Source organism: Schistocerca serialis, chromosome 6 (assembly GCF_023864345.2).
Source record: "Schistocerca serialis cubense isolate TAMUIC-IGC-003099 chromosome 6, iqSchSeri2.2, whole genome shotgun sequence".
NCBI lineage: Eukaryota > Metazoa > Arthropoda > Insecta > Orthoptera > Acrididae > Schistocerca > Schistocerca serialis.
In genome coordinates this window covers 653,355,140-653,499,318 of record NC_064643.1, presented here as the reverse complement: position 1 = coordinate 653,499,318, position 144,179 = coordinate 653,355,140, and the positions used below count along the sequence as shown (strand labels likewise).

Genomic DNA, 144,179 nt, shown 5'->3' with positions numbered 1-144,179 from the left:
CATGTATGGAAGTGAAAAATGGACGATAAATAGTTTGGACAAGAAGAGAATATAAGCTTTCGAAATGTGGTGCTACAGAAGAATGCTGAAGATTAGATGGGTAGATCACATAACAAATGAGGAGGTATTGAATAGAATTGGGGAGAAGAGGAGTTTGTGGCACAACTTGACAAGAAGAAGGGATCGGTTGGTAGGACGTGTTCTGAGGCATCAAGGGATCACAAATTTGGCATTGGAAGGCAGCGTGGAGGGTAAAAATCGTAGAGGGAGACCAAGACATGAATACACTAAGCAGATTCAGAAGGATGTAGGTTGCAGTAAGTACTGGGAGATGAAGAAGCTTGCACAGGATAGAGTAGCATGGAGAACCGCATCAAACCGCCGGCCGCGGTGGTCTAGCGGTTCTGGCGCTGCAGTCCGGAACCGCGGGACTGCTACGGTCGCAGGTTCGAATCCTGCCTCGGGCGTGGGTGTGTGTGATGTCCTTAGGTTAGTTAGGTTTAAGTAGTTCTAAGTTCTAGGGGACTTATGACCTAAGATGTTGAGTCCCATAGTGCTCAGAGCCATTTGAACCATTTTTTTGCATCAAACCAGTCTCAGGACTGAAGACAACAACAACAACAACAACAACCAATTTGATATCAGTGACATGCTGCCTGGTGGCTGGAAGCAATAGCTAGGGCACCATGGATATGATTCTTGACTTGTAGCGGTAAACAGATCTTTTTTTTCTTTCATTGTGGTGATATCTTTTAACGATATTTTAATCTGCCACCTACAGAACCATCGTAATAAAATGAGATGTAGTACCGAATTTATAAAGTGATACGTCTTATAAACCTGATATTTACAACTTCTCTGTGCTGTAACCTTATGAGACTTGGTATGTGGCAAGCCATTTGGTTACCTTAAGAGACAGTTCGAAAGTGAGGAAGCGTCCTGTGACTGTGGTAGGTCTTAGCATTCCAACATGAGCGAAAATGAGTTTAATATTCTAGTCCTGTGATGCATGACGTAACAGATAAGAAAAGATTTTTTCCTACCTGGTGAGAAAATCCTTAGAGGAAATGTAGACTATGCCATACTGTGACATGATGTTCACAACAAGTAATAACATTTCACTGATGTGAAACAGCGTGTATGCCTCGATTTCGTCTGTCTTCGAAAATGACTTGGATAAAAGGGAGAAATCTACATTTAGTGTGAGAAATTCGAGGTCTATGGTCAACAACATTGCTTTCTCGGATAGGGTAAAGTGGATTTTTAAAACTGAGGGGTGGGAGGGGGGGCAGGTCTATGTCAGGGTGGAATTGGTTAGAACTAGTGTATACACCCAAGCTGCAGCTGCTTGTTTCGCAGTGCACGGTGGCGGACTGCAGCAGCGGTCACGAGGAATCATCAAACAGGAAGTAACGGATTAGCTCAGCCTGTGATATGCAGTTAGATACCAGAATGCGCCGACCTGTCCCATCTTGCCCACACCAGCGAGGGCTGGTGAAGTGACCAGTGTGCTGGGTGAGTGCGCACACTCGCATGTGGCGTGAGAAAGATTCAAAATGATGGATGTTTGCACTCGATGTATTGATAACATCCGAATTCCTTCCACTCCAATCAACCCTGCGTGCCCTCCGCAGCCTCGGATGGTGCCCTCTGACATACATGCATGTCCGTGTCTGCAGCTGCGATCGCAGCGGTAGTGTTCACTAACCTCTGAGCGTTGGGTGCCGGTGGCATATGAGGGGTTGGCACGCTGTGTGTGGGCCTTGGGAGATGAGTGCGTGGGATGCGCGAGTATTTCAGTGATCCCTGATATCTTGCCATGGCATCTACTGCTAAGGACTGGGTCATGGTTTAAGTGTGTTGTGTTTAGTGCTTCTCAATACATTGCAGTGAACTATGTCTAACAGATGTATTTGTTGTTGTTATTGTTGTTATTATTCCATCACATGGTAGATCTTTCCTCCTCCTTCCGAATGTAGAGGTGAGGACCAATTTAGTTTTTCTATAGTGCTTTAAAACCCCAGTCGCAACGTCAAACCCCCGATTGATCAGTTTACTGTTTCCGATAGTTGAATTCCGAGCACGCATCTGTACGGCCCCTCCAACAAATTGTTTAAGGACATAGCATTCGACTGAGCTGAAATCTGTAATTTTTCAGCTACCTCCAACATAATACACTTCCTACCGAATGACCTAACTGTCGTTTTTGGTGGGCAGCTCCCACTGCCCAACGTAGACTTGATCCACCCATTCAGGGTAGCGTCCACAGGTGGAGCTACCAGCGTTAGGTCTGGGGTAGCGTCTGAAGGTGAATGCCCATGTATTACACCGAGAATAGTGCTTTACATACACCAGCACAGTCAGGGATAGTGGTTCAAATGGCTCTGAGCACTATGGTACTTAACATCTGAGGTCATCAGTCCCCTAGAACTTAGAACTACTTAAACCTAACTAACCTAAGGACATCACACACATCCATGCCCAAGGCAGGATTCGAACCTGCGACCGTAGCGGCCGCGCGGTTCCAGACTGAAGCGCCTAGAACCGCTCGGGCACACCGGCCGGCGCAGGGATAGTGTCTAAAGGTCGCCTGCACTGTACCCAAATTAGTTTTACGTGATACTGTGGTCACAAGAGATAAGTTAGAACTTTGGATATTATTATAGTTTACGTCGCATTAGAGATTCTGTGGTGGAGATAGCAAAAACCGCCGTGTAATTATCTATACATCAAAAGGAGCTACGTTTTTTGTTAAAGTGAGATACTACACATTGATATTGTGTACTGAGACTGATAACATCTAAGTAAGACATTCTTAATATGATCACATCACAGTCTTAAGGGGACCACACCCTGCCTATCTAACCCATGTTAATTTAGGCAAGTATTTGACCCATTTCTGAAAAAACTATTTGATGCAGGACCTTAACATTTGTACTGTATTTTACATGATGCTAATAGAGTCAACTGTATTAAAAAAACAACGTTATCCATTTTATAGTTTTTAAGAAATACTTTTTTTAAATTTATTAACAAAAAATATTAAGTTTTTTCTGTAGAAAATATTTTTTGTGAACTTCCTAATGGGGAATATTAATGAATGTAGTACCAGAGGTGGTTTTTTATGTTATGCAGAGTCTCTGAAAATTCCATTCATTTACCTATGATAGTTTCTGATATAATGGGGCATAGGTACTGAAAATTTTAGTTTGTGGGAAACTGACTCTAAAGAAAAAACTTTTGAAATTTGTTACTTACAGTTAATTAAAACTGTCCTGTTGCACATGAATGCCCTTCTTTGGCCTCTAGCAGGTCTTCCAGCTTCTTTTTCACCTTCCTGGATGTTTGCCTTGCTTTCTTGGCCATGTTAGATGCAGACCTGTCCTCATAGGCTATCCTCATTTTATAGCAATGTTGCAGCCCAGTTATCATATTTTCACCAGGATTAATTCCTAGCTTTTCCAGTACCCAACACTTTCCAATATTACCACAATTTAATGTAATAACAGCATCATGAACCCCTAGATTCATTGTATGCATATTTACAAATACAGTTTTAGGAAGGCGGTTCCAAATTATGCTGTTGAAACATTCATTTGGGTTCCTTGTCTGCCCGTGTAGACATTTCCTTAGAAGGTCAGAATGAGCCAAGTCTCTGAAAATAGGTATAATTGTTGTAATAACAGCAGCAGGAAGAGAATGCTGGTGAGAATAAGTTTCTCCAGTTGCCTCAACCCTATTGTATTTGCACCACGAATTTTCTCCTGAGGGACACAATCCATGACATGGCTTATCATCAGTAGAAGACTTACGGAAGAATATGGCCCAAACATCTCTCTTCATTGCCTCCAAATTTTCTTTCTTTCCCCTAATTGCCTGCTCATAGTATACCTGCAAGTTTTCTATTTCAGTTTTAGTTAACCGACCCTGTCTAGTCACCAATTTTCCATCTTCTAATTTTTTTCCTCTCATATCAACAGTTACTTTTCTCAGCCTTGTTCCTAAACGTTTTTGAGCATGGCCTACACATTCTATTTTGCTATTAATGGCATCTCCATATGGCTTAGAGTTGACAGTGGGTGGGTTGACAGTGGGTGACAGAAAAGTGGGCGTGGCACATAAACACACTTGGTAGGAAAATTCTCTTTAAATGCTCTAAAAAAATTATTTTCAGCAAAATCCTTTTCAGAGTACTTATATAAAACCTTAATCTATCGAAATATGGTGAAAACAGAAAATCGATTCTTTTCAACCTGAACCACGGTGTAGTCCCCTTAACACTTCCTTCGAAAAAAAATTACGAAATTATACTTTTGGTACTTTATCATGGAACTGACAGAAAATACCACTGTTTATCGAAATGGCCTTACACAGGGTTAAAAAGGCACCATTTTATTTCCACAGAGTGCTATTGGTACAAAAATACGTCTGTATCACCTATTTCCAAGCGTTTTGCGCCAGTGACACCTTGTATTTAACATTCCACTGTACCTGTAGTGACCTAATTCTGTATTAAGGCGTGATGCATCAATATATATCTGATTCTGTTACCAGAAAGACCATCTGTAACCTACGAATCATAATTACTTGTCAACAGCGTTAAAGAATCATGATTTTAGTGTCAGACCATAGAATTGGCAGACATTACCCGACTCAGTGTAGGGTCTACTGCATGAAAAAAGTATAGGATACACTACTACAAATAACAGTTCTGTCAGCCACCTACACTGATTTATTGATCCACTTAGGAAAACACATTATAGAGTGGAAATATTCGGATAGAAGCTGTACGGATTTAATGTAGGCATTACTTATACAAAAGAGATGACAATCTATGCTGTTGCTGTGGTCTTCAGCCCTGAGACTGGTTTGATGAAGCTCTCCATGCTACTCTATCCTGTGCAAGCTTTTTCATCTCCCAGTACCTACTGCAACCTACATCCTCCTGAATCTGCTTAGTGTATTCATCTCTTGGTCTCCCTCTACGATTTTTACCCTCCACGCTGCCCTCCAATACTAAATTGGTGATCCCTTGATGCCTCAGAACATGTCCTACCAACCGATCCCTTCTTCTGGTCAAGTTGTGCCACAAACTTCTCTTCTCCCCAATCCTATTCAATACTTCCTCATTAGTTATGTGATCTACCCATCTAATCTTCAGCATTCTTCTGTAGCACCACATTTCGAAAGCTTCTATTCTCTTCTTGTCCAAACTATTTATCGTCCATGTTTCACTTCCATACATGGCTACACTCCATACGAATACTTTCAGAAATGACTTCCTGACACTTAAATCAATACTGGATGTTAACAAATTTCTCTTCTTCAGAAACGATTTCCTTGCCATTGCCAGTCTACATTTTATATCCTCTCTACTTCGACCATCATCAGTTATTTTGCTCCCCAAATAGCAAAACTCCTTTACTACTTTAAGTGCCTCATTTCCTAATCTAATTCCCTCAGCATCACCCGACTTAATTAGACTACATTCCATTATCCTTGTTTTGCTTTTGTTGATGTTCATCTTATATCCTCCTTTCAAGACACTGTCCATTCCATTCAACTGCTCTTCCAAGTCCTTTGCTGTCTCTGACAGAATTACAATGTCATCGGCGAACCTCAAAGTTTTTATTTCTTCTCCATGAATTTTAATACCTACTCCGAATTTTTCTTTTGTTTCCTTTACTGCTTGCTCAATATACAGATTGAACAACATCGGGGAGAGGCTACAACCCTGTCTTACTCCCTTCCCAACCACTGCTTCCCTTTCATGTCCCTCGACTCTTATAACTGCCATCTGGTTTCTGTACAAATTGTAAATTGCCTTTCGCTCCCTGTATTTTACCCCTGCCACCTTTAGAATTTGAAAGAGAGTATTCCAGTCAACATTGTCAAAAGCTTTCTCTAAGTCTACAAATGCTAGAAACGTAGGTTTGCCTTTCCTTAATCTTTCTTCTAAGATACGTCGTAAGGTCAGTATTGCCTCACGTGTTCCAGTGTTTCTACGGAATCCAAACTGATCTTCCCCGAGGTCGGCTTCTACTAGTTTTTCCATTCGTCTGTAAAGAATTCGTGGTAGTATTTTGCAGCTGTGACTTATTAAGCTGATAGTTCGGTAATTTTCACATCTGTCAACACCTGCTTTCTTTGGGATTGGAATTATTATATTCTTCTTGAAGTCTGAGGGTATTTCGCCTGTTTCATACATCTTGCTCACCAGATGGTAGAGTTTTGTCAGGACTGGCTCTCCCACGGCCGTCAGTAATTCCAATGGAATATTGTCTGCTCCGGGGGCCTTGTTTCGACTCAGGTCTTTCAGTGCTCTGTCAAACTCTTCACGCAGTATCATATCTCCCATTTCATCTTCATCTACATCCTCTTCCATTTCCATAATATTGTCCTCAAGTACATCGCCCTTGTATAGACCCTCTATATACTCCTTCCACCTTTCTGCGTTCCCTTCTTTGCTTAGAACTGAGTTGCCATCTGAGCTCCTGATATTCATACAAGTGGTTCTCTTCTCTCCAAAGGTCTCTTTAATTTTCCTGTAGGCAGTATCTATCTTACCCCTAGTGAGATAAGCCTCTACATCCTTACATTTGTCCTCCAGCCATCCCTGCTTAGCCATTTTGCACTTCCTGTCGATCTCATTTTTGAGACGTTTGTATTCCTTTTTGCCTGCTTCATTTACTGCATTTTTATATTTTCTCCTTTCATCAATTAAATTCAATATTTCTTCTGTTACCCAAGGATTTCTACTAGCCCTCGTCTTTTTACCTACTTGATCCTCTGCTGCCTTCACTACTTCATCCCTCAAAGCTACCCATTCTTCTTCTACTGTATTTATTTCCCCCATTCCTGTCAAATGCTCCCTTATGCTCTCCCTGAATCTCTGTACAACCTCTGGTTCTTTTAGTTTATCCAGGTCCCATCTCCTTAAATTCCCACCTTTTTGCAGTTTCTTCAGTTTTAATCTACAGGTCATAACCAATAGATTGTGGTCAGAGTCCACATGTGCCCCTGGAAATGTCGTACAATTTAAAACCTGGTTCCTAAATCTCTGTCTTACCATTATATAATCTATCTGATACCTTTTAGTATCTCCAGGGTTCTTCCATGTATACAACCTTCTTTCATGATTCTTAAACCAAGTGTTAGTTATGATTATGTTGTGCTCTGTGCAAATTTCGACCAGGCGGCTTCCTCTTTCATTTCTGTCCCCCAATCCATATTCACCTACTATGTTTCCTTCTCTCCCATTTCCTACACTCGAATTCCAGTCACCCATGACTATTAAATTTTCGTCTCCCTTCACAATCTGAATAATTTCTTTTATTTCATCATACATTTCTTCAATTTCTTCGTCATCTGCAGAGCTAGTTGGCATATAAACTTGTACTACTGTAGTAGGCGTGGGCTTCGTATGTACACTCCTGGAAATGGAAAAAAGAATACATTGACACCGGTGTGTCAGACCCACCATACTTGCTCCGGACACTGCGAGAGGGCTGTACAAGCAATGATCACACGCACGGCACAGCGGACACACCAGGAACCGCGGTGTTGGCCGTCGAATGGCGCTAGCTGCGCAGCATTTGTGCACCGCCGCCGTCAGTGTCAGCCAGTTTGCCGTGGCATACGGAGCTCCATCGCAGTCTTTAACACTGGTAGCATGCCGCGATAGCGTGGACGTGAACCGTGTGTGCAGTTGACGGACTTTGAGCGAGGGCGTATAGTGGGCATGCGCGAGGCCGGGTGGACGTACCGCCGAATTGCTCAACACGTGGGGCGTGAGGTCTCCACAGTACATCGATGTTGTCGCCAGTGGTCGGCGGAAGGTGCACGTGCCCGTCGACCTGGGACCGGACCGCAGCGACGCACGGATGCACGCCAAGACCGTAGGATCCTATGCAGTGCCGTAGGGGACCGCACCGCCACTTCCCAGCAAATTAGGGACACTGTTGCTCCTGGGGTATCGGCGAGGACCATTCGCAACCGTCTCCATGAAGCTGGGCTACGGTCCCGCACACCGTTAGGCCGTCTTCCGCTCACGCCCCAACATCGTGCAGCCCGCCTCCAGTGGTGTCGCGACAGGCGTGAATGGAGGGACGAATGGAGACGTGTCGTCTTCAGCGATGAGAGTCGCTTCTGCCTTGGTGCCAATGATGGTCGTATGCGTGTTTGGCGCCGTGCAGGTGAGCGCCACAATCAGGACTGCATACGACCGAGGCACACAGGGCCAACACCCGGCATCATGGTGTGGGGAGCGATCTCCTACACTGGCCGTACACCACTGCTGATCGTCGAGGGGACACTGAATAGTGCTCGGTACATCCAAACCGTCATCGAACCCATCGTTCTACCATTCCTAGACCGGCAAGGGAACTTGCTGTTCCAACAGGACAATGCACGTCCGCATGTATCCCGTGTCACCCAACGTGCTCTAGAAGGTGTAAGTCAACTACCCTGGCCAGCAAGATCTCCGGATCTGTCCCCCATTGAGCATGTTTGGGACTGGATGAAGCGTCGTCTCATGCGGTCTGCACGTCCAGCACGAACGCTGGTCCAACTGAGGCGCCAGGTGGAAATGGCATGGCAAGCCGTTCCACAGGACTACATCCAGCATCTCTACGATCGTCTCCATGGGAGAATAGCAGCCTGCATTGCTGCGAAAGGTGGATATACACTGTACTAGTGCCGACATTGTGCATGCTCTGTTGCCTGTGTCTATGTGCCTGTGGTTCTGTCAGTGTGATCATGTGATGTATCTGACCCCAGGAATGTGTCAATAAAGTTTCCCCTTCCTGGGACAATGAATTCACGGTGTTCTTATTTCAATTTCCAGGAGTGTATCTTGGCCACAATAATGCGTTCACTATGCTGTTTGTAGTAGCTTACCCGCATTCCTATTTTCCTATTCATTATTAAACCTACTCCTGCACTACCCCTATTTGATTTTGTGTTTATAACCCTGTAGTCACCTGACCAGAAGTCTTGTTCCTCCTGCCACCGAACTTCACTAATTCCCACTATATCTAACTTCAACCTATCCATTTCCCTTTTTAAATTTTCTAACCTACCTGCCCGATTAAGGGATCTGACATTCCACGCTCCGATCCGTAGAACGCCAGTTTTCTTTCTCCTGATAACGACATCCTCTTGAGTAGTCCCCGCCCGGAGATCCGAATGGGGGACTATTTTACCTCCGGAATATTTTACGCAAGAGGACGCCATCATCATTTAATCATACAGTAAAGCTGCATGCCCTCGGGAAAAATTACGGCTGTAGTTTCCCCTTGCTTTCAGCCGTTCGCAGTACCAGCACAGCAAGGCCGTTTTGGTTATTGTTACAAGGCCAGATCAGTCAATCATCCAGACTGTTGCCCTTGCAACTACTGAAAAGGCTGCTGCCCCTCTTCAGGAACCACACGTTTGTCTGGCCTCTCAACAGATACCCCTCCGTTGTGGTTGCACCTACGGTACGGCTATCTGTATCGCTGAGGCACGCAAGCCTCCCCACCAACGGCAATCTATATGCGTACTTTATTAGACAAAACATGACACCATGTCGAAACTAGCATTTCACCTTTAAAGGAGCAACACTGTGGCAATAAAAGGGTGTTGGAATGGATGCACTGCAGACCATTTCGTGGAAATATAAAAAAACAATCCAGTGGCAATATGGCACAATATAGTGGAAATGTCCTTCACTGAAAGAGATCAGCTGCCTGCACAATTGCAAGTTTCCCACAGACGACTATTTGCTTATGGACCCATATATAACGCGAGATTTTGCTGGAATTTTTAACAAACTGGGTGTGTGCGACTATGTAACATCAATCCACCACATCTGTGTGCAAGGAGAAGAGTAGTATCAGGTAAACGGTAACGACATTGTAAACAAAAATAAGGCTTTCCATAATGAGATTTTCACTCTGCAGCGGAGTGTGCGCTGATATGAAACTTCCTGGCAGATTAAAACTGTGTGCCGGACCGAGACTCGAACTCGGGATCTTTGACTTTCGCGGGCAAGTGTTCTACCAACTTTTTTGTTTGTTTTTTAATATCATTTTGTTCGTTATAGTTCGTTGAAATTGTTCGTGCCGGACGTCCCTTGATGCCCGTTGAAGTTCGTTATTGATCCATTCACTCAGTTTTTTTATTACAGAGGGTAACTAACCCTCCGACCGAACACGCTGAGCTACCGTGCCGCCGTCCACAATACAGCTTTTGCCGTTATTCGGTTCAAGAATACCGGCTTAGATCTTAACACGATCCAAGCCGCCCAAAAATTTACAAGTAGTTGCCGCCCGCGCCATAGAAGCTTCGACCCAAGCGCGACTCAAGCTCCGTCCTCACAGCTTTACTTCTGCCAGTACCTCGCCTCCTACCTTCCAAACTTTACAGAAGCTCTCCTGCGAACCTTGCAAAACTATCACTCCTGAAAGAAAGGATATAGCGGCCGACGGCAGCGCCGTATTCTGCCTGTTTGATATCTCTGTTTATGAATACGCATGCATATACCAGTTTCTTTGGTGCTTCATTGCATAATTGGATGATATTTTGCGTGTTTCTGTCCCACTTTTTCAACTGAAAGTGAAACAATTTGTAAATTATAGGACTAGAATGTCCCATAACTAAACTAAAGAAAATCAGAAAATTGAAATATTTATTCTTCACCAAGTTAAATAGGAAGCACACTTTTACTGAAGCCAGAACAGTACAGTAAGTCTAGTTCTTTTGCTTTCTCAGACAGCTTTCAAAGATCGCAGGAATTGCCTTAAATAGAAATGAATTGTCTTTTCTTTTACTTTTCAGCACTAAAATAAGTTTCGGAAATTCATTTCTCTTACAATCTATACTGAAGAAATTTTAAAAGAAAAACAACTCACTTCTACGATCACTAGATTTAGATGGAGGTCTTACAAGAACGCAAGGAAAAGCAACTGATATCTATGGGAGCAGGAGAGTAGGGTAAATAATATTTACTTGTGTGGAAAAATATTCCCGAACCAGTTCTGAGAACACACACATGTAACCTCTTTCTTTGACCTGAAAAGCGCGGCCAGATTGCCACACTCCTCAAACCGTCACAGATCCTGCACCATTCGTGGTCCCATACTCAAGTACCTTCTCCATTTGCTTTTCACTTTTTATCATTTTCATTCGCGTCCTGACAGGGATGACAGAGCTCTGAGAGTTCTCTTGGTCTCATACTAAAATTCTATTTTTATTTTTCTACATTTTTCCATATTACTTGTAACTTAATCTGACATTCATAGTAATTTTTGTTATATACAATTATAAAATTATCTTTAACATTATCGCAGCAATTTTGTTGTTTTTATGTTTCCTGTCTGTACAGTTAGAATTTTCTCTGTTGACTTCCTTTAAAACTAATTCTGTTTTCGAATTCATAACATTGGAGCAATACATTTGATTTCTGAGTAATTGATTTTTAAGGGCTGCAAACGGCACATTTGGACATTGTAATTCGTTGGTGTGAGTCGTAGTCGCTACTTTCAATATTTTACTAAATGTGGTTAGCCATAAAATCTACTATGCTAATGGTATACTTCGCTAATTTTAGTCCTAGTTTCCGTCCAGTTTCAGTGCCTGCATTGGGTGTCTGTGTTTCCTGTACTGACTTCTTTAGCTATTCTGCTGTCTGAAGTTCTGTTGCCTGAAGTTCACTGTTTGTCGCCGGGAACTCTGTTATCAGGTTGTGTATCATAGATCTTGGAGGAAAGATGTATAGGTGTCTGGATTTTCTAATTCTTCGGGGGCGATGGCGGGGGGGGGGGGGGGGGTCATGGTTAAGAGTTGTCTTATCAGGCTTGTTTTTAGTACCTGTCGTCCATAACCTGATCTTAGCGTAGCTATTCGAGTTTGAAGTGGAATGACTTGTGCTGCCTCATACACCTCTGTTCTGGAAATGGAGGATGCTTCGTTCTGTCCTGTATAATACACCATCGAGGTCTTTGTCATGTCTGCCAGGGGAGAGAACTACTGCACCACTAGCACAGATCTGATAAATATTATATGTCTTGTTACTGCATCCATACAATTGTCTTTGGATACACTGCACCAGGACGGTAATAATTTCTTAAACAAAACGCCTCCCTCTTGGGAACTATCAGTACGACCACTGAATAAAGTCTTAGGGTCATCTACGTCGTACGGGATGTAGTAGCACTGGTCGCTGTCTGCCCCTGTCAATAAAACTTAATTCCCGCTGACACACACACATATCCATCCGCACATACACAGACACAAGCAGACATTTGTAAAAATGTCTGCTTGTGTCTGTGTATGTGCGGATGGATATGTGTGTGTGTGCGAGTGTATACCTGTCCTTTTTTTCCCCCTAAGGTAAGTCTTTCCGCTACCGGGATTGGAATGACTCCTTACCATCTCCCGTAAAACCCACATCCTTTCGTCTTTCCCTCTCCTTCCCTCTTTCCTGATGAGGCAACAGTTTGTTGCGAAAGCTTGAATTTCGAGTGTATGTTTGTGTTTGTTTGTATGTCCATCGACCTGCCAGCACTTTCGTTCGGTAAGTCACATCATCTGTGTTTTTAGATATATATATACACTCCTGGAAATTGAAATAAGAACACCGTGAATTCATTGTCCCAGGAAGGGGAAACTTTATTGACACATTCCTGGGGTCAGATACATCACATGATCACACTGACAGAACCACAGGCACATAGACACAGGCAACAGAGCATGCACAATGTCGGCACTAGTACAGTGTAAATCCACCTTTCGCAGCAATGCAGGCTGCTATTCTCCCATGGAGACGATGGTAGAGATGCTGGATGTAGTCCTGTGGAACGGCTTGCCATGCCATCTCCACCTGGCGCCTCAGTTGGACCAGCGTTCGTGCTGGACGTGCAGACCGCGTGAGACGACGCTTCATCCAGTCCCAAACAAGCTCAATGGGGGACAGATCCGGAGATCTTGCTGGCCAGGGTAGTTGACTTACACCTTCTAGAGCACTTTGGGTGGCACGGGATACATGCGGACGTGCATTGTCCTGTTGGAACAGCAAGTTCCCTTGCCGGTCTAGGAATGGTAGAACGATGGGTTCGATGACGGTTTGGATGTACCGTGCACTATTCAGTGTCCCCTCGACGATCACCAGTGCTGTACGGCCAGTGTAGGAGATCGCTCCCCACACCATGATGCCGGGTGTTGGCCCTGTGTGCCTCGGTCGTATGCAGTCCTGATTGTGGCGCTCACGTGCACGGCGCCAAACACGCATACGACCATCATTGGCACCAAGGCAGAAGCGACTCTCATCGCTGAAGACGACACGTCTCCATTCGTCTCTCCATTCACGCCTGTCGCGACACCACTGGAGGTGGGCTGCACGATGTTGGGGCGTGAGCGGAAGACGGCCTAACGGTGTGCGGGACCGTAGCCCAGCTTCATGGAGACGGTTGCGAATGGTCCTCGCCGATACCCCAGGAGCAACAGTGTCCCTAATTTGCTGGGAAGTGGCGGTGCGGTCCCCTACGGCACTGCGTAGGATCCTACGGTCTTGGCGTGCATCCGTGCGTCGCTGCGGTCCAGTCCCAGGTCGATGGGCACGTGCACCTTCCGCCGACCACTGGCGACAACATCGATGTACTGTGGAGACCTCAGGCCCCACGTGTTGAGCAATTCGGCGGTACGTCCACCCGGCCTCCCGCATGCCCACTATACGCCCTCGCTCAAAGTCCGTCAACTGCACATACGGTTCACGTCCACGCTGTCGCGGCATGCTACCAGTGTTAAAGACTGCGATGGAGCTCCGTATGCCACGGCAAACTGGCTGACACTGACGGCGGCGGTGCACAAATGCTGCGCAGCTAGCGCCATTCGACGGCCAACACCGCGGTTCCAGGTGTGTCCGCTGTGCCGTGCGTGTGATCATTGCTTGTACAGCCCTCTCGCAGTGTCCGGAGCAAGTATGGTGGGTCTGACACACCGGTGTCAATGTGTTCTTTTTTCCATTTCCAGGAGTGTATATATATATATATATATATATATATATATATATATATATATATATATATATGTGTGTGTGTGTGTGTGTGTGTGTGTGTGTGTGTGTGTGTAAGCTATCCCTCACACCTGCTAGTAGTAAGTTAAAAATTTGTTTCTATGTAAATATGTATTTAAGTTTTTTAGTCATTATTAAAGTACAAAAAAACATGTTAACAAAAATGTATTGTATAAAACTTTGTTATCTGTAAAGAAGTACTGTTGATATACCAATAAACTGAAAAATTTATTGTAAAAAACTTTGTTAGCCAAAAATAAAGTCATTGTTAATAACCTGGAAATTAATTTGCTACATCTCTTACATTATTTACAGAAAACTAGCCATGCCCAACATGATGGTTCAGGAAGCACAAATGACGAAATTCACACAACTGGAACAGTAATAAAACGAGAGAGGGGGCAGAGGGACTTGATTTAAGTATACTTATTGGAATAAGGAGAGAAGGGAAGAGGGGGAGGTGACCTTGATTTTGGCTCCACTACTGGCACAGTGGATGGGTCATCTTCATTTTCCCACCATTTTTTAGTAGCGTAGTTGCCTTTCAGATGTGGGAGGCAGAAATGGGGGATGTGTGATAGATATTAGATTACATCCTAACCTTCAAAATACCACACAAAAGGGCTCCAGAGGCATTGGTGGGGTATCAGATTACACCGTGACCTTGAGATAAGATTATTATCCATAATCGTATTGGTACTGACCCACTACTGGCGAAGGTCAGTGACAACTGAGCAATGCTGCACAGTAAACACAGGGAACCTGGCCTGTTGAGGCCCCTGTACACGATCAAACAAGTAGTCAGACTCTACTAGTTTGCCAAATATTCTGTGTACTATGCTGTTCGGCGTGTTTGTTAAACATAAATCGTGTTTGAGAGAAACTTTGACTTACCGAAAAGTTTACATGTGTTAGTGTTTCGCCGTGCATGTTTAGTGAAAAGGGGTTTTATTATAATTTATCTCACTGTATCTTAAGTTTCACCCTTATGGAAACTACGATCAAGTATAAAAAGAAAACAGCACTGGCAATTACCAAAACGGTAGAGTTGCCGCGTCTTTCCAAGTCCTATATTATGAAGGACGAGGTTAAGAACAAAATCAGTATTCTATGCACGACATACATGATGCAGGATATATGTTCCCACGTTGTATTTTAATGAATTGTCGCATACACGTATCTTCTTCTTCAGTATGACGCCAAACCAATTCTGAACAAGTTATTAAAAGTTTCATTTGCCATCTGGAGGAAGTTGATGTAATCATCAGGTTCCAAGTGTAACATTTCCTTTAGAAGGTTTTCAAGTGTATATTTCTCTTTCGTTTTAAAACATTCCCTGGGCCAGCGTCATGTTTTCTTCTTTTTCACCTTTAAACACAGGACCAGAGTCAATGCCAGAAATACTTTATCTGCATTTGTAGCATTTTGCAGTAGCGTCAAGATACAGCATACACGAGCAGGCTAAATTGACAGACTTTTTGGATTGTGTACGCGTTTGTTCAATAAATCCTTGGATAGGGTAGAGCGAACTTGGCAAGTAAGTTTGATCGTGTACGGGGTCTTTTGTACGGCCCATTTCTTACTTCGCCTGGTGGCTGGCTGACGCCGCTGGCGGCGCAGTCGTGCGTTTGGTGCTGTCTGTCGCGGACCTGCGAAACTTACGTTTCTGCTGTTGTCCACTTCAGTGATCTCTGGATATTGACAGTCTCCTTAGTGGAGCTGGTTATAACCCTGTGGAAAAGACCTGTACATACCTGATGATAAGCAGCAGGATGCCAATTCTCGGAAACCACTCCTTGCTTGATAATGCACGACAATTTCGCAGTTACTTCAGCTGAATTGGATGCTTGAAAAAGGTCCCAGTAATACGCCAACAACAAACGTATTCCATGAGAAGAACAGAGATAGCTTCAATGGATAAGCAGCGACTACCTGCAGTGTCACTGACGACAAGCTTAAACTTGTTAGAACGGTCGTGTGGTAAGACCATTTGACTGTCTTCTTGTTATTGGTGTCAGGAGTCGGCTAGCAGTCAGGGTAATTTTGCAAACCACCATCCAGCACCGTGATGGACGTATAACTCTTATTAGGCACATAACATTGCAAGCAGTTCACACTGCGTCAGCTCCAATGTAGGGGAGGTTCTTTAGCTGCAAGAACTGTATCCAGCATCTCGATGGAGGTAGCCTGGATGCTGATTCTTTACGCGCTCTGGTAGTGGGCTGTCACGAATGTCGCTATTAGTATGGGCTCTAGATGCATTTCTATGTGGTTGGTCCTCAAAGTGACCTGGCAGCTTCCTTTGCCCCTACCCCCACCCCCCACTCCATCCTAAAATGGTTCTGCATTCTGTGTCTGGGAATGTGCTAGGGGTGAAACTGTGACGACCACACGTTTTTGGTCCCTGCTGTAGGAAGGTGTTGGCACAGGCAGCAGTGGTGATGGTGAGTGGTCCCATAACGGCTGTGGAACGCACTGCTGCCCATCCCACCGTCAAGGATGGATCTGCTCCGTATGCGTCAACAGCTACGAGACCCTTCCGCTTACTGTGTACAAGAGACGACCCCTCGCCATTACAACCATTGTTGATGTTCATCCCAAGTGGTGACTCAATTTTCAACACCAGAATTGAGCTTCTGATATGGAGCAGATGAATCTGACGTGTAGCTTGACGCGCAGTGTATGAGTGAACAAGGTAAGTAGCTTCAGATGTTTCCACCATGGCAACCACCATGGCAAATTAGTGGCGAACTTTTCCAGTTGTATGAGTGTTTCTAAATACCATTTGTGCATCCTTTGTGGACACCTCCATTACACACTATTTCATTCCTGATTTAAAAACGTGTATGTGTGTACGAATTAGCTTATTTTGAATTGGTCTAAACTTGTAAATACGAGGTGTGTTTTTTAAGTAAGTACCGTTTTGAAATTAAAAAAAAATGTGCTAATATATCTCAATAATTTTAGGTTTACATGAAAGCCTCTACCTTAATCTACGCACTGACGTCATTAAGTCTGATTCTTCCTTGTTTACGTTGTGTACTGAGTGTTTAAGATACCTCCGATAATCGTGAGTCCCACCGACTGTGAAGTGCACGCTGTTATAAGATTTCTTAGTGCTAAAGGCCTAAAAGCGATCGATATTCATCGTGAGATCTGTGCAGTCTACGGAGAAAAACATTATGAGTGATGGAATGGTAAGAAGGTGGGTGAGAGCATTTAAAGATGGCCGCACAAATGTGCATGATGAACAACGGAGTGGGCGTCCTTCCGTCGTTAATGGGAGTTTGGTGCAGGAATTGGACAATAAGGTGAGAGAAAACAGACGCTTTACGGTTTCCTCCTTGCGGGATGACTTTCCTAATGTTTCTCGTAGTGTTTTGTATGGCATTGTGACCGAGCAGTTAAATTACCCGAAATTGTGCGCACGTTGGGTACCGAAAATGTTGACAGATGTGCACAAAACCAACGTTTAGACAGTGCATTGACTTTCCTTGAGCGGTACCACAACGGCGGTGATGATTTCTTAAGGCAAATCGTTACGGGTGATGGTTGGTTGTTCGTTGTTTTGGGGAAGGAGACCAGACAGCGAGGTCATCGGTCTCATCGGATTAGGGAAGGACGGGGAAGGAAGTCGGCCGTGCACTTTGAAAGGAACCATCCCGGCATTTGCCTGGAGCGATTTAGGGAAATCACGGAAAACCTAAATCAGGATGGCCGGACGCGGGATTGAACCGTCGTCCTCCCGAATGCGAGTCCAGTGTCTAGGCACTGCGCCACCTCGCTCGGTTTTACGGGCGATGAAACATGGGTGGCCGACGTCACACCAGGATCAAAGCGACAGTGCCTGGAAGTTGAGCAAGGGCATCGTTTTGCTGCAAGACAATGTCCGTCCGCATCTGGCCAATCAGACCAAAGATCTCATCACATTTTTTCGATGGGAAACTCTACATCATTCTCCGTACAGCGCCGATCTTGCGCCCAGTGACTACCATCTGTTCCTGCACTTGAAGAAACACCTAGGCGGTCAGCTTCTTCTAGACGATGACAAAATCAAAACAGTGGCGATGCAGTGGTTAACAAGTCAGGCGGCAGACTTCTATGAGGAGGGTATTCAAAAACTGGTACAAAATTATGACAAGTGCCTCAATATTGATGGAAATTGTGTAGAAAAGTAGATTAAGGTACAGGCTTTCATGTAAAAATAAAATTATTGAGGTATGTTAGCACGTATTTTTTTTTTAAATTTCAAAACGGTACTTACTTAAAAAACACGCCTCGTGCTATGACATGTCCTATATCCGTGTAAAAAGAGATCTACAGATGAATGAAGCTGCTACTACTACTACTACTAAAAACGAGGAGACTTCCAAAAATAAGTTAAAATTATTATGGCAGGCCGCGTAACTTTTATTGAATGCTACATTACGCTTCCAGGTGACACTGCCACCTGACGTTACTTTTCAACATAGTTACCAAGTCTCCGTAAACAATGGTCGGAACGTTGTACCCATCGTTCAGTTCCTCGGCAATAAAAAATTCAATGAAACTATGTGAATCCAGAGATCTTTTCAAATCTGAAACATCTATGATGTATTTATGCAGCCTGAAGCGACGAATGAAAATTTGCACCAAGGCCAGGGTTCAAACCAGAGTCTCCTGCTCACTAGGCATCTGCCTTAAATCCCGAGCTTGGTAAAAATTTTCATTCGTTGCTTCAATCTTCATACATACAACATAGATGTTTGAAAAAGTCTGTGGAACCACATAGTTCCATTTGATTAATTTAGTTTTAATTTTATTTCACACATCTAGTTATGTAGGGCCATGCTGAGGAGCAAATCTCCAAGGTCATGTAACGTGTCAGCACATCAAACTACCACAGAAAAATAATTTCATGAGTTACAATGATAGATAAAATAAATCGTTTATAAATTCTAAAACGACGACAATCCGTAAGTTTATATAAACGCAATAAACAATGTAACACAGGAATTAGCTTGATTTTTGAAGGAACTCCTCGACAGAATAGGAGTGACCCATCAGAAAACTTCAGTTTAAATTTGAAGGCGCGTGGATTATCGCTAAGAGTTTTGGATTCTTGTGTTTAAAATACCTAAGCCTGGGTTTCAGGTGTGCCACAGGGGAGTGTCGTAGGACCGTTGCTATTCACAATAAAATTCACAATATAAATGACCTTGTGGATAACATCGGAAGTTCACTGAGGCTTTTTGCGAATGACGCTGTAGTACATCGAGAGGTTGTAACAATGGAAAATTGTACTGAAATGCGGTAGGATCTGCAACGAATTGACGCGTGGTGCAGGGAATGGCAATTGAATCTCAATGTAGACAAGTTTAATGTGCTGCGAATACACAGAAAGATAGATCCTTTATCATTTAGCTACAAAATAGCAGGTCAGCAACTGGAAGCAGTTAATTCCATAAATTATCTGGGAGTAGGCATTACGCGTGATTTAAATTGGAATGACCATATAAAATTAATCGTCGGTAAAGCAGATGCCAGACTGAGATTCATTGGAAGAATCCCAAGGAAATGCAGTCCGAAAACGAAGGAAGTAGGTTACAGTACACTTGTTCGCCCACTGCTTGAACACTGCTCACCGGTGTGGGATCCGTGCCAGGTGGGGTTGATAGAAGAGATAGAGAAGATCCAACGGAGAGCAGCACGCTTCGTTACAGCCTCATTTAGTAATCGCTAAAGCGTTACGGAGATGACAGATAAACTCCAGTGGAAGACTCTTCAAGAGAGACGCTTAGTAGCTCGGTATGGGCTTTTGTTGAAGTTTCGAGAACATACCTTCACCGAGGAGTTAAGCGGTATATTGCTCCCTCCTACGTATATCTCGCGAAGTGAACATGAGGATAAAATCAAAGAGATTCGAGCCCACACAGAGGCATACCGACAATCTTTCTTTCCACGAACAATACGAGACTGGAATAGAAGGGATAACCGATAGAGGTATTCAAGGTACCCTCGGCCACACACCGTCAGCTAGCTTGCGGAGTATGGATGTAGACGTAGATGTAGATGCTGTTCCAATAGGGTTGGAGAACCTCTGCACTGATGTTCGGGTTTAGGGTGACCATCAAGTGCGCTGAGGCGTGAATGGGAACTTGCATTGAGGAGGGAGGCGTGTTGTTCCATGCAGCTGTCCAAAGCCACAGTGACGTGGTGGCACAGTGGTTACCGCATCTGCCTCGTGAGCAGGAGACCCGGAATCGGATTCCGGCCTCGGTATAAATTTTCAGTCGTTGCTTCAGACTGCATACATGCATGACAAAAAACCCTCACTCGGTCACGGAGCCATTCGAGGACCGCTGTGTGAATGTTCTCATCATTCGAAAATTTATTTCCCATCAGACGATCTTAAGTGAGTACCCGTGGTCTAGGGGTAGCCTCTTTGATTCATAATCAAAACGTTTTCGGTCCCGGGTTCGATCCCCACCACTGCCTAAACTTTGATAAATAATCAGCATTGGCGGCCGAAAACTTCCGGCATAAGAAGTCAGCCTCATTCTGCCAACGGCCTTGTCAAAGAGGGCGGAGGAGCGGATAGAGGTTCAGGGCACTCTCTTGTCCTAGGGGTGGAAAATTGCCCCTAAAGGCGGAAGAATCAGCAATGATCAACGACATGAGGATGCAGAAGGCAATGGAAACCACTGCATTAAAGACCCGTAACGTGTATCCACAGGACATGTGGCCTGTAATTGAAGAAGTGTCATGATGATCTCTCCATTGGCAAAAGATTCCAGAATAATCCCCCATTCGGATCTCCGGGAGGGGACTGCCAAGGGGGAGGTTACCATGAGAAAAAGATTGAATAATCAACGAAAGGATAACGTTCTACGAGTCGGGGCGTGTAATGTCAGAAGCTTGAACGTGGTAGGGAAACTAGAAAATCTGAAAAGGGAAATGCTAAGGCTCAATCTAGATATAGTAGGGGTCAATGAAGTGAAGTGGAAGGAAGACAAGGATTTCTGGTCAGATGAGTATCGGGTAATATCAACAGCAGCAGAAAATGGTATAACAGGTGTAGGATTCGTTATCAATAGGAAGGTAGGGCAGAGGGTGTGTTACTGTGAACAGTTCAGTGACCGGGTTGTTCTAATCAGAATCGACAGCAGACCAACACCGACAACGATAGTTCAGGTATACATGCCGACGTCGCAAGCTGAAGATGAACAGATAGAGAAAGTGTATGAGGATATTGAAAGGGTAATGCAGTGTGTAAAGGGGGACGAAAATCTAATAGTCATGGGCGACTGGAATGCAGTTGTAGGGGAAGGAGTAGAAGAAAAGGTTGCAGGAGAATATGGGCTTGGGACAAGGAATGAAAGAGGAGAAAGGCTAATTGAGTTCTGTAACAAGTTTCAGCTAGCAATAGCGAATACCCTGTTCAAGAATCACAAGAGGAGGAGGTATACTTGGAAAAGGCCAGGAGATACGGGAAGATTTCAATTAGATTACATCATGCTCAGACAGAGATTCCGAAATCAGATACTGGACTGTAAGGCGTACCCAGGAGCAGATATAGACTCAGATCACAATATAGTAGTGATGAAGAGTACGCTGAAGTTCAAGACATTAGTCAGGAAGAATCAATACGCAAAGAAGTGAGATACGGAAGTACTCAGGAATGACGAGATACGTTTGAAGTTCTCTAACGCTATAGATACAGCAATAAGGAATAGCGCAGTAGGCAGTACAGTTGAACAGGAATGGACATCTCTAAAAAGGGCCATCACAGAAATTGGGAAGGAAAACATAGGGACAAAGAAGGTAGCTGCGAAGAAACCATGGGTAACAGAAGAAATACTTCAGTTGATTGATGAAAGGAGGAAGTAGAAACATGTTCCGGGAAAATCAGGAATACAGAAATACAAGTCGCTGAGGAATGAAATAAATAGGAAGTGCAGGGAAGCTAAGACGAAATGGCTGCAGAAAAAATGTGAAGACATCAAAAAAGATAAGATCGTCGGAAGGACAGGCTCAGCGTACAGGAAAGTCAAAACAACCTCTGGTGACATTAAAAGCAACGGTGGTAACATTAATAGTGCAACGGGAATTCCACTGTTAAATGCAGAGGAGAGAGCAGATAGGTGGAAAGAATACATTGAAAGCCTCTATGAGGGTGAAGATTTGTCTAATGTGATAGAAGAAGAAACAGGAGTCGATTTGGAAGAGATAGGGGATCCAGTATTAGAATCGGAATTTAAAAGAGCTTTGGAGGACTTACGCTCAAATAAGGCAGAAGGGATAGACAACATTCCATCAGAATTTCTAAAATCATTGGGGGAAGTGGCAGCAAAACGACTATTCACGTTGGTGTGTAGAATATATGAGTCTGGCGACATACCATCTGACTTTCTGAAAAGCATCATCCACACAATTCCGAAGACGCCAAGAGCTGACAAGTGCGAGAATTATCGCACAATCAGCTTAACAGCTCATGCATCGAAGCCGCTTACAAGAATAATATACAGAAGAATGGAAAAGAAAATTGAGAATGCGCTAGGTGACGATCAGTTTGGCTTTAGGAAAAGTAAGGGGACGAGAGAGGCAATTCTGACGTTACGGCTAATGATGGAATCAAGGCTAAAGAAAAATCAAGACACTTTCATAGGATTTGTCGACCTGGAAAAAGCGTTCGACAATATAAAATGGTGCAATCTGTTCGAGATTCTGAAAAAGTAGGGGTAAGCTATAGGGAGAGACGGGTCATATACAATATGTGCAACAACCAAGAGGGAATAATAAGAGTGGACGATCAAGAACGAAGTGCTCGTATTAAGAAGGGTGTAAGACAAGGCTATAGCCTTTCGCCCCTACTCTTCAACCTGTACATCGAGGAAGCAATGATGGAAATAAAAAAAAGGTTCAGGAGTGGAATTAAAATACAAGGTGAAAGGATATCAATGATACGATTCGCTGATGACATTGCTATCCTGAGTGAAAGTGAAGAAGAATTAAATGATCTGCTGAACGGAATGAACGGTCTAATGAGTACACAGTATGGTTTGAGAGTAAATCGGACAAAGACGAAGGTAATGAGAAGTAGTAGAAATGAGAACAGCGAGAAACTTAACATCAGGATTGATGGTCACGAAGTCAATGAAGTTAAGGAATTCTGCTACCTAGGCAGTAAAATAACCAATGACGGACGGAGCAAGGAGGACATCAAAAGCAGACTCGCTATGGCAAAAAAGGCATTTCTGGCCAAGAGAAGTCTATTAATATCAAATACCGGCCTTAATTTGAGGAAGAAATTTCTGAGGATGTACGTCTAGAGTACAGCATTGTATGGTAGTGAAACATGGAGTGTGGGAAAACCAGAACAGAAGAGAATCGAAGCGTTTGAGATGTGGTGCTATAGACGAATGTTGAAAATTAGGTGGACTGATAAGGTAAGAAATGAGGAGGTTCTACGCAGAATCGGAGAGGAAACGAATATGTGGAAAACACTGATAAGGAGAAGGGACAGGATGATAGGACATCTGCTAAGACATGAGGGAATGACTTCCATTGTACTAGAGGGAGCTGTAGAGGGCAAAAACTGTAGAGGAAGACAGAGATTGGAATACGTCAAGCAAATAATTGAGGACGAAGGTTGCAAGTGCTACTCTGAGATGAAGAGGTTAGCACAGGAAAGGAATTCGTGGCGGGCCGCATCAAACCAGTCAGTAGACTGATAACCAAAAAAAAAAAAAGACGTTCTTCCTCGATTACCTGGTCTGTGAGCGATGTCGATGGCCTTCCTTCCCGTTCAGCACCAGCCACGTTTGTGCGGCCTTGGTCAAACTGTTGCACCATTTCACTACGGCTGGGTGCTACACTGCACTTTGCTCGAATACTGCCAGAATTTTGCGGTTAATGTGTATGTAATTTTAACTTAGACGTTTAACCCACAACACTGTTGTGGCCTGCGGTTAGGATTGCGGTATTTTACAAATCGTGGGCAGGACTACAACAAAACCAATTACTTATGATCAGGGTAACATGGGGTTTCATTTAATGGCTGCCTCTCCCGGCTAAAGATAGTTATCCTGTCAAAGAAATCTCCACCTGTGAACGTGTACCAATGTTGTCTGTCAAGCTGTGTAAATGGGACTAAATGTTTTCACAAGAGTGATCTCACACAATTTACCGAACTATTATTCAAGGTGGCAATATTTTTCCTTAAACAAAATGAACTATTTTTACACACAATACCACACGCGCACAACACTAATGTATTCTTGCCCATCAAAAAACGTGTGAACGTGTACCAATGTTGTCTGTCAAGCTGTGTAAATGGGACTAAATGTTTTCACAAGAGTGATCTCACACAATTTACCGAACTATTATTCAAGGTGGCAATATTTTTCCTTAAACAAAATGAACTATTTTTACACACAATACCACACGCGCACAACACTAATGTATTCTTGCCCATCAAAAAATATTTCCTAATAGTTCTTACGAAATAAACAGGTTTCATACATTAGCAGAGAACAATTTCACCACGTAAGATACTGTTTGCACTATATTTAAAGATTATTCATAATCTAAGTCGAATTTATGATTTCGGTATGGGTTCTGGGCCAAAAATACACAATTGTTATCGTGAAAATTGACCATCAAGATTGTTGTGTCCTTAGTAGTTTTATTTAAAACTGCCGCTGCAATATTTCACTAAGATGGCGGCCAACATAAGACAGTCACTTTATCAATTCTCGTTCAGGCGTTGTTTCACTGTCAACAAATAATATATATATTAAATCTTTTCTGTACCTTAACTATATACTTAACATTTAAAAGTATTTCTCCTTGCTAATCACTGATTATTCAGCACTTCACCAATAATCAGTTCTGTAGATCGATGGAACTAATGGCTGCGCTCCACAGCTAAACAGAAAACATAACATTTATATAGGACGAGAATCCTATTAAAATAAAAGTTCAAACACACGTATTGATTTCAAAGACACAGAAACTCTATTTTTTTAATATTATTTAGCAACATAATATAGTTTTTTAACGACCTCAGTGCTACAAGACATCAATCGCGTCCGATCATTACAACAGTTCGAACATGAACAAGAAGAATAATTCGAGATGAATCATAGATAACAAAAAATGAAGATCTCCATTATCTTTTTCCATGAGTATTGTATGAGATATATTTTTCACAGAAAATTAAATTATAACACAGACAATAATTTATTATTATTATTTTAGTAACGATGAAGTCCTATTTTTGTTAACATCACGAGAACGTTCGCTCAAATTGCACACACAATGCCGTCGTGAATATTATTCTGAATAAAATGTAGTCGTGGATATTACACTGTCTCACATACTTCAGGTTTGGAGTATATTTCTAGTCATCTTGCCACTTCATTCGCACACTATGATACACCTTTCACCCCCTAACGTGGCAGAACTATGTCTCTCTTCAGAGAATGCGACACTCTTGAGGCGCGGTGAATGACCTTAGCATGGGAAGACGAACCTAGCTTACTAGCTTACTGTCTGAAGTCCCTCTGTAGTTTGATTTTGCAGGACAGTTTTGAAATAGCGTGGATGTCAATTATTGGCCGTTGACAATCACAGCCGTGCGTGGAAACCCTCTGTGCCAAGTTGTTCTGACTCTGGTCATACACAGTACCTGTGGCACAAAGCTCGCTAGTCAGCCTGAGTGTCAGGCTTATCACGGTCTTCTTTTCTTTCCTGACCTTATCCCATGTCTTCCTGCAGTTGGCATGTTAATCCGAGCTTGGCAGCGTTAGTGGTACAGTGTGGCCGGATGCTCTTCCCGTCGCTAACCCTTCCATTCTGAGTCAGAAACATTTGTTACCAGCTCAAGTTGTCTGCTGTCAAGGTAGAAATCATTTTTAATTTAAATGATCTAAGAGATGACCAATCCATTTAACACGTGTTTTCTGTTGAAATCGGTCATTCAGATTCAAATGGACAAAGAAATGGCAAAGTCTTGACTAAATAACTATAGTTTCGGTCATGGTGACTCCTCAGAAGAAAAATGGCGTACTTTAGAGCTCGAAATTAATAGAAAGTTAGTTTTTTTGTCCTGTAGATTACTTGCACAACGTAGTGAGGTGAGTCAGTTTGCAGGCTATTAAATCAATTTACATGTAAATATCGTTGTACACTGTAAACTCGCTGATCAGTTCAAGTTAAGTATTTATTAAATAGAAGTCCACTTTTAAACCACGTTTTTAAATCGGGTTAAAAAGTACAAAATAATTTCTCCTAGCCCCACAGAGATTCCTAAAGGCATACAGATAATCCTGAAAATTGGTAACTGTGAATTGTTAATAGAGTTGAAAATACTTGAAAGATTTAAACGAAAGAAGCGGGGTGCATGCAATACAGGGTTATTACAAATGATTGAAGCGATTTCACAGCTCTACAATAACTTTATTATTTGAGATATTTTCACAATGCTTTGCACACACATACAAAAACTCAAAAAGTTTTTTTAGGCATTCACAAATGTTCGATATGTGCCCCTTTAGTGATTCGGCAGACATCAAGCCGATAATCAAGTTCCTCCCACACTCGGCACAGCATGTCCCCATCAATGAGTTCGAAAGTATCGTTGATGCGAGCTCGCAGTTCTGGCACGTTTATTGGTAGAGGAGGTTTAAACACTGAATCTTTCACATAACCCCACAAAAAGAAATCGCATGGGGTTAAGTCGGGAGAGCGTGGAGGCCTTGACATGAATTGCTGATCATGATCTCCACCACGACCGATCCATCGGTTTTCCAATCTCCTGTTTAAGAAATGCCGAACATCATGATGGAAGTCCAGTGGAGCACCATCCTGTAGAAAGATGAAGTCGGCGCTGTCGGTCTCCAGTTGTGGCATGCACCAATTTTCCAGCATGTCCAGATACACGTGTCCTGTAACGTTTTTTTCGCAGAAGAAAAAGGGGCCGTAAACTTTAAACCGTGAGGCATCCAGAAGCTTTAAACTGCGCATACCATCGCCGAATGGAGGTAGCAGTTGGTGGATCTTTGTTGAACTTCGTCCTGAAGTGTCGTTGCACTGTTATGACTGACTGATGTGAGTGCATTTCAAGCACGACATACGCTTTCTCGGCTCCTGTCGCCATTTTGTCTCACTGCGCTCTAGAGCGCTCTGGTGGCAGAAACCTGAAGTGCGGCTTCAGCCGAACAAAACTTTATGAGTTTTTCTACGTATCTGTGGTGTGTCGTGACCATATGTGAATGAATGGAGCTACAGTGAATTTTTGAAATCGCTTCAATCATTTGTAATAGCCCTGTACATAAAAGCAAGTAGGTGAACATTCATACATCAATTAAGTATTGCATGTACCCCGCGTTTTTAGTCTTGAATCTTACAAGTATTATCACAGCTGTTACAAATTCACAGTCACAAATTTTCAGATCATCTGTGTGGGGCTGGGAATCTGTATGTGGGTAAAGAAATCATTTTGTACTTTTTAGTCTGATTTAAAAACAGCCTAAACATAACAAATTGATTTTTAGTTAAATAATGAATTTCTGCTTTTCAGTCTTGTATGCGTGTGTGAAATTCTTCAATCGAGTTCCACAGAGGTATGTTGTAACTTCCAGATGTATCTCACTTTCTCTTCACCTACGTATTGCTCCTTCCTAAATATCTCACGAAAAGGCTGTGAAGGTAAAAGTTAGAGAGATTCCAACACACACGGAGGCTTACTAGCAATTCTTCTTCCCGCGAACCATTTGCGATTGGAACAGGACGAGGTGCAAGTGAAAGAAGAGGTACACAAAGTGCCCTCCGCCACAGACGAAACAAGAAAGCTAGTTAATATGGCACTGTCATCCAATTCCGAGCTATGTTGACAGTTTAAAGTGTCTAGGTTATCGGGAAATAACAGCGATAAACAAAGTACCCGCCGCCACCCACCAGAAAACAAAGCGGGTTAATGTTTGTTTCATCCAGATAGGAGCTGCGTTGAAAGTTCCAAGACTCTAACTCATCGGGAAGTTACTTTAAAATCTGTTGCTGAATTTGTACCAAATTGACAGACAGAAAATAAAACGATCTAGTAAAAATGTAGCAAAAAAAAGTAGTTCATTAACGTAATACTCAGAGTATAAGTTTCCAAATAGAAAAATTCTTCTATGTAACAGGAGGAGACGCCCTGAAGGAACTCTGTTCTTAGCTTACCTCCAAACATGGCTTTGCTACCTGTCAATCATTTTATTCTTTACGTAGGTGATGCAAGATTACTGTGACGCTGTAACTCAAATACCTACCTCTTTAAGGGGGGTAGGACGTCAAACGGGCCGACTTGGAGCAGGAGAGGCATCTCAGGACATTTTAATTTCCAGTGTCTATACTTTCACAAATAAATTGATAAAACTTTGTCAGCGTCACCACGAAGGATTCAGGATTCACACCCATTGCAGTGGAAGTTCGAAAACATAACAAAATAATTTTTTTACGTGCGAAATTTCATCGTTTTTTCACTTACTAATTTCTGCATTTGTTGCTATAGGTACACTTTTCTTCATAAGTTAGAGAGATTATTCGATGAATTTTGCACAGCATGCATACCATATTCACAGGTGTATGAAACTCTAGAATTTATTTAATTCATGAAAAAACGAATGAACTTATATTTTTAACTTCATATTTTATAGTTAATTACCTCAATTTTTACCACAGTTTTCAACAGATTTGGAAAATTCTAGAATTTCATACACCTTTAAGTATGGTTTGTATGCTGTGCAAAATTCATCGAAGAATCTCTCTTACTTATGAAGAAAAGTGCACCTATAGCAATAAATGCTGCCATTAGTAAGTGAAAAAATGATGAAATTTCACACGTAAAAAAATTACTTCGTTATGTTTTAGAACTTCCACTGCTATGAGTGTGAGAATTCTGAATCCTTCCTGGTCATGCAGACAAAGTTTTATGAATTTATTTGTAAAAGTATAGACACTGGAAATTGAAATGTCCTGTGGCGGCTCTCCTGCTCCAAGTCGGCCCTCTTTGACGTCCTACCCCTCTTAAACAGCTCCTGCAAGATGACTGTGTGTGGTCACATTTAATTCTAATGGCACCCTTTTGTAGTAAGTAAATTTTCTTAAAGAAAAATTAATCCAAAATAATCGTGTTCTGTATGACATTATAGAGAGAAAATTTTCGTAATGTGTTCACTTACTGACTTGTTCTCGAAGACATTCATTGATAAGAGGAGACGACAACAGTTGATTTGAGTTGTTTGGGCAACTAAAATTGTTTTACATTTTAAATACTCATCGGTAAACACACCCAAACATTCTGTAAGTTTCTGTCTTACTTATTACCTCTTATCTTTACTTGAAATAATTAGCGTAAGCTTTGTTGTACAGAATTGCTAATGCTGCATATGCCAGAGAGATAGAGCTTGAAGAGACAGAGAGAGGGGGGGGGGGGGCGGAGGAGGGCAGACACCATTTGCAGGAGACAAGTCACTAATTCTTTTAAGCATTACTTACTGTCTTCACTGCAGCTCTTCTGTATCTGCAAAGAGAACTAATTACACTTCATGTATGTTAAGTTATGGGTCATTTATGCATATGAGGAACCTCTGTGAACCTAGCATGAATGTTGCGACTCTATTAACGATTTTTCCTGAGTCAGTAAAAAATCCCGTTCTACCTACATTCTTTTAATTATGTGACACATTTTTTTGGATTTTTTTCGTTAAGTATGAGGCACTCATTGGTTAACTATGTCATTAATTCCACAAAACCTTTGTTTTAGTGAGGAATGTTTCATTTTACAGATCCAAACGCCTTGAATAGGTCATAGAAAAGAAACCGAGTCCTGTTTTCTTATTTAATACTTAAAAAATCTGATGAGTGAGTTGGTTATTTATAGCAACAACTGAGTGACTTTCGTAAAATCTAAGCTGTGACTTACTGTTATATTGTTATTACAAAGCTAGGACACTATTTTAAATGAATTTACTTCTTCAAAAACTTTTAATCTTTCATATCCATAATGTATAGGAGTCCAAAAATGGCTATTTCAATATCTCCAGAGAATACTCTGACTCATTGATGGATTTCATATGCATTTCAGCCAGGAAGGAAATTATTATGTAAGAATAGCTCTTCAGTATCTTATTAGAAATGCCATTAGCTGTCCATAAGCTTCCATTCTTCAGAGACTTCATTATTTTCTTAATTTCATAAGAGCAATTTAGTGATAAATCGGGTTAATTTGCTTAGGTAACGCTGCAGATATGTTGTATTCCTTTTAAAAATCTGTTTCTTGCATTATATAGGCCAGAAATATAATATTTCCTTGTGAATTTTTAATCGCTCTTTATTGAAGTAACTCAGTGATGTTATAAAGGTAACAGACAAAACTTTTACACATTACACAAACGATTTCTTTTTATAACATCAATATTTATATTCCAATATGAAATAATGTCTTAAGATTAACATTAGTATTATACTAGTATAAATTAATAATGTGGGCTTTTACTTCTTATCAAAAACTCCCAAATGGTAACTTTCACATAACTGAGTTTTTACTGGAATTTTGGCCAGTCATTAAAATTGTAATTTGATTAAAATACAAGCCTACAGAGACAGGCACGTTTTCTTGAAGAGTAATAGTATTTTATCAATAAACCTTAGTGAGGAACTCAGCTCAAGTGACTTTAAGACTACAGAACCAGAGTAAGATTATAGGGGTAGTGCGCACTCTGGTTAGAACCATGGTAATGAGACTTGTCGAGGATGGTCAGCAGCACACCTCTCAATCACACATACTGTCTGTCTGTGCCATATGACGTCATCTTGCCTGCATGCAGTGGAGTGCGATCAGTGTCGGGTGTCTGGATGATGACTCGCTCACCTGCAACACATAGCAATCACCACTGCTGTAAGCTCATAGCAGTACAGATAAAGAAGCAATGAAATCATCAACGTGCATTAGATCAAGAATGAAGACGTTGTGTGAGACTGAAACCTTTGCAGAAGTTACTTGCTCAATAACACTGACAGCATGTTAAAAATATCACGTGACAAATGATAATTTGTTTCCAGACCTGGATTAAAACCCAAACACCCTCCTTTGGGGAATAGAAATGGAGGAGGACTGTGACACAGCCTGACATTTCTGAATGGATTTCGTGATTTTCCTTACATGTATCTGCATCTTTGTGAATTTCATTACCATTAGTCTATTTATTGCTTTTCAGTGAATCTCTGTCAGTTGATATACATGTTGTAAGGGTTATAAATGCAGATATTTTTATTGGTGACCGAGCACAATGCACTGAACAACATTACGTTAGTATTAACTAATAATTATAGCTATAAGGAGTAGTATGTTTTCAAGTTAGTATCTCCAAGTATGTGTGGTACAAGTAAGTCGTTAACGTTTATTTTCCCATGGCCAGCAGGTCAGGTGTTGAAGAGTGGACATGTGGATGCAGAACAGTTAGTCTATACTGACAGGCGCTTAGTGGTGCATTACAACCTTGCAGAAAACGTCAGGTAGCTAATTATGTAATGTCTTTATGCGAAGACTGTTAGACTCAGAGAAAAAACAACACACTGAAGTGGTTACATATTAAGGTACTAATGACCACAGCATCTGTACATACACCTGAACACGCTGTATATTTCTGCTGGAGGTGAGTCACAATCCTCCACCAACCCCATCACCTGCAGTGATGTTATTCCATTCCCACACACCCACCGGGGGAACCTCTTATAGTAGTGTTCAGATATCGTATGTGGAAAGATAAGTAACAATCAAAGACTGGATAAGCCTGGAGGAATACCCAGATATTCTAATGGTTAAGGCTGTCCTGAAACATATCTTCGATTGTCAAGATATTTTTGCGCCACTGCCTCTTTAAATGGTGATTGAAACGTCTAGCTGAGTTAACAGAAAAGTTACCATGAATTGATGTAAGAAGCCTTAGAGAGGTGAAGCAGAAGTAAGCTGACGAGGCATTCTTTTGCAAGAAGCTACAGATTGGCTGTGCTGACACCGCAGGCATCACCACTTGGTCCTTACAGTACAACAAGTTACCACGTTTCCAGCCTCGATGACGAAGCCCGGGCTGCAACCCTGCTGACACAGCGAAAGTAAAGAAGCAGACTGTAGTAATGATGCCATTACCACCCATCCAGACCCAGCACCTGGCCATTTCCTTGGCCTGTGTGATGAAGAGTTATGGTCGGGTAAAACAGTTGTGTGTCGAGCGAGCCACCAGAAATATCGGCAGTTTAAGCTATGCAGTGTATGTCACAGCCTGCAGCCAGCTTCTAGAGGTACTCCATAACAATCGTCGTCCTGAAAGAGGTTATCTACCTGCTAGAAACGGCCTCTGCTAGCTATGGTACTATGGGCTGTGCCTAGGCCTGATGACGCTGAGAACTGAATTAGTGCCTTCCAACTAGTAGCCGACTTTTCTCGACTTCAGGGTGGATACCCAAGGCCCGTAGTTCACACCTAAGCCTGACTAACTACCGAGAGCTGCCTGCCCGGGTACGTTTTACTATTGCAGACTTGCTTCTGCTGGCCACTGTCACTGCACTGCACTGTGCTGAGGTGTTTGGTTCATCTCTGAGCCCTCGTGTGCTTCCTGCACTGAGCAGCACATCTGCACCAGCCAAAGTGACCAACTCCTGCTAAGACTGTTGTAGCTACCTACAGCCTGAGCTGTGCTTCTTCGTTTGCCAGAGTGTTCACAGCATGACTCCACTCTGAGGATATCTGCTTGGCTGTTTTAAGGCCGCATGCCCACACACCAGGGCATGAGTCTGCCCACTTTTGCAGCTTATTTCACTAATTAAATGGCCTATTTTGTACTGCTTCGGTGATTTGTAATGGGACATCCACCTGGCTCTATGAACCTGCTGCCCTGTTAGGTCGCCATGCTATTCCAACCTTTATTGGGGTATCTAATTATACCATCAATTCTTACCCCCAATAAGGTACATTAGACGGCAGGTTCAGCACACCTGAATAGTTCACTTGGATATCACTTCATGTCAATGTATCTGTATTGATTTCTATCTGAATCTACATGTGTACTGTGCAAGACACTGTGAACTGCATAGCATAGGATGTTTGTCAGTGTACTACGTGTCAAAGTTATTAACTACTTCCATTAGAGTATGAAGCAAGCATGAAAAGAATGATTCCTTGAATGCCGCTGTACATGCTGTAATTAGTTTAATATTTTATTTGCTGTCACTACTCGAGTAATATACAGAGGGTTGCAATAAATTCCAAAATCCCTCGTTACTGCATCTTGAAACTTCACATCTAGTTTTACACAGGACTGTTGGCAAATAAAATAACAGAGGATATGGTGTAAGACACTTTTGATGTACAATAATGTAATCGTGATCAAAATTCTTCTGGGTATTATGCCGCGTCATTGCTAAAAATTAACAAAAATAATAACCTAGAAACGACGTTTCGGCCGAATTGCAACGGCCTTCCTCAGGGCACGACTGGTTTGGCATGGGGATAGGTGCTTCTATTTATTACAGACTATCGATGTCTTACGTCACTGTTGTAAAACTTTTAATTGGCTCTCTAATATGATTGGCTAGTCATAACGTAAGGGAAGATGAGAAAGAATCGTGGATGCGAGAACCCAAAATACGGGAGGCGATCGAAATTATTAAGCAGCCTGACAACATCAACAGAGAACATGGTTACAAACTCCCGGCGTCCTGGCTGCCGGCCATCTCAGTCCAACGGGCCGCGAGCGGTCGCGGGACAGAAGCTACACGGGACGCAGACGTATCTGCACAAACAGCTGTAGAGCAACTGTCAGTCCACTTCCGCGCACACCAGGAGGAAAAGTTGCCGACCAGAAGCCGAACGCTTATTGGCGGACAGCTACCAATCGTTGACGACATGGACTTCCACGAATAGCTTCTTTCCTACCATCTTCCCTAACGTTATGACTAGCCAATCATATTAGAGGGCCAATTAAAAGTTTTACAACAGTGACGTCAGACATAGATAGTCTATAATAAGTAGAAGCACCTATCCCCATGCAAAACTAGTCGTGCCCTGAGGATGGCCGTTACAGTTCGGCTGAAACGTCGGTTTTAGTTTATTATTGTTGTTAGTTTTTAGCAATGACGCGGCCTAATAACCAGAAGAATAATAATCACTATGACATCGGCCGCAGAAGCCTAAGTTCTTATAATAATGCAATCACTAGAGCAACGGAATTAATTAAATGACTCAGAGCATTGTTAAAATCTTTGAACAACTCCCTGTACTATTGAATCCTACAGATTCAAAAACGTCAAAACAGTTTTGTACCTGATGGGTTAGTATCATCAATAGATTGTTGTAAAGAATTTCAGAACGACTTGAAGTATTTCCACTTCCTGTAGTGACATTCATCTCTTCTTGAGTGGCTAAATGCAACTTAATGAGAATTAAATAATGAGAAATAGCCCTGTTGTATCTCATTATACCATCAGTGGTACTATTCTGATGGATCTAAGGCTAATTCCAAAAAATCATATAGAATACAACGAACATGTAAAATCATTAAAAGGAAAGATGAACAGTAGACTTACATTTGCTGGAAGATTCTCGGAAAATGTAGTGCGTCTGTTAACTGAAGGGCATACAAGACGTTAGTAATGGAGTAATGGGGCTCTTAGCACAGCCTGCATTGTTGCCATATCTCCCTAACCTCCTCCCACTCCCCCTACCCATTCCCATACCATCCTCCACACTCTATGTCAGTCACCTTATATAAAATTTGGTGACCTGTTACCCTATTATAGAACTGTTATCCTATTGGCTAAGTTTATGAGCAGGACCTGCATGGTTGCTAGGTTTCCACGAAACGTACTAGATAATTTATTGTTCTTGTCACTACAATTTATTAGTTAACTCTGGGGTCCTTATTGCAACAATTTACTATCCTTATTGCTGTCTTGACTGCGTTGACATATAAGCTTAATATGTGACGAATTTGAACTTGATACCACGCACCCGTTACTAAGAAAAAGAGGACATAACAGGTGGGAAGACAGATGGACAAAAAAATTACAAAAATCTATTTTTTTCCTGTGATTCATTTGTAAACAAATAATTTCGGGACTTTTTTCCTCTATTTCTGCTGTGAAACCTTGCTTCTTGCCAGCTTTCATGTTTGCAGGTCAATGTAAATACTGTACAGGTTTTCATGAGTGAGTTTGTGAGTATCAAAATTTATGACGTGCATTGACTTAGAAGCTTAAACGTTATACACCGCCAAGAGACCACAGACCTCAGTATGTGATATTAATTACAACTTGATACATCTGAGGAAAACAGTTTTTAATAGTTGGACAGACACACTGGCACACAGACATACAGCAACACGATCCAATAAGGTTTCCGTTTTTACCAACTGAGAAAAGAAACTCTAATAATAGCAAGATCCGTTTCTTCACAAATTTCTGAAGCATTTACTGCTATGCATGTCTACATCCATATTCCCACTGTGAAGCACATGGGAGAGGGTACTGGCATTTGTACTGCATATTAGGGTTTCAGCCCATTCCATTCATGTATGCTGCATGGGAAAACATTCGTGCCTCTACGCGGTTTGTATCCAATACTTGTCTCTCAGCACAGCGAAGTCGACCATCTGGATATTGGGAATTCTTTCATGAGCCTGGTACACAATGTAAAATCAACTTCTTCTTGCCGACAAATGTGAAAAGTTTTCCTCCCCCTCTGCCAGGGATTAAGCCTTGACTTGGGGGGCAGCTCAGTACTAATGAACCAGTCTATTTATAATAACTGGTGCTTTCTACGAGATGTGAGCAAGCAAATTAGTCAGCAGCCGGGAAGAGGAGGTGAAGAGCACCAACGGCTTCTGAGGTGAGCGAAGATGTTAATCTCAACGGTTAAGGCAGATGAGTCAGTTGCTCTTGACAGGTGGAACCAACAGCTGAAGGCGGAAGGGCTGTGTCTTAGAAACCTGACAAAGCCTAAATGGAGTAAATTCCACTTAAATTTACTAAAAATCTGCTCCCTTTCAGATACAGCAGAAGGCTATTCAAGGCTAAGGGAGTAAACCCTGGAAGAAAATCCTCGATTACATTATGTCTAGCGGGCAATGAAAGAGTTCGTTTGTAATGGCTTTCAAACGGAACGCAAACAACTCGATTAAGACATAAGCATGTGCAGACCCGCGCCAGAGATGATAGTTTACAGCCAGATATTAGGTGGAGACATGCAGCCATGCACGACTGCCAGAGGAGACCACTAACTCACAAAGGGACCATCAATTTACTCGGCCTCACAAGGAAGTCTGGGGAACTGGTAGGTCTAATGGAAAGGAGAAAAATAATGAAACTGGTGCTGAGTAAAACCAACTGGGAAAGGAAAGGGATGAAGAAATTAAGGAAGCTGTATACGCTTCACTGACATGGCAATGAACAAACAGATGAAGAATGGAGCTGGTTTCATCATGGCAAACAACGTGAAAGGAGCCGCAGACATCCAGTACATCAGTGAGAGAATAATGAAGGCAAATGGGCATTTAGGGAAAGATACACATACAGGTGTGTGCATCCGCAACTGGATGTTGCCAGGAAGTAGAAAGCAGCTTACGAATGATCTGAAAGCGGTCATTTGTGACGATAGGAGCATAATTGTAGGAGACTTGGATGCACAGGTTGGTACAAACATAACAGGATATGAGAATGCAATGGGATCCCACGGATATGGTGGAATAAATGTAGAAGGTGAAGATCTCATGGATTTCTTTGTGAGGAGTGGTGGTGAAAAATAGCTGGCTCGAGAAAAGAGTCATATAACAAGATACATCTGAGATTGGCAGATGAAGAAAAAGGTAGACTAGTTACATAAATTTGAACATTGACAGTGATAATCGTCTGTTAGTAGCGAATTTGAAAAACATCAACGTGTCAAAATCACACAATAGGAAGATGCCAAAAATCACATTGTGGGAACTCCAAAAAATGGAAAAGAGAACTGACTATCAGAACCGTATAATAAATCATATCCCAAAAGAGAAAGTGAAAATTGGAGAGCCTGAATGAAGTAGATTATAGGACGCCTCAGAGAAGCAAGCTGACCAGGTTTGTGGGAACGCAAAAAGATGAAAGCAGAACTTAATAGAAATGAAGTAAGGATCTGAGATCTGGGACAAATATATCCAAATTAAAAAAACTAGAAGTTAAAAGAACAGTCACAAAAGAGAAGACCAAAACACGGCAGATATTCACCCAGAAACTCGAGGGGGATAACAGACGCAGTAAGAAAGTTCTGTATAGTGTTATCAGAGATGAAAGGAAACCAGTGAATGCCATAAAGGCACTCGGAGATGAAACCAGAAATCTTTAGAAAAGATAGAAACGTCAGAGAAGTCCTGAAGGACCACCATTTCGACCAACTAATGAATAGATCAGTTGAAGAACGTACAAAGAATCAGTGGGGACCGTCCCATCACCTGACCAAAAACAGACAACTTTAAAATCTATGCCTAAAGGAAAATCTCCAGGTGCAGATGAGGTGAATGAGGACATGAGAAAGACGGCTGGCGTCCAGGGCCTACAATGACTGCACACAACACACAATGAAGTGTGTAAAGACAACAAAACGCCTTCATATGTTTTTTATTCCAGTCTTTGATCACAATATCAATTTTTTTGACGATGACCAGTTTCAGTCCGTAATGACCATCCTCAGACATACAATATACAAATATATCCACCTAGTGAGCAGTGTGTCTTTCAGCACAATACAGCAATACATATCACAATATACTATCATACAACCAGGGAAATGTACAGATAAAATACGGTAAACCGTACCTTTTTTACACCATGTCCTAAAGTGATAAGCATAATGGCATCGTCAAAACATATAAATATAATCAGCACAGCATCGTCAAATAGATCCAAAATAGGGTGTAGAATGGGCCACATCATCCACACAGTCATTATACGCGACATGTCGCAGCCGGTGAAAATGCCTTCAGGTTGGAGCAAGGATTTTATAATTCCTCTGTTTAGGGAAGAGAGTAGATTGATTATACAGGAGTAACCCAGCTGTCGCACAGATTGAAAATTCTAGAGAAGATCATAGATCAAAGATTGAGAACAATCATAGAAGTGCAGTTGGAAGAGGAGCAGTATGGCTTCAGAAATAACATATCAGCAATGGATCTAATTTTTTTTTTTTTGTCTTATGGGACTTAACTGCTAAGGTCATCAGTCCCTAAGCTTACGCACTACTTAACCTAAATTACCCTAAGGATAAACACACATACCCATGCCCGAGGGAGGACTCGAACCTCCGCCGGGACCAGCCGCACAGTCCATGACTGCAGCGCCTCAGACCGCTCGGCTAATCCCGCGCGGCAGGTCTAATTTTCAGCACCTGTATGCTAATGAAGAAATACTGAGCGAAAGTCTGCCTCCCTAGCTGAATGGTCAGCTCGTGTTGACTGCCATGAACCAGGCCTGGGTTCGATTCCTGGACGGGTCAGAGATTTTCTCCAGTCAGGGACTAGGTGCTGTCTTGTCCTCATCGTCATTTCACCATCATTGACACGCAAGTCATCCAAAGACTTGCAACTTGGTGGCTGAACTTCTGAGGAGGTGACTCCGATCATCAGTGCCATATGATCATTTCATTGCATTCACTGGAAGAAAAGCAAGAACTTCTTAACTGGGTTCTTGGGTATAAGAAAGGCATACATTAGTGTTGCTAGGGAGAAGATCTGGGAACGCCTGAGGAAAAAGAATGTACCTAAAGTACTGGTAAGGAAAATCCAAATGCCATACCAAGACTGTACTGGTTGTTTATATGTTGGAGAGGGACGATCTTCATGGTTCAGACTAATAGTGGAGTTCAGCAAGGCAGTGTACTGACCCCACTATTGTTCATCACTGTTATGGATGATATAATGAAAAACATCACGAAAAATGTTTCTGAACTTAATGCAGTTGTCCTTGCTGAAGATGGCATGAACTGGGGTAAGACAGAAGAGGATGTTCAGATCAGATTAAACGTAAAGAAATCCAAGATCCAAGAATGCATAGACCACATCTGTTGGACCAAGACAGTGATGATTGCCTTCAACAGAGGTGGGCATACACGCAGTGTGAAACTGGGAGATCACCAGCTAAGAGTATGTAGAGAGTTTTCTGTACCTCGAGACAGCAATCTCCAGGAATAATCTGATTAGACAGGAGATTACCAACAGCCTAAAAAACGGTGCTGAATTCTATCAATAAATGAAAACCCTTTTATGGGACGACAAGATTCCAGAAAAAATTAATTAGTGATGTTCAGCAGCTACTTAGTACCAATATTTACCTACAGAATAGAAGCGGGCTCTCTCACAAAGAGAGAGTCATCGAGGCTCCAGGTATAAAATGAAATTCCTTAGATCCACCATTCTCAAGACTAAGATGGAAAAGTTAAGGAATTGGGAGATGAGGAAGAAAGCCGAAATCAAGACATCCCTTTTATACAGAACCAGAAAATCCAGACTACGGTGGTACAGGCGTCCAATGAGGTTGGAGACTACAAGAACAGGTCGAATAAATTTGGAAAGAGAAGTGGAAGGACAACGCACTGTCAGAGGAAGAAGAATTGACAATGTTCGCAGTGACAGACTATACATGGACGTAAGAAAGTGGAAGACGCTCATTAACAGTATCCGGGAAACTAGAACTGTACAACGATGATGATGAAGCAAATACGAACAATGACAGTTTTCCACAAGTTGCACACAAATATTGTGAAGTGTTGTGAATAAAATGCTGCTACTCTTTCATTTATTAACCAGTCTTGACTGGCACAGGACTTAAACGGCACGCAACGGAGATAAGTAACAAGAATCAGAAAAAGTAGAGAGTAAATGTGTTTGAGCAAGGACTGGGTGCTTCTAGGAAAATATCACTGACTGATACAAGCAATTTTTTTCTTTCTCAGCTCGGGAGATAAAGAGACAGCTCATATCAGCACTAACGCGCATGTATGAGATTAGGTCCTCTTTACCTCAAAACAGTGTTTCAGGAACGCATCAGAAAATTCCATAGCGTATCACAAATAAAATGAGTAGAAAAGTAATAATCACTAGCAGTACTGAAAAGCAGCATAAATTGCTAAAGCTCAATAAGGGCCGAGGAGCCGATGGCGTTCTTGTCAAGAGCTGTACGGAATTTGCGAGTGAAGTAACTCCGTTCTTAACTTAAATTTGCGCAGTTCCCTTGAGGAGATATATGTTCCCTGTGTTTAGAAAATCTACATATAAGGAACATAGTTACGGTGCTATAAACTACACAACACTCACATCTATTTGCAGCAGAATTCTATAACATGTTCAGGTCCCAACTGTATAACCAGGGCGGAATAAAATCACCTTCTCTGTGGAAATCAGCACGGATGCCGAAAACGTGGATCGTGCGAAACGCAACTCACGTTCTCCAAGCGTGATACCCTAGTTCCAAGCATAGATGAAGCCTGGTTTATTCAATGTTGCTAGACCTTGTAAAGACTACCACACGGACACCTCTCTAAAGAAAATACGTTCGTATTAGGTAAATGACTACAACTGCCACTGGATCGAAAATTCAGGGGTAGGTAGGACGCAGCACGTTATCCTCGACAGAGAGTCGTGTACAGGCACTGGTGTAATGTCTGCTGGAGCTAAAGGGAGTGTACTACCGGGTGATCAAACAGTCAGTACAAATTTGAAAACTGAATAAATTACGGAATAATGTAGATAGAGAGGTACAAATTGACACACATGCTTGGAATGACATGGGGATTTATTAGAACCAAACAAATACAAAAGATCAAAAAATGTCCGACAGATGGCGCTTCATCTGATAGCAATAATTAGCATAACAAAAAAAGGTTCAAATGGCTCTGAGCACTATGGGACTTAACATCTATGGTAATCAGTCACCTAGAACTTAGAACTACTTAAACCTAACTAAGGACAGCACACAACACCCAGCCATCACGAGGCAGAGAAAATCCCTGACCCGCCGGGAATCGAACCCGTGAACCCGGGCGTGCGAAGCGAGAACGCTACCGCACGACCACGAGATGCGGGCAATTCGCATAACAAAGTAAGACAAAGCAAAGATGATGTTCTTTACAGGAAATGCTCAATATGTCCACCATCATTCCTCAACAATAGCTGTAGTCGAGGAATAATGTTGTGAATAGCACTGTATAGCATGTCCGGAGTTATGGTGAGGCACTGGCGTCGGATATTGCCTAACCCCAAAGCCAACAATCGCACGGACTGAGGTCTGGGGGCCTGGGAGGCCAAGCGTGACGAAAGTGGCGGCTGAGCACACGATCCTCACCAAACGACGCGAGCAAGAGATCTTTCACGCGTCTATCAGTATGGGGTGGAGCGCCATCCTGCATAAATATCGTACGTTTCAGCAGGTGTTTATCAACCAGGCTGGGGATGATGCGATTCTGTAACATATCGGCGTACCTCTCATCCGTCACGGTAGCAGTTACAAAACAAGAATCACGCATTTCCTCGAAGAAAAATGGCCCGATAACGGTAAATGTGGTAAATCCAACCCATACCGTGACTTTCTCGTCGTGCAATGGAGTTTCCAGGATAGTTCTAGGATTTTCGGTAGCCCAAATTCTGCAGTTGTGGGCGTTGACAGACCCTCGGAGTGTGAAATGAGCTTCGTCGGTCCACAACACGTTACTCAACCAATCGTCATCTTCCGCCATCTTTTGAAACGCCCACACCGCAAATGCCCTTCGCTTCACTAAATCGCCAGGTAACAGTTCATGATGCCGATGGCTTTTGTACGGATAGCATCGGAGGGTACGCCTAGGTGCCAACCAAACAGTAGTGTATGGAATGCCGGTGCGACGTGCGACTGCACGAGCGCTGACGTCCCCGTGCATAGACGAACCCGCTACGGTCTCCATTTCTTCCTGAACTGTCTCAGCAGCATTACGCCTTGTGCTCGGTCGGCCACTACGGGGTCTATCATCTAAACAACCCGTGGCTTCGAACTTCAAAATCATTCTCGCCACAGCTGCATTTGTCAACGGACCTTTCCCCTTTCGAATCCCCTTCCTATGGCGATAGGATCGTAACGCTGAACTAGCACATTCCCCATTCTGGTAATACAGCTTAACTAAAAGCGCCTTTTCAGGTAACGTCAACATTCTGCGATTGCTGGCGCATCTGATTCTGTCTCTCATTACAGCTCCTTTTATACACGATTGTCATGCGCAGTCACTGACGTTTTGCTGTCGAGCGCCATCTGTCGGACATTTTGTGAACTTTTGTTTTTTTCTTTGGTTCTAATAAAACCCCATTCAAAGCATGTGTGTCAATTTTTACCTCTCGATCTACATTATTCTGTGGTTTATTAAAATTTCAAATTTATACTGACTTTTTGATCACCTGGTACAATTCATTTCTATTCATGTTACACATTAGTGACTTTGCGGGTATTGTTACACTGACTGACAAAGAAACTGAACCACCCAGAAGAGGACGAGGGAACGAAATGGCGTGTCATGGGTTGATAGAGTATATAATGTTGTTTCATTGATTACAATAACAAATTTACAAAGATGTTGGCCGTATGACTGCACTTATCAGTACGGTGTTGCACCCCTTCTGGTCTGGATGCATGCCCTGATTCGGTTGGAAAGGGTGTCATAAGGCTGCTGTATCCTCTCCTGAAGGAAGCTGGTCCACAACTTCTGTGACTGGTTCTTGATACCCCGGAGTCGTCTGGGACGAAGCTGAAGTCAGAGCCGGTCATACGCGTGGTCTATAGCGAACAGATCTTGTTGCCCGCGAAAGTATCTCTACATCAGGCTGACAGTTCATAGGCACAAGTGCCATGTGCGGTCGAGCATTGTCCTGTTGAAAAATGGTATCACGATACAGTCGCACTAGAGAGAAAGCATGAGGTCGCAGGACGTCCATGGCTTGCTGTTGTGCTATTGGAGTTCCCTGAATCACTACGTGTTTCATGGCTGAACACAGTGCGACGCCATTCATTAGTAGTCAATGCTTCATGGTATCACTTCAAATGGCGTTTGCGTTGTGGTTAATGACACTCTGCGTAGGGGACGATAATTCCATAGTACGGCTGTTGCTGGGTTCCGACTATTTGGAGCGGGATGACACGGAATGTTGAAGGGAATTCTGGGACACCGAGTGCAGATGTGAACGAGTTATGATGTACCTGGTACACAATATGGTTATCGTCTCTCGTGATGACCACACTTCGTTGACAGGAACCTTGCGACAGATATGCTTTACTTCGAGTTCCCATGCGGTTCAACACTGAGCGGCTGTCGCATCTGAATGCTGAATATTGAACGATTCGACCAGCTGGCGAAAAGAAAACTCACAATGTGGCCTCTCCCAAACTGTCAGGTGCTGATAACGTTGTCTCAAACGAATACAGGCCATCTTTGTGTCCTTCACAGTGATCACTCGACATCTGCCGCTGCGCACGACTGTTATGCACCCTAGCGGGCCTGGTAACAACACTAAACACGAACAGTACAATTGTAGCCTTGTGGCCATTGTATCTGTCACAGAAAATTGCAGTTTTAACCATTTACATACCTGCCGATGATGAGTATGTGTGTGAAGTTCCATTGACATCGACCATGTTTTCTCGTTGCTTCACTCTTACTGTCAGGCAGTGTAGTTGCAATATTAAGCCCTTCGGGTATGATGCAGTAGTCTATGAGGTACTATTTGCCGTGATATCCAGCTAGATCTCGACGAAATATCAGCATGATGGAGAAACTACATACTAGTACCTAGCTCAGAGAAATGCATGCTAGAGGAATTCGCGAAACGTAAAACTGTGGTGGCCTTCGAATGTAGGATTACTGAGTCACAACTCGAATCATTCATGTCGTACAAATATTTGGGAGTAATTTTGTGTAGAGATATGAAGTGGAACGACTGCATGGACTCAGTTGTGGGCGAAGTTAACGACAGGCTACGGGTCATTCGTAGGGTACTGAGAAACTGCAGTTCGTCTACAAAAGAGAGAGCATTCGAAATGTTCGTACACCTACGCTACAAAACTGCACAAGAGTGTGGAACCCATATCAGGTCGGAGTAGCAGTATGTACGGGAAAGGATGGGCGGACCGTTCAGAGGCTTATTTGGCGAAAGCATGTAACACAAATGTTGCAAAATGTTAACTGGCAGACACTCGAGGAAAGATGCCTTACATTTCACGACAACAGGCTTAGAAAATATCTAGAATCGTCTTTCAGACAGGAACTGCTACATTCCTCAGCCCTTTCACATACATCCCATACAGATCGCGCAGATTCAGTTAAATAAATATGGGCTCACAAGGTAATATAAGCAATCGTTCTTCCTAAGCCCTATCCGTGAATGGCACGTGAAGGAACCGTAATATACCTCACCTTAAAAAGTACCCTTTACCTCGCGTTTTATAGTGATTCTATGAGGGTTGCCCAGTAAGTAATGCATCACATTTTTTTCTTCAACAGTTCTTTATTGAAGGTAATGAGAATTACGCACACGAAAGAATGGTGTTTTATCCATACACCCTATTTTCCAGGTAATTTCCATCCCGTTCTATGGCATTCCTCCTGACGAAACAAGGGCGTGTATGCCCTGTCGGTACCAATCCTTGTCCTGGTGGCGGAGCCAGTGCTTCACTGTGTGAACGTCCTTTGCTGACTGACTGATGCAGCACCAACCGCCGAGTCGTGATGCATCTGTCCTCGCGAATGACATCAGCTCGCCGCTACATGTCAGGTGGGACATCCGTGGATGGTCTCCCAAGACCGCTGCAAATCGTGGAGCTCCGCCGAATAGCCTTCAGATGACATCACCCACCGTGCCCAGCGACTAACTGTAGTTCTGTCGACAGCAGATGCTCCATAGACTTTGCATAATCGTCTGTAAATATTCCCAACAGTTTCTTTCTTTGCAGTGAGAAATTCAATGACGGCTCGTTCCTTATAACGTACATCACCTACAGACGCCATTTTGGAACTGTCTTCCAAATACATTAACTGTCGGAAGTGACGGAAACTTGGTGCGGTCACTCAGGAGACTTCAGATAATACACACGCAACGTTTCGCATTCATAGCATTGTTTTCGGCTGAGAAAAAAAATGTGGTGCATTACTTTCTGGGCAACCCTCGTACATCTACACTACTGGCCATTAAAACTGCTACACCACGAAGATGACGTGCTACAGACGCGAAATCTAACCGAAAGGAAGAAAATGCTGTGATATGCAAATGATTAGTTTTTCAGAGCATTCACACAAGGTTGGCGCCGGTGGCGACACATACAACTTGCTGACGTGAGGAAAGATTCCAACCGATTTCTCATACACAAACAGCTTGACCACCGTTGCCTGGTGAAACGTTGTTGTGATGGCTCGTGTAAGGAGGAGAAATGCGTACCATCACGTTTCCGACTTCGTTAAGGTCGGATTGTATCCTGTCGCGATTGCAGTTTATCGTATCACGACATTGCTGCTCGCGTTGGTCGAGATCCAATGACTGTTAGCAGAATATGGAATCGGTGGGTTCAGGAGGGTACTACGGAACGCCGTGCTGGATTCCAACGGCCTCGTATCACTAGCAGTCGAGATGACAGGCATCTTATCCGCATGACTGTAACGGATCGTGCAGCCACGTCTCGATCCCTGAGTCAACAGATGGGGACGTTTGCAAGACAACAGTTCGACGACGTTTGCAGCAGCATGGACTAACAACTCGGAGACCATGGCTACGGTTAGCCTTCACGCTGCATCACAGACAGGAGCGCCTGCGATGGTGTACTCAACGACGAACCATGGTGCACGAATGGCAAAACGTCATTTTTTCGGATGAATCCCGGTTCTGTTTACAGCATCATGATGGTCGCATCCGTGTTTGGCGACATCGCGGTGCACGCACATCGGAAGCGTGTATTCGTCATCGCCATACTGGCGTATCACCCGGCGTGATGGTATTGTGTGCCATTGGTTACACGCCTCGGTCACCTCTTGTTCGCATTGACGACACTTTGAACAGTGGACGTTACATTTCAGATGTGTTACGACCCGTGGCTCTACCCTTCATTCGATCCCTGCGAAACCCTAGATTTCAGCAAGATAATGCACGACCGCATGTTGCAGGTCCTGTACGGGCCTTTCTGGATACAGAAAATGTTCGACTGCTGCTCTGGCCAGCACGTTCTCCAGATCTCTCACAAATTGAAAACGTCTGGTCAATGGTGGCCGAGCAACTGGCTCGTCACAATACGCCAGTCACTACTCTTGAGGAACTGTGGTATCGTCCTGAGGCTGCATGGGCAGCTGTACCTGTACACGCCATCCAAGCTCTGACTCAATGCCCAGGCGTATCAAGGCCGTTATTACTGCCAGAGGTTGTTTTTCTGTGTACTGATTTCTCTGGATCTATGCACCCAAATTGCGTGAAAATGTAATCACATGTCAGTTCTAGTATAATATATTCGTCCAATGAATACCCGTTTATCATCTGCATTTCTTCTTGGTGTAGCAATTTTAATGGCCAGTAGTGTATATCTACACTCGTGCCACGATATAGTTCTCGTGAATTCGCTGCTCATTGACGTCTCTCCTTGTCAAGCCTTTGTGGTGAGGCTAGTGGGCAGCTACTTCACAACAGGTGGCGTTTCCCCATGGTGCACCATGACTACGAAACACTGCCCACGCCATACACATCTGCATACCATACCGTTGCTCGGCCGCCACTGGGAAGGCTCTTTCATACTCGACACCGAACAACGACGCCCTATGGCATTCGCGTGAATGATTGCCTTTTAGAGATGGGTGTGGCTGGCTGTAAAGTTTTACACCAAGGTTGGAGCAGGTCTCCACCTTGGTTGCTACTGAGGCCCAGCATTATTTTACAATTGCCTGTACCTAGTATTGTGATAGTGTTAGTTACTGCTTCGTAGCCGGCCGGGGTGGCTGAGCGGTTCTAGGCGCTACAGTCTGGAATCGCGCGAACGCTACGGTCGCAGGTTCGAATCCTGCCTCGGGCATGGATGTGTATGATGTCCTTAGGTTAGTTAGGTTTAACTAGTTCTAAGTTCTAGGGGACTGATGACCTCAGAAGTTAAGTCCCATAGTGCTCAGAGCCATTTTGAACCTGCTACGTAGAGATCGGCAATGAGGTCTGTAAACTCGCTTTGAATTCGCCAGAGTCAACTCCGAACTCACTGTCTGCGTAGCCTCGGAGACTAGACTCTGAGTCTCCACTGCTACCTGATTAACTGAAAACTCTTCACTCGAATCTGTTGTCTGGTGCTGGTGGGCTATAGCGGCGTAGGAAGGAGAGCAAGCACACGAGTTCGCAAGCGTAACAGAGGACTTCATGCACTGCGGCTACGTACGAAACCATTGCGTATGACGATTATTATACGTTGCTTCAATGACTGATCTGTTGGCAGTGAATGTTGTTCTGTTTATAACTGACATCGAGGTCATTAGAGTGAGAGCACATCCTCGAAATGTCACAGAGACGGGGAAGGAAGTCAGCTGTGCTTTTTACAAAGCAGCCATCCTAGTATTTGTCTACGGCATTTTAAAGAAATCGCGGAAAGTCTAAATGTGGAGAGTCGGATGGATTTGAACCGTCGCCCTCCCTAATATGAGGTCATTGTGTGCTAACGAGATAGCTTCTGGCCACAAATGCTCTACTTAATATGCATTAATAGTTGTACATTTTCTCCCGGTCCAACTCGGCCAGTTTAACTTCTGGTGTAAACAATTCCAGAAATCCATGAATTTTTTTTATGAAGAAGCACCTGCAGCTTACAGCCACATAACTCCATTCTTACCGCACAAAAATACTTCATAATAACACTTGATCGTAGGTCGAGATAGAACCTCCACATGTTAACCACCAGAGAGTCCGCAACGGACTAAACACTACTAACATGCTGAATATGAGGCTTGCATCCCTCCACCATCCATGACATCTGCAAGGCGTTAATATGTCGTATCCTCTCCTACACCAACATTACCTGAATTGCCAGTCCACCAAATTCCTGTCGCTCCCTCCAAATCCTCAAATGTTATGCACTCTCCATTGCATTTCTTAATCATATGTCGTTGCCTATACTATTACCAGCTCATTAAAGCCTCCATTTATGTCCACATTCTAAATCATAATACATCGAGCGCACCACAGAAACTAGACGCCAACAAATCCGTTGTTTTCCGCCTGACCTCCAAATCTGGTGCTCTGCTGCGCATTTATTTAAACAGATCTGTGCCCTTAAGCCCTCTCACACTCGAGAAACTCTCCCACAGTCTCCCAGTCTCAGGCCACGAAATCTTCATCATTATCTGTCCTTCTCCACGGTTTTATTGCACCCTTTCGCATCCCCTTTCACATCAGACCTCCCTACCACTTTTGACCTTTCCTTCCCATTCGGTTCCCATGAGTCAACTTCCCTCCCCTTGCTGCTCTGTCCCACTGTCCATTGCCACTAACCCCACCCACATCCAACCCCCCCCCCCCCCCCAACCTGTTCTCACGTACCTCACATGTTATGGCTGTACATAACCTATCAATCTTCCCTCTCCTAATTTATCCTGATCCAGTACAGATCTTTCAAATTGATATAGTGCAGTGCTTCTTTTAAAAATATCCTAATAATATCGTTTTACACAAAGACATTCGTGATAACGTGTAGTTCTAATAACAGCAATGTGAAACATCATTGGAAATAATTTTAAACCACTGCATTCTTCAAAATTGTTACTGTCACCTTTTGCATTTTGTATTTTATTTTATTTTATTTATTTATTTATTTTTGTCTGAAGATCGTTAGTTTGGACCACTGCCAGACCACCAAAGCCACAAAAGAATGACACGACAAAAAAAGGAAAAAACTGTTGTACAAAGGAGACTTTTGAGCAAGAGTGGTATATCTGAAGAGATGAATACCGAAATTTCCTGGCAGATTAAAATTGTGTGCCGGACCGAGACTCGAACTCGGGACCTTTGCTTTTCACGGGCAAGTGCTCTGCCAACTGAGCTACCCAAGCACGACTCAGGCCCCGTCCTTACAGCTTTACTTCTGCGAGTACCTCGCTCCTACCTTCCAGACTTTACAGAAGCTCTCGTGCAAACCTGCAGAACTAACACTCCTGAAAGAAAGGATATGCGGAGACATGGCTTAGCCACAGCCTGGGGGACGTTCCCAGAATGAGATTTTCTCTCTGCAGTGGAGTGTGCGCTGGTATGAAACTTCCTGGAAGATTAAAACTGTAAAGCTTGGAAGGTAGGAGACGAGGTACTGGCAGAAGTAAAGCTGTGAGGACGGGGCGTGAGTCGTGCTTGGGTAGCTCAGTTGGTAGAGCACTTGCCTGCGAAAGGCAAAGGTCCCGAGTTCGAGTCTCCGCAAGGAAGTTTCATACGAGCGCACACTCCACTGCAGAGTGAAAATCTTATTCTGGAGATGAATACCCTCAGAAATAACTAGAGACAACTAAAAGCAGCAGTTTCGGGAAAGGGAGAGCTGCTGTCGCCTCGAAGAACAGAACAGTGCACCGTGTCACGTGATTGGCGTGTAAGCGAGTGCTGTACTGCACTGCACTGACCACACAGTGGACAACGTGAGCGATGTCAGCGCTCCTGCTGGCAGACGAATTGTGAATGTCTAATGTGTGAAACGCTCCATCAACAGTTTCGTATAGCCATAAGGCATTTCACTTCCCACCGTGTTAAGGGCACATCGTAAGCACCAAGCTAGGTCACAACAGCTGCTGCCAGACTCAACTGCCACAGGAAACAGCCTGTAAAAGAAAGGGATCACCACTGACCACTAACAATGGATAGATGGTCAACAATGCAGCAAATCATCTGTCAGTAAGGTACCGTGTATAGAAGTTGCTGCCCTAGACAGTGTCTCAGCTCACTGCACGTCGGAGGGCAAGGAACACTACCATTGGAGGCTCTAAGTTGGACTGACGAGTCACAGTATACACAGTGTCTCAAACTTTTTGGGTCATATTGATGCAGGTGATAGTGAGTCCACAACTGATTCTATTGAGATAAAGGACCAGTGGTCGGAAATGCATATTTATTGTGTCAGAGACATAACCAGTTTACACTGCGTAAAAACAACGTAGATCACACTAATTTTTCAAAGCGACAGCCACTATAGTTCAATTCTTTTATCTTGCTGGTTCGCGCATGCCCGTCCAGACGCGGAAGATTGCTGCGTTGCCAGTTGTACGCGCCAAGAGAAGCAGCGCCATAGTACAGTTCGCAAACTTACGTTTAGGGGGGAGCGCGCAGTTTATGAAGTAAAGCCACCATGGCCGCATTAACCCTTTCGCTGCTACAGAGACGTGCTCGCCGCATTCCGCGATGTGTGCGATTTTGTCAGCATTGCATTGCTCGCCTGTGCAGACACATGGTGTTTCGACTGCTTTGACACACTTTATCATTCGATTTCATAAAAACTATTTGGCCCAGAAATTTGATTTTTACACATCTTCTTGACTGATAACTTCCCTCCATAAATGACTTAATTTTGTTTCGATATTTCAACCATTGCACGAAATTTTGAAGAGTTTTCAGAGGTAAAAGTCCATAGCGTATACTTTCCATATGATCGATTTTAGTTGCCACTAGAAATTTCAAAAAATTACATTCAAACGAATAAAATTTATGAACTAAGACACTTTGATATTGTTTTAAATAAAGAAAACATGAAGCATCGAACAAAGCTTGAACTCTAAACCTTTTTTTTTTTTTTTTTTTTTTTTTTTTTAGTTCGTTGCAATTGTTCTTGGCGGACGTCACCTGACGCCCATTGAAGTTCATTATTGATCCATTCACTCAGTTTTTTTATTACAGAGGGCAGCTAGCCCTCTGACCGAACACGCTGAGCTACCGTGCCGGCTGTTTTTTCTTTTTTTGTTCGGTTTCGTTCGTTGCATCTGCTCGGGGCGGACGTCGTGAGACATCTGTTTAAGTTCGTTGTTGATCGATTAACTCAGTTTTTTTTTTATTACAGAGGGCAGCTAACCCTCTGACTGAAAACGCTGAGCTACCATGCCGGCATGTTTTTAAACTCTCATTTTGTTCACTTCTGTTCTTGCATCTGCTCGGGGCGGACGTCGTAAGACATCCATTTAAGTTCGTTGTTGATCGATTAACTCAGTTTTTTTTATTACAGAGGGCAGCTAATCCTCTGACCAAACATGCTGAGCTACCGTGCCGGCATATATTGTTTTAAATAAAGAAAATATTAAGCATCGAACAAGGTTTGAACTCTAAACCTTTGGCTCAGCAGCCATACACTTTAACCATTACGCTAACGTAGCTAGTCATGTAATTCTTCCCCCGGAGGACTTTGAAACGTCACGCAAAATACCGACAAACACTGTTGTTATCACTATGAATTACTCACGTTTCGTCGAAGTACAATAGGAAATAACAATTACCGCTGTTCTTTATTGCGAAAAACTGGTTAGTGAGAATGATACAAACACCTTTCCTTGCTATCGCCTGAATTAGGAAGCTTATTGCTTGTTTGGTTTAATTAATAGAACATGAAGCAGTTGGTCTAAAGAATGCTTTTTCCAAACTTTCTATAAAAGAAAGTCTGCTATCAAGACATTGCTTTTGTTTAATTACTTTATTTATGACTGAACGATTCTAAAACTGAAGACACTCGTCCGTGCTCTGCACTGCAGTCGAGCTCTGGCAACGTCATTCTCTGTTTATTGGTTGACTGTGTTTTGTGACGTCAGATGCGCAGAACGAACCGAAACTCGGCCGCCGTCATAAATGACGCGCACTTTTTAGTCTCAAACCATGTATTGCAACAGCACGTGCAGTTCTGCGTCACTCCAGCAAAGATCCCGGAACAGGCAGGGAGTGATAAACAGCATACACCCCTGACCACAAAACAGACATACTGTACATGTCTTAGCTCATAGCACGTGTGTCATGTGACGATCGTATGCATTGCACCGGCGCATCAACCTGTGTTGTATGCATATCACCATCCCCAGTGTCAGTTGTCCATTGCATCAGATAGTTTGTGATGTGCCCGTGCTGACGTATATTACTGTGTACAGTGCAAGACGAGTATTCAAAGATGGAATGTTACAGGTCAAGAGAATTGACACAAATGCACTTAATGTATGTAAGGCAGGACGAATGTACAGAGAACTGTTTCCCAACAGGCAGCGTTCTAATTGGAAGAATTTTTCTCTGTGAATACCAACTTCTGAGAGACGAGGTCGTTCACGCCACAGAGAGATCGCCAAGGTTCCACCCAAAGACATGTCCGAATACCGAGACTGTAAAAAAATGATGTTAGATCGTGTGGCCGACCACCCAACAATAAGCACCCATCAACTTGCTCTTGAAATGGACGCTTTGAGGGATACAGTGTGAGAGTACTGGTGGAACAGGTATTACACCTCTGCCATAAAGAGCATGTGCATCCACTGGGACCAATGGATTTTGAGCCCCGCTTCCAAGACCCTGCTTGCTAGGCTCCATGAACAATTACTATGAGCTACATCGTTGTTATGTAGTGTACACTGCGTATGTCCATAACAGAATAAATTTGCATTTCTGACGATTGATTCCCTATCTCAATGTTATCAGTTGTGGATTCACTACCACCTTTTCCAATTTGATTCAAAAGGTTTGAGACACCCTGTATTTGGGCACAAGCTGACCACAGGGGGTACGAGTATGTAGAAAATCAGATGAGGTGATGCCTCTAGCTTACCAACGTGACGTCGTCCATGCAGATGGTGAAAGTATTCTCGTGTGGGGGATGTTTGTGTGTGATGAAATGGGGTCCCTCATAAGCACATTGAACAAAAATTAGTCCCCTTCCAGGAGACACCACGCTTATACCATGTAGCGCCCCCTCTAATCTTGATAATCATGACAATTCCACAAGGAAGAAAGTCGAAGAAAGTCCGGAAGTCTCTTCAGGTATGCTGTGTCCAGTTGAAGCCTCCCACTGATGATTAGATCCCATTCATGTACCACATTGGGGGGATGCTGAATGGTACATTTCACACACTGTTCCAAATAGTCCCAAACATTTTCCATGGGATTAAGATCCATTGATTTAGCTGGCCACTAGACATGTGATAGGGTTCTTGTGTGTTTGTCAAACGGAAAATGTATGCCTGCATCTGTGAGACGACACGTGTTGCCATCTTGGAAGATGGGAGTGTCCACTGTTCACTCACCGTGAAGACGTAGAAGAAAGGGAAACAAGTGGTCACTGAGAACGTTGAAAATATTCATGTTGGAGTGGATCCAAGTCATGGTACGAAAAACATCCCCAAAACATCACAGAAGCACCTCCCACCCGAATTATACTTTCCACATATTTGGTTTAAACTCCATATTGGTGCCGGCCGGGGTGGGCGAGCGGTTCTAGACGCTACAGTCTGGAACAGCGCGACCGCTACGGTCGCAGGTTCGAATCCTGCCTCGGGCATAGATGTGTGTGATGTCCTTAGGTTAGTTAGGTTTAAGTAGTTCTAAGTTCTAGGGGACTGATGACCTCAGAAGTTAAGTCCCATAGTGCTCAGAGCCATTTTTTTCTATATTGGTCCGTCAGCAAGGGTGTGTCAACTGGAAAGAAGAGGGGGGGGGGCGATCAGAGGGGTCACTAACTAACTTCAATTACTGGGAAGAGGGGGAGGGGGCAAAGAGGAATTCTGGCCATCCTCCCACCCCCCTCCAAACAGTTCATTTACAGCTTTACAGCACATGGTTTACAGACAGACCCAATGCTAAAAATTATGCTGCATGTCAAAAACAGGCAATTAGCATACTGACTGATAACAGTTTCTGCATCATTACTTAATCAAACTGTCGTATCCTTGAAGCTACTGTATGTCAGACAATGTTTAACAACCCATAACTCCAACCACACTCTATACTGTGCTGTCATAAGTTGTGCATTTCCAGCAAAATACTAAAAGCTTGTTCTCAACAGATAAGTAAGATTCTCAGCCACCTGTGTAATAGCTCTCTGGAACAGGGCATTTTCCCTGATAGACTGAAATATGCTATTGTTATACCTTTGCATAAAAAGGGGGATAGATCTGATGTCAACAATTACCGTCCAATCTCCCTTCTAACAGCTTTATCCAAAATTTTTGAGAAAGTAATGTATTCAAGAGTAGCTTCACATATCTGTAAAAATGAAGTACTAACAAAATGTCAGTTTGGTTTCCAGAAAGGTTTTTCAACAGAAAATGCCACATATGCTTTCACCAGTCAAATTTTGAATGATCTGAATAACCGAACACCTCCCATTGGGATTTTTTGTGATCTCTCAAAGGCTTTTGATTGTGTAAATCATGAAATTCTGCTAGACAAGCTCAAGTATTGTGGCATGAGTGGGACAGTGCGCAAATGGTTTAATTCGTACCTAACTGGAAGAGTGCAGAAAGTTGAAATAAGTAGTTCTCGTAACATGCAAAGATCAGCACATTCCTCAAACTGGGGAACTATCAAGAATGGGGTTCCACAAGGGTCAGTCTTGGGTCCTTTGTTGTTCTTATTATATATTAATGACTTGCCATTCTATATTCATGAAGAGGCAAAGTTAGTTCTCTTTGCTGATGATACAAGTATAGTAATCACACCTGAGAAACAAGAATTAACTCATGAAATTGTCAATACTGTCTTTCAGAAAATTACTAAGTGGTTCCTTGTAAACGGACTCTCACTGAATTTTGATAAGACACAGTACATACAGTTCCGTACAGTGAATGGTATGACGCCATTAATAAATATAGACCTTAATCAGAAGCATATAGCTAAGGTAGAATATTCCAAATTTTTAGGTATGTCCATTGATGAGAGATTAAATTGGAAGAAACACATTGATGATCTGCTGAAACGTTTGAGTTCAGCTACTTATGCAATAAGGGTCATTGCAAATTTTGGTGATAAGCATCTTAGTAAATTAGCTTACTACGCCTATTTTCACTCATTGCTTTCATATGGCATCATATTTTGGGGTAATTCATCACTGAGGAATAAAGTATTTATTGCACAGAAGCGTGTAATCAGAATAATAGCTGGAGTCCACCCAAGATCATCCTGCAGACATTTATTTAAGGATCTAGGGATATTCACAGTAGCTTCTCAGTATATATACTCTCTTATGAAATTTGTTATTAACAACCAAACCCAATTCAAAAGTAATAGCAGTGTGCATAACTACAATACTAGGAGAAAGGACGATCTTCACTATTCAAGATTAAATCTAACTTTGGCACAGAAAGGGGTGAATTATACTGGCACTAAAGTCTTTGGTCACTTACCAAATAGTATCAAAAGTCTGACAGATAACCAACAAGTATTTAAGAAGAAATTAAAAGAATTTCTGAATGACAACTCCTTCTACTCCACAGAGGAATTTTTAGATATAAATTAAGAAAAAAAATATTAAAAAAATAAAAAATAAAAATAAAAAAACACTAAAAAAATAAAGTCGTTATATTAACTTAAGTATGTTGTTAAATTAACCTAATTATGTCATGTATTGGAAAATTCGACTCGTTCCACATCATTACGAAATATCGTATTCATGATCCATGGAACTAGTGTTAATCTAATCTAATCTAATCTGTGAAGGGATGGAAGATCTTCTAAGTCGTAATGATTTGTGTCTTATCCGTGCTGACGCTACGAGGAAAAGAGCGAGGGTGCTCTCAGCTATGACTGCCTTAGGTCTATCCACATAGCGAGCAATAGAAGACCACAGAAAGAAACGGCTTTTTTTTAAAAAGAAGGGTTCTGTAACTAGAAAAAAGTACAGAAAAATTCAAAATAAAAAACGAGCAGAGTCTCTTTTATCGAGTGTCTGAATTATTCAGCAACGTGAAAGCAGCACGCCTGCGATCGGCCCAGTCACGTGGCATTTGCTGGCCGTTCAGAAGAAAGCTACAACCGCTTTACTAGTGACCATCAGTTCACTCAGGTTCCGGATCGAACAAGAAACACAGCTCTCAGTGAGAGGAATGACGATGTACCAAAACTAAAGATCCGGCTGAAGTGTTGTGACACTTGTATGATGCTAACGACACAAAACGAAATACAGGAAATTATGGCTTACGCGATCCAGTAAGGCATTGTGCAACTAATAAAAACATTTCTATTTTCCACAATAATGGTAGAATCAACGACGGAAGTTTCTCACCACGAGCAGATGACTCCTGTTTTATGAAGGACAATCTAAAAGTTTGCCTTTGAGGGCGTTGCTGCAGCGTGTAATCAGCATAGCGTGATTCCCATGCGGGTTGTTAAATTATGATCACAGCCCACCACCACATTGGATGCCTCCTGGTGGCGCTGCGGGCACGTGACGTGGTAACCAAAGTACATGGTGTGCCATTTCTCTGGCGCTTTGCGTATCCGGCACTATCGATAGCGACCTGTATTTCTGTTTCCGTCTGGTTCAGCCTGCGCAGGCGCTGAGGCAGCTGCTGCCCTCTGGAGCGTTTTTCGCGGGGGGGCGCGCGCGCTCGGCTCGGCAGTTGGATTCGCACCGAGCTGGTGGTATTTTGCCTTCCACCCCGGCACGGAGGTGTGGTCTCGTTGTTGGCGGGCCTCGTTGATTTGGGCACTGGGCAGTGTGGCGTGTTGATGATGTGGTGTAGTGGACAACTGATGGATTCTCGCACGGGATCGCTCGAGGTTCCCAGCCTCTGAAAAGGGTGCCACGTTATCGCTTGGTTTTCCGCACCCAGGAGTGGTAAGGACTGCAGGGCAGGTATTCTGTGTGTTTGCTCTATCCGGTCTGCGTGGCGGGGTTCGTTTCACCTTACTTCACCTTACGTCAGCTGTTGTTTATATTTTCTGTGTGATTCCGTTTTAGCCGGAGTCTGGGTGTCGAGTTTTCTGCTGGTGTGCACCCGGTCGTCGCCCCTGTTTTCCCGCCCGGGGGGCAGCCGTATCTGTTGGTGGGAATTATTTAGCAGTGTGTGTTTTGCGTGGACCCGGTGTGCTCACGCGCCCTGATTCTGAGTTGGAATTACGGTGGTCACGCTGGCTCGGTTGCTGGAGTGTGTGTTATTACTTTTCTGGCTTGCAGGGGACTGTGCGTGCGCCTGTTCCGTTGTGATGTTGCTGCAGTCTGATATTTTTGTGTGTGCTTGTTAAGTTGCTAGCAATTGCTTTTAGCCATGTGTTTACTTATTTCATTTAAATTGCTGGGCATTGTCATTTGTCTGTTCTTTTACCTTTATTTAGTTGTAGTGTCAATTAAGCCTAAGACAATGTCCAAGATGCTAGCAATTGATTTTAGCCTCGTGTGTACTTAACCTATTTAAATTCTTTGGCATTGGCATTTGCTTGTTCTTTTACTCTTATTTATTTGTTGTGCCAGTTAGCCCTAAGATGATGTCAGACCTTGGTACTTTATTTTGGCTACTAGCGCTCAGGTGCAATATTGGAGGGGCTATCCCGGATTGGTCATTAATTGAGAGCTTTTTTATACTGTATTTTTAGTAGTAGGTTTGGCAAGTGCACTTGTGTAGGGTATTTATTGTGTTTACTCCTGCCCCCCCTTCTTACTCCTTCATGTAAACTGATTTTGGCAAGATTGCTAGGTGGCCTGTGTTATTACGTATGTAAGTTTGCCCGCTGCTGTAGTCATAACATTTGACCGGCAAGTGGTCCATGTTGGCGAAAGTTTGAATGTGTTTTGCGCTGTTGATGTTGGGCCTTGCCGTACGTATATTTAGTCATGTATGTGTTGTTGTGTTAAGGATTTTAGGGCATTTTTAATTAAGATACCTGTTAAAATTTTATCACTCTTTTAAAGAAGGTATAGGAAGGAGTAACTTCAACTGAAAATTTAATTCTAAATTATATATTTGTGCTTCACATTTAAAAATTTAACTGTATTAGGTGAAAGTATGTAGTTTAATGCACAACGATTATTTGTTAATGTATCAAATTCTAAACAGTTTTGAAGTTTCTGTTTACCTGTGGTATGTAACATGTTTATTACCTCATATTGTAAGCAACTTGATTTGTTTGTGTCACTCTCATTTTTAAGCAACAGTGTAATTTATTATAATTCATTAATTGTTTTGGGGAAATAAATCTTGAATTGTATGTCCCCTTTTCATTTTCATTAACCGAATCCCATCCAAATCGTCCGCTCACATGGGCAGGATATCACCCTAGACAAGATGTAGGCTGCAAATGGAGAAATCCATTGAGATAAGCGACTTTGACAAAGGGCAGATTATTATTACGCAGAACCTGTAAATTAGTGTCTCGAAAATGGCGAAGCTGGTCGATCGTGTTCACGTGCTATTGTCGTGAGCATCTGCTGAAAGAGGTGAGAGGTGCATTCAAGTTCTAAGGCCTCCGATTTTTTTTCTCCAGACTGGAAAGAGATAGAAACATGCGCATTGTTTTAAAATGAGGCCACGTTCATTGTCAATACACCCCAGAGATGGCAGCACCGTACGGCAGATGGAAATTTACTGCCAGCGGCGAGAATGAGAACTGTTTTAAATACTTAAAATGACGACGTTTTCCTTACTTGAACAGCGTGCAATCATTCGTTTTCTGAATTTGCATGGTGTGAAACCAATTGAAATTCAACAGTTGAAGGAGACATGTGTTTATGGAGTTATGGATGCGTCGAAAGTGTGTTCGTGGGTGCGACAGTTTAATGAAGGCAGAGCATCATGTGACAAGAAACCGAAACAACCTCGGGCTCACACAAGCCGGTCTGACGACACGATTGAGAAAGTGGAGAGAATTGTTTTGGGGGATCGCCAAATGACTGTTGAACAGATCGCCTCCAGAGTTGGCATTTCTGTGGGTTCTGTGCACACAATCCTGCATGACGACCTGAAAATGTGAAAAGTGTCATCCTGGTGGGTGCCACGAATGCTGACGGACGACCACATGGCTGCCCATGTGCCATGTTGCCAAGCAATGTTGACGCGCAACGAAAGCATGAATGGGACTTTTTTTCGTCGGTTGTGACAATGGATGAGACGTGGATGCCATTTTTCAATCCGGAAACAAAGCGCCAGTCAGCTCAATGGAAGCACACAGATTCACCACCACCAAAAAAATTTCGGGTAACCGCCAGTGCTGAAAAAATGATGGTGTCCATGTTCTGGGACAGCGAGGGCGTAATCCTTACCCATTGCGTTCCAAAGGGCACTACGGTAACAGGTGCATCCTACGAAAATGTTTTGAAGAACAAATACCTTCCTGCACTGCAACAAAACCGTCCGGGATGGGCTGCGCGTGTGCTGTTTCACCAAGACAATGCAGCCGCACATCGAGCTAACGTTACGCAACAGTTTCTTCGTGATAACAACTTTGAAGTGATTCCTCATGCTCCCTACTCACCTGACCTGGCTCCTAGTGACTTTTGGCTTTTTCCAACAATGAAAGACACTCTCCGTGGCCGCACATTCACCAGCCGTGCTGCTATTGCCTCAGCGATTTTCCAGTGGTCAAAACAGACTCCTAAAGAAGCCTTCGCCGTTGCCATGTAATCATGGCGTCAGCGTTGTGAAAAATGTGTACGTCTGCAGGGCGATTACGTCGAGAAGTAACGCCAGTTTCATCGATTTCGGGTGAGTAGTTAATTAGAAAAAAAATCGGAGGCCTTAGAACTTGAATGCACCTCGTAGGACATAGAAGCTACCATTAGGCGTTAAATGGCTGGACGTTCATGACTCTTCACAGAAAATCGGGATCGGAGGCATGTCTGCTCTGTAGAGTAGGACAGATGGTGATCTGTGGCTTCTCTGTCGAAAGAACATAATACTGGTGCACGCACAAGTGTTTCAGAGCAGACTGTTCATCGTATATTGTTGAACGTGGAATTCCACAGTAGACCACCCCTCCGTGTTCACATGTTGACCCAACAACATCGTCAATTACGATTGCATTGGGCACGGGACAGTATTTGACCGTCTATCAGCGGAAACGTCTCGGCTTTTCGGGTGAATCAAATTTTTGCTATACTAGGTCGATGGTCGTCTCCACAAACGCCGTCATCGAAGTGAACGAGGGCTTGAACCGAGCAGCACACCACGGACACAGGCTGCTTGGAGTAGTTATTTATTTCAAGTTTCTGCTGACAGTCACTTTTTATTTTATGCTTAATCTAACATAATGCAACGCGTTTCAAACATGTTTTGTTCATCTTCAGGCGTTTATACATACATACATACATACATAGAGAAATGTTACTTAAAAATAAAGAGTCTTAAACTAGATTAATCTAGAACACTTTGTCCATTGTTTTTTACTGTAGCTGCTGGTGTGGCCATTACACCAGTAATGCGAGTGAAGCAGCAAGATTATGAAATTGTAAGTGATCAACTGTCATATAAAAGCCTTTCACACTATTTTCGTAACACATAACTGATGCAAATCTATCTGCATCCTATACAGGCTGTGATATACATAATCAACCACAAGGAAGAAAACCAGCAGAAGACATCACTGATTTCGATTTATAGTCATACACTGCCCCCCTCTTTCCACCCAAATGCCACACCAGCAGCTACAGTAAAAAAACTGTTCTAGATTAATCTAATTTAAGACTGTTTATTTTTAAGTAACATTTGTCTATGTATGTATGTACGTATAAACGCCTGAAGATGAACAAAACACGTTCGAAGAGCGTTGCATTATGTTAGATTAAGCATAAAATAAAAAGTGACTGTTAGCAGAAACTTGAAATAAATAATTATCCCACACAGTCACGGTTCACAAACATAGCCACTACGGCTGAAAATAATTATGCTCGGAGTAGTATTATGCTAAGGGAGACATTCTCCTGCGCTTGCATGGGATCTGTGGTAGTAATCGAAGACACCGTGCCACCTGCATCCCTTCATGCTTGATGTCTTCCCCGACGGCGATGTCATCTTTCAGCAGTATAATTGTCCGTGTCTCGGAGACATAACCGTGCTACAATGGTCGGAGGAAAATTACAGTGAACTCAGTTTGGTGTCTCGGCGAACAAATCGCCTGGTGTAAATCCTATGGAACTCATCTGGGTCTCTACCGGGTCCCATCAGCGCGTGCACAGACCAGCGGCCCGTTATTTACGCGAATTACATGACCTGTGCGTAGATATCTAGTGCCACATACGAGGGTCACTCCGAAAGATATGCACACTATTTTTTTAAATCCATCTTTTATTCTACATGTCTGAAAGTTTTACAGTGTGTAGATACATCCTTTAGGAACAATATTTTCATTTCTCCATATAATTTCCATCCCTCTCAACTGCCTTACGCCATCTTGGAACCAGCGCCTGTATACCCGCACAGTAAAATTCTGGACAAGCCTGTTGGAGCCACTGTTTGGCACCGTGCACAAGGGAGTCATCATCTTCAAACCTTGTTCCACGAAGAGAGTCTTTCAGTTTCCCAAAGAGATGATAGTCACATGGAGCCAGGTCAGAACTGTAAGGCGGGTGTTTCAGTGTTGTCCATCCGAGTTTTGTGATCGCTTCCATGGCTTTTTGACTGACATGTGGCCGTGCATTGTCGTGCAACAGCAAAATATCCTGCTTTTGCCGATGTGGTCGAACACGACTCGGTCGAGCTTCAAGTTTCTTCAGTGTCGTCACATATGCAACAGAATTTATGGTGGTTCCACTTGGCATGATGTCCAGAAACAAGAGTCCTGCGGAATCGAAAAACACTGTAGCCATAACTTTTCCAGAAGAAGGTGTGGTTTGAATTTTTTTTCTTGGGTCAATTTGCATGATGCCACTCCATTGATTGCCTCTTCGTCTGTGGTGAAAAATGATGGAGCCATGTTTCATCACCTGTCACAATTCTTCCAAGAAATTTATCTCCACCATTCTCGTACTGTTCCAAAAGTTCGCTGCATACCGTTTTTCTTGTTTCTTTGTGAGCCACTGTCAACATCCTGGGAATCCACCTAGCACAAACCTTTTTTAACGCCAACACTTTCAGTATTCTGCAAACACTTCCTTCCCCTATCCCAACATAGCGTGACAATTCGTTCACTGTGATGCGTCTGTCAGCAGTCACCAATTCGTTAACTCTCTGCACATTGTCTGGAGTGTGTGCAGTACGGGGCTTGCTGCTGCGAGGACAATCCTCAAGATTGCTGTGCCCGCTCTCATCACGTAACCTGCTTGCCCACTGACTAACTGTACTGCGATCGACAGCAGCATCTCCATACACCTCTTTCAACCTCTTGTGGATGTTTCCCACTGTCTCGTTTTCACAGCACAGGAATTCTATGACAGCACGTTGCTTCTGACGAACGTCAAGTGTAGCAGCCATCTTGAAGACATGCTGTGACGGCGCCACTCACGGGAACAGGTTGAACTAAGTTTGAAAACAAGCGGGAAGGATGTATCTACACACTGTGTGCATCTCTTTTGGAGTGACCCTCGTATCTCCACAAACGCACTGACAAACAGTCAGATGCCTGATACGCAGAATCAGCGATGTATTTCGTTCCAAAGACTGGCATAAAAGCTGTTGACCAGGTGGTCATAACGTTTTGGCTCATCAGTGTTTATGCATCAGCATGTAGACAAGGGATCAGTGCAGCATTAGCGTCTTTCAGGCCGGCCATTGTGGCCGAGCGGCCTTAGGCGCTAAAGTCGAGAACCATGCTGCTGCTACGATAGCAGGTTCGAATCCTGCCTCGGGCATGGATGTGTGTGTTGTCCTTAGGTTAGTTAGGTTTAAGCAGTTCTACGTCTGGGGTACTGAAGACCTCAGATGTTAAGTCCCACAGTGCTTAGAGCCATTTGAAGCATTTGAACGTCTTTCGGGCGTGCATGCGACGAATGCAGAAACGTGAACTGTGGAACCGTTATTGTCAAATACGTCCAAACAGGACCAACGTGCTGTTATTTCTATCTTGGCTGCCGAAGGCAAACACCGGTAGACATCTGTTGGAGGATTAAGAATGGGTTTGGGGCAGCATGTCTGTAGAAAACCACCCTTGTGGAATGGTGCGCCAAGTTCCGTGCGGCTTCATGATAACGCACGTTCCCTTATCACAGATGTTATAACGCAAAAATTACGCCAACTAGAGTGGGAGACACTCGAGAAATCGCCCTATGGTCTTGATCTCTCCCCACGCAATTATCACGCCTTCGGTCCCTTAGAAAAGGCCTTGATGGGTCGACGACCAATGTCGGACGAGGCCATGCAACAAGCAAGCAAGGGAATGGACACAGCGTTTTTCCAAATGAACATCTTCAGCCTGGTTCGTCGGCGGGATGATTGCCTCAGTGCTCTTGGCGATTTTGCTCTATTGGAATTCAGATTCTGAATTGGACAGCCTTCGAATGGAAACTTTTTGATTGCCCCTTATGTGTCGCGTCAATCCTGAGATATTCGAAATAAAAGACCTTTTTCTGGTTTTATACAGTCCGCAGGACTGCGGCGCACAAACGCTGGGAACTACCATTAAAGATATTTTTCTAAGATTCACATTAGAAATGAAGATTCTACGCATCCATCGATTTGATGGTGCAGCTAGTATGATTTGGCGGAACGATCGTGTGAAGGAAATACTTCTAAAAGACCAGCCATTTCACCTGTTGCTGTAGGTACTTTTGGGTTGGTTGCAGTACTCGTGTCATCTGCGAAGAAACTAATTCTGCTCGTTTTATATTACATGGAAGATCGTCAACATATATAAAACAATAGTGGATGTAAGACTGATCCTTGTGGAACCGTGATTTCTCCACAGTCCAAGTAATCCTCCCCACTTACAAAGGCTGGATTATCAAGTGCAACTTCTTACATTCTTTTGATTAGATATGATATTACCCTGTAGTTGGCTGTTCCACTAGTTCCACAAGACCTCATAGGATGATCCTCTCAGTCAAATGATTTCGATAGGTTACAGAAAATACCAACCAGTGCTTGTTTCTCATTTAATATGAGGGTTGGAACTTAAATAGTGGCAACTATTTATTCACATTGGATATAAAAGAGTTACATGTTTGCACCTGTTACTGTCCTTCAATGTAGTCACCAGCGTTGTGCAGAACCCGTTGCCAGCGATGTGGAAGGCGTAGTATACCGTTAACAGAGCCTGTTCTGTTGATGGTGCGAATGGAGCGGTCTACTGCCTGTCGAATCTCTGTAGCAGTTCTGAAGCGAATGCCACGAAGTGGTTCCTTCATCTTCGGAATCAAATCAAAGTGACAAGGAGTATGGTGGATGGTACAGTACTTCCCAGTCCCATCGACCGAACAGAGCAGCCACAGCTTGCGCTTATGCGCCCGCGCATTGTCGTGCAAAATGATGGGTGGGTTGCGCAGAAAGTGTCGCCGCTTCTTTCGCAAAGCATTATGGGCCGCCGTGAAAGTCGAAAGAGCGTCGGAGCCCCAGTATTGTGAAGGTTATGGTGATTCTCGTATACGAGTGTGATGGTGTTATCCTAACGCATTACATTCCTCCACAGCAGACCATCAATGCAGAGTATTACTGTTCGTTTTTTGGAGCATCACCTGCGAGCAGCTCTGCGACGCTTTCCGCGTAACCCACCAATCATTTTGCACAATAATGCGCCGGTGCATACAGCGCAAGCTGAGGCTGCTCTGTTCGGTCGATGGGATATAGTTAAGTCAGAGACAGGTAGGATCAAAAGTGAGGAGGAACAAATAGCTCTAAAAATAAATGAAACCCTGGTAACAAACGCATGTTGTGTTGCAAACCATTCAAACAAGTATTTTGTCTCTGTTACTGATAGCATGGGGTTGTCAGGTTCAGTATATAATGCAATAGAATTTCTGAGACCAGTGCACACAAGCAATCTCATTAAAATGGAACTGACACTTACTTCACCCAAAGAAATAGAATCCATCATAAAGTCCTTGAAATCAAAGCATTCTAGTGGTTATGATAGCATATCAACAAAGTTAATAAAAGAGTGTTCATGTGAGCTTAGTCATATCTTAAGTTATTTGTGTAATCAATCACTTGTCACAGGAACATTCCCAGACTGGCTTAAATATGCTGAAGTTATACCTCTCCACAAGAAAGAGGACAAAGAAATGCTGTCAAATTACCGACCGATCTCACTTTTGCCAGCTTTTTCAAAAATCTTTGAAAAGGTTATGTTCAAGCATCTACTTAAGCACCTTAGTGAAAACAACATACTGTCAAAATCACAGTTTGGGTTTCTTAAGGGTTCTGATATCGAGCAAGCTATTTACACTTACAGCGAAAATGTCCTTAATTCATTTCACAACAAATTAGAGGCAACTGGCATATTCTGTGACCTGTCAAAGGCGTTTGACCGTGTGAATCACAGAATTCTTTTAAGTAAATTAAAATATTATGGCGTCACTGGTAGTGCTGCAAAGTGGTTTCAGTCATATCTTACTAATAGAAAACAAAGGGTGTCATTACATAACACTTCAGCAGTAGGCAATCAGGCATCATCTGACTGGGAAGAAATTACATGTGGTGTTCCCCAAGGTTCCATACTAGGTCCATTGCTGTTTCTTGTGTATATTAATGACCTGTCATCTGTTGCATTACCAGATGCCAAGTTTGTCTTATTTGCAGATGATACAAACATTGCAATAAATAGTAAATCAAATATAAATTTAGAAAGGGTAGCTAATCAAATTTTTACTGACATTAATAAGTGGTTCATAGCCAATTCACTGTAATTAAACTTTGAAAAGACCCACTATATGCAGTTCAGAACTTCCAAGAGATTTCCTTCTGGTGTGTGTATAAAATATGATGACATGGAAATAGGAGAAGTTGAGAGTGTAAACTTCTTGGGATTACAACTTGACAGTAAGTACAGTTGAGAGCAATATACTAACGAACTGCTAAAGCGCCTAAACAAGTCAGTGTTTTCAATGCTAATGATGTCAGACATAGGAGACATAAATATAAAAAAAACTGGCATATTTTGCTCATTTTCACTCCATTATGTCATATGGTATCATATTTGGGGGTAACTCCACAAACAGGGAAAAAAGTTTTAGAAGTACAGAAGTGTATAATAAGAGTAATGAGTAGTGTAAATCCAAGAACATCATGTCGAAACCTATTCAAAGAATTGGGCATATTAACCACAGCTTCTCAGTATATTTATTCCTTAATGATGTTTGTTGTAAATAATACATCTCTTTTTCCAACTAACTGCTTAGTACATAGTATCAATACTAGGAATAAAACAATATACATAAATATTTAAAATCACTTGCTCTTGCTCAGAAAGGAGTCCAGTATTCAGCAACACATATTTTCAATAAGTTACCAGCAATCATTAAGAGTTGAGTTTGAGAAAAGGCACAATTTGAACATAATTTAAAAGAATTTTTGGCGGCCAACTCCTTCTATTCCATCCATGAGTTTCTCAACAAGTGCAGTAGACCATTTTAATGAAAATATGTTATACTTTAATTTTTGACAATACTTGGTTGTAACAGCCAAGTAACTACCTACTGTGTGAATGATGGATGTATGGAAAGCAGATGTAAGTCTTAACTCTGTAAATAGTGGAAGTTTAATTTTAAATCTTGTACATAATCTGACTGTTGTTAACTGAGGATCACTGAAATGAGTAATTTATTTTAATTTTTGACAATACTTGGTTGTAATAGCCAAGAAACTAGCAAAGATCTGAATAATGGATTTAATGAAAGCAGATGTAAGTATTAAACTTGTAAATATTAGAAGTTTAAATTTAATCCATGTTCATAATTTTACTGTTTATCGACTGAGGATCATTAAAATTAATGAAACTCAAGTTTTTCTAATTACATCTACATCTACATCTACATCTATACTCCGCGAGCCACCTTACGGTATGTGGCGGAGGGTACTTATTGTACCACTATCTGATCCCCCCTTCCCTGTTCCATTCACGAATTGTGCGTGGGAAGAACGACTGCTTGTAAGTCTCCGTATTTGCTCTAATTTCTCGGATCTTTTCGTTGTGATCATTACGCGAGATATATGTGGGCGGTAGTAATATGTTGCCCATCTCTTCCCGGAATGTGCTCTCTCGTAATTTCGATAATAAACCTCTCCGTATTGCGTAACGCCTTTCTTGAAGTGTCCGCCACTGGAGCTTGTTCAGCATCTCCGTAACGCTCTCGCGCTGACTAAATGTCCCCATGACGAATCGCGCTGCTTTTCGCTGGATCATGTCTATCTCTTCTATTAATCCAACCTGGTAAGGGTCCCATACTGATGAGCAATACTCGAGAATCGGACGAACAAGCGTTTTGTAAGCTACTTCTTTCGTCGATGAGTCACATTTTCTTAGAATTCTTCCTATGAATCTCAACCTGGCGCCTGCTTTTCCCACTATTTGTTTTATGTGATCATTCCACTTCAGATCGCTCCGGATAGTAACTCCTAAGTATTTTACGGTCGTTACTGCTTCCAATGATTTACCACCTATGGCATAATCGTACTGGAATGGATTTCTGCCCCTATGTATGCGCATTATATTACATTTTTGTAATGTGTTTATCTGGCATGTTCCACACCCAGGAGGATTCCCTCTTTTATGGGTCTATGGAATGAATAATTAATCTAATCCAATCTAATCTGAAGTACTGTACCATCCACCATACTCCCCGGACTTAAGTCCTTGTCACGTTGATTTGATTCCGAAAATGAAGGAACCACTTCGTCGCATTCGATTCAGAACTGTTCCAGATATTCGACAGGCAGTAGACCGCTCCATACGCACCATCATCAGAACAGGCTCTGCTGACGGAATACTACGCCTTCCACATCGCTGGCAACGGGTTCTGCAAAACGCTGGTGACTACTTTGAAGGACAGTAACAGGTGCAAACATGTAACTCTTTTATATCCGTTGTGAATAAATAGTTGCCACTATTTGTGTTCCAACCCACGTACTTATAAAATCGGTGACTATTCGTATAAATGGTGGTATGTCTAAGTCAGTTGTTCATGAGTGTGTTTGAGTGTAGTCCGTATGGGAAGCTGTTGCTGTTGGCGTTGCTTTTAGCCGACGTAAGAAGGCAGTTCCCGCTCAGGCTGTTGACTTACCTCGTCGTCCACAGCAGATGTAGCAGATTGTGATGCACGTGACACAGATGAAAGCTATGACGGCTACCAGTGCCACCACCATCCACGCCAGACCCCACTGTCTGCAAACACGAAAACAGTGCTCTATGTATTACAGTGTCCAGGGTCTACGTTGTGCAGTATCATTCAAAGAAATATTTAGAGCAAAAGAAGAACAATGCACATCGGATGCTTTGCATGGTACTGGGACCAGTCACTTTCTAATGCTTTTCTGAAACACCTCCATGTTTCCAGTAGGCAGGTCACCTTATTTTTTTATAACACATGCTAGGACAGTGGCGCCGGTAGTACACTCCTGGAAATTGAAATAAGAACACCGTGAATTCATTGTTCCAGGAAGGGGAAACTTTATTGACACATTCCTGGGGTCAGATACATCACATGATCACACTGACAGAACCACAGGCACATAGACACAGGCAACAGAGCATGCACAATGTCGGCACTAGTACAGTGTATATCCACCTTTCGCAGCAATGCAGGCTGCTATTCTCCCATGGAGACGATCGTAGAGATGCTGGATGTAGTCCTGTGGAACGGCTTGCCATGCCATTTCCACCTGGCGCCTAAGTTGTACCAGCGTTCGTGCTGGACGTGCAGACCACGTGAGACGACGCTTCATCCAGTCCCAAACATGCTCAATGGGGGACAGATCCGGAGATCTGGCTGGCCAGGGTAGTTGACGTACACCTTCTAGAGCACGTTGGGTGGCACGGGATACATGCGGACGTGCATTGTCCTGTTGGAACAGCAGGTTCCCTTGCCGGTCTAGGAATGGTAGAACGATGGGTTCGATGACGGTTTGGATGTACCGTGCACTATTCAGTGTCCCCTCGACGATCACCAGTGGTGTACGGCCAGTGTAGGAGATCGCTCCCCACACCATGATGCCGGGTGTTGGCCCTGTGTGCCTCGGTCGTATGCAGTCCTGATTGTGGCGCTCACCTGCACGGCGCCAAACACGCATACGACCATCATTGGCACCAAGGCAGAAGCGACTCTCATCGCTGAAGACGACACGTCTCCATTCGTCCCTCCATTCACGCCTGTCGCGACACCACTGGAGGCGGGCTGCACGATGTTGGGGCGTGAGCGGAAGACGGCCTAACGGTGTGCGGGACCGTAGCCCAGCTTCATGGAGACGGTTGGGAATGGTCCTCGCCGATACCCCAGGGGCAACAGTGTCCCTAATTTGCTGGGAAGTGGCGGTGCGGTCCCCTACGGCACTGCGTAGGATCCTACGGTCTTGGCGTGCATCCGTGCGTCGCTGCGGTCCGGTCCCAGGTCGACGGGCACGTGCACCTTCCGCCGACCACTGGCGACAACATCGATGTACTGTGGAGACCTCACGCCCCACGTGTTGAGCAATTCGGCGGTACGTCCACCCGGCCTCCCGCATGCCCACTATACGCCCTAGCTCAAAGTCCGTCAACTGCACATACGGTTCACGTCCACGCTGTCGCGGCATGCTACCAGTGTTAAAGACTGCGATGGAGCTCCGTATGCCACGGCAAACTGGCTGACACTGACGGCGGCGGTGCACAAATGCTGCGCAGCTAGCGCCATTCGACGGCCAACACCGCGGTTCCTGGTGTGTCCGCTGTGCCGTGCGTGTGATCATTGCTTGTACAGCCCTCTCGCAGTGTCCGGAGCAAGTATGGTGGATCTGACACACCGGTGTCAATGTGTTCTTTTTTCCATTTCCAGGAGTGTAGTAGTTGGAATGCATTTAGGTTCCACCGTTCTAGGCACATAAATATATTTCAGGTTGAAACTTCCTGGAAGATTAAAACTATGTGCTGGACCGAGACTCGAACTCGGGACCTTTGCCCCCAGGCTGTGGCTAAGCCATATCTCCACAATATCCTTTCTTCCAGGAGTGGTGGTTCTGCAAAGTATGCTTTTGAGCTTCTGTGAAGTTTGGAAGGTAGGAGACGAGGTACTGGCGGAATTAATGTTGTGAGTACGGATCGTGAGTCGTGCTTCGGTAGCTCAGTTGGTAGAGCACTTGCCCGCGAAAGGCAAATGTCACGAGTTCGAGTCTCGGTCCAGCACACAGTTTTAATCTGCCAGGAAGTTTCATATCAGCGCACACTCCACTGCAGAGTGAAAATCTCATTCTGGATATTTCGGGTTGTTCGATAGTTCGTTGTAGGTCAACCAATAGTGGCCATGTCACGGACACGGGCGCGGGAAGCGAGAACGCTACCGCACGACCACGAGCGGCGGACACAAGCAGTTCTTGTTGGTACATTAGTAGCGTCTGTCTGACTTCTGTAGTAGTGTGAGGTGGAAGCTGTTTCTTGCAGGAGCCAAAGGGTACTTGTTGGATCAGTCCATTGTGCAACTTGACAAAGTAAAAGCCAGACACTCACAACTGTTGGTACCGTCTATAAGCATTTTAGCCCAGTCCGTGGAAATCGACGCACTGTGTCCCCACACAGAAAGGCGTACCTCAGAGCACTGTGGTGAATTTACAGTAATAAATGGTAGTATTCAGCAGTATTTCCGTCCTGCATACTGTTTAACAACGCATTCCGAGAGACAAACGGGTCGTAAAAACTTAACTTATGAGGCTAAAACACTAAAATGTCTACCAATACAATAGCGACGTTCATCGAGTAAAATAAAATAAAAACACGTTGCGCCGAGATCCTCATGTTACATTACAATTGCAAGATCACATGTAAGCGCGAAATAAACCATGACAGATGTGAAAGGCTGGTACATTAATAACTGATGTAACCACTAGAAAGTTGAATGCAAGCTTGCAAACATACTTGCATTGTGTTGTACAGGTGCCGGGTATCAGTTTATACACTACTGGCCATTAAATTTACTACACCACGAAGATGACGCGCTACAGACGCGAAATTTAACCGACACGAAGAAGATGCTGTGATATGCAAATGATTAGCTTTTCAGACCATTCACACAAGGTTGACGCCAGTGGCGACACCTACAACGTGCTGACATGAGGAAAGTTTCCAACCGATTTCTCATACACAAACAGCAGTTGACCGACGTTGCCTAGTGAAACGTTGTTGTGATGCCTCGTGTAAGGAGCAGAAATGCGTACCATCACGTTTCCGACTTAGCTAAAGGTCGGATTGTAGCGAATCACGATTGCGGTTTATCGTATCGCAACATTGCTGCTCGCGTTGGTCGAGATCCAATGACTGTTTACAGAATATGTAATCGGTGGGTTCAGGAGGGTAAAACGGAACGCCGTGCTGGATCCCAACGGCCTCGTAGTCCAGATGACAGGCATCTTATCCGCATGCCTGTAACGGATCGTGGAGCCACGTCTCGATCCCTGAGTCAACAGGTGGGGACGTTTGCAAGACAACAAACATCTGCACGAACAGTTCGACGACGTTTGCAGCAGCATGGACTATCAGCTCGGAGACCATGGCTGCGGTTAGCCTTCACGCTGCATTACAGACAGGAGCGCCTGCGATGGTGTACTCACCGACGAACCATGGTGCACGAATGGCAAAACGTCATTTTTTCGGATGAATCCCGGTTCTGTTTACAGCATCATGATGGTCGCATCCGTGTTTGGTGACATCGGGGTGAACGCACATCGGAAGCGTGTAATCGTCATCGCCATACTGGCGTATCACCCGGCGTGATGGTATGGGGTGCCATTGGTTACACGTCTCGGTCACCTCTTGTTCGCATTGACGGCACTTTGAACAGTGGACGTTACATTTCAGATGTGTTACTACCCGTGGATCTACCCTTCATTCGATCCCTGCGAAACCCTACATTTCAGCAGGATAATGCACGACCGCATGTTGCAGGTCCTGTACGGGCCTTTCTGGATACAGAAAATGTTCGACTGCTGCCCTGACCATTTGAAAACGTTTGGTCAATGGTGGCCGAGCAACTGGCTCGTCACAATACGCCACTCACTACCCTTGACGAACTGTGGTATCGTGTTGAAGCTGCATGGGCAGCTGTACCATTACACCCCATCCAAGCTATGTTTGACTCAATGCCCAGGCGTATCAAGGCCGTTATTACGGCCAGAGGTGGTTGTTCTGGGTACTGATTCCTCAGGATCTACGCAGCCAAATTGTGTGAAAATGTAATCACATGTCAGTCCTAGTATAATATACTTGCCCAATGAATACCCGTTTATCATCTGCATTTCTTCTTGGTACAGCAATTTTAATGGCCAGTACTGTAGGATGAAGTGCATAGCTGTCGCACTTGATCGGCCAGTACAGGTAGCATTAATGGTGTTTGTGGCTAATGCTGGAGTCTTCGTCCAACGATGCCCCATACGTGCTCGACTGGAGACAGATTTGGTGATCGATCAGCAACACGTCGACAATCCGTAGAGTATGTCGGGTTACAACAGCGGTATCAAATGGCTCTGAGCACTATGGGACTTAACATCTGAGGTCATCAGTCCCCTAGAACTTAGAACTAGTTAAACCTAAGTAACCTAAGGACATCACACACATCCATGCCCGAGGCAGGATTCGAACCTGCGACCGTAGCGGTCGCGCGGTTCCAGACTGACGCGCCTAGAACCGCTCGGCCACACCGGCCGGCAACAGCGGTATCGTGACATGCTTTATCCTGTCGGAAAGTAGCCTCGGGAATGCTGTTTATCAATGGCAGCACAACAGATCGAATCACCAGATTGACATACGGATTTGTAGTCAGGGTGCGTGGGGTAACCAAGAGAGTGCCTCTACTGTCATACGAAGTCGCACCCCAAACCACAGCTCGAGGTGTAGGTCCACTGCACCTGGCACGCTGACAGGTTGGTTTCTGGGTCTCAACTGGCCTCCTTTTCCCCAAAACGCGGCTATCACTGGAACCGAGGCAGAACTAGCTTTCATCGGAAAACACGACCTCCACCCCGCCCTCCAATGAGCTCTCGCTTGACATCACAGAAGCCGCAGACGACAGAATCAGCTTTCATAATAAAGCACCACAGACCTCCACCCTCCTCTATAGCGAGGTCTCGCTTGACACCACTGAAGTCGCAAACGGCAGTGGTTTGGGGTCAGCGGAATACACACTACAGGGCGTCTGGCTCGGAGTCGTCCTGTAAGTAACCGGTTTGTAACAGTTCGTTGTGTCACTGCGGTGCCAACTGCTGCTCAAATTGCTACTGCAGGCGCAGTTACGACGTGCCGGAGCCATATGATGAACACGATGGTTTTCCCTCTGGGTAGTACCACGTGGTCGTTCGTAGCCCGACCTTCTTGCGACCTCACGTTCCCGTGACCACCGCTGCCAGCAGTCATGTACAGTGGCTACATGTCTGCAGAGTCTTTCTGCATTATCGCAGAAGAATGACAAGCTTCCCGTACATCTAATACACGACCTCGTTCAAACTCAGTTAGGTGTTGATAGTGGCGTCTTTGTCGTTTTAAAGGCACTCTGGACTAGCATCAACTCACCACGCCCTATCTCAAAGTTAAGCAACGCTCACGACCATTACAGCCCAAATTTAAGCAAACCTAGCGCCACTGATATGCGTCTGGCACGAAATCTGAATACGCATCATCTTTCACGTGTAGAAACACTCCCACTAACTTTCCGTTTATGTTGCACAACTCCTCCTTGGTGCTGCGACTTTTTTTCCACCAGTGTACTTTACATCACAGGAATTCTATAATCTCAAATGGTTCAAATGGCTCTGACCACTATGCGACTTAACGTCTCAGGTCATCAGTCGCCTAGAACTTAGAACTAATTAAACCTAACTAACCTAAGGACATCACACACATCCGTGCCCGAGGCAGGATTCGAACCTGCGACCGTAGCGGTCGCTCGGTTCCACACTGTAGCGCCTAGAACCGGAAGGCCACTCCGACCGGCTTTTATAATCTCCTGATCTTTCGAACTGATTTATCTTTTTACCGACATTATGCTTCAAGTTACACCTCGCTAGATTATTTGCATGTAACGCTATTTTGTCACAGTGCGGTTTAAGTTTTTACAACATGATGATGAGACCATCGTCCCTCAAAACGCGCTGTTGAGGTGTATGTAGAACGAAAATACGGTTGGATGCTACCAGTAATTATTGTCCAGGTGATAGACCTGGGGAGGAGGGGGGAGGGGGGGACTGAGTCCGCTAGGAACATGTTGGAACGAATCTATGTCTATAAAGACTACCTTTAAAAATTTGTTTTTTTCCGATGAAGCGACTTTTCACATCTCCGGGAAAGTAAACAGGCATAATGTCCGGGCCTGAGAACCCACATGTCATGGTATACTAAATAAGGGATAGGACGATGTAGCTTTTTCACAACACAATCACTGGACCGTTCTTTTGCACTCAGCCTACCACTCCGGCAACAGTTTCCCTGTACATCGAACTTTATATTTCACCTCAATTACAGGAATTTCTGTGATAGATATTGTTTCAATTAAATGGTTCACCACCACACTAGGGGTTATTTGTTCGTCAGTTTTTGGATGAAACCTGCCTGGACAGATGGATCGGTGGAGATGGCCCAACATTATAGCCTCCAAGCTCACCGCACGTAACGCCTCTTGAGTTTTTTGTGGGGTTACGATAAGGACAAAGTGTTCACCAATTCCTGGTGCGCAGACTCTTACAGCACGAATGTGAGATGCTTGTAGAGGCTGCGACGGAAGCGATGTTGTCGAAGACGTGGAGAGAAATAGAGTATCGAAAGGACGTCCTACAGGCAATAAACGGATTCCTATGAAAGTGTACCAATAAAAATTCTATGCGTTAAACTGCCATTTGCAGCAAACAGCATAGCTATATCTAAAAATAAAGTTTTGCAATCAGGCGAAGACTTCCCGCTCACCCTGTAACACTCTGCATATTTTTAATTGTTCGACATCTTATATGATTATGTCACAGTGAAACATTAAAATGAATACTGAAACGAAGCATGTTGATTCTTGTGTAAAATGTGTACTGTTTTTCTGACATGCTTCACAGCCACAATGCTCTACTCTCTATGTCTCTATGAAATGAAAAACGTGCCTAAACCAGTCACGAAAATATTGGACTACTTTGCCACTATCAGCAAAAACTATTTTGCACTTGCTACAATTAAGAATAATGACATACGGCTTCTCTACATCTACATCTACATACATACTCCGCAATCCACCATACGGTGGGTGACGGAGGGTACCTCGAACCACAACTGGCATCATCTCTCCCTGTTCCACTCCCAAACAAAACGAGGGAAAAATGACTGCCTATATGCCTCTGTACGAGCCCTAAGCTCTCTTATCTTATCTTTGTGGTCTTTCCGCGAAATATAAGTTGGTGGCAATCTATCAAGAACTTCACCACAGTCATGAAAAAAACAGCTCTGGTGCCAGGTTCTGATGCTCAGATTGCAAATGAGCGTGCACTGAATAGCACTCGAGCTAATAGTGAAAGAAGCTACCAAAAATTCACGAACAGGGAGTAGAGAGACCCCTTCTTCTATGAGTGTGGTAGAACGTAAACAATGCATCTGTCTGACTGTGGACACGTGCAACCCATGAAACGCTTGGACTTCCCAAGAGCAGTGCTTGCTTGAATCGATTGAGAAAATCAGAGTAATTGTATAGACTCAAACGACCTTCTTCTCTATACTGCTTTTTAATTTGCGTAATTCATACTTTGTGAACTGAATGTATGCTTTTGTGATACCGAATGAGTAAATAAATAACCATCGGAAGTAACACACATTACTTCTGGAATGGAAACGTGTAGACGTACGTCAGCTCTCCTCAAATGTTGAACGCTGTGTAATGTTCGTGGCTAATTAGCCCTATACATTAACTAGAGCAGTCAAGCTGTTGTCGGGGTAGGCTAGTGTAAGACCCAAAATTGTAGCAAGGTTTTGTAATATAAAAAAATGTGGGTAACTCAGTCACGCGTCTCCAATGTGTTGACCCGCGTGATTTTGTTTTATGAAGTACCAAAACGTTTCCTTGTCTTCCACTGGTGGACAAAATACAAGGAGCAGTCAAATGAAAACGAGACAGATGGAAAAAGTAAGTAAACTGTTTATTACTTCAAAAGTAATCAGCCTAACTGATAATACAGTGGGATACACTGCGACACAAGACGGCCAATGCCTTCAAGGAAAAATGTTTGCGATTGTCTGCGGAACCATCACTGCACCCAGCCATGCAGCCCTTCGTCGGAGGCAAATCAACGACCACGAATGTCTCCAGGGCTCCAAAAATATGGAAATCGCACGGACTGTGTGGAGGACGTGTAATGCCTTCCAGCCAAACTTCTGCCGCTTAGTCGAAATAAACATAAACACTTCGCAAAAATTAAAGATCGCCATCAAGACCAACCCCCCCTCCCCCCCCCTCCCCCCCCGAAAGTTGACGGACGGCATCGTTCTACTACCCGCCCACGTGTACCGAGATTGTTTCGACTACGCTGCAGATTTTTATCTGGAAAGTCCTTACACATCCTCTATCCACTCCCTATACCTCCCCATGCGATTACCATTTTTTTTGGAGCCGTTTGGTGGTCGTCGATTTGCTTCGGACGAAGAGCTGCTCGCCGGGGTAAAATCATTGTTCGGCAGGCAAACCGCAAACATTTTTTCCATGAAGGCATTAACCGTCTTGCATCACAGTGGGGTAAAAGTATTAACAGTTGTGGCGATTACTTTAGAAATAATAAACAGTTTAGTTTTTTTTTTCATTTGTGTGGTTTTCATTTGACTGTCCCTTATAACTTGAGGCCACAGAAACAGATAAAGCACGTTATCTTACAAGTATACGTGGCCTCTTCACGCCTTTGATTGGCTGAGTGGGAAAGAACTGAGGGCCCTACTAAGGTGAGGAAAGACAAAGTACACTCTTAAAATCATAGGGTGCGGACGCCTTAGGTACAGTCGCGTATGGCGAATACTGCAGATACATATCAGTATTCAAAGTTTATAAGACAATACTGTGTAATTTTTTGAGAATTTGTCAATTACTAGTATAAAATGAGTCCTCACAATGAACTGTGATAATTTTACCAGTTTTATAGTCTATCGTCGCGCTGACTTAAAAAATGGCTTGCCATCCTAAATCATCAATTAAAAAATAATTGCCAGCTGCCATCCAGCGCATTTATTCGTAACGATCAACAGAACATCAAAGTGAATGATAAAAGAACTTCATAACGTGCTGCCTAATGTGACAATGTACATCGAATGAAGGTTCGACGTGAGTGTATATTAGAATTTTGCGTTGTGTACCTGATGCATATTTCTAATTATGACACTGCCCGTGAACTGCATTTAACTGTTACATGCTGCGGTGTTCTCACTTCCTGCAGACTAATCTCATTTGAAGTCATTTTCGAGGAAGTGTCGCAAGTAATTTAAAAAGCTGAGGTTACTTTAAAACTCCTTTTTCCATGCCAATTAATTTCCTTGGCTCAAATGGCTCTGAGCACTATGGGACTTACCAGCTGAGGTCATGAGTCCCCTAGAACTAAGAACTACTTAAACCTAACTAACCTAATGACATCACACGCATCCATGACCGAGGCAGGACTCGAACCTGCGACCGTAGCGGTCGCGCGGTTCCAGACTGAAGCGCCTAGAACCGCTCGGCCACTCAAGCCGGATAATTAATTTCCTTGTAGGTGAATTACTGTTATTTCATGTCGCCCTCTTTTAACAAATGAGATGAATAACGTTGCATTGACATGTTTGTATGTGGTGTGCAGACAGCAAAAACTATTAGGAAATAATATTTTTTTTTGCTTAAATGACTGAACCATCGGCTGGAAAATAATAAGTGTTACTTTTCAGGTACTCTCGATTTATGACTAAAGGAACCATTCTGATGTCTTTAACCATTTGTAGTACACTGCATAGGATGAAACAAATTGGCAATTTTTCGCATTTGCAAGATAAAGTAAAGCACTGCTAGAAATATGCGTAATTTTTACGTTCTGGATTTGTAAGTTACTTTGCTGTTTACCTCAAGTTCTGGCAGCAGATGTCTTCATTGCAGCAGTTTTCTTTGCATTGGCAAAAGGAACACTCCTCTGTAAAAAGAAGAGAACGAAAATAATTATTTGGTGTTTCAGAAGCGTGTTATTATAATGTCCCAGGAAGAAAAGATGGCGGTCAAAGAACAATTAAAATAGAAGAAGAAGAACCTTACACACTCTATGCTTCTCAGTCAATTGATGGTACAGTGCTCCACCCTGACTTTGCCGAGCTTTGAATGAATTAAGTTGAAAGTAATCGTAAATTAAGTATTTTCATAGTTAATAGCGTCTGTAACATTACTAGAAAAATTAGTCTCCACAGATTATGAGATTGAGTGATGCCCTCTGAATTTCAGGAGCGAAAAATATTTTCGCATTTTCAAAGGAAAAGAGGAAAAGTGAAGAGGTAGATGCCAGAATTTCACAACAATCTACAAAATTTTAATCATGACGACTGCAGAACACTGTGGTTGCTTATGTGTGGTACCACGTACTTAGTTCTTACGTGGACGCTGGCAGCCAATAACCTGCTGTGAAACCGGTTGTGAGCTGTACAGAAGGGCGCTCGCAAGGCACAGACAGAAGGGGTGCCCCCTCCTGGAATCTGGGCCGCAGACTTTGTAATCATTACAGAATTCTCTGGCATTTCTCGGAATGACTGTCGAAACTGCAGATTTAGCATTTCGAAATGCAGTTCTCAACGCTGTGGCTTAGACGAGCACAACATAACTTGCGTTTGATTAGTCGTCAGGCCACTAGCGGTAAATTGGATAATTTGCTTGGCGCATCGGAGGTTTAGGCGCAGTTTTGCAGATTGCCCAAACAGAGTCACCAATACTTGCTCTTGTCAGCAGACTACGATGGGGATTAACAAGCGTGTTGTAGTATACTGGCCAGACTGACTGTGGATTTCCCGCGCTCGTATAGGCAAATGCTTGACTGATTCCAAAATGCCGCCTCAGATAATACACTGCCAGGAAAAAAAAATTAGTACACCTGGAAATACGGCATCGATTTTGGTCCGATGACGGCAATGCCACCTGGCGGTTAGTAGACGTACCGATAATGGTTTCAACGTCGTCCCTCAACAGATAGCTTAGTGGCATAGCTACCATAGTGCCATCTGTGACTACCCTTTAATAAGGAATACACAAAGCCAGAAGGTTTAGTGTGGTGCAAACGTATGAAGCAGTCAGGTAAGCACAACACGGAGACGCATTTGTGCTTCCTACAATCAACAACGCGAGTTTGAAAAGGATCAAATTGTGTCCTTCCGGGTGGCGCGGTGGCCGAAGAATAGGCATACAAGTTGGACGTGCTGCGTCAGTTGTGTAACGATGCTGGTACCAGTGGTCACGTGAACATGCTCACACCTAAACACGAGGTTCTTGACGTCCACGTAGCACAGACACCCGCCAGCATCATCGTACTGGAAGGGCAGCGGTGGAAGGTGGTACAGCTACCACTGAGCAAATAAGGGGATTCGTGAGCTATAGTGTCCCTATGAAATGTTCAAGCCGATATATTTGAAGTAAATAACAAAAGGACTCTGAATAATATTATGTGGACATAAACGACAAATTAATTATGAAAATGCATTAAATTAGCTCCAAAGAAAGACTATATCGATTGCAATGTAATAAAAAGACATTATTTATATTAGATGAGATCGTAGTGCATAACGTTCTCGAAACTAACATTATTATCTTTGTCATTATATATAAGAGAAAAAAGATATTTAAAATCACTTCGAGTGAGATAATTTCTTCTGCTGTATGTAAGGTTCGCTTGCTGTTCTAAAGCGGTAGCTTTTGTTCTATTTGTTCTCGTATGTACCGAATAATTCAAGTGTGTATTCTGTGCTTAGTGGAAATATATTTATAAAAAGTGAGTGCTAGAAGTTATTTAGCATTTTTTCAGTCTCTGCGAAGCGAGCAGCGGTGATTTTTGACTGGCAACAATTTGCCGCCATTACGCGGTGTATTTAATTTTTGTGTGTGTGTGTGTGTGATATACCACCACAGCAGGAGCAGAAAGAATCATTTCAAGTTATTCAATTAACTAAGGTGCAAAGCTTCACTAATTTTATTTCGTCAAAAAATGCATACTTTCACAGATACGATTTATTCTAGGTCAGCGAATTTAGCCTGCATTACATTTCACCGAAAGCATTCGAAATAATTTGCAGGGAGCCTGGCGCTTATTTGAAACATAATTTTTATTTTTGGCCACCTACAAATATATATATATATATATATATATATATATATATATATATATATATATATATATAATCCCTTTCTTGTGTTTCACTTAATAATAATAATAATTGATAACCACAGAAAGGAAGGGATAATACAGAGCCCAGGCGTTTCAACACTAACTGTTGCGAACCGGTTATTAGCAGTGGGATTACAGGTATGCACACCTCTAGCCCTCCTTCCATTCACGCCACAGCATCGATGTACACGGCAGGACTGGTGCCATCAGAGCATCACTTGGAAGACGTACTGGCGGACCATGGTCTTCCGTGATGAAAGAAGATTCTGCCTGCACCCAAGTTTTGGTAATCTGTGCATATGTCATAGACCTGGTGAGCACTGTCGCATACTTCATTTATCCAAGAGACACTGGCTGCACCCCAGACCTTATGGTCCGGGTTGCTATAAGCTACAACTTTTGTTCACTTTCGATGTTTCTAGAGGGATCGCTAACCATCACTCAGTACGTGCAGAATGTTGTTAGACCCCTCGTTTTCGTGTCTTAGCAATAGGAAGGTGATGTAATGTTCCAAAAGGAACGTCCAGAACCTCATCTACGTGCGTGAGAATGATCATGTGACCACTGATGCCGGCATCGTTACACACACCGCCTGTGAAACTCAGCGTGCTCTGCAAGACGCGCAGCAACTTCCCTGGCCAGCACGATCTACAGGTTTGTCTCCAATCGAGCATGCGTAGGATACGATCTGACAAGAAGTGACTCATACATGCATAACGTGTCCCAGGACAGTGTCGCCATCTGTACAATCGACTGGATGCCGAAGTCAGCGCCTGCATTGCCGTCCATGGAGACTACATCACGTACGAATACGAGGTGCATTCAAGTTCTAAGGCCTCCGATTTTTTTTCTAATTAACTACTCACCCGAAATCGATGAAACTGGCGTTACTTCTCGACGTAATCGCCCTGCAGACGTACACATTTTTCACAACGCTGACGCCATGATTCCATGGCAGCGGCGAAGGCTTCTTTAGGAGTCTGTTTTGATCACTGGAAAATCGCTGAGGCAATAGCAGCACGGCTGGTGAATGTGCGGCCACGGAGAGTGTCTTTCATTGTTGGAAAAAGCCAAAAGTCACTAGGAGCCAGGTCAGGTGAGTAGGGAGCATGAGGAATCACTTCAAAGTTGTTATCACGAAGAAACTGCTGCGTAACGTTAGCTCGATGTGCGGCTGCATTGTCTTGGTGAAACAGCACACGCGCAGCCCTTCCCGGACGTTTTTGTTGCACTATGGGAAGGAATTTGTTCTTCACAACATTTTCGTAGGATGCACCTGTTACTGTAGTGCCCTTTGGAACGCAATGGGTAAGGATTACGCCCTCGCTGTCCCAGAACATGGACACCATCATTTTTTCAGCACTGGCGGTTACCCGAAATTTTTTTGGTGGCGGTGAATCTGTGTGCTTCCATTGAGCTGACTGGCGCTTTGTTTCTGGATTGAAAAATGGCATCCACGTCTCATCCATTGTCACAACCAAAGAAAAGAAAGTCCCATTCATGCTGTCATTGCGCGTCAACATTGCTTGGCAACATGCCACACGGGCAGCCATGTGTTCATCCGTCAGTATTCGTGGCACCCACCTGGATGACACTTTTCGCATTTTCAGGTCGTCATGCAGGATTGTGTGCACAGAACCCACAGAAATGCCAACTCTGGAGGCGATCTGTTCAACAGTCATTCGGCGATCCCCCAAAACAATTCTCTCCACTTTCTTGATCATGTCGCCAGACCGGCTTGTGCGAGCCCGAGGTTGTTTCGGTTTCTTGTCACACGATGTTCTGCCTTCATTAAACTGTCGCACCCACGAACGCACTTTCGACACATCCATAACTCCATCAACACATGTCTCCTTCAACTGTTGATGAATTTCAATTGGTTTTACACCACGCAAATTCAGAAAACGAGTGATTGCACGCTGTTCAAGTAAGGATACGTCGCCATTTTAAGTATTTAAAACAGTTCTCATTCTCGCCTCTGGTGGTAAAATTCTATCTGCCGCACGGTGCTGCCATCTCTGGGACGTATTGACAATGAACGCGGCCTCATTTTAAAACAATGCACATGTTTCTATCTCTTTCCAGTCCGGAGAAAAAAAATCGGAGGCCTTAGAACTTGAATGCACCTCGTACAGTTGTTTCAGTATGTGTCGATACCTGGTACTTCAGAACCGTTTGTGCTATTGATCTGTAAATATAATCATTTCATGTACTCCATATCCACTATCGCGATGATAAATATTGAGTGAATTGGAAACCTCTAAAAAGATGTACTAATTTTTTTTCGAGAAGTATATCATGCACTAACACCTAAAATACGACAATGCACAATACAAAGAGTACATGATTCACAGACTTCCTTCCTTTACGGTGTGCGTCCCCTAGCACTTATACTTCCACAATTTGCTTGCAGAAACCACTTCTTCAAGATCCTTGGCGTGGAAAGACCCCTCGCGCGTTGACTTCCACAAGTTCTGTCAACTTACAGAAGTAGCTTCCGCAGGTTAGTGGAAACAGTTTGTCACATTTTGCTTCAGGTACTTGCCGAACTTACCAGTTTCCGGAAGTTTTTCTCAAACTTGCAGAAGTTTTGTGTGTTCAATACCGATGTGAAAATGTCAGTCTCGAAAAGGACAATGCCGCAAAGACAGCTGGGCCGAAACAAATGTGTCTTTGGATATTATAATTGGCCGCCATCAGACAAGGAAATGCGAAATGAATTCACTGGTTGCTTTACTTCATCAGAAAGGAACGTAGAGTGGCAGGAGACACGTCTTTAAATGTTAGCTTATTTTTTTAATCTTAATGTAAACAAAGATGCATTGCATTTATAATAAATACCGTTTCCAAAATTCGAAGAGTAATTAAATGTTGATCTCTTGGTGGTGCAGCCTGAAGCATTTTTGTATCTTGTTTTCAAATGCATTACATTTGCAACAAAAGTAATAAATACTGTTTGCAAAAATCGAAGAGTAAAAGGCGAACTTTTAGCGAAATAGCTTGCAGCAATTTTGTGTCTTGTTTTTTAATGTACAACAGACAAGAAATTTTCGAAACTTGCATACAACATTCTCAGAAAGTTTTTATTCTGAGCGAAGTCCTCTCATTTTAGATCAGTCAATAGTTTTTCTTGATATCTTAAATATGTAAACCTCTGTACCTATTTCTTTACTCAAGCATTTCTTTTTTTCCTAACTTTGTTTTTCGTCATGATTTCTCCACAATAAGATTAATACAACAAACGTGGTGGCTACTGCAGCTTTACAGCACAATGCTGTAACCTTCGACTTGCCCACCTCACGACGCGACTCTGGTGGAAACACTTCCGCAACTAATTGCAGTACGTTTCTGAAATTAACTTGCCCAGGAGACTTGCGGAAGTAAACTTGCGCAGGTTTTTGTTCTAATGTAAATAACACGTCAAATGCGCGCGGAAGTTAGTCTACTTGCAAGTGACACACACCTTTAGATTACTTTAGGTTATTTCCCTATGTGCACAACTTCGTTACAACAGTGGGCTACCATTCGTTCATTGGACAAAGAAGAACCGACAAGATTTGGTCAGACTGCGTTCCATTGTACACCATAGAGCTATTGTACAACTCCGTCAGACTATACTGTAGTACACATCTATGAACCCAGAAGCGTCAGACCAAAAAAACCATAAATACCATTTGGTGCGTTATAAGAGAGAAAAAATTGTGAAATTTCAAGGGCGAAGTGATAGCCAGGCAAATGCTCAGACTTTTCGTGGTGCAACACAGCACAGCGCTCAGTTATATAGTTACAAATTCTTCATTCCAGTTGCCATAGCTGCGCAGTATCATGTTAAACTAAGGAGACGAAACTTACTTCACTCCTATGCAGTTAAAAGGTCGCTTCTACAGACCAATTTCAAGGTTGTTATCACATTAATATCGTCGAATGCTGGCCCTAGTTACGCGTTACCCAAACAACCGAAAAAAATGTAACTTTCTAGGTACATTTTGTTAAACTTTTCCCAAGCCTATCAACATTAAAAAGCAGAAGGCATGAAAAATGCAGTGAACCCATTAACTTGATGAGATGTGATTTTTACGCGCAAAAACTGGTTTATAGGTAGAATCGAAGCTGAATAAGAGTTTTTTACAATTTGTTTCGTTTTCTCACTTTGAGGAGTATTACTCAGTAGTATGTTTTGGTGCTTACTTTTGTTGACATTCAACAAGATTTCTTCACTTGATCCGATTTTATTTCCTATTTCACATTTTTAGTGAACGGTGTGAAACTACCACAGTTGTTACGTTATCCATGTTGGATCTTCTGAACTCTGCGGTCGTCTGTTTACATCCTTGGTGAATAGGAAACAGGCCCCCACAACCGCACGAGTGGTCTACTGTGAAGAGCGGACAAATTGAATAGCTGACTGGCGGCCATTAGAGTGGTAAACTGACGCGCAGAGTTCGAATGTTTATACATCGCTTTTGGTTATAAAATGCCTTCCCTTGACTTAGGTCACAAATATAATGCCTTATTTAAATACGTTACTACAATATACTTTTTAATTTATGAACAAACAGCGACTAGTCACTGTTTATGAATTTATCTTACGTACTACATGGAATCTGCCGTAGCTAAAAGTTATGGACTGGACCCATAGCATTTTTCGTAGTTCATTTACGATAGATGTACGCAAAATACATCAAAATACTCGAAGATTTGCCCACTATTTTAATAAATATTTTCTGACTCTACCTTGCTTTAGATTTTATGACGAGAAGTACGTTATATACGGCATAGTGCTTTGGCAACTCATGACCAAATTATCAAGTTTCAACCTAACCTAGACCATGAAAACACTACCGATCAGCCAACTTTCTTCAAAATGATCAGAACATATAAAATGGTATTCTGTCGGTCGGAAATCTTGCCTCCTGACAGCGTGTAACCATTTTTGTAAGAGATGTGGTTTTGAGAAAGGAAACCTGCAAATAGATGCACAGACATTATGCTAATACCGTGTTACAAAAACATTTATTAAGCAAGTGCACCTACATACAATACAACTTAAAATATCCACATACCTGTGAAATGTAATATTCGTTCCTTTCTCGAATTTATTTGTACAATTAATCGCTGCACAACTCTTCACCATTGTACTTCTTTTGATTGGAACGTACAGACAGTAGAATTACGAGTAACAAATACTGTATGTACGCCCCAACAAATACACAACGCTGAATCAGGGTCTTCATAAACAACAATACTACGCAACACATCAGACTACAACCACTATAATGCCGTCCAGCCGAAGGTTCAAATTATCCCGCGACTGCAGCGACATCAATGAGTCTAGTTATTTTTTACAAGGTCTTTGATAGGAAATGAATGATGTCTTTATATCTTTGCTTAAGGATAATCTCTGCATTTTAAACGAAAACAACAAATGTGGAGCAGATGTGTGACTCTCAATATTGACATTAAGAATACAATGTAGAGTGCACAGTAATTTGCAACATGTAAAGTTTGCAGTTCAACAACCCGTACACCGACCTGAAAAACCACATGGACCGTAACAAAATAATTCATGAATCATATTCGCAGTTCCGAATATGGGCAACCATCAGTTATGTAATGGAATGACGACAATAAAAATTAGTACGGGGCAAGGACTCGAACTCGGTGGCCTTACCATTTGGCTATTCGAACACCACACACGGCCACACCCAAACTCCCATATGTCATCGGCCATGTGTCTACAACCTGTACTCGTACATCCATTATGTATATTCCCGCACAGGGAAGACATCTTACTTGAAAGTAGCTTGCCCGGTGTCGGCGGATAAATGAGATATTGCAGCGCCTATGTTATTCCGAATTACAATGTGCGAAGGAACATTGCACCGTAATTCGGAATAACGCAGGCGCTGCAGTATGGCATAACAAGACAAATCTCATCTACTGGAACTTACGTAAGTAAATATAACTATTTCACATTATATCTAAATAAATGTAGGCACTTTAGGAGTTTTAATAATGAAACATCTTATAAAGCGGCACTAAATATTTAAATACTCTTGTGCAGCGTCTGAGCGGGGAACATGCTTTCGATCAAAACGTCTAGGTAACTGAAAATATTACCCATCTAAAGATGAACACGGTAGCCTGAAACCAGTTATGGCACTAAAATAACACATTTAAAAAGTATTTGTGGTTAGCTGTGTCATTCACCAACTACTGTAATTGATTTATGAATAAAAAAATCTTCTGCCAAAGTTTTTAGCTTTAATTCCTGACTCGTTGGGAAGAAGGAAGGAAGGAAGGAATGTTTAATGTTCCGTCGACGACGAAGTCATTAGAGACAGAGCAGCCCAGGCTCTAAATGGAGAACGAAATCGCCCACGCCCTTTCAAACAAACCACCTCCGTATTCACCTTAAGTAATTTAGGGAACTCACAGAAAACACAGATCTGGATGGTAGGACGGGGATTTGAACGATAGGCCTCCCGAATAAACGTCCAAGGGCCCTCTTACTACTGTCTGACTCACCTCGCTTGGTGAAATCATTGGATACACTGAATTCGGTCATAAGAAGATATCTTTTCAGATCGTTAAATAAAAGAGTGATTTCCGTATCCATATTAGTAATATAAAAACAAGTGCTTCGCATATCCTAATTACATATGCTTATATTTTAGGTATCGGTGTAACCAAATTTAGAAAAATAATTGAGTGAATAGCTACCAAATGTTTGTGGCACATTAATTTTACTAACTCAGTAAATAACTTACACACCGTGATGCAGCTGGCCTTACCTATGGGTTTTACGCAATCCATAATGTCTTCAAATACCACGAGCAATGTTTTCATATTCTCTCCCTTGCTACCCACAGAAAAAACGAACAGGACCTTTTTGTAGTAAATTTAATCCACTTAAGTCGAGTACTGAGACACGTTCTCGTTAGAGGCTGTAGTTTTCGGAATTATTCAACGACAAATTACAGAAGTTACCTTCAAATGCGTTTTTCTTGAGTGACTCGAAAACCGTGGCCTCCATCGAAAATGTATTCCAGTACAAAATTTAACTACGTTAAATTTCTTACAAAACCATTCCTGACAAGTTTTTTGTATAGAACTAATAGTTTGTGCGTAGCGAGCGAGAGAATGTTAAAATCTTGTACTGGCTTTTTTTGGCGTTGCGGGTTGCATAAAACACGCAGCTAAGGACAGCTGAATCACCGTTACACAACAGGTCTAAATGGCAATCTTAGATTTTTGTCCCATATTGGATAAATTTCTGGCAGCGCCCACGACAGTACAAGTGAGTATTCAAAGAAACATTTTAGTGGTAACCGTCAATTGTTTCGATTGTTCCTTTGTAAAAATGTTGGGTGACAAGGGCACTCTTAATTCTACCCATAAAGTTATATGTAAATCCACTGGTCTTTCAGAGCTTAGAGGTTACTCATTCAACAAGTTAACATCTGTCACACAATATATGGTATATTTCCTAATAAGCATGCTATTTCTCCATTGTCTTGTAATTAGTCGAAAAATGTAAAAATACAATAGCTTTTGCTTGCATGATTAATATTTTATTTTTCAATTTTATTATTAAACAATTGTCTACTCTCATGACCCTAAAGAACTACAGTGTTAATTAGACCACTGTAATATGTTCAAGTGTGTGTCGCAATATGAGGGATACCTTTCTGGCCACTCTGGAAATGTTCATGTGACATAGTAGCTTGCTTCAAACAAGTTTAAAACAGTTCCTCTTTTTTCCCCTTCGTTCTATAGTACAATAGTTTGATAATTTGTGCATTTAAACTATAATAATACAAACAAGAATAGACAAAAGTTTAAAGTATATCAGACAATATCAGGCTGTCATTTAATAAAATTAAAATACATTGTGAACCTATGAAGCGTGTGACAGGTCACTGTACTTTAAGCTCGTTCAAATGTTACAGAATTCATTCCAAAACGGTACGCCCTAAACTGTCGGCCACATCTACTAAACTCACTGCGGCTGTTTTGGTGACGTTCAGGGAATTATTAATATTGTTTGGTCTTTTCCATTATTTGTTTTTTTAACTTTCATAAATTTTGGGTGCATTTATTACTTTTAGAAGTTTCAGCTTCTGTCCTACGTTTTACTATTCTACGTGGATTTGATGTATGAAGGACACAGTCAAATGAAACCGAGACGGATAGAGAAAAGTACGAACCTGTTAATTATTTCTAAAATAATGGCTGTAACTGTTAGTACGTTTATCCCACTGTGAGACAAGACAGCCAGTGAGTGCCTTCATGGAAAGATACTTGCGTTTGCCGACGGTATCACGATTGTACCTATGTGTGCACCTCTTCTTCCGAAGCAAATCGACGGCCACGAATGTTTTTATTCGGAACTTCTAAAATGTGAAAATCGCATGAGGAGGGATCGGGACTGTACGGAGGATGTGTAAACTGATGGTGTGTGGCGGAGGGTACCTTGAGTACCTCTATCGGTTCTCCCTTCTATTCCAGTCTCGTATTGTTCGTGGAAAGAAAGATTGTCGGTATGCCTCTGTGTGGGCTCTAATCTCTCTGATTTTATCCTCATGGTCTCTTCGCGAGATATACGTAGGAGGGAACAATATATTGCTTGACTCCTCGGTAAAGGTATGTTCCCGAAAATTCAACAAAAGCCCGTACCGAGCTACTGAGCGTCTCTCCTGAAGAGTCTTCCTCTGGAGTTTATCTGTCATCTCCGTAACGCTTTCGCGATTACTAAATGATCCTGTAACGAAGCGCGCTGCTCTCCATTGGCTCTTCTCTATCTCTTCTATCAACCCTATCTGGTACGGATCCCACACTGGTGAGCAGTATTCAAGCAGTGGGCGAACAAGTGTACTGTAACCTACTTCCTTTGTTTTCGGACTGCATTTCCTTAGGATTCTTCTAATGAATCTCAGTCTGGCATCTGCTTTATCGACGATTAATTTTATATGGTCATTCCATTTTAAATCATTGCTAATGCCTACTCCCAGATAATTTATGGAATTAACTGCTTCCAGTTGCTGACCTGCTATATTGTAGCAAAAGGATCTTTCTTTCTATGTATTCGGAGCACATTACACTTGTCTACATTGTGATTCAATTGCCATTCCCTGCACCATGCATCAATTTCTTGCAGATCTTCCTGCATTTCAGTACAATATTCCATTATTACAACCTCTCGATATACTACATTATCATCCGCAAAAAGCCTCAGTGATCTTCCGATGTTATCCACAAGGTCATTTATATATATAGTGAATAGCAACGGTCCTACGACACTCCCCTGCGGCACACCAGAAATCACTCTTACTTCCGAAGACTTCTCTCCATTGACAATGACATGCTGCGTTCTGTTATCTAGGAACTCCTCAATCCAATCACACAATTGGTCTGATAGTCCATATGCTCTTACTTTGTTCATTAAGCGACTGTGGGGAACTGTATCAAACGCCTTGCGGAAGTCAAGAAACACGGAATCTACCTGTGAACCCGTGTCTAAGGCCCCCCCCCCCCCCCCCCCCGAGCCTCGTGGACGAATAGCGCGAGCTGGGTTTCACACGATAGTCTTTTTCGAAACCCATGCTGATTCCTACAGAGTAGATTTCTAGTCTCCAGAAAAGTCATTATACTCGAACATAATACGTGTTCCAAAATTCTGCAACTGATCGACGCTAGAGATATAGGTCTATAGTTCTGCACATCTGTTCGACGTCCCTTCTTGAAAACGGGGACGACCTGGGCCCTTTTCTAATCTTTTGGAACGCTACGCTCTTCTAGAGACCTACGGTACACAGCTGCAAGTTCCTTCGCGTACTCCGTGTAAAATCATCGAACTGGTATCCCATCAGGTCCAGCGGCCTTTCCTCTTTTGAGCGATTTTAATTGTTTTTCTATCCCTCTGTCATCTGTTTCGGTATCTACCATTTTGTCATCTGTGCGATAATCTAGAGAAGGAACTACAGTGCAGTCCTCCTCTGTGAAACAGCTTTGGAAAAAGACATTTAGTATTTCGACCTTTAGTCTGTCATCCTCTGCTTCAGTACCATTTTGGTCAGAGTGTCTCTGGACATACAACCTTGGCAGTACGTGGGCGAGCATTATCAATCAAAGGCATTATGCCGTTCGTCAACATTCCTGAACGTTTTGATTTGCCGAAGCACTGCAATTATTGCGAAGTGTGCACGTACCGATGTGCGTCAATTGTGTGTGCTGTATTCCAGAGTGTCAATGAGCAGCGGGTTTTGCAGTCAAAGAAAAAAGTCACCACGACTTTCCAGGAGCTGGGGTGCCTGTTGTTTCGACGCAGAAGTATCGCTGGGAAGCCCTTACACATCTTCCGTACAGTCCCGATATCTTCCCATGCGATTTACACATTTTTTGAGCCCTGAGAAAAGACATTTATGGTCATCGATTTACTTCGGGGTACAATCATGGTTCCGTAGGCAATTGGAAATATTTTTCCATGAAGACATTGGCCATCTATTCTCGCAGTGGGATAAATTTATTAACACATGGAGATTACTCTAGAAACAACAAAGAGTTTAGTTACTTTTTCTCCATCTGTCTCGTTTTCATTTGACCGCCAATTACACATAATAACGTCAAATCTGCTGCAGTGCAGAGCTGGTCGTCGTGGAAGACAGGTGAGTATGCGAGCGTGCACCTGACAAGGAAGCAATGGATAAACCGTTAAATAAGTCGAACGCAGGTGAGTACTAAATTTATTAATTCACGGTGTAAGTAGGCTGTTTAGATTTTTATGTTGGTAACGCCACGTAGCGCTCTGTATGAAAATCACTGACTGTGCTGTAGGCAATCTGTGGCTGGTTGGACTCATTGCTGGAATATTCGCTTGTGTAGTGTTGGGCAGTTGGAAGTGAACAGCGCGTAGCGTTGCGCAGTTGGAGGTGAGCCGCCAGCAGTGGTGGTCGTGGGGAGAGAGATGGCAGAGTTTTGAGAGCGGACGATCTAGACGTGTGTCCGTCAGAAAAAGGAATTTTGTAAGATTGGATGTCATGAACTTATATATACACTCCTGGAAATGGAAAAAAGAACACATTGACACCGGTGTGTCAGACCCACCATACTTGCTCCGGACACTGCGAGAGGGCTGTACAAGCAATGATCACACGCACGGCACAGCGGACACACCAGGAACCGCGGTGTTGGCCGTCGAATGGCGCTAGCTGCGCAGCATTTGTGCACCGCCGCCGTCAGTGTCAGCCAGTTTGCCGTGGCATACGGAGCTCCATCGCAGTCTTTAACACTGGTAGCATGCCGCGACAGCGTGGACGTGAACCGTATGTGCAGTTGACGGACTTTGAGCGAGGGCGTATAGTGGGCATGCGGGAGGCCGGGTGGACGTACCGCCGAATTGCTCAACACGTGGGGCGTGAGGTCTCCACAGTACATCGATATTGTCGCCAGTGGTCGGCGGAAGGTGCACGTGCCCGTCGACCTGGGACCGGACCGCAGCGACGCACGGATGCACGCCAAGACCGTAGGATCCTACGCAGTGCCGTAGGGGACCGCACCGCCACTTCCCAGCAAATTAGGGACACTGTTGCTCCTGGGGTATCGGCGAGGACCATTCGCAACCGTCTCCATGAAGCTGGGCTACGGTCCCGCACACCGTTAGGCCGTCTTCCGCTCACGCCCCAACATCGTGCAGCCCGCCTCCAGTGGTGTCGCGACAGGCGTGAATGGGGGGACGAATGGAGACGTGTCGTCTTCAGCGATGAGAGTCGCTTCTGCCTTGGTGCCAATGATGGTCGTATGCGTGTTTGGCGCCGTGCAGGTGAGCGCCACAATCAGGACTGCATACGACCGAGGCACACAGGGCCAACACCCGGCATCATGGTGTGGGGAGCGATCTCCTACACTGGCCGTACACCACTGGTGATCGTCGATGGGACACTGAATAGTGCACGGTACATCCAAACCGTCATCGAACCCATCGTTCTACCATTCCTAGACCGGCAAGGGAACTTGCTGTTCCAACAGGACAATGCACGTCCGCATGTATCCCGTGCCACCCAACGTGCTCTAGAAGGTGTAAGTCAACTACCCTGGCCAGCAAGATTTCGGATCTGTCCCCCATTCAGCATGTTTGGGACTGGATGAAGCGTCGTCTCACGCGGTCTGCACGTCCAGCACGAACGCTGGTCCAACTGAGGCGCCAGGTGGAAATGGCATGGCAAGCCGTTCCACAGGACTACATCCAGCATCTCTACGATCGTCTCCATGGGAGAATAGCAGCCTGCATTGCTGCGAAAGGTGGATATACACTGTACTAGTGCCGATATTGTGCATGCTCTGTTGCCTGTGTCTATGTGCCTGTGGTTCTGTCAGTGTGATCATGTGATGTATCTGACCCCAGGAATGTGTCAATAAAGTTTCCCCTTCCTGGGACAATGAATTCACGGTGTTCTTATTTCAATTTCCAGGAATATATATATATATATATATATATATATATATATATATATATATATATATAATGACTTTTGAACACTATTAAGGTAAATACATTGTTTGTTCTCCATCAAAAGATTTCATTTGCTAACTATGCCTATCAGTAGTTAGTGCCTTCAGTAGTTAGAATCTTTTATTTAGCTGACAGTATTGGCGCTCGCTTTTTTGCAGTAGTTAGAGTAACGAAGATTTTTGTGAGGTAAGTGATTCGTGAAAGGTGTAGGTTATTGTTAGTCAGGACCATTCCTTTGTAGGGATTATTGAAAGTCAGATTTCGTTGCGCTAAAAAAAAATATTGTGTGTCAGTTTAGTGTTGATCAGAATAAGTAAAGAGAGAAATGTCTGAGTATGTTCAGTTTTGCTCAGCTGTTTGAAAATCAAATAACGTAAGAGGTTTACGAGCACAGTAATATATAATTTTCCAAAGGGGACGTTTCAACGGAAGAGGTTTTTGTCGAATGGAATTTAGTGTTGTGAAGTAGTGGAATGCACCGTAGGTGGGAAACTGTATTAGATGGCGCGAACTTGAATAAACTAGTAAATAGTTTGGCTTTCATCCTGTTTATGCTTAAATTAAACGAACAGAAGAGTTAACTAGCCTGCAGTGCTTTTGCAAACAAACTGGAGGCTACAGAACTACAGTTCCGATGTGTGTAACAGGAAAGTTGAGAAGTAATGGTAGTAGTAGTTACAGTGGTTGTAGTAATTTATTCATTGATGGAACACTCTTAAAATAATATTCTACATGTCGTAGTGTTATAGCTTAATAACAAACAAAAAAAACGTAATTCAGATACAGAGAGATACACGTACTAGGTTGGTGAATAAGTCTGTAGAGTTTTCGTTTTGTACGAGGCGTGTCTTTTAAGTAAGTACCGTTTTGCCACACCGCGGCCGCAGCGCTGCGGTCGGCGTTCTGCGCATGCGCACTGGGTACCTACATCTGTTGCCTACGCATTGACGCCATTACGGTCTGATTCTTCCTTGTTTACGTTGTGTACTGAGTGTTTAAGATGCCTCCGATAATCGTGAATCCCGCCGACTGTGAAGTACGGTCTGTTATAAGATTTCTTAGTGCTAAAGGCCTAAAAGTGATCGATATTCATCATGATATCTGTGCAGTTTACGGAGAAAACATTATCAGTGATGCAATGGTAAGAAAGTGGGTTAGAGCACTTAAAGATGGCCGCACAAATGTGCATGATGAACAACGGAGTGGGCGTCCTTCTGTCGTTAATGAAAGTTTGGTGCAGGAAGTGGACAGTAAGGTGAGAGGAAACACGCTTTACGATTTCCTCGTTGCGGGATGACTTTCTTAATGTTTCTTGTGGTGTTTTGTATGGCATTACGACCGAGCACTTGAATTACCGAAAATTGTGCGCACGTTGGGTACCGAAAATGTTGACAGATGTCCACAAAACCAAACGTTTAGACAGTGCATTGACTTTCCTTGAGCGGTACCACAACTACGGTGATGATTTCTTAAGCCAAATTGTTATGATCGATGAAACATGGGTGACCTACATCACACCAGAATCAAAGCAACAGTCCATGGAATGGCGGCATTCAGATTCACCCAGAAAAGTGAAGTTTAAGCAAACAATTTCTGCCCGGAAAATCATGTGCACAGTTTTTTGGGACAGAAAAGGAGTATTGCTTTTGGAATTTCTGCCTCATAATGAGGCAATCAATGCAACAGCTTACTGTAAGACATTCCACGATCCGCGCCGTTCAGTTCGTAACAAAAGATGTGACAAGTTGAGCAAGGGCGCCGTTTTGCTGCAAGACAATGCCCATCCGCATGTGACGAATCAGACCAAAGATCTCATCACATCTTTTCGATGGGAAACTCTAGATCTTGCGCCCAGTGACTACCATCTGTTCCTGCAGTTGAAGAGACACCTGAGCGGTCAGCGTCTTCAAGATGATGACGAAGTCAAAACAGTGGTGATGCAGTGGTTAACAAGTCAGGCGGCAGACTTCTATGAGGAGCATATACAAAAACTGGTACAACGTTATGACAAGTGCCTCAATATTGATGGAAATTATTTAGAAAAGAAGATTAAGGTACAGGCTTACATGTAAGAATAAAATTATTGAAATATTTTAGCACGTCTTTTTTTAATTTCAAAACGGCACTTACTTAATAAAAACATGCCTCGTATGTTGGTATTCCGGTTGCTGTGCGTTCATTTATCGGTTATCATATTTCAATTGTAGTTCACTATTGCTATTTGAGTTTAAATATTGTGATTTTGTCTTTTGGAGGTAGTGAATGGAGCTGTGGACGCTAGAAAATGGAGTACCAAGTGGAACACTTCCGACGTATTGTTCCGTTTCAGTTCAATAGAGGTGTGACAGTGGCGGATGCAGCCAGAAACATTTGCACCGTGTATGGGGATAATGCCACGTTCAGGAAGGTCTTAAGGATTTTATGATCATTTAAACACATTTAATCCACAATGATCTAGGTCAGTGTACTCGAGAAATGGCAAATGTGATAAAATGTGATCATTGTACCATCGTGCGACATTTGCATGCAGTGGGGAAGGTTCAAAAATTGGGTGTATGGGTACTGTATGCTCTAAGCCAAAATCACAAAAATCAGCGGGTGGCTATGTGTGTATCTGTGCTTCCTCGTCCCAACTGTCTCGTGAAGAACACCGACAACTCTTATCCCGTACCGTTATTGGTGACGAGAAATGTGTGTTTACGCTAATGTAAGAAAAAGAAAGGAATGGTTGAGCCCAAGCAAGGCAGCAACTCTTACAAAGACCTGTGAGCATCCCCAAGAGATATCTGGGGGAACAGCGACGTTTTGGTGTACTGCACCAGGAAGACTGCATGAAATGATGCTACTCCTCAAAAACGCCCGCCCGCATTCTGCTACATTGACAAAAAAAAATCTGTACAAGAGTTGGGCTGGGACGCCACTCCACACCCACCTTGGTCACCTGATCTGAGTCCTCAGATGTCCACCTTTTCCGCTCTCTATCGAGCAACCTAAAAAGAGCATCCGTTCCGGATGAGAATGGTCTCCATACATGGCTCGATAAGTTCTTTGTCTCAAAACCACCTGATTTCTACAGTCACAGAATCTAAAAGTTACTCCAGTGTTGGCAGACTGTTGTAAATAGTAAAGAAGAATTATTATTGATGACTAAAGTCTCTGTTATGTGTATCTGTTGTATTTATTAAACATACGGAAAAACGCTACGAACCTATGTACCAACCCAACACTTAGAGGTCTAGTCTGACAAAGATTGGACAGTTAGTCGGCCATGGCCTTACAGTTGGTGGGCAATATTACACCATTGGCCATTAAAATTTGCTACACCACGAAGATGACGTGCTACAGACGCGAAATTTAACCGACAGGAAGAAGATGCTGTGATATGCAAAAGATTAGCTTTTCAGAACATCCACACAAGGTTGGCGCCGGTGGCGACACCTACAATGTGCTGACATGAGGAAAGTTTCCAACCGATTTCTCATACACAAACAGCAGTTGACCGGCGTTGCCTGGTGAAACGTTGTGATGCCTCGTGTAAGGAGGAGGAATGCGTACCATCATGTTTCCGAGTTTGATAAACGTCGGATTGTAGCCTATCGCGATTGCGGTTTGAAATATTACTGTATCTCATTGCCCTATCAGAACCCCTCGGAGAGCATTAAAGATAAAAACCAGTCTTAATTGCCCAATTGTAAAGTGACCTGTTTCCAAATTACATAGAAAAATAACCACTATTTCAGTATATATATAATTCGAAAATGATGCTTTGCTGATTAACATTGTTCTTATGTGAAAAACACAATATAAATGTGAAATTAATACTGTAACTAATCGAAAGAAATGTAGCACATGGTCAGGATGTACCAGTAAACCTATCATTATAAAATTACTACAGCAAATCAAATAGAACATATAAATAAAGTATGTTAATTGAATCTCCGATATATGTTAGCACTAAAATTCAGGCACTAGTTGATTTGTTATAAACAAATTTAGAAATTTAATTCTTACCTATAACATAATTAGTCATAAAATGTTATATTAACTCATAACTAAGTTGAAAATAGGTTCACCTTGTTCAGCACTGTGGTTGTAAATTTTTAGCAATGTGTATCTCATATACGGTTTAACTTTTAATTGTGATTTTACATAAAATTGTAATATTCATTGTCTGTAATTGTTAACAAAAGTATAAATAGAGGTCACGCAGGCGCCTTGGGGCACTCGTTTTTTGGCTAGGGTTGCGAGCAAATGTATTGTAGGCTCACTCGTTTTTTGATTGTTGTGAACTCTGTGTCAATTGATGTCATCTTTGGGTACATGTGATGTAACGGTAAGGTTCACCAGGCTTGGACACCAGAGTCCTAGAAATATACTGGTGTTAAAACTGCACTGTACTTTGGAGTTTATTTGGGAGTCTTCCACAATCCTTTTCATAGGCTGCACAGCGACAAGACAAATCCAGGAATTTTACAACACCCCAAGAACTAAACAACTTTCACTGTTGGTAGAATTGACGTGAAAACAACAGCACATCAACTGGGCATTTCACTCAAAAGTCAAAACATTTGCAACGCGGAGGTGGGAAAATATAAACATCTCAGGTTTATCGTATCGCGACATTGCTGTTCGCATTGGTCGAGATCCAATGACTGTTAGCAAAATATGGAATCAGTAGGTTCAGGAGGGTAATACGGAATCCGTGCTGGATCCCAACGGCCTCGTATCACTAGCAGTCGAGATGACAGGCATCTCATCCACATGGCTGTAACGGATCGTCCAGCCACGTCTCGACCCCTAAGTCAACAGATGGAGACGTTTCCAAGACAACAACCATCTGCACGAACAGTTCGACGACGTTTGCAGCAGCATAGACAATCAGCTCGGAGACCAGGCTGCGGTTACCCTTGATGCTGCATCACAGACAGGAGCACCTGCGATGGTGTACTCAATGACGAACCTGGGCGCGCGAATGGCAAAACATCATTTTTTCGGATGAGTCGCAGTTCTGTTTACAGCATCATGATGATCACATCCGTGTTTGGCGACATCACGGTGAACGCACATTGGAAGCGGTTATTTGTCATCGCCATACTGGCGTATCACCCAGCGTGATGGTATGGGGTGCCATTGTTTACTCGTCTCGGTCACCTCTTGTTCACATTGACGGCACTTTGAACAGTGGACGTTACATTTCAGATGTGTTTCGACCCGTGGCTCTACCCTTCATTCGATCCCTGTGAAACCCTACTTTTCAGCAGGATAATGCACGACCGCATGTTGCAGCTCCTATACGAGCCTTTCTGGATACAGAAAATGTTTGACTTCTGCCGTGGGGAGCACGTTCTCCAGATCTCTAACCAACTGAAACCGTCTGGTCAATGGTGGCCGAGCAACTGGCTCGTCACAATACGCCAGTCACTACACTTGATGAACTGTGGTATCGTGTTGAAGCTGCATGGGTAGCTCTACCTTTACACGCCATCCAAGCTCTGTTTGACTCAACACCCAGGCATATCAAGGCCGTTATTATGGCCAGAGGTAGTTGTTCTGGGTACTGATTTCTCAGGATCTATGCACCCAAATTGCGTGAAAAAGTAATCACATGCCAGTTCTAGTATAATATATTTGTCCAATGAATACCCATTTATCATCTGCATTTCTCCTTGGTGTAGCAATTTTAATGGCCAGTAGTGTAGTTTTGACTTTCGACAATGAGATATCGACTTCTAATTTGCAAAACCCCCCCATGAACCATGGACCTTGCCGTTGGTGGGGAGGCTTGCGTGCCTCAGCGATACAGATAGCCATACCGTAGGTGCAACCACATCGGAGGGGTATCTGTTGAGAGGCCAGACAAATGTGTGGTTCCTGAAGAGGGGCAGCAGCCTTTTCAGTAGTTGCAAGGGCAACAGTCTGGATGATTTACTGATCTGGCCTTGTAACAATAACCAAAACGGCCTTGCTGTGCTGGTACTGCGAACGGCTGAAAGCAAGGGGAAACTACAGCCGTAATTTTTCCCAAGGGCATGCAGCTTTACTGTATGATTAAATGATGATGGCGTCCTCTTGGGTAAAATATTCCGGAGGTAAAGTAGTCCCCCATTCGGATCTCCGGGCGGGGACTACTCAAGAGGATGTCGTTATCAGGAGAAAGAAAACTGGCGTTCTACGGATCGGAGCGTGGAATGTCAGATCCCTTAATCGGGCAGGTAGGTTAGAAAATTTAAAAAGGGAAGTGGATAGGTTGAAGTTAGATATAGTGGGAATTAGTGAAGTTTGGTGGCAGGAGGAACAAGAGTTCTGGTCAGGTGACTACAGGGTTATAAACACAAAATCAAATAGGGGTAATGCAGGAGTAGGTTTAATAATGAATAGGAAAATAGGAATGCGGGTAAGCTACTACAAACAGCATAGTGAACGCATTATTGTGGCCAAGATAGATACGAAGCCCACACCTACTACAGTAGTACAAGTTTATATGCCAACTAGCTCTGCAGATGACGAATAAATTGAAGAAATGTATGATGAAATAAAAGAAATTATTTAGATTGTGAAGGGAGACGAAAATTTAATAGTCATGGGTGACTGGCATTCGAGTGTAGGAAAAGGGAGAGAAGGAAACATAGTAGGTGAATATGGATTGGGGCTAAGAAATGAAAGAGGAAGCCGCCTGGTAGAATTTTGCACAGAGCACAACATAATCATAACTAACACTTGGTTTAAGAATCATGAAAGAAGGTTGTATACATGGAAGAACCCTGGAGATACTAAAAGGTATTAGATAGATTATATAATGGTAAGACAGAGATTTAGGAACCAGGTTTTAAATTGTAAGACATTTCCAGGGGCAGATGTGGACTCTGACCACAATCTATTGGTTATGACCTGTAGATTAAAACTGAAGAAACTGGAAAAAGGTGGGAATTTAAGGAGATGGGATCTGGATAAACTGAAAGAACCAGAGGTTGTATAGAGTTTCAGGGAGAGCATAAGGGAACAATTGACAGGAATGGGGGAAAGAAATACAGTAGAAGAAGAATGGGTAGCTTTGAGGGACGAAGTAGCGAAGGCAGCAGAGGATCAAGTAGGTAAAAAGACGAGGGCTGGTAGAAATCCTTGGGTAACAGAAGAAATATTGAATTTAATTGATGAAAGGAGAAAATACAAAAACGCAGTAAATGAAGCAGGCAAAAAGGAATACAAACGTCTCAAAAATGAGATCGACAGGAAGTGCAAAATGGCTAAGCAGGGATGGCTAGAGGACAAATGTAAGGATGTAGAGGCCTATCTCACTAGGGGTAAGATAGATACTGCCTACAGGAAAATTAAAGAGACCTTTGGAGATAAGAGAACGACTTGTATGAATATCAAGAGCTCAGATGGAAATCCAGTTCTAAGCAAAGAAAGGAAAGCAGAAAGGTGGAAGGAGTATATAGAGGGTCTATACAAGAGCGATGTACTTGAGGACAATATTATGGAAATGGAAGAGGATGTAAATGAAGATGAAATGGGAGATATGATACTGCGTGAAGAGTTTGACAGAGCACTGAAAGACCTGAGTCGAAACAAGGCCCCCCGGAGTAGACAACATTCCATTGGAACTACTGACGGCCTTGGGAGAGCCAGTCCTGACAAAACTCTACCATCTGGTGAGCAAGATGTATGAAACAGGCGAAATACCCTCAGCCTTCAAGAAGAATATAATAATCCCAATCCCACAGAAAGCAGGTGTTGACAGATGTGAAAATTACCGAACTATCAGTTTAATAAGTCACAGCTGCAAAATACTAACACGAATTCTTTACAGACGAATGGAAAAACTAGTAGAAGCCAACCTCGGGGAAGATCAGTTTGGATTCCGTAGAAACACTGGAACACGTGAGGCAATACTGACCTTACGACTTATCTTAGAAGAAAGATTAAGGAAAGGCAAACCTACGTTTCTAGCATTTGTAGACTTAGAGAAAGCTTTTGACAATGTTGACTGGAATACTCTCTTTCAAATTCTAAAGGTGGCAGGGGTAAAATACAGGGAGCGAAAGGCTATTTACAATTTGTATAGAAACCAGATGGCAGTTATAAGAGTCGAGGGACATGAAAGGGAAGCAGTGGTTGGGAAGGGAGTAAGACAGGGTTGTAGCCTCTTCTCCGATGTTGTTCAATCTGTATATTGAGCAAGCAGTCAAGGAAACAAAAGAAAAATTCGGAGTAGGTATTAAAATTCATGGAGAAGAAATAAAAACTTTGAGGTTCGCCGATGACATTGTAATTCTGTCAGAGACAACAAAGGACTTGGAAGAGCAGTTGAATGGAATGGACAGTGTCTTGAAAGGAGGATATAAGATGAACATCAACAAAAGCAAAACAAGGATAATGGAATGTAGTGTAATTAAGTCGGGTGATGTTGAGGGAATTAGATTAGGAAATGAGGCACTTAAAGTAGTAAAGGAGTTTTGCTATTTGGAGAGCAAAATAACTGATGATGATCGAAGTAGAGAGGATATAAAATGTAGGCTGGCAATGGCAAGGAAAGCGTTTCTGAAGAAGAGAAATTTGTTAACATCCAGTATTGATTTAAGTGTCAGGAAGTCATTTCTGAAAGTATTTGTATGGAGTGTAGCCATGTATGGAAGTGAAACATGGACGATAAATAGTTTGGACAAGAAGAGAATAGAAGCTTTCGAAATGTGGTGCTACAGAAGAATGCTGAAGATTAGATGGGTAGATCACATAACTAATGAGGAAGTATTGAATAGGATTGGGGAGAAGAGAAGTTTGTGGCACAACTTGACCAGAAGAAGGGATCGGTTGGTAGGACATGTTCTGAGGCATCAAGGGATCACCAATTTAGTATTGGTGGGCAGCGTGGAGGGTAAAAATCGTAGAGGGAGACCAAGAGATGAATACACTAAGCAGATTCAAAAGGATGTAGGTTGCAGTAGGTACTGGGAGATGAAAAAGCTTGCACAGGATAGAGTAGCATGGAGAGCTGCATCAAACCAGTCTCAGGACTGAAGACCACAACAACAACAACAACAATTTGCAAAACGCTAAGAATCTTAGCGTTGTTCGGGAATCAGTGCAGAAGTGCGTGTTAGGAATGGCTAGAAGAGTCGGGAGGACAAATTAACGGGTCACAAGACTGGAGTGCAAAACTAATTGTGACAGAAATGATAATTAACGAAAGGCCGGCGGGACATGTGGCACAGGTCAGATGGGGATGCTTGAAGATTCTTAGAAACGGGTTTACTTGATCTACAGGGGACACCAAAAAACTATTTATATCGTGTAGGTTGAAATGATAATAGTAAGCTACGCATTAAATTTCTTTGATATACGTGCCAAGTACAGAAGTAATTTATTGGACAACAACTTACGAGGATACATAGTTATCTTCTCACATGAAATAACAGAGGGGCCGTTGTCAATTAAATTCGAAATTTATGACTTTATCCATTAATATACCGAGGATTTGCTTAACAATGTAAAACCCCTAACCTCTGAGTGTCGTCAGCGAGTGCAGTAAGCACTCCGCGATTAGCGACGGAAATCATTCGAGCAACATTAACATTTCTCAAGGTGTGAAGGACCGAACCAAAAACTACAGCTGCGCATGCTGATTCCTTACTTAATGACCCCCAATACAGAAAAAGCTAAAATCTTTCCCCATTCTCTGCACGGGTTTCGCCAGCTACACATAAGCTCAATGGGCAGAAGTAATTTTGGTTTCCACCACATCATCTTGCAAGATTGCGTCAAGATGTTAAAAAAAATGGCTGTAGGCACTATGGGAGTTAACATCTGATGTCATCAGTGCCCTAGATTGAGAACTACTTAAACCTAACTAACCTAAGGACATCACACACATCCATGGCTGAGGCAGGATTCGAACCTGCGATCGCAGCAGCAGCGCGGTTCCGGACTGAAGCGCCTAGAGCCGCTCGGCCACAGCGGCCGGCGTCAAGATGTTCCCCTTGACAGACATCAGAGTATGTAGTACATGAGCGATTGCGTACTGGTACATTTAGTTGTGCTCTGCATGGTGATTCCGTGACGATGTTACAAACTTTCAGTGATTATGTAGAAGGGCAAATGAATCAGGTGGAGGTAAGGGACTGTGGTCCAGAAAAGGCCGTGTCGAAAGTTATAAGCGAAAATCGTTCTGACACCTCTGGTAGTGGAATACATGTACCTTTAAAATGTTGGCGCTAAGGTTGCAAGATTGGCAATTTTCAGAGGTGGTAGTATGGACCAAAGGGAGAAGAAAAGTCTAGTAAACTTGATCTATAAAACGCATATCTTAAGACGACAAGCACTTGTTCGTCTTCGCTGCTGTGTAATACGAGGGCATTTCGAAAAGTAAAGATACAATGGCTCGCACTCCTTAAATAGAACATTTATTTAGAAAACGTCAGTTACATCTTATCAACTGGATTATTTGTTATTTTTCGACACAATCACCCCCGTTATCCAAACATTTGTTAAGTCGGTGCACAAGCTTTTGTATCCCACAGTCATAGAAGGTTGCCACCTGTTGTCGGAACCACAGTTCAACTTCTTCTTTGATCTCTTCATCGTCGTGGAATGATTTTCCACCAAGATGTGACTTCAGGTAACGGAAGACATGGAAGTCGGTGGGCGCAAGGTCCGGGCTGTATGGCGGATGGTCCAGTACGTCCCATTTGAATTGTTTGAGTAGTGCTTTGGTTACGAGTGCTGTGTGAGGCCGAGCATTGTCATGAAGCAAGCGGACGCCACTTGTCAGCATTCCCCTGCGTTTGTTTTGAATTGCCCGTCGAAGACGTTTAAAAGTCTGGCAATGTGCAGCAGCATTAATTGTCGTTCCAGGAGGCATAAATTCCAACAGAGGAATGCCTTGTCTGTCCCAAAAAACAGAAGCCATGATTTTCTTCGCTGAAATCGACGTTTTGCATTTCTTGGCTTTTGGTGAATTCGAATTGCGCCATTGCATTGATTGTTGCTTGGATTCAGGTGTATGGTGATAAACCCACGTCTCGCCACCTGTCACAATGTGATCAAGGAACTCATCACCTGCTTCAGCATAGCATGTGAGGAAGTCGAGTACAAAGCCCATCCTTTTCTTTTTTTGTTCTTCTGTTAACAGTTTTGGAACCCAGCGCACACACAATTTCCTGTACCCTAATTTGACAGTCACAACGTCATGGAGAGTTGTCACTGACACGTCCAGTATGATCTGATGCAATTCTTTCAATGCGAGACGTCTATTCGCACAAATTGCTTCCTCCGTTCTCCGAAGAAGGGCATCAAAGATCACAGATGGCCGACCTGTTCTATGTTCGTCATGAACATAGGTCCTACTTCAGAGAAATGATGACACCATTTAGTTACATTTTGTCGATTCATAATGTTCCCATAAACAGAAACAATTTCTTTGCGAATATCCGCTGGTCGCTGACCTTTTGCATGAAGAAAACGTATGATGGAGCGCACTTCGCATTTGGCGGGATTCTGAATCGGCGCAGCCATTTTAAAGACGACCTTCTCCAATCAGAAGCAACGTTCAACTGCCGAACGACCGCGAGGAGAAAGCTAACGGTTCAAGGTTAACACCAGTGTCGCCAACTTGCTCGCCAAAACTCTTCTGTTCCTCTGGCGTACGCTGTATCTTTACTTTCCGAAATACCCTCGTACATCTCATCCATCGAACAAGTTCTTAAGGCATGCATTTTAGAACCCATGTTCACTACACTTTTTTTCTTCTTTGGTCCATATTACCTTCTCTAAAAATACGGGAACCAAAGAGCTTGCAGTAGAAGAGATGTGTTCACAGTATCGAAAATGAACAAGTGCTTAGAGCTCTTAATGTATGCATGAGCTCTTGGTTACTAGGCATTTTTTGCGTTCTCTTGGTACGTGTAAGCACCTCTGAAAGTTGCCTACCCTACAGTCTTAGCAACATCAGTACCGGTACATGTATTCCACTGCCAGAGCTATCAGAAGGATTTTCGCTTATAACTTCCGACTCGGTCGTCTCCGTACCATGGTCCATACCTCAAACTGATACATTTACCCCTCTCCATCATCCCTGAAAGTCTGTAACATCATCAAGGAATCATCCTGTATATAAAGCGCCGGTATGGCCCACGATGAGATATCTCGAGTCGAACTTACACTTTGGACTCCAAGAGCGTCCGATCAAATACCTTTGGATTTATTATGGATACTCCGCAACTGTTCCGTGGATTAGAGAGGGGGTAGCTGCGCTCGTTTGTTATCAAAAACTCCAAGATTCGCAAGATGTAATTCGTTGATACCTTCGCTTACAAGCAAGATTTGAGGAAATGCTAGAGTGTAAATGATAAAAGTGCCTCAGCATTGTAATTCGAAAAGGCTAGTTGATCCTTTTTTGGTTTCGCGTTTACTGTAAGCTATGAAACAGGGACAATGCCACTTGCTAAAGCTGAGAAATTCAGATCACATGTCCAGTATGCGTAGCACGCTTATCTCCATAGATTAAGCCAGAACATATCAGCTCGTCAATATAAGTGCTTGAGCAATATCGACTGTATCAGAGCCACACAGAAAAGGAGAGATAGCGATTGCGCCAAGCGACCTACTCAGGCGAATGAGTCTCAAACGCGAGCCTTTGTCTGCTGAAGTTCCAATCTGGTGTCTCGTTTGACCGATGTTGAGAATTCACACTCGATACCGTGTCTACACAGCCATCCATCGTACCCTAGTCCAGAGGTTTCAAAACTTCTTTGCCTAAAAGCCAATACTGATGTTGGAGAGCGACACCTCGCGCCGCGTAGGAAACGGGGAGGGGCTGTGAAGTGATCATTCAGACGGAAGTTCAAACTTCGCCAAACCTTGGTTATTTATAGAAGCTTACCACTTACACATTTTGAATATATATATTATAAGGTATCATACTAAATATTTTAAGTGAAAAAGAAAATAGTATATTGGAACTACAAGCCTTTTTGTGAAGGTTTACATAACGAACAATATTTCGCACCGAAGCGGATACTGTGGCCATTGCCATCGCAACAGGATCCCATTTTTGTTTTTCTGACTTCCTGGCATATTTTCTAGTCATCTTCACGCCCTACTACCTGAAATAATACCAAGCGACTGCACAACACCGATTTGAATCAGACTTTTGAGTTGGGCCAACCATAACAAAACAGAGACAGCTGTGAATAATATAAATTAATTAATTCAAAATTTTCACAAATAGATAAAGTGACGGATGATAGCTTTGTGTACAAAAGGGTTCAGAAGACTGTTTTATCTGTTGTATTACGCGTATTTTTAGAAGTAATTAACTCTTATTGAGATAAACAACTTTAACACTTTTCCCGGCGAGTAGTGTGGCCATTTTTCCTGATCGGACGCCATGTCGGCATCGGTGATCCATGGAAGAAGCTAACAAACTGAAATAAGTAACACGGAACTACATGCGTAGGCCAAAAGATGTTTAAATATTGATACTGTAAAAATTATTCAAAAAATGGTTCAAATGGCTCTGAGCACTATGGGACATAACTTTTGAGGTCATCAGTCCCCTAGAACTTAGAACTACTTAAACCTAACTTACCTACACACATCCATGCCCGAGGCAGGATTCGAACCTGCGACCGTAGCGGTCGCGCGGTTCCAGACTGAAGTGCCTAGAACCGCTCGGCCACTTCGGCCGGCTAAAAACTATTATTCTGCGTACATGTGAGGTAACGATAATAATACAAATAACTTATATTGCATCAGGTGACTCAAAAACAAAACTCTTTTAGTAAAAATTGACAGAACAAGTTTCCACTGTCAGTCGGACGACAATAGCAATGTAAATCAGAATTTCTCTGACCACTTCTCGGCTGGGAGTAGCGCTGTTCAAGGCAAACAATACGCAATGGCCACTTTCCCTGTCCTGACCACATTACCACACCTTCGTCTACCGATCTTATCATTAAGTGGTAACCTACATAATTTAGCATGTTGTACTAATTAATGACAGTAATTGCAATATGAGACACGATCACAAATGTCTATTAAATGTTTTGAATGTCAATTTTCGTTTACCCATTGCATTGTATTACAACAGCCTTAATTTGAGTTAATATTACTAGCTACAAACATGTACTGCATTTGAACATGACCACCTCTATAACGCCCATTCACGAATCTGTGTTACTTCCGTTTCACATTCCATGAGCAGCTGTCCGGTGCTCGTTGCGCACTCTCGTCAGTTGTCAGCCCTGGAAGACAAACAACGAAATATTCTCCCTCTCACGTCTATTAACTCCCCTCTCACTTCTATTAAGCCCCCCGCCCCCCCTTAGTGGCCCACGCTACACGCTACACAGCCCTTCACGTAAGCGGTAAATTTGTACTTAGCTCAAGGTCGAATTAGCCAGTGACAATTAATATTAAGCTCATTTTAAAACATTACTGTCTATGAAAGTATTTTTGTTTGTTACTGAGAAAGAAAAAAAAACCTCTTAAGAAGCTTTTAACGATAGTTGACGTGTCTGGATTCTACTGCTAGTTGCTAATATATTATTATAAAATACGGCTGTGGACCGCTAGCCGCACGAACACGTGTTTCGTGACGAACACTGCCCTAGTCACTCAAGGCGAAAAACGAGATTCGCATTCTAAATACATTGTTCAGATGGGGCATCTGGAAATTCAATGAGGCGGTGTACAGGGTACTTCGATACAGACTGACTAACTGGCGTATCCCTGCTGTTTTACATGTGCAGTTGTACCGCTCAGAATACACTGCGGTGTGTGAGAAAGTCTGACATCAATACTCCTCAAGCCAGCTGACGGAGTGTGGCAAAGAATACTCCGTTACCATGAGCTGATACCACCCTTCCCTGTTCCACTCCACTAGTCAGTACCAGATAACTTTCCTCTCCAAGATAATATCCATCGTGGAGCAAGGAAGGACAGCTTCCCCTTCCTCCCTTTGAAAAATTAATTATGTATGGGTGGGGGGGTTATATTTGCGCTACTTCAGACAGTGCAGACCCAATACTGTTTTGTATGCGTATCCAACTTTATTGGAACGATGTTCAGACTGTGCGCTGCAGGATTTGCTTTATTAGTAGACTTAATGTTATGCCTTGGCTTTAGGCGCCAGTAGCGGTGCAGCGAAGTAGGGTTGACACACAAGCATCAGTGTGTATTACAGCTGCAGATAGCAAATATGGGACTGAACAATGTGAGCAGTACTTCACTCGTAAAGGTGTTTTATCATAACAATTGCAACAGTGCTACTGATCTTCGCGAGTATCGAAGCCATAAACGAATACGGAGAGGCCCTCTTTCCGTAACCGGGTTCAAGAACATGATTTGGAACTTCGAATCAGCTGACGATTTGGGAATTCCTCCTGGGAGAGGGCCAGTTGCGCTACAAATTGTTGAAGAAGGTACTGTTGCCATGGCCTAGAATGCTGCACGCAATGTGCGGTCTTCAGTCAGTGTACGTGCTGTGTCACAACAGTTGAACATTCCATGGTCCACCGCTCGAAAAGTGCTGCAAACAATTGTGCGGTTCCAGGTTGTCGTGGACGTAGATGGTCGTCACAGTGAGCAACGTCTGTAACCTGGAGCGTAAACACGGTACGCAACTAACAAATGTTACCCTCTCACGTAAAAATTAAAATTCTTTCAGTGCTTTATTCGTCATTTCTCTTCCGCACGTCCTTACATACACAATATGACCAAAAGTATGCAGACACCTGGCTGAAAATGACACAACATCGTGGCGCCCTCCATCGGTAATGCTGGAATTTAACATGGTGTTAGCCCACCCTTAGCCTTGGTGACAGCTTCCACTCTCGCAGGCCTACGTTCAGTAAGGTGCAGGAAGGTTCCTTAGGGAATGGCTGCACTAAGGAGAGGTATCGATGTCGGTCGGTAAGGCCCGGCACGAAGTCGGCGTTCCAAAAAATCCCAAAGGTGTTCTATAGGATTCAGGTCAGGAGTCTATGCACGCCAGTCCATTACAGGGATGTTATTGTCGTGTAACCACTCCGTCACAGGCCGTGCATTATAATCGTGGGTAAAGATGCAATCGCTATCCCCGAACCGCTCTTCAACAGTGGGAAGCAAGAAGGTGCTTAAAACATCAGTGTAGACCTGTGCTGTGATAGTGCCACGCAAAACAACAAGGCCTGCAGGCCCCCTCCATGAAAAACACGACCACACCATAACACTACCGCCTCCTAATTTTACTGTTGGCACTACACACGCTACCCAAATCCTGCCATCGGATCGCCACATTGTGTACCGTGATTTGTCACTCCGCACAACGTTTTTCCACTGTTCAATCGTCTAACGTTTACGCTCCTTACTCCAAACGAGGCGTCGTTTGGTATTTACCGGCGTGATGTGTGGCTTATGAGCAGCCACTCGACCATGAAATCCAAGTTTTCTCAACTCCCGCCTAACTGTCACAGTACTTGCAGTGGATCCTGATGCAGTTTAGAATTCCTGTGTGATGGTCTGGATACATGTCTGCCTATTACACATTACGACCCTCTTCAACTGCTGGCGGTCTCTGTCAGTCAGCAGACGAGGCCGGCCTGTACGCTTTTGTGCTGTACATGTCCCTTCACGTTTCCACTTCACTATCACATCGGAAACACTGGACCAAAGGATGTTTAGGAGTGTGGAAATCTCACGTACAGACGAATGACACAAGTGACACCCAATCACCTGACCACATTCGAAGTCCGTGAGTTACGCGGAGGCTCCCATTCTGCTCTCTCACAACGTCTAATGACTTCCGAGGTCGCTGATATGGAGTACCTGGCAGTACGTCGCAGCACAATGCGCCCAATATTAAAAACGTATGTTTTTGGGGGTGTCCGGATACTTTTGATCACATAGTGTATGTTTTTGCACAAGTTTCATTGACCTGCGGTTATTCGTATTTCATCGTGGCCCTCTCAAATAGCGAAAGTTTAATTGTAACCACCCTGTAGTCGCATCTTGCCCCATTACACAGAGACGTATCATTTCAGTATAATTTTGAAAGTTAGAGCATGTAGTGGAGAGTGACTAGTGGGGTGTACGCAGAGCAGTTTGTTTTGAAACACCAAAAATATTTCGCCGTTATTCTTGCAAACGAATGACTCAGATTGTTCTAGGCTCTAGAAGCTGCCTCTACTGTTGCAACTTCATTTCACGGTGTTCTATCCCGTGTTACCAGCCAATGTCAAAAAACACAGAAAATAAGAATATAAAATGTGTTCGCATGTAATTTGAACTTTAGCACATCGACGCAAAAATAATAACTATAAATTTCCTATGAATTATATTCTCTCATTAATGATGTTTGAGGTATTAGATAGGATTAAGAAGTGAAACCATTAGTATATTTGGTGAATAATAAACCCAGTTTTCAATAGCTTCAAATTTTAGTTTGTAAAAAATTGTCTTTCCTTCCTCTACCCTACCTCTTTCTATGAAGCTAAAAAAAGTTGCCCCCTTCACTACTCAGATCATGGGTAGACTCCTGTTCCCCTCCTATTACAATGAGTGGTAACATCTCTGGTTTCATTGTTGAGCTTCTTGGGCGTTATTTTTGGAATGTTGATAATAATGTAAACGAAGAAAAAGAAACGCTGCAGCCGGGTGCTTTGCTTCTGGTTCAGATGTACCCTCAAGAGGGAAAATTTTAATCTGTCACAGAGTACTCCAGCTATCATCACAGCATCAACACATAAAATAATTCTTAAAATTTCAGTTGTTGCTAACGCAATTTGATGTACCGATTTTAAATATAGCCACAGTCCTCCTCGAACATTTAAGACCTATTCATAAATCAGTAAATTTTGACAAAACACCTGTTTTATGTTGTACCGATTGGCATTCAATTACGAAAAATGGAAATTAAAATGAACAAATGTGGGGTGTGCGTACTGAAGACCTTCGGTACACACACCATCAGATTATTTGACTTGTCGCTCTAGCAAAGAAGGCGAGTGTCAGCAATATCTCTCGTGGTCTTATCGTGGCGTGTTTATCTTCTGCCGTTAGGTCAGACGATAGAAATACCACTTGCATGCTTAGAGTAGCAGGTTGACAGTGACCAACTTTAAACAGAACTTGATTAATTTTCACACACATTTATTAAAATAATAACCAGCATAAAAATTACATAACTTGGCTCTGGATGCTATTTACAATTGACAATCTGAAGTTCCTTTGGTCTTGGTACGTTAATATTATTCTCACATATCTCTGATGCTTGACAAAGTGTCTATACATTTATCTTCATGGCTATGTACAGGAATATGGTAATCTTATTAGGAGCAGACTGAAACTTGACTACAGACTAATGCAGACTAATGCAGACTGACGAATCGGAGGTCTGTACACTCGTTATAATACCTCGCGCATTCAGGTATCACTGTGCAAGTGTGATCTGCGAGGAGAAAAGGTTCTACATTAGCAGCAGTCTCATTGGCTGCGTTACATATTAATACGCGGATCGGCGGAAGCAGAATTTGGTCCGTCTCTAAGACAGCGCCATCTCATAGTGCGGAGACGGACGAGCGCTGCACCTGCGCTGTTGTGCTTAGCGGGGCACTCTCTATTGGGAAAGTTGTGTACGCGCTGACTGCGCGGAACTATGTACACAACAATATGTAAATTATTTCATATCATGGTATTTCAACAATGGCCCCAGCTCTCTTTGTCAGGTGTCGAGCGAGAATTTTCCAGCTTGCTGCTCTATCGGTCAGCAATTCTTCGAGCAAATAATGTAGCTGAGAAGATACTCCGAATGCTCGTACTTTGTTTATCAGGCTACAGTGTGCTACAGTGTCAGATGCCTCTCATATGACGGTACCTACTGGCTCTGCTGTCAACTTTCTGCGATATTCCTGACATGAAAAGTGGCAATTGGCACTAAACAAAGAAAAGTGCGAGGTCATCCACATTGGTACTAAAAGAAATCCGATAAATTTTGGATATACGATAAATCGCACTAATCTAAGGGCTGTCAATGCCACTAAATACCTAGGAACTACAATTACGAGCAACTTAAATTGGAAAGACCACACAGATAGTATTGTGGGGAAGGCGAAACAAAGACTGTACTTTGTTGGCAGAACACTTAGAAGATGCGACAAACCCACTAAAGAGATAGCCTACATTACACTTGTCCGTCCTCTGCTGGAACGTTGCTGCGCGGTGTGGGATCCTCACCAGGTAGGATTAACGGAGGACACCGAAAAAGTGCAAAGAAGGAGAGCTCGTTTTGTGTTATCGCGCAATAGGGGTGAGAGTGTCACTGATATTATACGCGAGTTGGGGTGGCAGTCACTGAAACAAAAGCGGTTTTCTTTGCGGCGAGATGATTCAAATGGCGCTAAGCACTATGGGACTTAACATCTGGGGTCATCAGTCCCCTAGACTTAAAGCTACTTTAACTTAACTAACCAAAGGACATCACACACATCCATGCCCGAGGCAGGATTCGAACCTGCGACCGTAGGAGCAGCGCGGTTCCGGACTGAAGGGCCTCGAACCGCTCGGCCACGGCGGCCGGCTTTGCGGCGAGATCTATTTACGAAATTTCAATCACCAACTTTCTCTTCCGAATGCGAAAATATTTGTTGACACCCATCTACGTAGGGAGAAATGATCATCATAATAAAATAAGAGAAATCAGAGCACGAAAGGAAAGATTTAGGTGTTCGTTTTTCCTACGCGCCGTTCGACAGTAGAATGGTAGAGAAGTAGTATGAAAATGGTTCGATGAACCTTCTGCCAGGCACTTAAGTGTGAATTGCAGAGTAACCATGTGATGTAGATGTAGATCTACTCCAACCCTACCGGTGGAATCTGTTTCTGCAATGTGCAACTTATCTGCTGTTACAACTAAAACTAAGGCTGCTACGAGCAATGAGTTTCGCGAGCAGCTTACCGCAGACGCTGGCAGCTGGATAAAAGGTGCTGCCCACGGCGGCGGACAGCGCGAGGGCAAGCACCAGGCATCGAAGCGAGGACCGTGCGGCAGCCATGTCTCCCAGGGAATAGGCGCGGCGGGCTCGGGGACCCACGGCTGCGAATAATCTTATCGCCACAGATACAGCCGTCGACTGATAAGCCGCGTAACGGTGACGGAATTTCGAAGCACGAGCACGCTTTCGTTGTGTGACAGGAATTCTTGATCAGCCATCCGTCAGATTACATCTCTTGGAGGCGTCACATACACTGACGTGAAAAAATCGCAACATCAAACGCCATAAACTAAAGTTGTTAGGCGTGTTTCTACATCTGAAAGATGATGTCTTTTCCAGTTGCATAAGACTGGCGCTAGTAGAGTCACTATGAGGATGTAAATCAGGTTTGCTTTATACGCATGCTATAACGGTCACAGGTCACCTTTGGGATTGGAGTGATGAGTTGATGTTAGTCAACAACAGCTTTAAGGCGACAAAGACGCCATTATCAACACATCACTGAATTTCGACACCTCACCGAGATTCGAAAAAATGTTCAAATGTGTGTGAAATCTTATGGGACTTAACTGCTAAGGTCATCAGTCCCTAAGCTTACACGCTACTTAACCTAAATTATCCTAAGGACAGACACACACACCCATGTCCGAGGGAGGACTCGAACCTCCACCGGGATCAGCCGCACAGTCCATGACTGCAGGGCCCTAGACCGCTCGGCTAATCCCGCGGGTCGAGTTTCGACGAGGCCGTGTAATAGGGCTACGTAAGCTGGATGTTCCTTCAGCGATACTGCAAAAAGACTTGGCTGGAATGTAGCCACTGGGCGTGACTGCCAGCAACATAGTCAAGCCGGCGCCATCTGCGGAACAGTGGCAAGAACATAGTGCTCCGGACGGCCACGTGACACTACCAAGAGGGAAGACCGTCGTGTTTGGAGTTTGGCTCTGGCGCATCGTACTGCATATGCAGCAGCAGTTCGAGAAACATTTGACACCACAGTGACACAACGAACTGTTACAAATTGGCTACTGACCCAGTCGCCCAGTAGCGTGCATTCCACTAACCCCAAACCACCGTCATTTCCGACCTGGAGGGCGTCAAGCGAGACCTTACTGGAAGGCAGGGTAGAAGTCCTGGTTCTGTCTCGGTGCCAGAGATGGCCCTTTGTTGATTAGAAGAAGGGCAGCTGAGAGCTTGCAACCAACCTGTCTGTGTGCTAGGAACACTGGTCGTACACCTGGAGTAATGGTCTGGGGTGCAATTTCGTACGAGAGCAGGAGCGCTCTCGAGGTTATCCCACACACACTGACTGCAAATCTGTAAGTCAATCTGGTGATTCGACCTGCTGAACCGCCATTCATGAACAGCACTTCAGGGGTGTTTTCCAGCAGGATACCTCTCGCCCACATAACGCTGTTGTAACCCAACATACTCTAGAGAGTGTTTAGATGTTGTTTTGACCTGCTCAGTCACCTGATCTGTCTCCAATCGAGCATATATGCGACATCATCGGACGACAATTCCAACATCCTCCATAAGCAGCACTAACTGTCCCTGTATTGACCAACCAGGTGCTACAGGCATGGAACTCCATCCCACATACTGACATCCGACACCTGTACAACACAATGCGTGCACTTTTGCATGCTTGTATTCAACATTCTGGCGGTTACAGCCGTTATTAATGTACCACCATTTCACATTTACAATGGTTTGTCTCACACTTACGTTAACTTGTGATCTTGCAATGTTAATCACTTCAACTTGTTATCTAGACAAATGTATTCCCGAAATTTCATTACCCTACATTAATTATTTTTGGTGTTGCGATTCTCTTTCCATCAGTGTATATTGTTGCTAGCAGGAGGTTGTACAACTGTGCAGATATCCTACACAATATTTATACCATTATGGTTGTATTGTTATTGTTGTTGCTTTGGTCTTCAATTGGAAGAATAGTTTCCTGCAGCTCTCAAACTATTCTGCCTAGTGCAGGCTTCTTCATCTTTGCATAACTGCCACAACCTAAATTCATTTGAACCTGCTTACTTTATTGAAACCTTGGTCTCCATCCAATTTTTTTACCCTGCGTGCTCTCCTCTGTAGCCAAACTGACAACACATTGATTACGTAGGATGTGTTCTGTCAGTCGACCCCTTCTTTTGCTCAGGTTGAGCCATAAATTTATGATCTTCCTGGTCCCATTCAGCTCCCCTTCATTCGTTATCCGATATGCCTCTATAATCCTCAGTTACGCATTCGTCTTCTGTATTTCTTTCCTCTGTAACAGTCAATCATTGCCTACAACTCTCTTTGAGACTCTCTGCAACCAGTAGTTCTTTCAATTTTTTCAAATCCCATCTTTCCAATTTCCTATCTTTCCAAAATGTCTTCAGTTTTAATCTACAATTCATAATCAATAAATTATGGTCAGAGTCCTCACCGCCCCCCGGTCTCGCAATCTTTGTCTTACTATTATATTATCTATCTGAAGCTTTCCAACGTCTCTAAGTCCCTTCCAGGTATAAAATCTTCTTTCGTGAATCTTTAACCGAAGATTGGTAATGATTAAATTTTCCTCTGTACAGATGTCTATCAGGCGGTTTCCTCTTTCATTCTCTTCCTACAGTCTTTTTCTTTCTTCTCTTACTTTTCCTATTATCGAATTCATCTCCCACATCACAATTAATTTTACACCTCTCTTAACAATCTGAATAATTTCTTGTATCTGACCACACATCCTATCAATCTTTTCATCATCTGTGGAACTAGTAGCCGTACAAACTCGTACTGGCTTTATATCTCTCTAGGCTACGATAGTGTATTCACTATGCAGTTCATAATATTTCATCTACACTCCTGGAAATGGAAAAAAGAACACATTGACACCGGTGTGTCAGACCCACCATACTTGCTCCGGACACTGCGAGAGGGCTGTACAAGCAATGATCACACGAACGGCACAGCGGACACACCAGGAACCGCGGTGTTGGCCGTCGAATGGCGCTAGCTGCGCAGCATTTGTGCACCGCCGCCGTCAGTGTCAGCCAGTTTGCCGTGGCATACGGAGCTCCATCGCAGTCTTTAACACTGGTAGCATGCCGCGACAGCGTGGACGTGAACCGTATGTGCAGTTGACGGACTTTGAGCGAGGGCGTATAGTGGGCATGCGGGAGGCCGGGTGGACGTACCACCGAATTGCTCAACACGTGGGGCGTGAGGTCTCCACAGTACATCGATGTTATCGCCAGTGGTCGGCGGAAGGTGCACGTGCCCGTCGACCTGGGACCGGACCGCAGCGACGCACGGATGCACGCCAAGACCGTAGGATCCTACGCAGTGCCGTAGGGGACCGCACCGCCACTTCCCAGCAAATTAGGGACACTGTTGCTCCTGGGGTATCGGCGAGGACCATTCGCAACCGTCTCCATGAAGCTGGGCTACGGTCCCGCACACCGTTAGGCTGTCTTCCGCTCACGCCCCAACATCGTGCAGCCCGCCTCCAGTGGTATCGCGACAGGCGTGAATGGAGGGACGAATGGAGACGTGTCGTCTTCAGCGATGAGAGTCGCTTCTGCCTTGGTGCCAATGATGGTCGTATGCGTGTTTGGCGCCGTGCAGGTGAGCGCCACAATCAGGACTGCATACGACCGAGGCACACAGGGCCAACACCCGGCATCATGGTGTGGGGAGCGATCTCCTACAGTGGCCGTACACCACTGATGATCGTCGAGGGGACACTGAATAGTGCACGGTACATCCAAACCGTCATCGAACCCATCGTTCTACCATTCCTAGACCGGCAAGGGAACTTGCTGTTCCAACAGGACAATGCACGTCCGCATGTATCCCGTGCCACCCAACGTGCTCTAGAAGGTGTAAGTCAACTACCCTGGTCAGCAAGATCTCCGGATCTGTCTCCCATGGAGCATGTTTGGGACTGGATGAAGTGTCGTCTCACGCGATCTGCACGTCCAGCACGAACGCTGGTCCAACTGAGGCGCCAGGTGGAAATGGCATGGCAAGCCGTTCCACAGGGCTACATCCAGCATCTCTACGATCGTCTCCATGGGAGAATAGCAGCCTGCATTGCTGCGAAAGGTGGATATACACTGTACTAGTGCCGACATTGTGCATGCTCTGTTGCCTGTGTCTATGTGCCTGTGGTTCTGTCAGTGTGATCATGTGATGTATCTGACCCCAGGAATGTGTCAATAAAGTTTCCCCTTCCTGGGACAATGAATTCACGGTGTTCTTATTTCAATTTCCAGGAGTGTATATTCCTATTTTCTTGTTCTTTGTTAGACCTACCCCCATTTCATTTTGCGATGATAGGTCTTTGCTCACCCGACAAATATGGTTAGAATAACGGTTTAAGACATGCAAGACTGACTTCAAAAATGTTGAGTGCTTGCTGTTATCATTTAAAAGTAATACTGATATAGAATTATCAGTTTACTATCGAAGTACGGTTAGCTTCTTACAATATTTTGTTCTCCGGCAGTTATATAGGTCTAGGGAAAAAAAATTTAAACTTCAAAAAAGAGCAATAACTTCACTTATTTGGATCAACAGAAAAGGGGTGATGTAAAAACATTTTAACAGAACTTAAAATCAGAATTCTTCCAGGAGTATATACAGAACATAATATTAATAATAACTATTATTGTGGTTCAACGTATTAGCTGATCGTAGAGTCTATGGGAGTAGCACCGGTTCCTAATGTCCTGTGCACACAATATTTCGGCGATCAAACATGTCGCCATCGTCAGGTGTGCTAACGAACTGACCTTCTGGACTCGTTCCTCTTTCGTGGACTTTATACCGATGCTTAGGTGTAGTATTAACCCTAGTTTTGAGTGCTTCACATTTTTTGTTATCTTAGCAGTTGCATGTCCAAGCAAGGTCATCTTTTAGTGGCCTCATAGGTAACTATTGGTGTGATCTGAGTGCATAAGGCAACTGGTGCACCTTTCGCTCACCATTTTCGATTTCTATAATTTCCTTCTTAGGTTTAGCTTTCCTTGCTGGTAACGATACTGGCCCTTGGGGAAAAGTGTCTGAGAACAAATGTTCTTGTCGGTAACTGTAACTTTATGTTCATAGGTGATGTCATTTCTATGACTTGATATGGCCCTTGATACACTAAAGGAATTATTTTTTGTTTTACCCTTCTGCATGTAGAGATTCACCGATTCTGTACTCAGGCAGTTTACCAACGTGCTGTCCTACTTGTTCTGGCCGCCCAAGTGCTTTTGTATTCACTTTTTTCGCCCATTTCCACACATTCTGTAACATCTTCACAAACACCTTTGCTAGCTCCCCATTTCTCCAAGTTTATGGCTTAATCACTTCAAAGGATGACACCATTATTCTACTGCCTACCACCTTATATAGTAAGAGTCCACCACCATTATACATTTTAGAACCATACACAACTACAAGAAGGGGTAGGTAAACGCCCCAATCATTGTGATGGCTGTTCACACAGCAGCACAATATGTTGTTGACACTGTGATGGATGCATTCTGTCTCCGGTTCGATTGAGAATGGAAGGCACTAGTTCTTAGCTTATGAATTCACAATAGATGGCACAATTGTTTAATCAGCTCAGATATTAAGTTCAAGCCACACTAATTTGTAATTATTGTGTTGGGAATGTCAACTTTCAATAACCAGTTGTTTACTACTGCCTGTGTCACATAACGATTATCCATTGGGGTTAGACAGAAAGGATCCTAATTGTCCATTCCCACCATTTTAAAGGGCTGGGATACCTCTGGTAATCTTTGCAGTGATACGTGATTATGATGAGATTGGCACATTGAGTAAATGGTACACAGTCCATCACGTACTGGGCAAAATCCTGTCTCCTTGCACTCCACCAATATTGCTCAGATATTCGAAGATCAATTGCCCAGCACACTCTGTGATCTACAGGTACCACAGTGTGTGGATCAAACTTCATCATCCCACACAACAGCCCATTACGAATCACAAAGTGTGGCTGTGTCCTACATAATTGGCAGTATGTATCAGTGTTCTGCATCTCTTGCTACTCTGCAAGGCTTCTACGAAGCACTCATATGACCCTCCTTAACTTTCTCATAAAGCCGCCAGCATTGCTATGTTTCCTATCAGATTTGTGTACTACCTCATTATCGAATTCATTCAACCTCCAACGAATTAAACTGCTCGAAGGAGCCTTCAACCCTAATAACCTTTAACACTGCATGGTCAATTATAACTATGAATTTCCTACTGTACAAGTTACCACACGTACATACCATACATAACACTCAACATCTCTTCCTCTGTGGTTGAATAATACTGTTTGGCTTTATTCAGTTGACTTGATGCACACACTACTTGCACTGTTTAGCCAATACATCCAATCATCTGGTTACTTGTGTCACAGAATAAGATGAATTAGTTCTCAAAATTTGGAAATACGGACACTGGGCTAATTGTTAGTGTGACGTTCAATTTCTCAAATGTGGTTTAGCTGTCAGTTGACCCCCAAAATTTCACATCTTTTTCTAACAAATGAGTTAATGATTGGGCGATTTCAGCAAACCCTTTGACAAATTTGTAATTGTTTGCAGCAGTAAGAAATCCTGGACAGTGCATATCAGTCTTGGGTCATTCTTCAAACTGTCTTGGCAATTTACTTGACCTACTAGATAGCTCTGGGGGCACTTTTCGATACTTAACATTAAACACGCCAACTTCAATCTCTTAAACACTCCTTCCAAGTCACTGTGTGTGCTCCTTTATATCTTTATAAAACACAATATTATCATCTAATTAGACCATAGAATGACATGGTTTTAACCCTGTCAGCAAAGTGATTAGTGCATTCTTCAGCCAAAATCTTTCAATACTGTATTGTCGTCATGGAACGGTGCATTTGGTCTTTCCTAGTGGTGATATCCAGTCTTTAAATCCATTGTGGAGAAGTATTTACACTGAGCTAGGTTGTCCAATGTTTCTGTTACGTTCAGTACAGGATAAGCATCCATCGCCATTCCTGCATTCAGACATCAATTATCACAAAAAAACCTGTATCTCGTCACCCCATCTGATGGTTTCTTTGATAGAATGACAAAAGGTGCCCCCTCCCCCACCCCCCAGCCCCCCATTGGCTATCATCCTTCTCAGTAACGCCATCCTTCAACTGTTTATCGATGAACTGCTCCATTACCTGTTGCAATGCCGAGGTATTCTGTATGGTTTCTTGCAGATCGGAAGGCTATCCCCTCGCAGGATTTTACACTACATCACAGGTGGTGTAGGGGTAGCGTCTTTGATTAGTCATGAAAACGTCCTCCGTCCCGTGTTCGAAACCCACCATGGGTTAAATTTTGGTTAATAATCAGCATTGGCGGTCGAAGACTTCCGGCATAAGAAGTTTGCCAATGGCCTTGTCAAAGAAAGCGAAGGAGCGGACAGAGGTTCAGGGTACTCTCTTGTGCTAGGGGTGGATAACTGCCCCTAAAGGCGGAAGAATCAGCAATGATCAACGGCATGAGGATGCAGAAGGCAATGGAAACCATGCATTAAAGACACATAACGTGTATCCACAGGACATACGGCCTGTAATTTAAAAAGTGTCGTGATGATCTTTCCTTAGGCAAAAGATTCCGGGATAGTCCCACAGCCGGCCGTGGTGGCCGAGCGGTTCTAGGCGCTACAGTCTGGAACCGCGCGACCGCTACGGTCGCAGGTTCGAATCCTGCCTCAAGCATGAATGTGTGTGATGTCCTTAGGTTAGTTAGGTTTAAGTAGTTCTAAGTTCTAGGGGACTGATGACCTCAGATGTTAAGTCCCATAGTGCTCAGAGCCAATAGTCCCCCATTCGGATCTCCAGGAGAGGACCCCCAAGAGGGGGGGGGGGGGGGGGGGGGGGGGACTATGAGAAGAAGATTGAATAATCAACGAAACTATAACGTTGTACGAGTCGGGGTGTGTAATGTCAGAAGCTTGAACGTGGTAGGCAAGCTAGAAAATCCGAAAAGGGAAAGGCAATGGCTCAATCTAGATATAGAGGGATCAGCGAAGTGAAATAGAAAGAAGACAAGGATTTCTAGTCAGATGAAAATAGGGTAATGTCAACAGCAGCAGAAAATGGTATAACGGCAGTAGGATTTGTTATGAATAGGAAGGCAGGGCAAAGACTGTGTTACTGTGAACAATTCAGTGACAGGACTGTTCCAATCAGAATCGACAGCAAACCAACACCAACAACAACGTCGCACATTGAAGATGAAGAGATGGAGAATGTCTATGAGAATATTGAAAGGGTAAAGGGAGATGAAAATCTAAGAGTCATGGGGGACTGCAACGCAGTTGTTGGCGAAGGAATAGAAGAAAAGGTTGCAGGAGAATTTGGGCTTGGGATAAGGAATGAGAGAAGAGAAAGACTAATTGAGTTCTGTAATAAATTTCAGCTAGTAAAGCAACACTTCTGTCTCTAAGCTGATCGTAGGTTGTGTTCCAAAAATGAACAGCATAGAGACGGAAGTGATGACACTTTCTGCAGGACCTGACCATCATTTTGCAGAACAATGCTCAAGCATGTACAGTGCGAGCTGTTACTGATTTGTTTGACTGATGGGGCTGCTAAGTGCTATACCACATACTGCACTCCCCTGACTTAAGCCCTCGTGAATTCTACTCGACTTCTAAACTGAAGCAAACACTTCACGGCATTCGCTTCAGAACTGCTATAAATTCGTCGCGCAATAGACCGCGCCGCTCGAACACTCAACACAACTGGCATTGCTACGAGTATCCTACGACTTCCACATCGCTGCCAGCGGGTTATACACAATGCTGGTGACTACTTTGAAGATCAGTAAAACCTTGAAACACGTATATATTTTGTACGAGCTGTAAATAAATAGTTGTCACTATTAAAGTTCCAACCTTCTTACTTGTAAGCTGCAACTAGCTGGCCTGCAAACGATTTTATGAACAGGTTGTCAATGCGACCAACATTCGACAAATACAGGATGTAATTAAATTCGCATTAGAGACGTTGAGGGTTTATAGTGCGGACCAAAACGGTTCAGTTTGAGAGTTTACAGGCCTCTCGTTGCCTGTCTCCTCTCGTTTTTCTCATTTTTTAAGTCATTTTTCTAAAGTGGCTCAGTGGGGGAGGGCTGAGAAAGTGCATTGTAAATGAAACCGGTAATGAGGACTGATTTTTATTCATGATATTTCAACTGGTATTGGGACATTGCTTGGTCTTCCGTCCATCTTGTGTGGGTGAGTTGTGGTTGGACAAGGGCCACCTGCGTTGAATGCCGCAGAAAAAAGGGAGGCCGGGTTGGGCTGGCTTTTCTGTGGGTATGAGGGGGAGTGGACAGAGCACGTGTCAGGTCCTCAGGGCAGCCGAGCTGCTGCGGCTCTTGGTCATTGTTATTAGGCATGAAGCGACAGCGGGCGCGCCTCTATGGAGCCAGCGTTAAACGCCTTGTTGATGTTTGCCGCCTGGACTTCGCTTGGCCGACGCCAAGTGTAAGTATTGTTTTCAGCGGTTCTCGGAATCTAAGGTCTGAAGCCACGGGACTCCCGGTACACCGGCACCTATGGTCCGGGCGGCGTAATTGGGGGGGGGGGGGGGGGGGGAGAGGGGGGGAGGGATTTTCATCAAAGGAGTAGATTGGACAACTCAAGAAGACGCAATGTGATGTCAGAGAGCCATATTGAAAATTGGTGGCAGTGACTACGACTGGAACAAAAGTGTAGCCAGCCAGCTTTGTGAGATTTTTCGGAGTGCACTAAACGCGAAGGCTGTCACATTTTCCCGTGGTCTCTTACGATTAGAAACATTCGAGAGCGGCAGTGTCGCGAGGCACTAGTTTTCGGTATCGGCGTACTTTGCACGGGAGAGTGAGTCTCCTCTGGACCGCCAGGGAGAATAAGTGTATTGATAGTGTCCCCCCCTGGTGATACTCATGCGGAAACTTAGGAGTAAGACTGTCTCGGTGATCCGGACAGAAGTTAAGATTCTTTCCAGTGTTTATCTCATCGGGTTTTATCCGCGGTCATCGATCATCAGAGAACCCAGCAGTATGGAGGTCAGCGGATGCACCAAGCAACTGCCATTTGCTGTGTGCACACTGCCTGAGATCTTGGTGGTAAAAAATTTGCAGCACCAGCCTACTAGGTATCTGTAATTCTTCTCCGAAGTCCTCAGCAGTGTATGCTCTCGTTTTGGCGCTACAGTACCCACGATTTTGCATGTGAATTTTTCAGATTTTGCATGTGAATTTTTCACAGAGTTCTCATTTCCGATCGGCATTCTCTCGCACAGCCGGTGTTTATCATTATCTCTGTTGATTGACCCACTCGTAACCGATTACCGTATTCAGTGCTTCATAGTGGGTGTCTCTTGAAAAATCTGCCAACTACTTATTCTCAACACCATTATCTTGTGCCCTTGTTCTATAAAAGCATTCTTCAATGAACAGGATATTTACAAGTTTTTTTAGATAAAAGAAATCTCTTTTTGACACTTAATTTCTTTATCATTTAGCAGTAAGGTGATACTTTTCATTTCTTTCCCATTTGTTATAACTATTGAGAAGACAGACTGATTAGTAACTTTACTAAATTATAGCATGTGTGCAACCCTGTTTTATTACTCATCTACAGGGTCATTTTATTAATTCTCTTATCGCCCCCCTCCCCTCCCCTCCTGAACCACGGACCTTGCCGCTGGTGGGGAGACTTACGTGCCTCAGCAATACAGACAGCCGTACCGGTAGGTGCAGCCACAACGAAGGAACATATATTGAGAGGCAAGACAAACGTGTGGTTCCTGAAGAGGGGCAGCAGGCTTTTCAGTAGCTGCAGGGGCAACAGTCTGGATGGTTGACTGATCTGGCGTTGTAACATTAACCAAAACCGCATTGCTATGCTGGTACTGCGAACGGCTGAAAGCAAGGGAAAACTATAGTCGTAATTTTTTTCGAGGGCGTGCCGCTTTACTGTATGGTTCAATGATGATGGCATCCTCTTGGGTAAAATATTCCTGAGGTAAAATAGTCCCCCATTCGGATCTTCGGTCGGGGACTACTTAAGAGGACTTCGTTATCAGGAGAAACAAAACTGGCGTTCTATGGATCGGAACGTGGGATGTCAGATTCCTTAATCGGGAAATAGGTTATAAAAATTTAAAAAGGGAAACGGATACGTTAAGTTAGATATAGTGGGAATTAGTGAAGTTCGGTGGCAGAAGTAACAGGACTTCTAGTCAGGTGAATACAGGGCTATAAATACAAAATCAAATATAGGTAATGCAGGAGTAGGTTTAATAATGAATAAAAAGATAGGAACACAGATAAGCTACTACGAACAGCATAGTGAGGGTATTATTGTAGCCACGAAGTCCACGCCTACCACAGTAGTACAAGTTAATATGCCAACTAGCTGTCCATATGATGAAGAGATTGAAGAAATGTATGATGAAATAAAAAAAATTATTCAGATAGTTAAGGGAGACGTAAATTTAATAGTCATTGGGACTGGAATTTGGTAGTAGAAAAAGGAAGAGAAGGAAAAGTAGTAGGTGAAAATGGACTGAGGGTAAGGAATGAAAGAAGAAGCCGTCTGGTAGAAATTTGCACAGAGCATAATTTAATCATGGCTAACACCTGGTTTAAGAATCACATAAGAAGGTTATATGCATGGAAGAGACCAGGAGATATAGGAAGATTTCAGATTGATTATATAATGGCAAGATAGAAAATTAAGGTTCAAATGATTCAAATGGCTCTGAGCACTGAGGTCATCAGTTCCCTAGACTTATAACTACTTAAACCTAACTAACCTAAGGTCGACGCACACATCCATGCCCGAGGCAGGATTCGAACCTGCGACCATAGCAGCAGCGCGGTTCCGGACTGAAGCGCTTAGAACCGCTTGGCCACTACGGCCGGCAGAAATTCACGAACCAGGTTTTAAATTATAAGATATTTCCAGGGGCAGATTTGAACTCTGACCACAATTTATTGGTTATGAACTGTAGATAAAAACTGAAGAAATTGCAAAAAGGTAGAAATTTAAGAAGATGGAACCTGGGTAAACTGAGAGAACCAGAAGTTGTAGAGATTTTTAGAGGGAGTATTAGGGAACAATTGACAAGAACAGGGGAAAGGAATACAACAGAAAAAGAATGGGGAGCTTTGAGAGATGAAATAGAGAAGACAGCAGAGGAAAATGTTCAAATGAGTGTGAAAAGGCCGGCCGGAGTGGCCGAGCGGTTAAAGGCGCTACAGTCTGGAACCGCACGACCGCTACGGTCGCAGGTTCGAATCCTGCCTCGGGCATGGATGTGTGTGATGTCCTTAGGTTAGTTAGGTTTAAGTAGTTCTAAGTTCTAGGGGACTTATGACCACAGCAGTTGAGTCCCATAGTGCTCAGAGCCATTTGAACCATTTTTTGAGTGTGAAATCTTATGGGACTTAACTGCTAAGGTCATCAGTCCCTAGGCTTACACACTGCTTAACCTAAATTATACTAAGGACAAACACACACACCCATGCCCGAGGGAGGACTCGAACCTCCGCTGGGACCAGCCGCACAGTCCATGACTCCAGCGCCTAAGACCGCTCGGCTAATCCCGCGCGGCTCAGCAGAGGATCAAGTAGGTACAAATACGAGAGTTAGTAGAAATCCTCGGGTAACAAAAGAGATATTGAATTAAATTGACGAAAGAATAAAATACAAAAATGCCGTAAATGAAGCAGGCAAAAAGGAATACAACAAGGAGATGGACAGGGAGTGCAAAATGGCTAAGTGGAAATGGCAAGAGGACAAATTTAAGGATGTAGAAGGATGTATCACTAGGGGTAAGATAGATGCCACCTACAGGAAAATCAAAGAGACCTTTGGAGAAAAGAGAACATCCTGTATGAACATCAAGAGCTCATGTGGAAAACCAGTCCTAAGCAAAGAAGGGAAAGCAAAAAGTGGAAGGAGCTTATACATGGTCTATACAAGCGCTATGTACTTGATAGCAATATTATGGATATGGAAGAGGACGTAGATGAAGATGAAGTAGGAGATAAGATATTGCGTGAAGAATTAGACAGAGCACTGAAAGACCTAGGTCGAAAGTCGAAACAAGGCCCTAGGAATAGATAACATTCCGTTAGAACTACTGATAGTCTTGGGAGAGCCAGCCATGACAAAACTCTTTCATCTGGCGAGAAAGATGTATGAGACAGGCGAAATATCCTCAGTCTTCAAGAAGAATATAATAATTCCAGTTCCAAAGAAAGCACGTGCTGATAGGTGTAAAAATTACCGAACTATGAGTTTAAAAAGTCACGGTTGCAAAATGTTAACACGAATTCTTTACAGACGAATGGAAAACTGGTAGAAGCCGACCTCGGGAAAGATTAGTTTGGAATCCGTAGAAATGTAGGAACACACGAGGCAATACTGACCCTACGGCGTATCTTAGAAGATAGAGTAAGGAAAGGCAAACCTACGTTTGTAGACTTAGAGGAAGCTTTCGGCAGTGTTGACTGGAATACTCTCTTTCAAATGCTGAAGGTGGCAGGGGTAAAATACAGGGAGCGAAAGACTATTTACAATTTGTACAGAAACCAGATGGCAGTTATAAGAGTCGAGGGGCACGAAAGGGAAGTAGTGGTTGGAAAGCGAGTGAGACAGGGGTGTAGCCTATCCCCGATGTTATTCGATCTGTATACTGGGCAAGCAGTTAAAGGAAACAAAAGAAAAATTCGTAGAAGGAATTAAAATCCATGGAGAAGAAATAAAAACTTTGAGGTTTGCCAGTGACATTATAATCTTTCAGAGACAGCAAAGGACTTGGAAGAACAGTTGAACGGAATGGACTGTGTCTTGAAAGGACGATATATGATGAACATCGACAAAAGCAAAACGTGGATAATGGAATTTAATCGAATTATATCAGGTGATGCTGAGGGAATTACATTATGAAATGAGACACTTAAAGTAACAGATAAGTTTTGCGGTTTGGGCAGAAAAATAACTTATGATGGTCGAAGTAGAGCGGATATAAAATGTAGACTGACAATGGCAAGGAAAGCGTTTCTAAAGAGGAGGAATTTGTTAACAGCGAGTATAGATTTGTGTGCAAGGAAGTCTTTACTGAAAGTATATTTATGGAGTTTAGCTATGTATGGAAGTGAAACATGGACGATAAACAAAGGCCGAGCGGTTCTAGGTGCTGCAGTATGGAACCGCGCGACGACTACGGTCACAGGTTCGAATCCTGCCTCAGGCATGGATGTGTGTGATGTCCTTAGGTTAGTTATGTTTAAGTAGTTCTAAGTACTAGGGGACTGATGACCTCAGAAGTTAAGTCCCATAGTGCTCAGAGCCATTTGAACCATTTTTCAACAAGAAGAGAAGAGAAGCTTTTGAAATGCGCTGCCACAGAAGAATTCTGAAGATTAGATGGGTAGATCACGTAACTAATGAGGAGGTACTCAATGGAATTGGGGAGAAAAGGAATTTGTGGCACAACCTGACTAGAAGAAGGGATCGGTTGGTAGGGCACGTTCTGAGGCATCAAGGGATCACCAATTTAGTGTTGGAAGTAAGCGTGGGGGGGGGGGGGGGGGGGGGTAAAAATCGTAGGGGGATGCCAAGAGATGAATACACTAAGCAGATTCAAAATGACGTAGTTACTCGAAGATGAAGAGGCTTGCACAGGATAGAGTAGCATGGAGAGCTGCATCAAACCACTCGTTGGACTGAAGACCAGAACAACAACAACTTAGCGTCCATTTCTCCATTGTGCATAAGTTAAGGTGGAATTGAGCGTATGAGCAGCTCTCATGCAAATTCAGTAGATTCCACCTCGCACGTTTTTCATAAGAACTCATATCGTTTTCGTCAAGACACCCAAAATACCACAACACACGTTCAGATGTTCCGTAGTTTCGGCGCCACTATGGTATGACGGACAACATTCACCGTTCAACTGATGTCCTAGTCCCTCTACAAGTGTATTTACATGTCATTCCGTTGAGTTTGTGATCTGCCCAGAGATGTTTTTATTTGCTGTTTAATTGTGGTCTTTGTTCATACTGTACTACTGAAACCCCCTAGAGAGGTTTGTAGCTACTGTTGTCCTCGTGGTCTTTGTTTGTACTGTACTACTGTACAATAGTACTCATTCACTACAGAATAGTACGCAGGCTGTATGTACATTTCACTTCAGTGTGTTGCTGTTGACTGTGGTGGACTACACGTTTGCTGAATACACTGACATGATGTTACTGTATGGCGATGCTCTGTGCAATGGGACTTGAACCCACTAGACTGCCATCTGTGGGGCACATGAAATCCTTGAATAGTGAAATCAGTGTTGTAACGCCGGAAAAGCATATCCTCCTATTTCCATCTTTTGTACGATAATTTTTTTTCCTTATTTTGTTACCTAAAGAAATGACATTTCTGTGTCTTTATATATTGTAATTGTGTTACTATTTGTATATATATTTATTTATGTATTTATGTCGATGTATAATTGGTTTATTTTGTAAATACTATTTGTATTTTTTCGCTGGGTCTTGCCTAGGGAAAACTATGCTATCGAACGACTACATTGATAGGTCGTGTGGAGACCCAAAGTGTTTAGGATCTTTGGTAGTGAACTCTGCCGCGTGGAGCGCGGGCAGAGCGGAGTCTGGCTGGAGTAGGGCGGTGGAGCAGGTGTGTTGTGTGACGCTCCCGCGAGTTGCCGCGCTTTCGGGGTTTGGCAGCATGTAATTGCGCTCGACTGGCTATGATAGTTTCTAGCATTGTGTCGCGGACGGGAAGCATTGGCTGGCACACATCAAGAGCCCGTTTCGCCTGGTGACCGTGTCGAGAAGAAGGCGCGCCAACATCCAACTTCTGCTACAGCGACGGCCGACAATGAGCGAATGTCGCCACCTCCTCGATCGACAACTTCAAACCTTCAATCAACCAACAAGGAAGACTAAAAGCACGTAAAGTTTCAGAACTGTATGGCAGACCTCAGCTTTTAAAATTGTTGCATCATAAAATTACAGTAACTTAGCATGAACCTTTGTTGCTCATTGTCCCAATTGCATTGCCAAGCAGGGTCCCTTCCTTTCCGAAATGAACCCGAGTGTCGTTGAAATTCAAACGCCAGCATTAAAGCAATATAATTCGATTTCATTGCTTTAATTTCAAAGTTCAGTTAAAGTATTTTTAGCTGGCTACAATATTTAGATTACACAAGCACAAATTAAGAGTGCGAGTTTTGTTACCATATTTTAGCTTACCTGTGACTGCAGCTCAGCTTGGTACATACTAAATTTTACTATTGTTAGTTGTTCAGAATCATTTAATTAAAGTTCAAAGTTAAATCTCTTATTTCTAAATTGCGTAAATTCAAGTAGCTTTTGAAATGATTGTTGAGGTAGCCCAAGACTAACCTTATTTTATTGAGTTTCATGGTGCTTCAGAAACAAAGTTCACTATTAATTTCAGTCACTAAATTAACTTTCAATTTTCTGGTTTTATTAATTCTTTTGCTAAATTAAGTCAGAGTGTAGCGAAATTTATTACTTATGACAAACATTCAGTTTTCACACAACACGTGTCAACCTTCAGTTGCCACACTTTTAGTGCTAATTATATGTGCAATAACCTTTCTTTTTCAGTTATTATAGTAGTTGTCCATAGGACTGGCGACCGTAATTTTCCCAAAATTTCAAATATCTAATTAACGCCAGTTAACTGTTAATGTAACGACCGCACTTTTACTTTCTTTATTAACTGTACCCCTTTTCAAAATTAATTTCCACCAATTTCATTTGCATTTTCCTTTCATTTAGATGTAACCCTTTCCTCCCTCTTTACCGACAGATTAACTTCGGTGACGATTGCTTTTCCCAAATTTCCATTAGGTGCACGCGGTTTAATTTTTCACTGTCATTAAGGTCGATAAGTGAGGGGGAGGTTACAGTGTGACATCCTAGAAATACCTACTGCCGTTAGTTATAGTTGCGGCGGATGCTGGAGGACCAGGGATTGGTGATCGTGTGTACCAGAACATGGTATGGAGGTAGCGTATCTGCGTGGACGCCGCACCGAGCCCTACTTGCATGTGTGCCTAGACGACAAGCAACAGGAGTCAGACACCAAACCGGAAAAGAACTGAAGCGTTTGAGATGTGGTGTTAGTGAAGATTGCTGAAAATTAAATGGACTCATAAGGAAAAATATGTGCAAGTCTCCACAAAATCTGTGAGGAAGAGAATACATGGAAAACACTATCTGTATAGAAGGAACAGGACGCAACGCAGTGGCTGATCGCGCTGATTTCCGTTGGCGGTTCCCAGATAAAAAGTCAGTAAACATTATAACGGAATTTCTCTCAGCTGTTGTTACGTAACCTTCATTTTCGTGATTTATGTCAGAGGACAAGAATCTTTCAAGAGGTTCTTCCACTTAATGCAGTGTGTTCCAGAAATACACAGGAATATTTCAGGGCGAGCTTCAGCATATGCAGAGGATAAACAAATGTCATAGAAACATGGGTCTGGGAATGGATATCTATTGAGATATCGGACAGGGATGTCAGTCGCTGTGTACATTACTAATGCACCCTAAGAACTCGCCCTAGCAGTCCCACAGTCCTTTGTGTGATACAGTGGTGTAACAGTGGTCGGTACAGGCCATGGCCAAGCTGGAACTACTGTACTTCGTGGCAGACCCTACAGACTGCTTTGGCAGACAGCACGGTACAACCCTGTCAGGAGATACTCTGCTGCCCGGTTTCTGCAGGTTGAGGTTATGCACTGCTGTATTGTTGTACTGCTACTGCTGATTGTGCTGTGCATACTGGTTTAGACAATGGTGTATTCAAACGCTTAGTTTGCGCCCATGCATGGGTAGGCGAATGGCACAATGCAGTAGAAGCTCGTCGGTAGTACCGTGACGAATATCCAGACTGCAGGTGCCCTGACAGGAAGACATTCCAGGAAGTTCACCGCCATTTATGTGAGGATGCTAGTTTCACATCTTTACCTGGAACAAGTGGACAGCCACCACGCAGCTCACCTGCAGCTGACGAAGCTATTGTTGATGCTGCAAAACAGAACCTACACATCAGTACTCGGCGCTTATGTCTTTAGCTGTACGAGGTACGTCACAAAAGTAATGAGACTGACAACCCTGCGAGCGACCTGGCAACGCTGTGTTGTTCTACTTGCGTAGACCGGTGTCTTCATCCCTCCCAGATGCTCAGTCCGAGTTTCAGCTCCGTGTAGCCATCACACGAATTTTGAGAGCGCCGTCAGTGAAGTCGTGTGTTTGTTGTGTGTTACAGAAAGGGACAGCGGAATTTAGAGTAACATTATGCCATTAAGTTTTTTGTTAAACCTGGAGAATCCACGAGTGTGAGCTTTGAGAGGTTGAGACAGACCTGTGGCGAACTTTTCTTATCAAGAGCATAAGTTTTTTGCTGGCACAAGTCATCTTAGGAAGGTCGAGAACACGTTGAAGTTGTACCTCGTTCAGGGAGACATCCAACGTCAAAAAGCGACGAAAACGTCGAACATGTGTGTGCTCTTGTGATATCAGACCGACGTTTAACAATAAGGATGATGGGTGACATGCTAAATACTTTCATCGTACATCAAATTCTGACGAACTTTTTCACATGCAAAAAGTTTGTTCCAAAATGGTACTGAAAAATCTAACACCTGAGCAGGACAGTCGAAGAAGCATGTGTGTTGATCTTCTTGAGATTACTGCCAATGACCACGAATGGTTCAGTCTTGGGACCACAGGTGATTAACCCTGGATTTTTTAGTACAATCCTGAGGCAGAGAAGCACAGTGAGGAGTGGCACACTGAGACATCTCGTCAATCGAAAAAAGCTTGAATGAGCAAACTAAAAATTAGAACAATGATAATATGCTTTCTTGACAGTAGGGATATCATGCATAAAGAATTTGTTCCTCCAGGACAAACTTTCAACAAAAGATGTCCCTGAAAGGTTCACGAAAAGGGCAAATGAAGTGAGACCGGACATTGCAGACAAGAGCGAAACCAGATAAGGTTGGACACTAGGGTCTGTAGCAAAGTGAACGTTCTAACTCATTCCAAAAGTGATCCATACCGTTCAGGTCGGGACTATAGGCAGGCTAGTCCATTTCAGTAACATATGAAAACGCCCAGTGTCACATGGCGTCTTCCATCACGGAATTTTCGACCTTAAAATTCGTACCTGTCGTTCCCCATACTCATCTGATCTGAGTCCTTGTAACTTTTTTCTTTTCCTGAAATGTAATATATCTTAAATGGCGTCATTTTGGTTCTCAATATGTGGTCCCCTACTGCCTGAATGGGAGGAGGTACAGACGGTTCTTGCGTAGAAGATTGCCTCCTATGTTGGAAGATCTTACACTACACCTCTGTCACCGGGTGTACTTCATACATAATGATACCCCTGCCCATTTTAGTGTTCTTGTCTGTCAACACCTGACTCACCGTTATGCTAATCGCTGGATAGGTAGAGGTGGACCAATTGCTTTGCCCCCATGCTCATCTGACTTAAACCCATTGGACTGTTTCCTGTGGGCCCATTTAAAAGCGTTGGTGTATGACTCACCTGTGGAGGATGTAGCACCCCTTTTTGCAAAAATTCAGGTGGGTAGTCAAACAATATGTACAATCCCGGGAATTTTAACGTATTTGTGCCTACTGCGATGACGAGCAGAGGCCTGCATACTGCCAGAGGGCGGACATTTCGAACATATCCCATAAGGCAGGGAACTGGGTACGTCATGTGAAAATAAACTATAGTTTCTCATGTCCTACGTCACCGACTTCCATGTCTGATATCTCAATAAATATCTATTTCCCGGCTCATGTTCATAAGGCTTTTTTTATCTCCTGCATGTGCTGAAGCTCACCCTAAAATGTTGCCATGTACAAGTATTTTTGGAATAACCCGACCGCAGTACAATGAAAACTGACTTTTGCACGTAACATCTCTTGTTTCATGCGCCTGCAAAGAAACAAAAGTAACATCATTAATGTCTTTAATCAGTTCGCAATGTAAACTTTATTCAAACACTCTAAAAGTTCATTCTTATTCATTTATTTACTTACACATCAAGTTCCGTAGGACCAAACTGAGGAGCAAATCTCCAAGGTCATGGAACGTGTCAGTACATGTAATTACAACATAAAAGTAATAACAGATAAAAATACAATGTTTATGAACCCGAAAAAGTCAGTCCATAAGTTTAAGTAAACGCAATCAACAAAACAACAAAAATCAGCTTAATTTTTCACGGAACTCCTCGACAGACGAGGCCTGTAAAATGTGACCGGAAATCAAAAACAAAAGATAGGATCCTGTTTCGATGGCACTTCGCTACGGAAAATTGGTCATTGGTCAATGTATAATGTGTGACGTATCTGTTTAAGTGGTCATCAAATACACTGTCAAGATTTCCTAGAAGAGATAACAAATCTAAGAAACTGCCGTGGTTAGCTGACTGCTATTTTCCATTGGGAGCCCTTAGTGCTAACTCCTGAACACAAAACGTTAAGCATTCTACTACTCTGTGTCTACTACTATGTGTCTATTATTCGTGACTTACTCATTATATTACTACACAAGTAACGAGCAAGGCGCACTGTAGATTGCGGTTTATTGGTAGAATCCTGAAGCTATGCACTCCTTCAACAAAGGAAATTGCTTACAATACATTAGTTCGTCCAGTTTTGGAGTATTGTTCGTCTGTATGGGACCCTTACCAGTTGGGTCTCATTCAACAGACAGACAGTCCAAAGAAGAGCAGCAAGATTCGTGACTGGTACATTTAGCCATCGTGAGAGCGTTACAAATCTCATACAAAGTTTGAAGTGGGATACACTTGCAGATAGACGACGCGCTAATCGGAAGGGGCTGCTTACTAAATTCCGAAATCCGGTCTTCGCCGAGAATGTAGGGCATTTATTATTACCGCCAACGTTCAAATCTCGCAATGATCACCATTCAAAGATAAGGGAAATTAGAACTCATACTGAGGCGTTCAGACACTCGTTTTTCTCTCGTGCGATTTGTGAGTGGAACAGAGGGGGGAAATATGACTTTGGCGCGAATTGCGGCATCCGCCACACACTGCTTGGAATGTATATGTAGATGTAGATTATATTTCTGAACTGACATTTTACGTGCTGAAGCAACCAGCGATGTTAATGACGCCAAACATTTTGTATTTACGAGCATTTTCTAAATGTAGTCCACTTTCCTTATGTGTCTTAATTCGATCACTTAAATGCTTTAGATCAGTGGTCGCGAAACTTCTTGGCTTAAGAGCTAGTGTTGTCACTGAAGGTGGCACTTTGGGCCGCATGGGAAGATAAGCGAGGGGGGGGGGGGGGGGGGGGGGGGGTTAAGTGGTCACTCAAACAAAAATTCAACTGTCACCAAACCATAGTTATTGACAGAAGCTTCCCACTTACACATTCCGAATCTACATATTGTAATGTAGCTCATCAAATATTTTTAAGTGTAAAGGAAATAATATGTTGGAACTACATGCATTTTTTCTGAGGGCTTACACAATGATCAATTTGCCGTAGTGAAATGCCACCTAAACAGGATCCCATGTTTTGTTTTACCGATTTCCGGACACATTTTACAGGCATCTTCACGCCCTAGTATCAGAAAGAATACTAAATGGCTGCAGCAAACTGTTTTCAATTAGACTTACGTATCAGGCCAAATAGAACAGAACAGAGACGGTTATACATATTGTAACTCGATTACTTCAACATTGTCACAAAGGGATAGAATGGAGGATGATAATTTTGTATGTAAAAGGATTTAGAAGCCAGTTTTATGTGTTGTATTATGTGTGTTTTTGGAAGTAATTAGTTCTTACGGAACTTATTCCCGACGAGTAGTGTGGCCATTTTTCCCAGTTGGACGTCACCTCGGCATCAGTGATCCAAAAGAGGAACTATCAAACTGAAACAAATAACTAGACACTATATTTGTGGGCAAAATATTTTGTTTAGAAAAAAAAAGTTCAAATGTGTGTGAAATATTATGGGACTTAACTTCTAAGGTCAACAGTTCCTAAGCTTACACACTACTTAACCTAAATTATCCGAAGGACAAACGCACACACCCATGCCCGAGGGAGGACTCGAACCTCCGCCGGGACCATATTTTGTTTAAACATTGATATTGTAATTATTGGTATCCATAGAAGTGAGGTAACTAGAATAAAATAAATCACTTATTTTCCATCAGGTCACTCAAAAACAGAAGCAAACATTACTAAAACATAGCAGAATAAGCTTCCACCGCCAGTCTCATTGACAACAACTGCGTACATATATTTAAACTAACCTGACTACTACTCCGCAGGCAGCAGCGCTGTTTAGGGCAAAAAATATGCAGTGCTCACTTTTCCCATCCTGGTCACCTTATCACAGTCTCCTCTACTGATCTTACTATTAATTGATAACCTACATAAATTAGTGTGTAATATTAACTAACAACATTTATCACCAGTGTTGTTTTTCTGGGGGAACGCTGGTGGATGCGTACGCCTAAACTTTTTTGTAGACAAAGTAACTTTTTTACGATATCATATTGCTATCTCTGTATGTGCGAAGGTTCTGGACTCGTCAAATTGGCCTGAGAATCCTGGAATAACATATGGTGGAACAAATATCAAAACTTTATGTTGTCGGTTTGCCCTTCCAGAGAGGGAAATATGTAGAGGATTTCGGGAGTATTTGATGGAGAAGAAAATTCCAGCATCGCTCCTTCCTCCTCAGAAAGCACTGAAATGTGCTCCTATACCAACGAGTGAATGTGAACATGGGTTTTACTAGGTGAATCTGATCGTCTCGCCAACAACAGCTTCATTTCATATTTCCACAGTCAGCAATCTGATGTTCATAAAGTTGGTTGGTCCTCCACTGATGTTGTTCCAGCCCATTGACTATGTACGCTCTTGGTTCAGGAAGGGCAGATATCTTGCTACTGATAGCAAGAGTATAGTAAGAAGGCGTGAAGACTACAGCAGCCATGAACTGAAGTCAGTTTGTAAACTGTTGTAATGCTATTAATGTAAGTTGCAATGTAGTTTTGTAGTTAAATAAATTTTCAGCTGTATTAAAAATTGGGTCAGTTGAAGCACGGGATACCATCCACCGTCCATGCCATTTCGGGAGCCAAATAAGGTTACAAAAGATTTTTGTAGTGTAGTTTCTATTATTGTTGATGTTAGGTGTGGCTGGTTTTTGTTGTATTGTGTCTTTTAGTGGTGTTTTATAGGTTAAAATATGTGTTCAGTAATATTTCCTTATATTATTTTGTATGTCGGAGGGTTGATTGGACTCACCTGTTTCATCTGAAGTGTATTATAGGTCAATTGAAGTGTACGATACCATTTTCTTTTATTGTTCAGGGGTTAATGGGAATCGCATGCTTCATTTGAGGTGATGTAAACTGAAGTATTCGATGCCACATTGTCTTGCGTGTTTGGGTGCTTCTCGGTATCGCCTGCTTCATTTGAGCTGCAAAGCAACTGAAGAGTCCGATACCATGTTTTTTTTTTTTTAGTTCAACATGTTGATGACGTCATGTCTAAAAGCAGGCAGGTGCTATCCCATGCTTCAGTTATAAGTAATTTTCGCTGCATTATGTTTTGTATGTCAATTTTCTTATACTCATTGCATTGTGTTACAAAAGCCCTAATTTTATTTCATACTATTTGCTAAGAACATGCACCGCATTTTAAGATTACCCTCTGTATAATGCGTATTCACGAATCCATGTTACTTCAGTTTAACTCTGCGGAACTTGGCGAACTGGTCGTCAGGCAAAGTGCGACCCCATGCACTCCGCGTCCCAGTGTGGAACATGAGACTGCACGCCTTGCAGTCCTGTTTAGTGTGGTTGCAACTGCCGCAGCTGTTTGACGTGTGCCCCGATGCACAGTGTGAAGGTCGCGGCTCCTCTCCTTCGGGCAGCAGTGGCTGCGGTTTCCTCTGGAATGAAACAACTGCATTTACACTTTTATAAACTTCACATTTTCCTTTCGATAATCTGGAATGAAACATTTACTTCTAACGTCTATTTCTTGTTATATCCTAGCCAGTAATGCCACCCGAGCCCGCTGCCAAAAGGTTGGCAGCATCAAAGTCCGGACGCCGTCCGCATAAGCAGCGCCAGCGAGACAGGAAATCGCCGCAAGTCTGCGCGCGCCACCGCTGGCTTCTGGGTTCTTAAGCGCTGGAGTCGCGAGCGCTAGGACAGTTCTGTATTCGCCGCTCAGTTGTATACTCGCCACCGAATTGTGTACTTGCTAGTCAGTTGTGTGTTCATCGCAGCAGAGTTGTTGTTTGTCGTCAGCCGACGCTGACCTAGCCGCTCCGACTCGAACTAGACAGATTTCTGTAGACACCGAGTTCACTACTGTGTTTCTGTATCTTCGTTAATAAAGATAAGTACCGACTTTTATTTAATCAGAGTGTTTGGGTTTTCATCTTTCTGTTCACTGTTCCAGCGGACCGGTCGGCACGCTATTAAAAGTGAGGCGGTGACTTCGTAAGCCGTCTCTACACCGAATTGTTTGACGCTACGAACACCGCCACAAAATTTCTAAAGTGTACTTCTTGTTCGCCTGGACTTTTTCAAATATTAATACTTCCTCAGGAGTACTCTTAAGGGGTCTTTGTATTACTGTCTCCTTTGCACGTTGATTCACAGTGATAGTTCGTCCACATACCCTGCCACAGCTGTTACTGTCGTCAAAAGAATGTATACAGTTCTAAAATATCCTCTTCAACGTTTACGTTGTCTGCAACATCAGAAAAATATAACTATTATAAATAATGTTATGCTCACATATCGCTCACTCGCAAGAAACGTTAAATAACTGAAAAAATTGTTTTGCGTTTTATTCCAGTAATAGGTCTGAAAAATGGTTCAAATGGCTCTGAGCACTATGGGACTCAACTGCTGAGGTCATTAGTCCCCTAGAACTTAGAACTAGTTAAACCTAACTAACCTAAGGACATCACACACACCCATGCCCGAGGCAGGATTCGAACCTGCGACCGTAGCGGTCTCGCGGTTCCAGACTGCAGCGCCAGAACCGCGCGGCCACTTCGGCCGGCAATAGGTCTGACTTAGCTGCATCTTGCTACAGGAAAACTGTCATTACTCATTAGTATAGTTACTTGGAAAACCGCTAGGTTGCACGATGTGTCTATTTTGCCATCACAGAAAGTGGAAGTAGTTGGAACAAGAACTACGACGCGTTCCATTTGTGTGCTGGGACCTTCACAGGCGTAACGCGTTGCGTGAATCAAGAATAGCGGCACATTTTTAGTTACGTGAGTATGCCTGTATGCATTCTGACAGTTTTCTTGGTCCGTGCGTCACATTTCGAATAGGTTGCCGACTTTAACTGGAGCCAACACCGGACAACTCAAAAATGTATTACTTTTATTATTATTATTATTATTATTAATTCCTCGTTAAGGAGAGCGCCAAAACAATCAGTTTTCACGGCATTTTTCTGTCTTTCTTTTTTTTCCAAAAATCTCTCAAATATTCACTGTTTTTCCTTTTCCTCTCTTCTGTCCACTTCTTTCCTGTTTTCTCCACATTGCTGAAATTTCTTTTTTCTGATTTTTTTCTCTGTATTTTTCACTGTCTGTCAGGTCTTCTGTGGAGATGCTCAGTTTCTTGAGGTCTCTGTGGCTTCCTTTACCCAGTTGGTTTTCATTGTATTAGTTGTCACTCTGTTAAAAATTTTCTTGGTCAATCTTTTTTTCGCTCAGCCGAGGTATGTGTCCGTAGAGCTTTGCCACTCTTTTCCTGATGTTGTTTGTAATCGTCTGTCTGTTCGAACAGTTCTTTTGTCGGTTTCTTTATCCCGATCCCCTCTTTCTGAATTGGCTCGTAGATCTTTCTCAGTATTTTCCTCTTTTGTTCTTCCATCTCGTCAATTTTTGTTCTTCCCTTGCTTACTATTGTTTCTGAGGCGTCTGTAGGACTACCGTACTGTAGTGTCGTAATTTGGCATTGATGGGAATACTTCTTTTGTTGTGATGGTTCCAAGTAAGTTCGTATGCTTTTTGTAGTTTTGTGATCCTTTCTTCAGTGGATGTTGCGTTCAGTCCTGTTTCCTGTATAATCTCTCCCAGGTATTTGAAACTATCTACTTATTTTAGCTTTCCATACTTTGTTGCCAGTGGGTCTGTGGATTTTGTGTCCATGTATCGCGTTTTTTCATATGAGATTTGTAGTCCTGTTTCGGCTGAGATTTCGTGTAATGTCTCTAGCACTTCCTTGACTTCTTTTCTGTTATTTGTTATGACGACTATATTATCGACAAAGGCCAGACATTTTATGTTGACGGTTCTATCCTTGTGTCTCCCCATCTTTATACCATTGATTCCTTTGTTCCGTGTACTGATTTTTTCTCCAAAACCGAATTAAATATAATGCCCATTTGCCTGCTTCACTCCTGTCTTCATTTCGAATGGTTCCGAGATCTCTCCCATAAACTTCACTTTGGACTTGGTATTTGTTAATGTTTCCTAGGTCAGTTTACTGGTTTCGTTATCCACTTTCATTACTTCCAGTGTGTTTCAAAATGTTTCTCCATCCATGGAGCCGTAGGCCTTCTTGAAGTCGACAAATGTTGTTATGGTGTTCCTGGACCTCCTTATTGTCAGTATTGTTCTCAGGCACCAGATCTGTTCACTGCATGATCTTTTCTCTGTCCGAATCCTCCTTGGCATTCTCCTATCTGCAGATCTATTTCCGGCTATAGCTGATTTAACAGAGCTTTTGATAGAATTTTGAGTGTCACAGGCAGTAATGAATTCCACTGTAGTTATTGTGGTCTGTTTTGCTTCCTTTCTTATGGAGGGGTGTATTATGGCAGACATCCATTCTTCTGATACCTTTTCTGTTTCTCAGATGTTTTTGATGATTCTGTGTAGTTTCGGTGTGATACATTCGTGGTCTTATTTCCAGATTCCCGTAACCAGTCCATCTTCACCAGATGCTCCCTTTTTTTCAGTGATTTTATTATTTGCACGGTCTCCTCGCGTGTTGGCGGTTTGGAATCGAGGTTGTCTTCTGGCTTCTCGAACTGTAGGATCTGCATCAGTTTATCACAGTTTAATAGTGTGTCAAAGTACTGCGCTAATAATTCACAGTTCTTTTTCGGGTTTGTCTCCAGTGTTCCGTCCTGTCTTTTGAAGCATAAGCTCGGTGGTTGGTAGCCTGTCATATTTTCTCTGAATATTCTGCAAAAATTTCGTGTGCTGTGTTTGTTTGAGTCCTCTTCTATCCCTTTCAGTCTGTTACATTCATAACCTCTTTTTTTCTCTACGGATTATTTTCGAATTGGTCTTCTGTATCCTGTTGAATTCTTCTCATTTCTCGGATGTTCTACGGCTGTTAAATTTTCTCCACGCTTAAATTCTGTCTTCTACGGCTCGGTCACAAGTCATGTTCCATCATATGTGTTTCCTTTTTCCGACAGTTCTGTCCAGTCGTTACTGTCGATGTTCTTAATTTCTTCTTCAGTATTATTTCTTTCTTGTGGAACTGCATATTCTCTGGGTCTGTTCGGAAATTTCTGTTGGTTACCTTGATTTGCCTACTGGGTATAAATTTCGCTTTAATTTGGAGTAGGTTGTGATCGGATTTTAAAAAAATCCTTTCCTTGTTCTTGCACTCATAATTTCTCTGGTGTTTTTCATGGATATCGCAATGTGGTCTGAGATTCTCCTAGCCGGCCGCGGTGGTCTAGCGGTTCTAGGCGCGCAGTCGGGAGCCGCGCGACTGCTACGGTCGCAGGTTCGAATCCTGTCTCGGGCATGGATGTGTGTGATGTCCTTAGGTTAGTTCGGTTTAAGTAGTTCTAAGTTCTAGGGGACTGATGACCACAGATGTTAAGTCCCATAGTGCTCAGAGCCATTTGAACCATTTTTGAGATTCTCCTAGGGCTTTGTTGGGGGATTTCTAAATTGGGAGTTTCTCGCATAGACATGATTTCGAGGTAGAAATTCCCTTAAAAGTTTATCAGGTTCTCTCCATTCTTGTTTGTCCGCTTGTGGGCCGTGTGTTTTTCTGTTGCGTCTTTGAATTTTCTTTCCCTGCCTAGTTAGACATTAAAATCTCCTAGTAAAACTTTCACGTGCTTCGTAGGGATTTTGTTGGTGGTTCCTTTCAGATCTTCCCAGAAATCTTCCATCATCTCTGGGTTTTTCTTGTTTAAATGATTGTAAGGACGTGGTTACTGATTAGTGTATAGGCTTAGTTTCCAGATCGTATCATGAGTATTGATATTTTTTTCTGATTTTTGAAGTGAAATGTATTACAGAGTCCAGTATCGATTTGTGTACTACAAATCCCGCTCCGAAGAGTTTGAGATTTCTTCCTGGAATAGCTATCGCTGGTTTCCCCTTGTATATTCTGTAGTTTTCCGAGTCAAAGTGGATATCATCTGAGAATCGGGTTTCCTGTATCGCAAAAATTTTTAACTGAATTTATCCATGGTGTTTTATCACGATCCTCACTGTTAATATTACGAATCCAGTCATTTCTGCGAACGTCTAGCTTCTTTGCGAGTTATATTTTGAAGTTGAATTTCTTTTCTGACTTCCCATCTTTAACAATTTCTTTCCCTTTGTTGGTTTTGACAAATTTAGCAAATTCAACACACTTCATATGGTAGCTACAATTCCCAAAATAGTTCAGCTTTCACCATTTTCGCTTTCAGTCTGTTTCTTTCATTGCTCCAGATATTTAGCATCACACTGAAAATCAGCTCCACAAACGCATTTGACGGTGGCACTGCTAGCACATGTTTAACAATTTACATCAAATACTGAGCTCTGCATCTCTTAAAAAAGGCCATCCGTTTGTTTGAACTGTCAGCGTCTGGTAAGTCCTTAATGAATGGCAAAACATCATTCAGTGCACGTATTTCAGAAAACAGTTTTTTATCATTTACGCACATCAAAAAAAGTTTTGCCTCAGCTCTGTTCCCAGAGTGCCGGAACCCGTACAGAAAATTGGAATAGAGATCAACATAAACTTCACTTCTGCACTTTTTATTGCTCATGAAAACCACACATTGCGTGTTGTACCACCATACAGCGAGACCTTCAGAGGTGGTGGTCCAGATTTCTGTGCACACCAGTACCTCTGATACCCAGTAGCGCGTTCTCTTCCATTGATGCATGCCTATATTCGTCATGGCATACTATCCACAAGTTCACCAAGGCACTGTTGGTCCAGATTGTCCCACTACTCAATGGCGATTCGGCGTAGATCGCTCAGAGTGTTTGGTGGGACACGTCGTCCATAAACAGCCCTTTTCCATCCATCCCACGCAAGTTCGATAGGGTTCACGTCTGGAGAACATGCTGGCCACTCTAGTCGAGCGACGTTGTTATCCTGAAGGAAGTCATTCACAAGATGTGCACGATGGGGGCGCGAATTGTCGTCCATGAAGTCGAATGCCTCACCAATATGCTGCTGATATGTTTGCAATATCAGTCAGAGGATGGCATTCACGTATCGTACAGCCATTACGGCGCCTTCCAGCAGGGAACCTCCACATAGCTGCACTCGGTGGACATTGTGTCCAAGGCGTTTAGCCTGACCAGGTTGCCTCCAAACAGGTCTACGACGGCGACACTCATCGGTGAAAACGTGATGCCAGTCCTGAGCAGTCCATTCGGCATTTTGTTGGGCCCATCTATAATGCGCTGCATGATGTCGTGGTTGCAAAGATGGACCTTGCGTTGGACGTCGGGAGTGAAGTTCCGCATCATGCAGCCTGTTGCGCACAGTTTGAGTCGTAACACGACGTCCTGTGGCTGCACGAAAAGCATTATTCAACATGGTGGCGTTGCTGTCAGGGTTCCTATGAGGCATAATCCGTAGGTAGCGATCATCCACTGCAGTAGTAGCTCTTGGGCGGCCTGAGCGAGGCATGTCATCGACAGCTCTTGTCTCTCTGTGTCTCCTCCATGTCCGAACGACATCGCTTTGGTTCCCTCCGAGACGCCTGGGCACTTCTCTTGTTGAGAGGCCTTCCTGGCACAAAGTAACAAAGCGGACGCTATCGTACCGCTGCATTGAGCGTCTAGGCATGGTTGAACTACAGACAACACGAGCCGTGTGCCTCACTCCTGGTGGAATGACTGGAACTGACCGGCTGTCGGATCCCCTCGGTCTAATAGGCGCTGCTCATGCATGGTTGTTTACATCTTTGTGCGGGTTTAGTGACATCTCTGAACAGTTAAAGGGACTGTGTCTGTGATGCAATATCCACAGTCAACGTCTATCTTCAGTAGTTCTAGGAGCCGGGGTGATGCAAAACTTTTTTTGATGAGTGTATATTTATTTTGAAATTATCTATAAGTTTCATTATGTTCTCCATTTTAAGGGACTTTTCAAGAATTAACTGAGAGCTAAGCTTGGAATTTGAATATTCACTGAAGTCAGAACATTTTTCTACAGAATTCTAATGCAGACTTGCTGAGCTTCTCTCAATGCTTGTTCATATTGTGGCCATTTTTTCAGCTCTTGTAATACCTTGAATCCGAAGAAATTATTTCTTTGTCTGTTAACAGTTCCTGCATGCAACTTCAGGAATACAGAATATATTTCAATTATCTGTATACAAGTACTTTCCGTATGTTTTGTGGTTGTATTAAATAAATACATAACATTGTGGACAAAATAAATGTAAATCTCTGGGAGTGTTATTCATCGTCCACGTCACTGTTGTTTTCATGGGCTACGAATGCCCATATATCTTTGGCGTTATTTTCTTCACCCTGGCTTAGAAAACAGGACTTCAACAATGGCTAGCTCTGGAGCAATCTACGGTATCTACAGCAGAAATAAAGTCAAAATGCTGTAGGAACATGCCAGAGTAGTGTGGAATACTCTGAACGCAGGAACTCAAAAAAGTTTGTCATCTCACTCACCTATTTCGCGCTTGAAGAAAACTTATTAAATACCTTAACCAATAACGATACAACATTGTATGACGGTAGTTTCAGTCTATATTTCGCAGTATTGTGCAATACATGCGTGTGACGTCCTGCGATAAGATGTGGTGCTTCAAATATTGTTTTTCAACTCCACGAAACCGTAATTGACGAAACAGATTTC

General features: G+C 43.1%; 1 protein-coding gene across 1 annotated transcript; it reads right to left on the bottom strand.

Annotated features, from left to right (window-relative positions):
• Positions 1 to 30,513: 30,513 nt before the first annotated feature.
• On the bottom strand, positions 30,514 to 113,015 carry LOC126484633 (uncharacterized). The gene is made up of 4 exons (XM_050108224.1): positions 112,919 to 113,015; positions 78,185 to 78,251; positions 68,195 to 68,295; positions 30,514 to 30,950 (listed from the first exon to the last, which is right to left on the bottom strand). Exons 1-4 carry the CDS (start codon positions 113,013 to 113,015, stop codon positions 30,856 to 30,858), a joined length of 360 nt encoding a protein of 119 aa, XP_049964181.1. The 3' UTR covers positions 30,514 to 30,855.
• Between the last annotated feature and the right edge of the window lie 31,164 nt (positions 113,016 to 144,179).

Bases quoted from the DNA above. Each gene is read 5' to 3' on its own strand.
- LOC126484633 (XM_050108224.1), bottom strand. From the start codon at position 113,015: ATGGCTGCCGCACGGTCCTCGCTTCGATGCCTGGTGCTTGCCCTCGCG. The intron at 78,252-112,918 runs GTAAGCTGCTCG...TTCTTTTTACAG, and splicing joins TCCAGCTGCCAGCGTCTGCG to AGGAGTGTTCCTTTTGCCAA. The intron at 68,296-78,184 runs GTAAACAGCAAA...TCGTGTTTGCAG, and splicing joins ATCTGCTGCCAGAACTTGAG to ACAGTGGGGTCTGGCGTGGA.